At 42.4% G+C, this 144,179-nt stretch overlaps 2 protein-coding genes across 12 annotated transcripts in view; both read left to right on the top strand.

Annotated features, from left to right (window-relative positions):
- The window catches only part of LOC116988305 (parkin coregulated gene protein homolog), a 142,894-nt gene extending 133,588 nt beyond the window's left edge, over window positions 1-9,306 (top strand). For both annotated transcript variants that reach the window (XM_033044897.1, XM_033044898.1), the window contains exon 5: window positions 8,989-9,306. In XM_033044897.1, the coding sequence (XP_032900788.1) occupies window positions 8,989-9,149 (161 nt within the window). In that variant the 3' untranslated portion in view covers window positions 9,150-9,306. The remainder of the gene's footprint in view (window positions 1-8,988) is intronic.
- A 13,687-nt stretch (window positions 9,307-22,993) lies between these two features.
- LOC116988304 (protein quaking-like) lies at window positions 22,994-118,234 on the top strand. 10 transcript variants are annotated; one of them, XM_033044890.1, is made up of 9 exons: window positions 22,994-23,417; window positions 50,814-50,956; window positions 66,740-66,856; window positions 74,721-74,864; window positions 102,402-102,489; window positions 107,328-107,630; window positions 112,524-112,598; window positions 114,215-114,327; window positions 115,175-117,046. In XM_033044890.1, the coding sequence occupies exons 1-9, from the start codon at window positions 23,273-23,275 to the stop codon at window positions 115,196-115,198; spliced, it is 1,152 nt and encodes a 383-aa protein (XP_032900781.1). In that variant the 5' UTR covers window positions 22,994-23,272; the 3' UTR covers window positions 115,199-117,046. The 10 variants fall into 10 exon arrangements, with proteins under 10 accessions (XP_032900781.1, XP_032900782.1, XP_032900784.1 ...); XM_033044891.1 differs by having other exon boundaries at window positions 23,053-23,417; window positions 102,399-102,489; window positions 107,352-107,630; window positions 115,159-118,234; XM_033044892.1 differs by having other exon boundaries at window positions 23,054-23,417; window positions 107,352-107,630; window positions 115,159-118,234.
- The last annotated feature ends 25,945 nt before the right edge of the window (window positions 118,235-144,179 follow it).

Genomic DNA, 144,179 nt, shown 5'->3' with positions numbered 1-144,179 from the left:
CCCTAGTGTGTGTGTGTGTGTGTGTGTGTGTGTGTGTGTGTGTGTGTGTGTGTGTGTGTGTGTGTGTGTGTGTGTGTGTAGGATAGTGCTGTAGTGTGCGAGGATCGCTGGGCTGCACGCACTTGGTGGGCCGAAGGGCCTGTTTCTAAACTAAACTGAACCAGACTAAACCAGAGCAAGTGAGAGGCAGAATCCGTCACAGTCTGAAAGAGCTCAGGGAATGAAAGCAGATTCACAGAAATGGAGACCTCTCGATTTTTTCACTCGTATGAGGAAACCAGTTGCGAGGAAATGTCTGCCTTCTGCATTTCCAGGCGAGAAAAACACTCACATTCCTGACCGGCCAGCTGCAGCAGTCAGATGACACAAGCTTCTCTGTCAACATCAAGTCCTTTGGAGTCATCCATTGGTACTTCACTCACATGAATGTAGTGCTGGGGAGGTTGGGGAGGAGTGGAATAACTTGCTTTAATTTTGCTCTAAAAGTATTGACGTTGTACAAAGTACAACAACCTTCGTGTGTGTGAAGCTGCAACAGTCACTCTTGCCCTGTTCAATACCGAGCGAAATGCTCAGAGTGGGTGGATAATAATTAAACTCAGACCCGTGACTGGATTCGTACACTGCACTTGAATTCCACAACAGCGGGCACTGTAAAGAGTTTGTTTCGAAAGGAGTCATGATCTTTCCTGCCCCCTCCTCCCGCTCCCTCCCCCCCCCCCCCCCCCCCCCCCCCCCCCTCATCCCACAGGCTGCGTGGCGTGCAGGCCTTACTCGATGGCAGTTTCCTTTGAGAACTGCACTATCAGAAGGCTACAGCGACATCATTCTTCCCCCAAGCCCAACACAAGAACACACACTGCCCGGGGACAAAGGCATTCTGTGCAGTGACAAATCTCCATTGTCAGTCTCCAAACAGGCTGCTACTGTTTCCAGTCCTTGTTTTCATTGCCATTCATTCCTCCAATATTCATATCTCCCCTCAATTTTATTTACGAGGCTGAATGAATTCACTTTGCAAATTTCGCATTCCTGAGCAGCCACTGACATTTCTCACTGTGGGGAGTATCTTCTTGGAATTCTCCCTGTCAGTAATACTCCAGCCTTTCCCGACTCAGCGCAGATACAGGCCCTTCGGCCCACAGAATCCGTGCCGACCAGCGATTGCACCGCACACTAGCTCTACCCTACACACACTTCAGACAGTCTGAAGAAGAGTTTCGGCCCGAAACGTTGCCTATTTCCTTCGCTCCATAGACGCTGCTGCACCCGCTGAGTTTCTCCAGCACTTTTGTCTACCCCAGCTTTTTGTATCTATCTTTGGTATAGTAACTGGTATTCCTGTCTCTCTGAGAATAATTTAAATCAAAAACCAGCAATCTTATTTATTCTAAGGTAGACACAAATGCTGGAGAAACTCAGCGCATGAGAAGAAGAGTCTCGACCCGAAACGTCACCTATTTCCTTCGCTCCATAGATGCTGCCTCACCCCCTTGAGTTTCTCCAGCATTTTTGTCTACCTTCGATTTTTCCAGCATCTGAAGTTCCTTCTTAAACATCTTGTTTATTCTGATATTTTATGGGACAGATTTATCATCTTAAATTACTGAGAATGTTTTGCCATTTGCAGATTATAGAGGCATCAACCAGTTTAGCATTGCATATATCCACTATATGTGCCACATTTCAGCTGATTCGCCGCTGGGTGAATATTTCAGGCAAATTGACTTCTTTGAACTTTCTTTTAAGCTGACTTGATCGGACTTCAATGTGATATCTTTGCACTAAATGTTGTACCCTTCAACCTTTACCTCTGCACTGCGGGCAGCTTGATTGTACTCATGTATGGTTTCTCTTTTGACTGGATAGCACGCAACAGAAGCTTTCCACTGTACCTCGCTACACGTGACAATAATAAACAACTAAACAGACAACAAAGTGAAAAGTCCATTCAACGACCAGGTCTTTACAGTGCTGGGTTTGAAGGACACGCTGACATTTAATAATCCTATAATCCTAAGCAGCTCTGGAAATAGCTTCAAAGGGCATCAAAGACCCACACCACCCTGGCCACGCTCTCATCTCTCGATGAGGGTGTGAGGCTCGGCAGTGGCGGTGAAGCCTCGCGAGTCGACGGTCGATGAAGGCCTGGCGTGACCGCCGTGACGGGGGAGGGGGGACGACAATGAACAATGGAGGACCTGGCGCAGGGGGGGGGCTGCCGTGAGGGAGGTGGGGGGACAATGGAGCACCCAGAACGGGGAAGGGTGAGGGGAGGGGGAGAGTACAAAGGAGGAGCAGGCACGGGGGATACTGTAACTTTTGTCAGCGCCCTTTGTGTGGCCACTATTTGCATACCTTATGTATGCAAGCAAAGAATTTCACTGTTCCTTGTCCCGTGGGACAATAAAGTCTTACACTCCATTTCATCTCGCTGCCCATTGTGAAGAAGGTACAGGAGTCTGAGACTGTGACCTCCAGGTTCAGGAACAGCTTCTTCCCAACAGTATTCAGACCCTTGGACACTGCCCAACACTCACCTCAACACTACCATGGAAACTATAATCTTCAATCAATTATTTTTTGTTGAACTACACTACTTTGGTTTTGCACAATTATGGTCTGGTTACCAAGTATTAATAATTAATAATTATTTATTCATCGTGTTGTAGATTATTGTGTTATTGCGTTAATGGGCCAATAAGGCTCCAGGAAGTAAGAATAGCATTGTTCCATGGCTGGCACATGTGACAATTAAACACCTCTGATTCATGAGTCGTTACTGCCTTGGGAGTCGAAAAAGTTTTCTGGGTGCATTCCTGGATCTCTAGAAAATAGCAGTGCCTAAAGGGCCTGTCCCACGAGCATGCGACTCCATACGGCAAGCGCGACCTAATGTGGTCGTTTGAGCCGTACGGCCTCGCGGGGCCGGTCCCACTTCGATCGCCGGAGCCGTATGGAGTTGTGCGGAGCTGGTCCCGACATCGCACGGGCCCCACGAAAAACTGACACTGTCCAAAAATTCCGCGCGGCAACGGCCTGCCGGCCCGCAGCTGCATTGAGGCCGTACGCACCGCCTCGACGGGCGTGCGCAGTGTCTCGACGCTGTACGCACCGCCTCGACGGGCGTGCGCAGTGTCTCGACGCCGTACGCAGCGTCTGGACGCCGTACATCACGCGCGAACTTCCCGGGGTTTTGCTCGAACTTCACGTCAACTCGTACGGGATCAGTCGACCTCCGCGCGGCCCCCGCTTCCGGTTTGGTCGCGCTTGCCGCATGCAGGCGCTTGCCACATGCAGGCGCATGCTCGTGGGACAGGCCCTTTAGGAGAGAGAGGGGAGGAGGTTGTGGTGCGGTGGCGCAGAGGTGGAGTTGCTGCCTCACAGCGCCAGAGACCCGGGTTTGATCCTGACCACGGGTGCTGTCGGTACGGTGTTTGCACGTTCTCCCCGTGACCCGCGTTGGTTTTCCCCGCGGATGCTCCGGTTTCCTCCCACACTCCAAAGACGCACAGGTTCGTAGGTTAATTGGCTTCGGTGAAATTGTAAATTGTGTGTAGAAAAGTGCGAGTGTAAGAGGCCGTTAGTCGGCGTGGAATCGGTGGGCCGAAGGGCCTGTTTCCGTGCTGTATCTCTAAACTGAAGTCTGAAGGTGAATAATATTGAGCGGAAAATAATCTTCAATGTTTCACACAACACACGCAGATCAAGAAATAGAGAGTCTCCAACATTTTCTCTGTTTATTTGGATTTCCAGCATTTGCGGTATTTTGTTTAATTGTTATCAACCAGTACAGTGGACCTTGCCCCTGTCTTTGGTCAACCATTTAGTGAATGACGAGAAGCCGTATTTCCTTTGTGGCAAGTAACCAACATCTGTTTCTTTTTGTGCAGCTTCTGGGCTTTAGCCTCATGTTTATATCCTGCATAAAATGATTAAACTAAGATGAGTTTACTTGTGTTGCTGTGCGTGCTGCCAAATTAAATGTCTGTGGTTTGATTTGGTATGAACAACCAGAGAGGTATGTGTGCGGTTTGGAAAGCAGGTGTTACAGCCATTAGTCAATAGTTAAAATACATATTATGTTGCGTGTGTGGAGAACGATACAATGCTATCCTATAATGGTCCAATAGACAATAGGTGCAGGTGTAGGCCATTCGGCCCCTCGAGCCAGCACCGCCATTCAATGTGATCATGGCTGATCATCCACAATCAGTACCCCGTTCCTGCCTTCCCCCCATATCCCCTGACTCCGGTATCTTCAAGAGCCCTATCTAGCTCTCTCTTGAAAGTATCCAGAGAACCTGCCTCCACCGCCCTCTGAGGCAGAGAATTCCACAGACTCACAATTCTCCGTGTGAAAAAGTGTTTCCTCGTCTCCGTTCTAAATGGCTTACCCCTTATTCTTAAACAGTGGCCCCTGGTTCTGGACTCCCCCAACATGTTTCCTGACTCTTCTAGCATGTCCAAACTCTTAATAATCTTACATGTTTCAATAAGGTATCCTCTCATCCTTCTAAATTCCAGTGTGTACAAGCCCAGCTGCTCCATTCCATCAACATATGACAGTCAAAGGGTGGCTATTTTGCCCAAGCTGGAATAAAAAGGAACTGCAGATACTGGTTAGACGTACACCAAATATAGACACAAAATGGTTGTGGTTATGATCAGTACGGCTGTCAAAGGATACAGGGAGAAGGCAGGAGAATGGGGTTGAGTGGGGAAGATAGATCAGCCATGATTGAATGGTGGAGTAAACTCGTTGGGCTAATTCAGCCCCGATGACATGAAATTATGAATGCTGGGGTAACAGCAGTATGAACGTTGAATTCTCTAATTGGAGGTAACTGTCACATATACTCTGCTCCCCCCTCCCTTCATTTTCCCCCCTACCTCCACTAAAGGATGGTTTACCAGTTCCACAGCTCACAAGGGTGGTCACGGTGGCACAGCGTTAGAGTTGCTGCCTTATAGGGGGACGACATTGCTGCCTTTTGGGGACGACAGATGGCACAATGGGCTAAGTGTTCGGCTGGTAACCGGAAGGTAGCCGGTTCGAATCCCGCTTGGAGTGCATACTGTCGTTGTGTCCTTGGGCAAGACACTTCACCCACCTTTGCCTGTGTGTGAATGTGTGTGAATGTGTGTGAGTGATTGGTGGTGGTGGAGGGGCCGTAGGCGCAGATTGGCAGCCACGCTTCCATCAGTCTGCCCCAGGGCAGCTGTGGCTACAGAAGTAGCTTACCACCACCGAGTGTGACTGAGGAGTGAATGAATAATGCGATGTAAAGCGCCTTGAGTATTAGCAAGGCGCTATATAAATCCCATCCATTATTATTATTATTATAGCAAAATGCAGCGCCAGAGACCCGGGTTCGATCCCGACTACGGGCGCTGTCTGTACGAAGTTTGCACGTTCTCCCCGTGATCTGCGTGGGTTTTCTCCGAGATCTTCGGTTTCCGCCCACACTCCAAAGACGTGCAGGTTTGTAGGTTAATTGGCTTGGTATAAATGTAAAATTGTCCAAGTTGGCGATATGCAGAGTATTGCCCTGCCGACTACAACATTCAGAAGGTTCAGAAGGTTATTGTATCCCTCTTGAGATCACACCGGCTCGAGCCAACAATCAGCCTATCAGAGAACCACCCTGCCTATGGTCATCTATAGCTGGTCCTGATTTGTCCTGGTCTTTTCTTGCTTCCCATTCATAGGTTCATAAGATCATAAGTGCTAGGAGTAGAATTAGACCATTTCGGCCCATCAAGTCTCCTCCGCCATTCAATCACGGCTGATCTATCTCTCCCTCCCAACCCCATCCTACTGCCTTCTCCCCATAACCCCTGACACCTGATTCCTTCCAACCCCAATGAACTGTTCGTATTCTCCACATTTGCTGCCTGACACACTGACTTGTAGCGACATGAATGGTAACACATTGGTTTTTGCCTTTTATGCAGTCCGTCTGTCTTTTTATTATTTTTTGTCTCGTTTGAATGTAGTTTTTATTATTCTTTTTTTTGTGTATGTGTGTGGGTATGTGTGTGGGTATGTGTGTGTGTGGGGGGCGGGGGGTGGGGGAAACTTTTAAAATCTATCCCCTGCACAGAGAACCCGACCTTTTCTCTGTCGGGTCTCCGTTGTCGTTGGGGCCGAGCACCGTGGAGCGGCCTCCAGCAGGAACGACCTGGGTCTCCAGTCATGGAGCCTGCGGACCTACTCACCATCGCGGAGCTGGCCGAGTTCGGAGCGGTGGTGGCGCTCGGCTGCGACCTGACCCCGGGGATTCTGAGGCTCCAACCGCAGGTCTGGCAGACAGGAACACCGGGAGCCCGCGGGTCCCTGCTGGGAGACCGCTTTTCGGGGCTTCCGCAACGGTGACTTCACCCGCCCGAGTTGCGGGGTTGAAGATTACCTGGAGCGGGGCCTTACATCACCGCCCCGCGCGGCTTGGAATGGCTGCGGGACTTTGCTAGCGCCCGCCGGGGGCTCCAACAACAAGACCCGGAGCGCGGCCTTGCACCGCCCGGCGCAGCGTAAATGGCCGCGGAACAATTGCCATCGCCCGCCGGGGGCTTTGACTTTGACTCTGACTCTGACATCGGGAGGGGAATGGGAAGTGCAGGGGAAAGATAAGTCTTTGCCTTCCATCACAGCGAGGAGGAGATGCGCTGTGATGGATGTTTGTGTAAATTGTGTTGTGCCTTGGGTCTTTCTTGTGTGTATGACTGCAGAAACAACATTTCGTTTGAACCTCAATGGGGTTCAAATGACAAATAAATTGTATTGTATTGTATTGTTGTTGAATGGAATTAAGTGCCAATAAACATCCTGTGCATTACAAAATATTTTTATGTTTCCATTGAATTGCCATTTTCACAGCTTTAATTAAATGTATCTGCATGTTGAGACCATTTGTGCAGGAAGGAACTTCGGGTGTTTCACAGAGGAAGAGGACTTAACTTTCTGGTGCCTTTCCCCACAGTGGAAATGTTTGATTCTGCTGTGGGGGTGTGTGTGTGTGTGGAACTCTATAATGTGTTGTGTCCATTTTCTTTATTTTTTTAACCTTTTTCTATGGTTTGTATGGAAACTTATTATCTATTTTATGTAAATCACTTTGGTGTCAATGCGAGTTGACTTAAAACGTGCTATATAAATAAAACTTACTTACTTACTTACAGATGCTGGTTTACACCGAAGATAGAAACAAATTGCTGGAGTAACTAAGCGTGTCAGGCAGCGCCTCTGGAGAGAAGGAATAAGTGACGTTTCGCGTCGAGACCCTTCTTCAGTCCCATTCGGACAACGTCGTCTGAAGAAGGGTCTCGACCCGAAACGTTACCTATTCCTTCGCTCCATAGATGCTGCCTCACCCGCTGAGTTTCTCCAGCATTTTTATCTACCTTCGATTTTTCCAGCATCTGCAGTTCTTTCTTAAATAATTTCTTCTATAGTATTGCATTAGGTTGCAAATTTACATACAGAAACAAACATGGTACGAACTGGCTCTGGCCATGTCGATATTAAGACAAATCATGATTGTGATGTTCTATTTTGTTATACATTATTGTGCCTTTTCCCAATTACGTAAAAATGAATGAATAATGTTTCTACTGCTATTAATTTCTGAAGCTTTGAATCAGGTCCTTACTGCTCTTGAAGTGTAGAGTTTGTTGTGGCTACAATATGAATTGGTTTGGGGGAATTAAATTTACAGCTGCGTCACACACATTAAATTCCACTTGTTTCTATGTCCGATGTAACATCCTGATTTATGATGCCAAAGTAGGGGTGTAATAAAAATTTTACAGGGTAGAAATATCTCTGAAGAAATCTGCAAAAGCTGCAATTAACAGCAAGATTAAACGCAAGTGGCAGGAGATGAAAGGCAATTAGCGTATTTCTGTCAAACATTGTACATAACTTTTGTCACTTGCAGCAGAAGTAATTAGTATTCTGCCGCCTCTGTCCAGTGTTGTGGATGCCAAATAATTAACAGTGCTGTAAAATAGAGATGCATGGATCATTGTGCTGTTTAAAACAATGCTTTACTGTACAGGAATATTCTGACTACACCTGTTCCGAGCCCAACAACTGGCGTGATGCTACTGAGCAGATTTAGAATGTCACCAAGACTAGAATAGAACATTAGCACGGGCTCAAGGAGATAAAATCATTTCCAATTTACCAATCCTCGCAGAAAGAGAAGATGGAAGAGTTTTAGTTTAGTTTAGTTATACAGCGTGGAAACAGGCCCTTCGGCCCATCGAGTCCGCGCCGACTAGCGATCTCCCCGCACATTATCATTATCCCGCTCACGCTAGGGACATGTTACATTTATACCACCAAGCCGATTAACCTACAAACGTCTTTGGAGTGTGGGAGGAAACCGGAGCACCCGGAGAAAACCCCACGCAGGTCACGGGGAGAACGTACAAACTCCGTACAGACAGCACCCGTAGTCAGGCTCGAACCCGGGTCTCTGGCGCTGTGAGGCAGCGGCTCTCTCACTGGGGTTTTAAACCAGAACGGTGCAGAGACTCTGACACTAAGGTGGCGCCCAACCTTGGTGACTCTCTGTGTGATGGTCACAGAAGTGGATCTGCGATCGCTCATTACAAACACTCCACTCTTTTAAACCTCGACCCCTACAGCAGACACTTTCAATGGCTCAATTGTAATCATGTGTTGTCTTTCCGCAGACAGCTTAGCACGCAACAAAAAGCTTTTCACTGTACCTCAGTACACGTGACAATTAACTAAACTCAAACTAAAAAACTAGTTGAAGGGTCTTCAATGATAAGATAAAGTCAAGTTGTTAAATTGATCAGTTCTGGGCGGTGTGGAGAGACATCTAATGTTTCAACCATGTTGCCTAAAAAAAACTTAAATGCAGCCTATTCACCTAAGCAGAAAAATTGTAATTGGTTAGGACAGATTCTTTTGATCTCTGAACTGATTGTCCTTTTTCTTCTTCCCCTTGCCAGTAAATATGGGAGACGGTATTGACTACAGTCAGCAGAAACGGGAAAATATTGGTGACCTTATCAATGAAACTCTGGAGGTGTTTGAGCGCTTTGGTGGAGAAGATGCCTTCATCAACATAAAGTACATGGTCCCCACATATGAGTCCTGCATATTAAACTAAAACTCTACAAAAGGCAGGAAAATTTAGAATTGAAAACTTTACTGGGCACATTTGGACTGCAGTACTTCAAAATCATCTTCATATATTTCGGAAAATTTGAATGCCATTTGAAATAGAATCTCTTACAGGAAGTATAAAAACAAGCCATTATCAGTGGGGGAAAACACACGTTAGAAAAATGACAGAATTGGATTAACGTTGCATTTGTATTGTTTCATGATTTGATATATAATCTTTACAAATCTCTCCAGCCTCTGTAGTACTTTGACAATAATTAACATCTATTTCATTAAATAATATTCCACACAAATTAGTTGAGCATTTATGAAAAACCTATCCATGTGCACAAATATTAATATTGTCTGCAAACATTGAATTGTTTGTTCACTAACAATTATTCATTTGGGGATTGGTATTCCCCATTCAGTGTTTTAATGCCAGGTTTGTGAGGATGATTTTTCAGGCCTGGGTGTTGATTTCCAGAGTTCTGATGATGTTTCACAATGCACTCATCAAATCAATTGTTCATTGTACACAGGGAATGGAAGACATGTACTTTCAGCACCCTTAGAAATCCTGCACCAATTTAGTTTGGCTTAGGGATACAGTGTGGAAGCAGGCCCTTCAGCCCACCGAGTTCGCGCCGACCAGCGATCAAGTAAGTAAGTTTATTGGCCAAGTATTCACATACAAGGAATTTGCCTTGGTGCTCCGCCCACAAGTAACAACATGACATACAGTGACAGTTACGAATGACTCAGAAAACACTAAACATTAATAATAATAAGACATTAATGATAAAACACCATTGATCAAGCATGTGAACCAACAAAATACCAGATAAAAGGGACGCTACAGATTTTTGGCTACTCGTGGATAAAAACTGTTTTTATGTCTGGCTGTGGCAGCTTTGACAATCCGGAGTCGCCTTCCAGAGGGGAATGATTCAAAGAGTTTGTGGCCAGGGAACACTGCTTTGTAGTGTGGAAGGAAAGCCTCACACCCGGAGAAAACCCACGCAGGTCACGGGGAGAACGAACAAACTCCGTACAGACAGCACCTGTAGTCAGGATCAAACCCAGGTCTCTGGCGCTGTGAGGCAGCAACTCTACCGCTGCGCCACCGTACCACCCATAATTAACAGCCCACAACAAGCTCACACAAGCAGCAAAGTCATAATACCTGGATAAACCTTTACTGATGATGTTTGAGAGATAAATATTGGCCACGACACCACGGATAATTCCTTCACTTTTATTCTAAAACAGATCTTTCACATCAAAGATCGGCCCAGGTGACAAAGACCGATAAAGACAGCACGGTGGCGCAGCAATAGAGTTGCTGCCTCACAGCACCAGAAACCCAGGTTCGATCCTGTCTACGGGTGCTGTCTGTACAGAGTTCATACGTTCTTCCTGTGACCGTGTGGGTTTTCTCCGGGTGCTCCGGTTTCCTCCCACACTCCAAAGACGTACAGGTTTGTAGGTTATTCGACTTTGGTCAAATTGTAAATTGTCCCTAGTGTGTAGGATGGTTTTAGCGTACAGGGATTGCTGGTCGGCGTTGGGCCGAAGGGCATATTCCCGTGCTGTATCCCTAAACCAAAAACTAAACTAAACAGATTAATGATTGCAATTAATTTTCTGTTCGCAATGAAGAACTTGCTCCAGTTTGATCCATTTGTCCCGTGTTGCTTCAATGGGCAACATCCATGGTGCAGTGCCCATTGGTATTCAATAAGTAACTTGCTATCTCGACCCAGACATTAGTTAAAGAGTAGAAATAAGGAACCACAGATGCTTGTTGCAAATATAACCATATTTGGTTAATATGCAAAAGACACAAAGTGCTAGTGTGATACAGCGAGTCAGCCAACATCTCTGGAGAACATAGCTGGTGACCTTCAGGTTGGGATCCTTCGGACTCATCATCCTTTCAAGATACAACTTCCGAGGAAGAGTCTCGATCCGAAGGTTTGGAGTAACTCAGCGGGTTAGGCAGCATCTCTGGAGAAGATGGATAGGTAACGTTTCGGGTTGAGACCCTTCTTCACTTGAAACATCACCGATCGATGTTACCCAGAGATGCTGCCTGATTCGCTGAGTTACTCCAGCACTTTGTGTCCTTAGTTAATGTGTGTGGGAATGTTACTCATGGAGACACAAGAGGCAAATCCGGAGCGGTGGCGCAGCGGTAGAGTTACTGCCTTACAGCGCCAGACACCCAGGTTCATCCAGTCCACGGTTCCTGTCTGTACGGAGTTTGTACGTTCTCCCCGTGACTTGCGTAGGTTTTCTCCAAGATCATCGGTTTTCCTCCCACACTCCACAGAGACCTACAAGTTTGCAGGCTGATTGGCTTGGTGTAAATGTAAATTGTCCCTCGTGTGTGTAGGATAGTGTAAGTGTGCGGGGATCGCTGGTCGGCCCGGACTCGGTGGGGCCGAAGGGCCTATTTCTGCGCTGTATCTCTAAACTAAACTGCTTTGGTTGTCCACGTTTGCAAGTTTCACGACTTTTGGCTGCAATGTTTAAACACGATTGCCCGGTGCCAAACAAACATGCTCGCAATCCGAAGCGCAATATGGAGAGCGTCATGAGTGATTAAAACTGTGGTGGCCTTTAAGAGAAATTGTGCCACTTGGACGGTTCACAAAGGGATTGCAATATTATCCTGCCAATTTCGACATAATTAATGTTCCATACCCTCATCATCAGAGGTCTCGTTTGGAACTACATGAGAGACAGAGTTACTGTGGATGAACCCCCCACCGACAGCACCAAAGGAAGAGGTTGTGTTCAAACAGGGCACTAGAAATGATCATTTCCATTCTATTCTGCCATATAATTGTTTTAATACAGCTACAAGCTGCCAATTAACCTCCAACAGGAGAGGCACCTTTGAATCCTCCCACTCCAGAAGCATTGGGTTAATTGTGTGCCTTTCAGGAGTGCTAATTAGCAATTAGGAGAGAGGTCTACTATGGCAAGAAACAAAGCTAACCCTGATGTTCGAGTCAAGCCAAGATTATTATCATACGCGCAGGGTCCAGTGAGGTACAAGTACAAAGAGAATGGGCGGCACGGTGGCTGTTGTAGGTAAACCTACAAACCTGGACACCTTTGGAATGTGGGAGGAAACTGGAGCACCCGGAGAAAACCCACGCAGGTCGAGGGGAGAACGTCTAAACTCCGTACCGACAGCACCCGTAGCCAGGATCGAATCCGGGTCTCTGGCGCTGTGAGGCAGCAACACTACCGCTGTGCCACTGTGCTGCCCATAAAATGATCCTTCCTGCAGGTGTGGGACTTCAGGCTTCTGTATCTCCAGCCCAATAGCAGCAACACAAAGGATTTGGCTCAGATGGTGAGGATCCTTGCTGTCACTGTATGTCATGTTGGTACTTGTGGGCGGAGCACCAAGGCAAATTCCTTGTATGTGAATACTTGACCAATAAACGTACTTACTTACTTAGATGCCACCTTCTTGAGGCAACAACTCAATGTAGATGACAATAAACACTCTTGACTTGACTTGACTTTCGATGGTGTGGAGGGCTGTGTCTATGATGGACTGGGCTGAATCCCACCACTCTCTGCAGCCTCTTGCATTCCTGTGTGCTGGAATTGCCGTACCAGTCAGCATAACTTCAGCGCAGCATATGTAAAGGTTTATGTTTAGGAAGGAACTGCAGATGATGGTTTAAACCGAAGATAGACACAAAATACTGGAGATTTAGAGTATTCGGTGATAAGCTGAATCTCTTCAAACTTCTCAAAGGGTAGAGGCACTGGGGCAGTTTCAGTGCTGGGCCCAAGACACGTCATCTGAGATATTAATCCTCAGGAATTTTAAGCTGTAAAGTCTTTCAACAGCAAACCCACATGCTATTCAGACTTCAGACTTCCCCTTTATGAAGTCAACCATTGGTTGCCATGGAGATAAATGAAGGGTGTCTGAATTAGTCAGATCTGTAACATCCTGTCATGCAGGAAGTTAGCGGATGGTGAACTTTCTGACTGACTGCATTAATGAAAGGGCATCCAACGGAATCATTTATTTGTTTTTTTTGTTGTCTTTACTGCTGCTGCCTGATCTTCTGAGCATTTCCAGCATTTTATATTCATTTTTCAGGACACAAGGCTCCACATGTAGGAAGGAACCGCAGATGAAGTAACTCAGCGGGACAGGCGGGATCTCTGGAGAAGGAATGGGTGACGTTTCAGGTCGAGACCCCACTTCAGACTGGAGAAGCTGGTTTACACCGGAACTGCTGTTTACACTGAAGATGGACACAAAATGCTGGAGTAACTCAGCGGGATGGGCAGCATTTCTGGAGAAAAGGGATGGGTGACGTTTTGTGTCGAGACGGGTCTGAAGAAGGGTCTCGACCTGAAATATCACCCATTCCTTCGCTCCAGAGATGCTGCCTGTCCCGCTGAGTTACTCCAGCATTTTGTGCCCCTTTGTGTAAACCAGCATCTGCAATTCCTTCTTTCTACACAAACATGACCAAACTCGTCCAGTTGAATTTCCACCGCATCATGTAGGCCCGGACTCTTTACCACTCAGGTTGTAAAGCAATGGATTCCCTTTACCTTTGCTATTTATTCAGATAGCGCAGCGGTAGAGTTGCTGCCTCACAGCGTCAGGGATCTGGGTTCGATCCTGACTATGGGTGCGGTCTGTACGGCTTTTGCACGTTCTCCCCGTGACCAGCGGGGTTTTCCTCTGGGAATTCCGGTTTCCTCCCACACTCCAAATTTGTAGGTTAATTGGCTTGGTAAAATTGAGAATTGTCCCTAGTGTGCGTAGGATAGTGTTAGTGTATGGGGATCGTTGGTTGGCACGGGCTCAGTGGGCCGAAGGGTTGTTTCCGTGCTGTATCTCTAAACTAAACTAAACTAAACTAAATCTCTCCAATTGTCTATTTTCTACTAAATACTCACCTAACTATGTTCTCTTATTCATCCTTGGCTATCTTCAGAATCATTATCCACTGTCTTTTTCACCTCTCAAGCTACTAGTTTCAGAGCCTCATCAACGTTTGTGCCCCTCAAAAATTCATTCTAATATCTTCTCCCTCATCATTTGCTCCTTCATTACTTTTCCCTCTTTTGCAATTTGCTTCAAGATAATATTTCTTCCCCTTCCATCGTTCGATTCCACTGCGATTTTCTCTTCCTGTTCATCTGCACTATCCTTCAAATCTCAAAGCCATTTTCCAAAATACTTGTCCATCTTCCAACCTCTCTGCTCTTGTAAAACATCTTGGAACCATTCGCTTCTGCTGCTTGCAGTCATCATTCCGACTGTTCATTCATCACTGCTTGACTGAAATTCTTTTTCACTAAATGCACTTTGGTAATATTTATAATGTGCCAGTGCATAATCATAATAACCAAGTTTTTTCCACTGATTTATATAAACTATGCAGGCAAATAACGTGCTCCCTGAGGTTATGACTAAACTCCATTTCTGCCACGATTACCCAACTGGGGAACAGCCTTGGCAATATTAGGACCTACATCAATAGTTCAATGTCCCGCTGAGTTACTCCAGCATTTTGTGTCTACCTTCAATAGTTCTTTATTGCCACATATGCACAGCAGAGTGAAATTTCTTTTGCACAATCCACAAATGCACAGTCGCCATATTTTGGTGCCGTTTACAAAGAAAAATAAATAGTCCAAAGTCCAAAGTGGGTCCGTGCTCATGATGTACTGGAACAGCTCCTGATCCAGGCGAGCCCCAGGCTTCTGCAGGGCCTACTCCGTTGCCCTCGACCGGCTCGGCTCGCTGACCCACGTCCTTCTCTTCTCGTCGCCTCTGTGACCCGGGGGGAGGGGGGCTTCCTGCCGCCGACCCTGCAGGCGCTGGAGACAACACCCCTCTCCCTCCGGCCCACTCCTCACGTCCGTCCTTTAGAGGCAGGAAACATGTTCCCGATGTTGGGGGAGTCCAGAACCAGGGGCCACAGTTTAAGAAGAAGGAGTAAGCCATTTAGGACGGAGACGAGGAAACATATTTTCTCACAGAGAGTGGTGAGTCTGTGGAATTCTCTGCCTCAGATGGCGGTGGAGGCCGGTTCTCTGGATGCTTTCAAGAGAGAGCTGGATAGGGCTCTTAAAAATAGCGGAGTCGGGATATGGGGAGAAGGCAGGAATGGGGTACTGATTGGGGATGATCAGCCATTGAATGGCGGTGCTGGCTCAAAGGGCCAAATGGCCTACTCCTGCACCTATTGTCTATTGTCTATAGTCCTCCCCAGCGGCTCCCTCCTCCTCCTCCACTCTCCGGTCTCTGGGGGCCGAGCTCGGTAGCTTCCCAGCTTCCCCCCCGCCGGCCGCGGATCCTTCATGGCGGCGGTGAACCGCACAGGACTGTCACCGCACGTGGTCACGGGCAACCCGCCTGGTCTTCGTTGTGGGCGGCCACCAGATCTTTGTCGGTAGAATCGGCAGGTTTTACAAACTCATAGTCGTGACCAGCTAAGTTATAGACCAGGTACCGGGGAGGTAAAGTTGTTGCCGCACAGCGCCAGAAACCAGAGTTTACACGTTCTCCCTGTGACCTCGTGGGCTTTCTTTGGGTGCTCTGGTTACCTCCCACACTCCAAAGACATGCATGTTTGTAGGTTAATTGGTTTTGGTAAAAATTGTAAATTGTCTAGTGTGCGGGGTGATCGTGGTCGGCACGGACCCTGAGGGCCGAAGGGCCTGTTTCTGTGCTGCATCTCTAAAGTCTAAAGTTAATTCGCAGTGGTTAATGTCCCTCATTAACCACAGGTATTAATCGCCGATTTGACAGTGGTACACTTTGAGGAACGAGACTGATATCATTCATGGAACAGAGGCTGGGAAGTTGCATGTTAAACCTTAAAAGAGGTTAAGTTGTAAGATACTTGAGTGGCTGAGCTTTAGAGAGAGGTTGGGGAGGCGAGGACTATATGCCTCGGAGTGCAGGAGGATAAGGGATGATCTTATAGAGATGTACAAGGTCATGAGGGGAATAAATAGGAACCTTTTACCCAGAGTAGGATCATCAAGAACCAGAGGACAGAGGTTTAAAGTGGGAGGGGAAAGTATGAATAGGAACCAGAAGGACAACTTTTTCGCACAGAAAGTGGTGGGTGTATGGAATGAGCCAGAGGAGGTAGTTGAGGCAGGGACTACAACAACAGATAAAAGGCATTTGGACTGGTACAAGGATAGGAAAGGTTTAGGGGGGTATGGGCCAAATGCGGGCAGGTGGGACTAGTGTAGATGGGGGCATCTTGGGCAAGTTGGGACAAAGGGGCAGTTTCTGCGCTGTACGACTCGATGACTCTCTACCACTCCATAGAGTAGGAGAGTTTTTCCTTCAAGTGTTTAAAACTAAACTGTGTTTAAAATGGTGTTTACTTCCCATCTTTTTAAACTTCATGTTGTATTGCACTTACTCCATGTAAAAAAATCCTCTTTGCACGATAGGAAAATCTAATCATCTCTCTTCTTGCTTTTGTCAACAAATGCTGCTATCAAGCTTTCAAGTAAAGAAGATAACTAAGGAACAGATGGCTTGGGAGCATTGCATACAGAGAGCAGGAAAGAAAAATCACGTAATGTTTCACACGTCCAAAAAATGTCTTCTGTTCTACTGGTTTCAGTGAATATCAATGATATGTGAAGGAGAGTGTTATTCAAAGAGTAGGAACAAGATTTTTATCAGTTGGGCAACCTGAATTCCTACAATCACCATTCTTACAGTACAAAACCATATTCATATCTAATACAATTTAAAGAGCTTGGGTCAGTCTCCACATAATTTTTATGATCATTTCAATCAAAGGGGTAGCACGGTGGCGCAGCGGTAGAGTTGCCACCTTACAGCAGTTACAGCGCCGGAGACCCGGGTTCGATCCCCACTACGGGTGCTGTCTGTACGGCGTTGGCACGTTCTCCCCGTGACCCACATGGGTTTTCTCCGAGATCTTCGGTTTTCTCCCACACTTCAAAGACGTTTAGGTTTGTAGGTTAATTGGATTGGTATAAATGTAAATGTCCCTAGTGTGTGTAGAATAGTGTTAGTGCGCGGGGATCGCTGGTGCGGACTCTGTGGGCCGGAGGGCCTGTTTCCATGCTGTATCTCTAAACTAAACTAAACTAAACTATGCGAAGTACTTAGCCTTTTACCCCTGTGTGTGTACATTATATATGTAGAGCGCATAAACATATACTGTATAGGTATACTACAACTAAAAGGGTCTGAAGAAGGGTCTCAGATTCAGATTCAGATTCAGATTCAGATTCAATTTTAATTGTCATTGTCAGTGTACAGTACAGAGACAACGAAATGCATTTAGCATCTCCCTGGAAGAGCGACATAGCAAATGATTTAAATAAATAATAATAAGTGATAATAAGTGTCCGGGGGGTGGGGGGGTGATTGGCAGTCACCGAGGTACGTTGTTGAGTAGAGTGACAGCCGCCGGGAAGAAGCTGTTCCTGGACCTGCTGGTTCGGCAACGGAGAGACCTGTAGCGCCTCCCGGATGGTAGGAGGGTAAACAGTCCATGGTTGGGGTGAGAGCAGTCCTTGGCGATGCTGAGCGCCCTCCGCAGATAACGCTTGCTTTGGACAGACTCAATGGAGGGGAGCGAGGAACCGGTGATGCGTTGGGCAATTTTCACCACCCTCTGCAATGCCTTCCGGTCGGAGACAGAGCAGTTGCCATACCATACTGTGATGCAGTTGGTAAGGATGCTCTCGATGGTGCAGCGGTAGAAGTTCACCAGGATCTGAGGAGACAGATGGACCTTCTTCAGTCTCCTCAGGAAGAAGAGACGCTGGTGAGCCTTCTTGATCAGAGTTGAGGTATTGTGGGTCCAAGAGAGGTCATCGGAGATGTTGACTCCCAGGAACCTGAAGCTAGAAACACGTTCCACCTCCGTCCCTTTAATGTGGATGGGGGTGTGCGTGCCGCCCCTGGACTTCCTGAAGTCTACAATGAGCTCCTTGGTCTTCTTGGAGTTAAGGGCCAGGTTGTTGTCAGCGCACCATGCTGCTAAGTGCTGGACCTCCTCCCTGTAGGCCGACTCATCGTTGTTGCTGATGAGGCCAATCACCGTTGTATCATCTGCATACTTGATGATGGTGTTAGTACCATGTACAGGTGTGCAGTCATAGGTGAAGAGGGAGTAGAGGAGGGGGCTCAGCACACAGCCCTGTGGAACGCCGGTGTTCAGGGTGAGGGTTGAAGAGGTGTGCTTGTCTAACCTAACAGACTGGGGTCTGTTGGTTAGAAAGTCCAGTATCCAGTTGCAGAGGGAGGGGTCGATGCCCAGGTTACCGAGTTTGGTGATCAGTTTTGATGGTATAATGGTGTTGAATGCTGAGCTGTAATCGATGAACAGCATTCTTACGTAAGTGTCTCTGTTGTCGAGGTGGGAGAGGGCGGAGTGAAGTGCCGTTGAGATGGCATCCTCCGTACTCCTGTTCTTGCGGTAGGCAAACTGATAGGGATCCAGTGTGGGGGGTAGGCAGCTTTTGAGGTGTGCCAGGACCAGCCTCTCGAAGCACTTGGTGATGATGGGGGTAAGTGCAACTGGGCGGAAGTCGTTGAGGCTTGCCGCAGTGGAGTGTTTTGGCACTGGCACGATGGAGGTGGATTTACGGCACGTGGGGACAACTGCTTGGGCAAGTGACAGGTTGAAGATGTCAGTCCAGACGTCTGTCAGCTGCGCAGCACAGGCCCTGAGCACGCGCCCGGGGATGCCGTCAGGGCCAGCAGCTTTACGTGCATTAGTCCTACTCAGTGCCACGAATACGTCGTAGGGGGTGAGTGTGAGGGGTTGGTGATCGGCAGGTAGCACAGCCTTGATGGCTGTCTCTAGATTGTCCCTGTCGAAGCGGCCATAGAAGTGGTTAAGCTCCTCAAGGAAGGAGGCGTCGCTGGATGTGGGGGTGGTGTTGGAGGGTCTGTAGTCCGTGATGGCCTGGATGCCTTGCCACATGCGTCGGGGGTCGGAGTCTCAACCCAAAACGTCAACCATTCCTTCTTTCCAGAGATGCTGCCTGTCCCGCTGAGTTACTCCAGCTTTTTGTGTCTATCTTCGGTTTAAACCAGCATCTGCAGTTCCTTCCTACACAAGACTGTTTAATTGTCAGGCACCAACGATGGAAGGACAACATTCTTACTTGCAGCAGCATGACAGGAACGGAAAGTTTAATCATGATAAGTGCTTAGCTATTTCATTCTGTAATGTCTTGACGTTGTGAGGGATTGTAAAAAGCCTTTTGATTTCACGACCTGATTCCCCATTCAGGGAACAAGTTATCTCCTTCCCAGAAGCTGTCCAAAATCTGGAAGAATGCTGGCAAATGGAACGGAACAATGAGTTGTCCCAAATAAGCACCCTGACTCAAGAGCTAAAGATCACACCTCCTGGTTTTGGCTTCACTCAAGGATGCCAGTATGTCATCAACTGGTTGATCCATACATCGCTGCCGTAAGTGGAAAATCAAAGACGTGCCACAATGTGACCAACTTAATTATTGCAGAAGGTCACAACAGGACACAAAAGTGCTGGAGTAACTCTGCATCTCTGGAGAACATGGATAAGTAATGTTTTGGGTCGGGAATCTGTAGTGAATCTGTGGAATTCTCTGCCACAGAAGGTAGTTGAGGCCAGTTTATTGGCAATATTTAAGAGGGAGTTAGATGTGGCCCTTGTGGCTAAAGGGATCAGGGGGTATGGAGAGAAGGCAGGGATGGGATACTGAGTTGGATGATCAGCCATGATCATATCGAATGGCGGTGCCATTCGAAGGGCCGAATGGCCTACTCCTGCACCTATTTTCTATGTTTCTATGACCCTTCTTCAGAACATGAGGAGTCCATTTTGGCCATTGGCTCCAAACCAGCTCCCAGCACCACAGAGACGGTGGTCCTGACCTTCAAGTAACTCTTTGGAGACCTTGGAACTATCTTTAACCGGACTTTATCTAGCACTAAATGTCAACCCTTTATCCTGTATCTGTACACTGTAGACGGCTTGATTGTAATCATATACAGTCTTTCCACTGACTGGATCGCACGCAACAAAAAAGCTTTTTCACTGTACCTCGGTACACGTGACAATAATAAATGAAACTAAACCATTCCATCCCATGCAATTCACTCTATTCTTAATTTCCTACGGTCCTGCTTTTTTCCCCATCCTCTTGGCCATCAACCGCCCTTTGATTCCTTTGTCACTTATTTACGCTAAGAGCTGATTTGCAGTTGGCAATTGACCCACCAGCATGTGCTTGGGATATGGGAGCAACTCAGACCAAACTCACTGCGACACGGGGAAACTGCAGGCTTAACTTCAATGTCACTTCCCATTCTTGAAAACAAAATATGGACAACTTATTAATGTTGGCTGTGTGTCTTCACAGAGGAATAGCAAAACTCCACAAGTTCCTTCCTGAAGCACTTTTTTTAGCCAGTGAGACCAACATTAAACAATGATTCAATCAATGGTACTTTTACACAAGTAGCGATTTTTTTTGTTTTGCATACAGGGTGGCACAGTGGCGCAGTGATAGAGTTACTGCCTCACAGCACCAGAGTCCCGGGTTCAATCCTGACTACGGGTGCTGTTTTTACGAGTTTGTACGTTCACCCAGTGACCGCGTGGGTTTTCTTCGGGTGCTCCAGTTTGAGAGTGTAAGATCGTAAAGCACACAGAGTCTTCTTCTTGCGTATGGCGTGCACAGCCTAAAGTTGTAGGTCAACTTGTTCTATTTGATCTTGAAGTACACAAGAGTCACCAACTTTTAGGTACCAACTTGAATCCTTCAAGTCTGAATTTCTTTAAGATGTTAGAGTCTTAACTTGGCCATGAAGGACCATTGGCCTGGCAGCAGCATTGGGTCAATAGATAAATCATGATTTATCCTGGTGGACTATACTCAAAGGGCTGAATGGCCTAATTCTGTTCTTATGTGTTATGGTCTTATGGGTTATCCTAACCAAGTGATGTGTCAATGCCAATGTCCTCTACCGTTGCTCATTACCAAATGTTTAGTTTAGTTTATTGTAATGTGTACCGAGGTCCAGTGAAAACATTTTTGTTGCATGCTAGCCAGTCAGTGGAAAGACTATACATAATTACAATTGAGCCATTCACAGTGTACCGATACAAAATAAAGGGAATAACGTATTGTGGAAGGTAAAGTCCAGTAAAGTCCGATTAAAGATAGTCCAAGAGTCTCCCATGAGGTGGATGGCAGTTTATACTCTTTAGTTGGTGATAGGATGGTTCAGTTGCCTAATAACAACTGGGAAGAAACTGTCTCTGAATCTGGAGGTGTGTGTTTTCACACTTTTGTACCTCTTGCCTGATGGGAGAGGGGAGAAGAGGGAATGACCGGGGTGAGACGGGTCCTTGATTATGCTGCTGGCCTTGCCGAGGCAGCGTGAGATGTAGATAGATACAGTCCAGTTACAAAATATAAAGGTCTTTTACTGTCACGTGTACCAAATAAGGTGCAGTGATGTGCGAATTACCATATAGCCATACGAAAAAAAAGCAACAAGACACACAACTGCGTAAAAGTTAACATAAACATCCACCACAGCGGATTCCACATTCCTCACTGTGATGGAATGCAAAAAAGTCGAAACTTCTTCCTCTTTTTACCAACCCATATCACATATCCTCCCGTGTAGGCAAATCCAAGTCAAGTTTTAAAGTGAGAAACCATTTTAATAAGGTTAGAATTTTTTAAAAAAGAGAAAAATCTCAGCCTTTTTTGCACTTTTGTCAATATAGAACGTTAAATTTGGAGATGCAGCAATTTTAGGTTGCCACTTAAAAGAAAGGCGCAGAAAACTTTAATTTTGTTCTTTGGAAGCTTAAAAATAACACAGTAGTAAAAAAATTCCCAATGTTGGGGGAGTCCAGAATCAGGGGGCCACAGTGTAAGAATAAAGGAGAGGCCATTTAAAATTGAGATGAGTTCAAACTTTTTCACCCAGAGAGTTGTGAATTTGTGGAATTCTCTGCCACAGAAGGCAGTGGAGGTCAATTTACTGGATGAATTTAAAAGAGAGTTAGATAGAGCTCCAGAGCCTAGCAGAATCAAGGGATATGGGGAGAAGGCAGATTGATTGTGGATGATCAGCCATGATCACCATGAATGGCGGTGCTGGCCCGAAGGGCCAAATGACCTCCTCCTCCACCTATTTTCTACGTTTCTATAAAAAAAATTGTGAAGGGGTAGGCTCTACACTGGAATTCATAATACAATGCATACACTAATGGCGAGAAAATGAAATGACATGCTGTAGCATGCAGTGCATAAAGCCAATCAATTTTGTCAAAATTCCAAAACAGTCCCTTTAGTTATCTCTGGTTCAGGAGATAAATACTATCTTGCTGCACAGCTGCAAGCATTCAGGCAGCAGCGTGTGTGTGTGTGTGTGGTTTTGCAGAACAAATACATGCACAAAACAAAATGTTTGCCAGTAGTACGTGCATGCATGTGAGGAGGTACATAATGTGAAAGGAGAAGAAAGAAAGAAAGAAAGGAGAAGAGGATTGAAAACAGAACACTGGAGGGGGGGGGGATAATGTTGTTCTCTCTGCCTGTGTGTGTGTGTGTGTGTGTGTGTGCTGGCGAGGGCGCATGCGCCAGCCCGGGGAGGGGGCGGGACATGCGCCGCACCGCGCAACCAAACCTGCGCGATTTCCCGCCCACTGGGCGGTGATTGGCGACAGTTGGTGTCGGTCAGCGTGGGGGCGGGCGGTGATTGGAGCAGGCGGGTGTCGGTCAGTGGGAAGGGGCGTGGCGGGGGCGGGTGCAGGCAGCAGGGTCGGTTGGTCGGCGGTGGCGCCAAGGGGGGGGAGGGGCTGTCGTCCACCCGCCCGCCCGCCCGTCGTCGTCGTCGTCGTCTCCTTCCCCTCACACACACAACACACACACGGCGGCGGCGGCACAAACACCTCGGAGCGGCCTCTCTATCTCTCTCTCTCTCTCTCTGTCTCTCGCCTCACACGGAGCCGGCGGCGCCATACACACACACATATACATATCTTCACATACATACTTACTCGTGAGGGAGCAGCGGTGGCGGCGGCGGCATTAGCAACGATGATGGTCGGGGAAATGGAAGCCAAGGAGAAGCCGAGACCCAGTCCCGACTACTTGATGCAGCTGATGAACGACAAGAAGCTCATGTCGAGCCTGCCCAACTTCTGCGGCATCTTCACCCACCTGGAGCGGCTGCTGGACGAAGGTCGGTGCCGGGGGGGGGGGGAGGGGGAGAGTTGGGGAGGGTGAGGGGAAAGAGTTGTTGGGGGAGGGGAGGTGAGGTTGTTTAGTTGAGGGGAGGAAGGAGTTGAGGTTGTTTAGTTGAGGGGAGGTTGTTTAGTTGAGGGGAGGAAGGAGTTGAGGGGAGGGGAGTTGAGGTTGTTTAGTTGAGGGGAGGAAGGAGTTGAGGAGGGTGAGGGGAAAGAATTGTTGAGGGAGGGGGGGATGGGGGAGAGTTGAGGAGGGAAGGAGTTGAGGGCGAGGAGGAAGAGTTGTTGGGGGAGGGGAGTTGAGGGGGTCTTGAGGAGTTGAGGGAGGAAAGTTCAAGGGGCTTGAGAGGAGGGGGAGTTGAAGATTGTGAGGAGAGGAGGGAAGATAGGTTGTTGATTGTTGAGGGCATGGGAGAGTTGAGGAGGATTGGGGAGGGGAGGGGGAGAGTTGAGGTTGTTTAGTTGAGGGGAGGAAGGAGTTGAGGGGAGGGCGAGGAGGAGGAGTTGTTGAGGGAGGGGAGGGGAGTTGAGGGGGTCTTGAGGAGTTGAGGGGGGAACGTTCAGGAGGCTTGAGAGGAGGGGGAGTTGAAGATTGTGAGGAGAGGAGGGAAGATAGGTTTTTGAGGGCATGGGAGAGAGTTGAGGAGAGGGGAGGTTAAAGGGGGTTGGGGGAGAGTTAAGAGGAAGGAAGAGGTGAGGGGATTGGGGATGGTGGGAGGAGTGGGGAAAGGAGGTAGGTGGGTCTAGAGGGAGTGGAGAGTTGAAGAGTTGGAGTGAGGGTGAATTGAAGTTGAATGAAGAGGGGATGTGAGGGGAAAGGAGGAAGAGGAGAGTTGGGGAGGTATGTGTGGGGCTGGAAGGAGTGGATGAGAGTGAGGGAAGAACAGGCTGTAGGGAGGGAGTTGAGGGAAGTAGGAGGGTGAATTTGGATGGAGGATAGTTTGGGGAGGAAGGGAAGTTTGGGGGGGGGAGTAAATGAGGCTGGAAGGAGAGAGTTGAGGAAGTTGGGAAGTAGGAGGGGGTGACTGGGGAGGAGAGGATGTTTGTGGAGGGTCGAAGAGAACAATTGAGGGGGGGGCTAGAAAGGGGGGGAAAGAGTTGGGGAGATATGCTGGAGGAGAAGAGATGAGAGGAAGGGTGAGGATGGAGGAAGATGTGGGGGAGGTGAAAGAGGAGAGATAAGGGGTGGGGGATGGTAGGGAAAGCAACGAGGCCAGAGGGGGGAGGAAAGGATGAGACAAGTGAAAAGAAATGAGGAGGTGGGTGAAGGGAAGATAGAGGAGGGGGATCGGAAGAGGTTGAGGGATGAGGAGAGAAGAGTTGAAGGCTAGTGTAGAAGGTAAAAGGCTGTTGGAGGCTGAAGGGATAGTTGGAGAGGGGGATGGTGGGTGAGAAAAATGTAGAGGAAAAGTTTGGGTTGGTTAATGGAACAAGAGTTGGGACTGGCCAATGCTTTGGAGTAGTAGTAACTCTTGAGGGGCAACCCCTGCGCAGAAAGAAAGTGTCCCTCCGCCTCCCGAGCCAGGAAACAGCTTCCCTCTTGATAGAATTGTTCTTAGTGGTTGGCATGGGGCATTTTTTTAAATAAAAAGAAAAAAATCAAATCGACCATGCTTCGGAAGGCACTGGGACATAGCATGGTGGGCGATTTATTATTAATCCAAACTTTCACATACTAAACTTCCACAGACAACGGATCGCCCTGTGTTTAACTTGAAAATAATAACTCGTGGAGAAGTTGGATATCCCGAGAACACGTTCCTGCAGTAGTTGGGTTATTTTTCTTTGAATGTTCCTCTCCGGCCCACAATGTGAACAAGCAGGCCTAGTTCCATGCCTACATTTTGCAAGAGGCTGCATTAAAACTTTATTTTCTCTCCCTGATATAAATTCAGGAGCCTCTGGGTTAACTAGTGGGCTGCACGATCGCCGGGCTGCTGCTGTTTCCTGAAACTTAGGGGAAAGCAGTTAATTCATTTATAGGCGGTTTGAACCGCTTTGCGAAGTTTGTTTAAACTTTTTTTTGTTTTCGTGCGTAGTCGGAATTTTTTCCAGAGGAAGTCAAGCCTCCTTTTCCTGCTCTTGCACCAAGCCACGTTGTTTGCGATAATTGCTGAGAAATTCGTCTGAAAATGTCGGCTTTCCGTTTCCAGCTATTGCCCTCCCCCTCCCTTTTTTGTTTAAAATGCATTCTTACTGAAAAGCAGAAGGCCATGGATTTTTGTTTCGCCCACCCTTGAAGCCCACATCGGAAAGTGTAATCGCATTGCAAATGCAACGCGAGCTCCAACACTAGGCTGCGCTAGACGATGCAAAACAAATTTTCAGATGAGTCCTTGACGAGACCGATGCAGAATTGATTTCCTAAAATCACTGTTTACAGCAGGGCATTAAATAATTAAAAATGAAGGGTAAGGCTAATTTGTATGATCATTGCATTATCAAATTCCCTGTCAATTCTTGCAGGTGAACAATTTCAATTGCTGGTGGTCAAATAATAATTGGAGCTGGATAATCTTTGTTATAATTTCTGAATAGTTGCTTTTGCTGTGTGGCTCTCTTAACACGAGAAATATGACTAGGTTACCTGGGATTATCATGGTAACCAATCTACTGATCCCGCAAGACTTCCTGCTGAGCAGGATTTGGTGATCTGAATCCAAGCGCAGAGACTTGGAGTAAAGGCCCCTCTCGTCCGGTTCCTGTTTATTTGCAAATCAACGTAGTCAGGATTGGTATTCTGCTGACTACAGCATTGTGTCGGTAAAGCATCAGGGGACCTCAGCTAACCATTGTTTTGGTGTTTTCTTTTGGTGTCTGTGGGTGGATTCTTTTGCCTCCTTGTTTTACCGTCTGTTTTTTTGGATGATATTATGAAGCCTGTTTCTTCTAAGATATAAGACATTTCATGGTGTGATTCGAAAGAATGGAGGAGCCCTACTAGTTCTTTGGTCAGTTTTAATCCCTCAATTGGTTTCTGAGATATTTGATTAGAATCGCACTGCTTTTTGTGGGGGCTTGCTATGTTCAGATTACCTATTGCAATTTGCACATTGCATTTGTGATTGTGCTTCAAATGGTGCTTGATTACCTATGGAGCGCTGGTGGATGTCCTGAACACGTGAAAGCGACAAATAGGCACAAATCTTTTAGCGTTTAGTGTTGTGAATAGACCAAATTATCGCTTCAACTTCAGGTTATTATTGTGATGCCAATACCCTGATTTCCCTCAGTCCCACTATGCAGTTTGAGGTGAAGGTTTTCATGGCTGCAAAAATGGACGATTCTTGATACTGCTCTCTCTTTTCTGCAGCTTTCATATATATATTTTTATGGGTTCTCCTGTGGGGAAAAAAAGAATCTCCAAATGACCAGAGTATATCATAAATATTTTGACATAATGGAGACTTGTTGGCATCTCATTGATATTGTTACACATCCTGTTATTCCTCCTTGTTGAGTTCACCTCTTTTCTATACCCATTTTTATTTACGTACCATCAAGAGGCACTGTTCTACATATTCCAGTATTTTTCCTTTTTCCATTTTGACTTTAAACCAAGATCCTTTTCGATTTGATGTACAGTTTAGATCACCTTTCCAGCTGCCGCTTTATCTTCTGCCCAGAAAAAGACACCCAATATTGGAGTAACTCAGCGGGTTAGGCAGCATCTCTGGAGAACACGGCCAGGGGATGTTTTGGGCCTTCAGGAGTCTGAAAAAGGATCCTCACCTAAAACGTTTCCTATATATTTTCTCCAGAGATGCTGCCTGACCTGCTGAGGTATTCCAGCACTGTCCTTTTTTGTAAACCAGCATCTGCAGTTCCTTCATCTTCTGTGCACCTCACACTGTAGATCAAATTTTCTTTGAACTTTTGTACTTTGTGACCTCTGTCCCTGTTTCAGTTCCATTTCATTTATTTGGGTATTGGGTGAATATTATTGGAACTTTGAAGAAGCTTTGAATAAAACTTGGGAGTAAAAGCTTGCAGCAAGAGATGCTATGTGCAAGTCATCAATGGTGGTCTTGGGTTATAGTCTCCGTATAAACTAAGTGCGAAACATAGTGCTGGAGCAACTTAGCGGGTCGTCAGCATCTGTGGGGAGAAATTGACAGACTTCAGTCTGAAGAAGGATCTCGATCTGAAACTTCACCCATTCCTTCTATCCAGAGATGCTACCTGTCCCGCTGAGTTACTCCAGCATTTTGTGTCTATCTTCGGTGTAAACCAGCATCTGCAGTTCTTTCTTACACAGACAACATTTTGGGTTGTGACCCTTCTTCGGACTGAGAATAGAGGCAAGATAGCCGGTAAAAAGAAGTGAGGGGAAAGGATGGGGCAAGAGCTGACGAGATCAGTGAATCCAGGTAAGGAGGGCTTAGTTGGCATATGAGTCGGGTGGGGCAAGAAGGATGAAGCTGGAAACCAAAGGTGGAGTTGATGTGCAGATAAAGATAATCATAATAATCATTATACAGATTAATGGGAGGTTAAATGTAGAATTAGAGGGAGGGATGGTGGATAGAAGGGAACGGTTGAGGGGGAAGAGAAGAAAACTGGGGCACAGAGGTGGGGAGGAGGGAAAAGGAACATGGGAAAGGATTGTATGCGGGGGAGAGAGAAGTGATCTGGGTGGATGAAGAGAAGGGATGTAATTTACCTGAAATTGGTGAATTTAATATTCATGCTGTCAGGTTGTGAACTAGCTACGCTGAATATGAGGTGCTGTTCTCGTTCCGGCAATGGGCAAGGCCAAAGACAGACAGGTGGAAATGGGAATAAGGGGACTAAAGTGACCAGCAACCGGGTGGTCCTGGTGGAGAGAGCATGTGTTTGACAAAGAGGTTACCCACTCGACATCGGTACATTGGTCACAACAATGTGGAGGAGGCAACATCGAGAGCTCAGAATGAAATATCCCCTCCAACTGAACCTTGACATTTCAATTTATGCCTTTATCTGGGTCTGAATTTTTACATGGAGAATCTGTTCACATGCTGCTTGTCGCATTTCAAATGACCACCAACTTTCTGACAGTGATAAATAGCTGGTGCACTTTAGTCTGCAGTATGCAAGGTAGTGTGCTGTTTAGCTTGCAGGATTTATTAGGCATTAGCTCAGATTATCTTTTCAACTGATATTGTTCCATTTTTGAAATTCAGTAGAGTTTGGGTTTATGTATAGACCAATACTAGACGTATTAGTATGCACTTTAGTGAACAAACCTGGTCGACTCAGCTGAAACCATTGGAGTTCCCTTTAAATTTGAGATTGCTTTGAAGTTTATTCCATGTGCTTATTGATCATATCTTGCCAGTCAAAATGGGTAATATTTTTAGTTCATCATTCTCTTTCCTACTCCCTTATTATTCAGCACTGCTATTTTAATCTTAGATTTTGTATAGATTTGCTCTGCACCTGACTGTTAATCATTATTAAAAAATGGTGAATGGTGTGTAAAAGATTACTAAACACATTTGGCAACTAACATAATAATAATAATAATAAATACTTTATTGATCCCCTCAGGGAAATTTAGATGTCCAGAAGCCCCCAACCAACAAACCCACAGATTCAAAACGAACGCAGACAGAAAATACATAGAATACAATGTGGACACTACCGGAGAGCAATAAATACTTAAAAAGACCAATAATTAACAATTAAAAATTAAAAATTGCAAAATGCATCCCCCTACAGCCTAGATTATAAAATCTAATGGCTGCAGGGGTGAAGGATCTCCTGAACCGCTCCGTTCTACAGGGCAGGGAGAGGAGCCGGTTGTTGTTCCGAGTGCTCTTTTGACTCTCCAGAATTACATGGAGGGGATGCCTGGGGTTTTTCAGGATGACCTGCACCTTGTGCCTCATACGCCTCTCAAGCACATCCATCCCAGAGTCTACTCTCCCCTCCAGCACTGAGCTAGCTCGTTTGACCAGCTTCTTGTTGTTTTTTGCACTAATGCTGTTGCCCCAGCAGACAACAGCGTAGAAAATAACACTTGCAACCACAGTGTTGTAAAACATGTGCAGCATATCATTACACACATTGAAGGATTTGAGCCTTCTGAGGAAAAAGTCTGCTCTGGCCTTTTTTATAGAGGGAGTCAGAGTTGACAGACCAGTCCAGTTTGTTATCAAGGTGCACTCCAAGGTATTTATATGTCTGCACCACCTCAATGTCAGCCCCTGCAGCATTGACCGGCTGAAGGGGGAGCTTGGACCTGCCGAAGTTAACCACCATCTCTTTAGTCTTAGTTGTGTTCAGGATGAGACAGTTCTCTTCACTCCTGGCACAAAAGGAACTGGTCAAGTTCCTGTATTCCTCCTGCCCGTTCCTTATACATGCCACAATCGCTGTATCATCTGAATATTTCCGTACGTGGCATGTGTCAGACTTATAGTTAAAGTCTGCTGTATACAGGGCGAAGAGGAACGGGGCCAGAACCGTTCCCTGTGGGGCTCCAACATTGCACACCACTGTGCCAGAGACACTGCCCTGCCCTGTAGAACATAATCAGAACTGTTCAGTAATGTGTACAACTGAAATGTGTGTGAGTGGGAGGCAAGTCATAGACATAGCCCCTTCTGCCACTCAATCCATGCCTGCCAATCATTAAGAAATCATTTGCATTAATCTTTAAATAATCCATTTTATTCTCCCTACATCTCCATGGATATCCATCCCCATTCTGTTACTCGCATCCCAACAGCAATTTTCAATAACCAATCAACCTGGATGTCTCTTTATCGTATAAGGGAACGTCCAGGAAAGCCCTCGTGGTCACAGGAAGCATGTGCAGTCTACACGGTGCTGGAGGTCAGGATTGAACCTAGGCCACTGGAGCTGTGAGGCAACAGCTCTACTAGCTATGCCGCAACCTTCCTTCGCCTTTACCAAGAATTTCTCATTATTTCCTTCTGCCATTAATGCCCCAGGTAATATTGTTGACCAGTTTGGGTCTTGCCTTTAGGTCATATCCAGCCTGTGCAGTTAGCAAATAAAATAGTGCTGCAGTAACTGGGTCAGGCAACATCTCGGCAGCATACAATGCCCTCCATAATGTTTGGGACAAAGATCCGTTATTTATTTGCCTCTGTACCCCACAATTTGAGATTTGTAATAGAGAAAATCACGTGGTTAAAGTGCACATTGTCAAGTTTTATTGAAGGGTATTTTTATACATTTTGGTTTCACCATGTAGAAATTACTACTGTGTTTATACATAGTCCCCCCATTTCAGGGCACCATAATGTTTGGCATCACAGGTGTTTAATTGCCTCCTTAATGCAGGTATTAGAGAGCTCACAGCACTTAGTCTTTACTCCAGTCTTTCCATCACCTTTGGAAACTTTTATTGCTGTTTATCAACATGAGTACCAAAGTGGTGCCAATGAAAGTCAAAAAAGCCATTATAAGACTGAGAAACAAGAATAGAACTGTTAAAAGACATCAGCCAAACCTTAGGTGTATCAAAATGAACTGTTTGGAACATCATTAAGAAGAAAGGGTGCACTGGTGAGATAACTAATTACAAAGGGACTGGCAGGCAAAGGAAGACCTCCGCAGCTGATGACAGAAGAATTCTCTATAATAAAGAAAAATCCCCAAACACCTGTCTGACAGATCAGAAACACTCTTCAGGAGTCAGGTGTGGTTTTGTCAATGACCACTGTCTAGAAGAGTTCATGAACAGAAATACAGAGGCAACATTGCAAGATGCAAATCACTGGTTAGCTGCAAAAATAGGATGACCAGGTTACAGTTTGCCAAGAAGTACTTAAAAGAGCAACCACAGTTCTGGAAAAAGGTCTTGCGGACAGATGAGACGAAGATTAACTTGTATCAGAGTGATGGCAAGAGCAAAGTATGGAGGAGAGGAGGAACTGCCCAACGATACGATACGATACAATTTATTTGTCATTTGGACCCCTTGAGGTTCAACCGAAATGACGTTTCTGCAGCCATGCATTACAAACAAATAGACCCAAGACACAACATAATTTACATAAACATCCATCACATTGCTGTGATGGAAGGCCAAAAAAACTTAAGATCCAAAGCATACCACCTCATCTATGATGGGGGTGTTGTGGCCTGGCATGTTTGGCTGTTGAAGGTACTGGTTCACATCTTCATTGATGATACAACTGCTGATGGTTGTAACAATGAATTCTGAAGTGTATAGACACATCGTATCTCGTCAAGTTCAAATTCAAACAAATGTGGTTCATTCTACAGCAAGACAATGATGCCAAACATACTGCTAAAGCAACAGGAGTTTTTCTAAAGCTAAAAAAAATGGTCACTTCTCGAGTGGCCAAGTGAACCCAATTGAGCATGCCTTTTATATGCGGAAGAGAAAACTGAAAGGGACTAGCCCCCAAAACAAGCATAAGTTAAAGATGGCTGCAATACAGGCCTGGCAGAGCATCACCAGAGAAAACACCCAGCAACTGTTGATGTCCATGAATCGCAGACTTCAAGCAGTCATTACATGCAAAGGATATGCAACAAAATACTAAACATAGCTGTTTTATTTACGTGATGTTGCTGTGTCCCAAACATTATGGTGCTTTGAATTGCGGGGACTATGTATAATCACTGCTGTAATTTCTACATGGTGAAATCAAAATGTATAAAAATGGCCTTTATTAAAATCTGACATGTGGATTTTTTTTCTATCATAAATCTCAAATCGTGGAGTACAGAAACAAATAAATAAATGATGGGTCTTTGTCCCAAACATTATGGAGAGCTCTGTACGTGGAAAATATGGATGGGTGTCTATTTTGGTTGGGACTCTTCTCCAGACTGATTATGAAGGGGAGGGGGCTGAAAGAGGGATGGGGCAGGATAAAGTGTGGCGGGTGATGGGTTAATGCAGTGGGGGGGGGAGGGGTTTAATAGCCAAATAGTTGGACAAAGGCCAGAGTTAAAAAGACAGAAGGTGCGAGACGAAAGGACTGAAGAGTTGTGAAGCTGCAGCTGCAATTGTGAATATGCAGTTTAGCATCTGGGTACTCAGACTGGACACAATTCCATAATTGAAAATTAATAAACTGTCAATGCTAGAAATCTGAAACAGAAAATGCTGGAAGCATTTGATAGATTCACGGATGCCACCAAACCTGTTTTAAACACTCCTTATAGTAATAATACTTTAACTTTTGCAGGTATTTTTAGGTGTAGGTGAGGCAAGTTTGTTGACGTTGTCTAGTTAAATGTGATTGCAAACTAAAGCTAATGGGAAATATCCTTGAGCCAAGGATATTTCATCGATGCCACGTATTGATTGACCTGCGATCTGCTGCTTCATAAGTAACATGTCTGGTTGGGTTGGACAACTGCAAAGTACTGGAGCAGAAAGGTGTTTTTTGTGGCATGGTTACAAGTTTTGATTTTGATTGGAATTCTATTTGCTTTCTGTCTACCACTCTTCCTGATCGTCTGCTGAGGAACTGTGGCAATATTAACAGCCATTTGTTGTGTCTAGTTGAAGGACAAGTCCTTGATTTGATACCTCCTTAAGCATTTTTCCCAGAAGATGGATAATGTATTTGACACTTGCCTCTGTATTGTGCTAACATTGTAATGTAGCGGAGGAATGTCATTCAACAACTGAGGTTTTTGCAAGGTGCCTTCTGCACTCTTTTTACACTGGTTGGTTGCACAATCTGAAATCGGCTGTGGCGCAGTACGTGTTTGGTTTGAAGATTATCTTTTTGAAGAGAATAGATTCTGAGGAGGCTTTATGAAAGAAATTCTGAGGATGATTCCCTTTGAGGCAGATCTAGAACCAGAGGAGAATTGTTTTGAAATGAGAGGTCCACCATCTAAGAACAAGGGGTTTTGAGCATTGTGAATCTTTGGAATTACCTGAATTGGGGAGATGTGGAAGCCGAATCATTAAATGTAAAGGCTGAAGTAAATGCATCTTGGGTCAGTAGGGAAAACTTTGAGGTAGAGGCGAGGCCAAAATCTAGTTCGTTTTTATTAAATGACAGAACCTGTTTAAGGGGCCACACAACCACCTCTTGGTCTTGTATACTTCCTGGCCTCGGGCAGATATCACAGGAGGGTGGAATTAGTATCTTAGGAAACATGTCTGTTACAGAGATCAGTGACTGAGCAAATCTTTTCTAAAACATTTGTGAAATCAGTCCAATGTTGAATAAGCATTTAGACGTTTTGGAGACAGTTGTAATGGAGCGCTGAAATAAGATTGGCGGGTGATTCTCCAGGTATTCAACCATTTACGCACTTGATTTGTTATTACTGATAGTTTCAAAACAGTAAAGCACAGGAACGGGCCAACAATGTCTGCCCAACATGATGCCAAGTTAAACTAACCTCGGCCAGCATGTGATCCATAGCATTCCATTCCCTGCATATACATTTTTCCTGAACCCTCCCAAATAATGCTGCTTGTGAATTAATTGTGAATTATCCTTTATCCTACCTCTACATTTCTTCCATTCCCTCCCTCAACAACATCCAGATATTGTTTGTGTTTTGTTCTCTGTCTGTCCTTTAGACTATTTATTAGGTGGTTTTACACAAATGACTGCTGCTTTAGTTCCAGCTTTAATGTCACTTTGATGCCTGGCATATTTGCTCATCTGAGGAATTTTTATTGTAATCAAATTTTCACAATCTTGAACAGCCAGGTTATGAATCGTGGATGAGGCTCATATATATATTATGGGTATCGTCAGAATGTGGTAACTTGTCGATATCTGATCTTTAATGCTCTTTTTGTCACAAAGAGCCTCACAAAGAGTTTATGGATTTGTGTAAATCTCATTCATTTCATCTTGCATTGCATCACTTGATGCAGTACGTCCTTAGATTACTGAAAATATTTTAACAAATGTCAGAATTTTGCAAAAATTGACCACATTTAGGTTTGTGATCTTCCAATTCTGTTAGACTGTATGAATTGGGTGGACTATTGTACTATAGAAAAAAGATAATGCGAGTTGAAATATGGCCTATTGACACAATAATCGAAGGTAGACAAAAGTGCTGGAGAAACTCAGCGGGTGCAGCAGCATCTATGGAGCAGAGGAAATAGGCAACGTTTCGGTCCGAAACCCTTCTGAAGAATGATTTCGGCCCAAAACGTTGCCTATTTCCTTCGCTCCATAGATTTCTCCAGCATTTTTGTGTACCTTCGATTTTCCAGCATCTGCAGTTCCTTCTTAAACAAATTTCCATTAGATTTGGACGGTGGAACTGTTTATTGGCCATCTGTTTTAAGTACAAGGGAGAGTGATGGACATCATCTACATAGACTTCAGCAAAGCCATTAACCAGGTTTTGCATGATTGGCTGGTCCAGAAGGTACATGGGATTGAGTATGAGATAGCAAATTGGTTACAAAATTGACTTGGTGGTAGGAGGCTGGGGTGGGAGTGGTGCTTTTCAGATTGGACACATCTAAGCAGTGGTTCTCTGCAGGTTTTCAGATGACACCAGAATTGGTGGTATTATTGACGATGAATATGGTTGTCTAAAATTATGAACGGGTCTAGATCAATTGGAAAACTGGACATTGGAATGGCTGGTATAATGTAAAGTGGCAAGTGTTAAGTGAAGCATTTTAGGAATTTAAAACGGGGCAGGACACTTGCAGTGAAACATTTTGTGGAATGAAGGCTGAGGAATGATCTCATATACAATTGGGGGGCGTAGATAGACTCCCCTAATCTGAGGGATGGGAAAGTGGAGAAATGAACAAATATTAGAGGGCATAGGTTCAAGGTAAGAGAAGAAAGATCTAAAGGGGATCTGAGGGGTATGTTTTAAATAGGATGATGCGTTTATGGATCTGCCAGCGGTGGTGGTAGTGGCAAGTACAGCTACAAAGTTTGAAAGACATTTGGGCAAGTACATGGGTATGACAGGACCAGAGCGATAGAAATGTAGGCAAATGGGATTAACATAAATGAGAATCTTGGTTGGCATGAATGAATTGGGCTGACGAGCCTGTTTCCTTGCTGTATCACTCTGAATCGTGCTCCAATCCCAAGTATCCTTAAAGTGAGTAGCATTCAAGGCCACTAGTATTTGTATTTGCCACGTTAGCTACTTTAGAATCTGAGAGTAAGCATGGCAGATTAGCTCCCCCAAGGACATTGGTGAACCAAATGGGATTATTGACTGTCTGGTAATTTTCTGGCATCATTACTGATGTTTTTAAAATTCAAGATTAAATTCCACGGTGGATTGAAACTCGAGCTGTTAGATTGTTACTCTGGCAATTTAATTGCTGCACTATCACTGTGTTCCTTTTGCTGGAGTTGAGTTCAGTAAATGTCATTTATAATGAAATCACATGCTAATTGTTTGCAGTTTATAAATAAGGAGCTGTTCATATTTAGACAAATGAGGCACAAATATTTCTGCTGTCATGAATTTTTGGAATGGATCTACAAGAATCACTGTCTTAAAGGCACCCAGCATCATCAGAGACCCACGCCACCCTGGCCGAGCTCTCATTTTCCTTCTGCAATCGGGAAGAAGGTAGAGGAGCCTGAAAACTAATGTCCAGGTTCAGAGCAGCTTCTTCCCTAGAACCATCAGGCGATTGAACACTACAACCTCCAAATAGGCTCCATATAGACTTGGGGGTATTATTTTTGACTGTGCACTATTGTCTATTTATTTGACCTTATATACTGAACTTTTCTTTGTTGTTTCTTATGGGTTTTACAGAATGCTATGTTTACATATCTGTTGTGCCACTGCAAGTCAGAATTTCATTGTTCCGTTTTGGACATATAACAATAACACTTCCTCCGAGGCTGGTGGAAGTGGGGTCTTGGAATATTTTTCAGGGGAGGTTGATAAATTCTTGCTAAGCAAGGGAGCGAATGGTCACGACTGGTAGATGTGAATGGAGTGCTGAGGTTCCAACTGTCAAGATTTTATGAAAAGATGAGACCGACCCTAGGCTGCCGGGGTGGTGGTGAAGGCAGATATGATAGAAGCATCTAGAGGCTTTTAGATAGGCAGAGGAGATTAGTTTACATTGGCATCAAGTTTGGCATGGACATTATGGGCTGAAGGGCTTGTTCTTCTGCTGCACTGTTCTGTGTTCTAAGATTTAGTGGCTTTGTTTCTAATTTGTATTTTATGTAGGAGCGCTGAGAACCATTTGCTTGCTTCACGTCTCATTGGCATTCTAATTGATGTGATGGTGACACTGTTGAAACTTCCAGGCCCAAGATTCTTGATGTGAACAATTTTTAATGAGTATATGTGATGAATTTAGATGAAGTTTGAATGAAATACTGCCAGTAATTGTAATGTGCAAGTTGCTGTGTTTAAAAAATATAGAATATTGTTGCATCTCAAGTTTGAACTATGGAGCAATGATGTTTTATTTTTTTTAAATCGGTTGGAAAGTGCTTTATCCTTTTAGATGCGGTGCTGGTTTTTTTTGGACACCCGTACTGTGGTTATTTTCATTTGGATAATTTCAAGAAAACATTTTGGGGGCCAATGAGGTATTTGATTAGCAAAACATGGTGCTGGAGAAACTCAGCAGATCGGGCAGTATTCGTGGAGGAAATGGACAGATGACCTTTCGGGTCGGGACCTCGTATAAATCGGTCTAAAATGTCCTGACTCTGTCGTCTGTCCATTTCCTCCACAGATGTTGCCGGATTCGTTGAGTTCCTCCAACACTTTTGTTCCAGAATCTCGAATTTCCCATCTATGGGTTTGGTATTTGAAGTTCCCAATTTGTTAGTTTTTTGCTCTGTTACACTTACAAGATATGAAATAGCGAGATAATTTGGCTCATTGGGTCCATGTTATCCGCTGAGGAACCAGTCCCACTGAACCTTAGTTCCTTGTACTCCTAGGATCCGTGCACTCACATGTGCTCTTTATCTAGCCCCCTCGATTTGTTTTCCCTGTAATCTCCGTTAACGGTTAAGTTACAGCAACTAGTTAAACGTATCAGCTCATCTTTGGGATGTGGCTGGAAACTGGAGCACACAGAAGAAATGCATGTGGTTACAGAGAACATTCAAAATCAGTACACTGCCTTAGGCCTGATCGCCTGTGTTCCTTGCGCTGTGAAGCAACAGCATTAACTGCTGCTCAGAATGTTGACTGTACACCTGTGACTGTAGTGTTTTAATTCCAGTTTCCCACAGATGCCATGCATTTTTACCCACAACCAGCGGTAGCTAGAGTAACTTATGAAGTGACTCTTGTTTGTTTTTCCCTCTTTGTAGATGTTTGGCATTAACATTTACTGACTGGTCTTTCAGAATTAGAATTGTTTGCTGTGGTAATAGCCAAGAATGAATGTATTTGTTCAGTTTACAAAAAAAAAAAAGATTTTAAACCCTAGTTTAATTGTTAGATTTTGGGTGAATGCATATTCTTATCAGAAGCCCTGTACATTTTGTGTAAGTACAGGTTTTGAATGTTTTGCTTTGTTTTAAAGCAAGTAAAAAACTTGTGATCCATTATCTGAATTTATTCTGACTTAAATTCATGAATCCAAGTTATTTCTGTTACCTGGTTTTGTTCTTTCTACATTTTTCTCTTTTGATCAGTTTATAGATTACAGCAATTATCGTAATGATTTGGGGTTTTGAAGTACCTGTGAATTTTTTTTTCTGACCAATTTCCTGTAAAATATTAATAATACAGGTGTTTCTTTTCCACAGTTCAAGCAAATGTATTAAATGGGCAAATGGAATTTAACATATTTCCTAAATATTCTTTTAAAAGAAAAAGCCAAATGTATTCAAAATTTGCATTATTTAGATGTGAACTTAGGGTATCCTGTGCCAAATTTTACAAATTTCTTTAGCCAATCTACTGCAAAACATTAAAAAAACGAATGTATCTTTTGCATTCTTCTACATAAAATAACACAACACAATAGATCATTGTGCTGAGAGTCGTTTGTGCCGTTGGATTTAATTCACATTCAAAGATCTGAAACTAATTTACTAATTCCCTGTGCTACCATCTTGTGCTAAGTCTCTTCCATTTTCTATTTCTGGTATTCTCTCTATTTCTCACTATGGAGGCAGTGCATCAATAGTTTCTCTTCCTCTTTCTATATTCTGGTGCATCCCTTCTCCATCCTTGTCCTCTTCTTCGTTTACATGCTGGCCCTTGATGTCGCCTTCCAAGCATGGACTCAACTTCCACATATGCTCACATCTGCTGTGGATTCCATAGGAGTTGCCACATTCTGCAGCTCCCTGGCTGATATTGAGCTCTGGGTAAGTTGTAAATTTATCCATCTTAATTTTGGTAAACCTGAAGGTATTCTGACTTGCCAGCATTACATTACTACCTCAGCTGCCATCTGAACCTTAGCTGGCAGTGGGAAAACTCTTGTTCTGCTGTGCCCCATTTTGGACTTTCTTATTGAAACCTGGTAAATCTTATGTCCGCAAGTTCCTGTGATGGGTTTAGGGCCAGCGAGATGGCATCTGCTCTGGACCTTTTACAATGGGAAGCAAACTGCAGCAGATCAGGACTGTTCTAGAGGCTGGAGTTATTGAGTGCCATCATCAGTCTCTCAAGCACTTCACATGATGGTGGATATCAGAGCCAGCTAATGTGGGTTAGACTATATATATATTTGACTGCATATTTTGGAAAATAGATATTAATCCTGCTCATTGCGAACATTGTGCATGTTCATTAGATTCGGATGGAAAGTAAATCACTTTTATTTGGCATTTGTGGTTATAACATGGTTGTTATGGCAGTAATTTGATATTTGTGTTTCTGAAAGTGACTCATATTAGTCTTAATTTTAATAAAGCACTCAAAGTTTCAATATTCTGCAGTGGGACTTGCTGTGAAATTTAGCGTGAATCCTTAAATTTCAATTTACTTTGTCCTAAAGTGTATCAGAAGATAGCACAGTACCAGGGTGAATTAATGGCTGTAATTGAAACATACTTTTTTTTTAGTGAAGAATACCATTTCATAAACAACTCGAAGGAAGAAAACTGTTTATTGATTATAAGTAAACTGGTCAATGGGATTTTCTTTCCCTGTTCTGTCCCTCCACCTCAATTTTCGCCTAGGGATTATTTTACTGGTTGTAATGAAATGGCTTTATGAAAATTGACCAGCATAGATCTGTGCATTTGAAAGCAACCTATGAAATATCTTTGTTTCAGAAGAGGATTTTCATCTTCCAAAATGTAAAAAATTAATGTCTATGTTCCAGAGCTGGTAAAAATCCACCACCGATTTTCTGGCAATCAATGGTCCGGCACCTACTTTAATCCGGACCAATTTACAAGAGAGACGCTTGAAATTCTCTCCTCCCTCCCCCCCCCCCCACCCCCAAAAAAACAACAGATAATCCAGAAAGGCTGCGGAAACCAGGGTGCCAGAAAATCTGTGGCGGGAGAGAGAGAGAGAGAGAGAGTGTGTGTTTGTGTGCGTGTTGAATTCTGGGTCTTGATGAAGGTCAATATTCAAAGGAAGAGGGAGAACAGCAAGGAAAACTCTTCACAACATGACTATCAATATTGGTCTGGAAGAGATATATTCTTTGACTGAGCCCGTTAGAGGAACGCTGTGATTGTATTTCAAACCATCTGGGTGCTTTGAAAGTTTGAGGGATCGAGTTGGGTCTGTTGTGCTAAATGCTTCTGACGGGTCAAGAAGGCAGTTAAGTAGCATGTGACATTTAATACAGAACATTATCCTGCAGATGGTGGTATCTGGAGCATTGTACTGCTGGATAATTCACAGATGGGGTGAGCAACATCTGGGGGCAAAAAGCAATGATGTTTCTGGTCAAGAACCAGTTTCTGGAAACAGAGAGGGAAGTTAAGTTGTTTAGAGGGGGTGTGAAATGTTTTGTACATGGGGTTGTGATCTGCAATTGGCTTACAAGTGATATAAACAATGCCAATTAAATCTTTCAAAAGGGAAATGGAAAGGAATTTGATAGAAAATAATTGCATGTACAGTTGTAAAGAGCAGTGTGGATGGGGGAATTGGCTGACTAGCTGTGTGTCTGGCCCGTTTGCTCTCGAGTCCATGTAGTCTCATGGCTAAACATTGCATGATTTTTAAAAGACGAGAGGTAAATTATCTTTGTTTTAACCACGTGGCCTCTGGTAATATTGCTGTGCTTGGCCCTATGGCTGGAGGGATTCAAATAAATTCTGGGCTTGAGTGTGAATCAGTACGGTGGTGTGGTGATTGAAGGTTGTACAGAATGTGGATAAATTGCACCGATTATGCAAATTACCAACACTCTTCTCAGGAATGAGCCAGTATTTCCTGTAACTGAGATTTTTTATTCAAATAACATTCATACCTTCACTAAATTATACTGGTATTCAGAAGGAATGTGTGTGGCTTCAAATGCTTTTGTATTCACAAGAATAATTCTTGCACTTGTATTGAAGAATCCCTTTCGGAAAGCAGAAAACATTTTGTGCCTGAATCTTAATAGTTTTAAATGTGCATATTGTCATTAGGTAATGATGTGGAAACTGTACAATTTAAGCATCTGTTCATTTGGATAGAGTAAGTACATAGTAAGAACTGAAATGCTATTTCAAACTTTATCTCCTGTATAATATGAAGTCTTGTTTTTGGAATCTGTGAACTACTGCCTTTTTGATTGCAAAAATTCAACATGTTGTAGAATGTATTTACTCGGCTTTCACAGTGAAGTGTGTAGGAAGGAACTGCAGATGCTGGTTTAAACCGAAGATAGACACAAAAAGTTGGAATAACTCAGTGGCAGGCAGCATCTCTGGCAAAAAGGAATGGGGATGATGTTTCGGGTCGAGACTCTTCTGACTCACAATGAACTGCTATGATCTGCCAAGTTCTCCAACATTTTTGTTTTTATAAGTTTAGCATCTGATTTTTATTTTCACTTTTTCTCTCATTATGCTGTAGAAAACCTGGTTGGTCTACTGATAGTGAAAATTAAAACAAAACAGTGGCAAATGGCTGGAATTGCTCAGAATGACGCAGCATCTATGGAAACATTTGGGGGAGGCCTCAATACTGAGTTTGCAGATGTGTTTGATGCACCCCAACTATGTTATGCAACAAAATAGTTTTAGTGATGCTTGCAAATTCCTTTAAATGTCATAGAAAATTTGTGGTGTGACATGCTGCAGTTCCTGTGCACCATCAAGGTTGTCCTGTTATCTTCCCTGGCCAGAAAACATTGGAACTTGCCCCATGCAGATAATATTTACACTGATCGTGTTTACTTCTAAAGATTTAGAAATATTTGTGGAAGAATGTTGACTGGGTTTGTTACGGATAATGCAATCTAATAGGAATTTTAAAACTAGTTATTTTAATTGGTTTTGTGCATTTTTTGGCCCAGATTTGCACAGATATCACTTAGTTCAGAATAAGACGTTCCATGTTCTGTTTACAAGGAGCCCCTTTTTTGGATTTGGAAGTAATGGAGCGAATTGTAGACGCCCGAGTCAGGATTCCAGTAATAAGCGAGTTTGATATTCCGACTGCGCATGCCCAGGTCAAAGGGCACAATGCATAAACATTGCTTGAAAGCAGTGGAGCTGTGTACATATACTCCTTAATTTCTTCTGTTTTTTCCATGTTTGATTCTTCTGGGTAAGAAAACACAGCTTTCAAACAATGAATTAGTTGTATTTATTGTTCCTTTGTTAAAAGTAAGATTATTTTGTCGTTTTTATTGCTTTATGGTTTGGTGAGAGAGATCGTTCTCGTCCATGGTCGGGGGCACTGTTGAGTTGCTGCTAGGCCATCCCCATCTTTATCTGGCAGCTTGTGTTAATAGAAACTGATTTACTTAATGCCAAATAATAGATTTCCTAAATATATATATTGTAGTAAACATTATTTTTCCATGATTCTAAATATTTGAAAAGGGTCAGATTGTGCATGACCTATGATTGCATTGGTCTTTTGTGGTGGCTTTAAGGATGTCATTGATAACATAGAGGCTTTTATTTGGATGCATGTAGAAGTCTCACTTTGTAGTGAAAGGACTGCACCATCTTGCAAACTGCCCACTGAGGTATCTCTTGTCCCATCTGTGGAAGTGTCTGGTTCCACACAACGGGCATCTCAGAAAACACACAGCAGAAGGAAGTTATCCTCATTCCCAAGACTTTGTGTAATGTGTTGCATTGTTGGGGAATTGCCCTGATAGTCTTTGATGTCGAGAACCATAAAATACAACTGTAAATGCAGTCTACAATAGATATAAAATGTGTATTTTTACTGTTTTTTGAAAACAATACCCAAAGATAAAGGAACAACATTTTCAATGAAGTTTGGCAGCGCTATTCAAACACTGCACTGCATGTTGTCTTGGGTACAAGTGTATCCAGTCACTCCCTCTTCCCTTCCCAGTCTGTCTTGAAGCAAGAGTTCAGTTGCTTCATCGCCTTGAGCTTGTTTGAATTGCAGCAGCATGCTGGAACGTGTTGTTGAAGGTTCTGTGGTTTGGTGGTTCTCTGTGGACCTACCCAATAGCTGTCTGTGTAGTCCAGCCTGTTGTGTAGATTCCCCTCTGCAAGTTGCAAAAAATTGTTGGGAAAGCAGATGCTATTGAATATATTAGATTTATCACTGGACAAATTTGAGGTGTATACAGTCGAGAATTCATCTTTTTCTTTAGAAACGTTTTTCAGTCTACACTACAGTGATACTGCATATCTGTCCCTGATGGATATTTATGTTCCTTCCTGCCTCTGCCTCTGTTCCTATTGGATAATTATTCTGTTCCTTTATCCTTTATGCTGATCTAACTCTTCCCACAGAGCTGCGTCTTTTTCTTGGGTACTTTTATATTGGTAGTGCGTAGCTTTTTTTTCCTTTTGGGGCAAGAATACCCACGGGATTTATTAGTGACTTGCTTCCACTTAATGGTGAATCCTCATTTTATATTCTGCATAAGATGAGGGATTGTATCAATCCTATCAAATCCTTTAAGCTGTTGGACCTATTATATCTTTTCAGTTCCAGTAGTTTAATTTTCAGTCGAAACTAGGAACTGCAGATGTATGTTTACCAAAGACAGTGCTGTAGTAACTCAGCGGGTCAGGCAGCATCTCTGGAGAACATGAATAGGTGACGTTTCGGGTGGGGACCCTTTAGTCTGATTGTTCTGGGGAGAAGTTGGTAAAGGAGACTAGTTTAGATTGGCTTATTGACTGTCATGGATGGGTTGGGTTTCTTTGTCTCTTTAATATTTAGTTTTATTTAACCAAAGCTAGTGGTCTGCCTCAGCTGAACAGAGAGCAACCCAACTGGTTAATTCAGTTAATTCTAGATGAATTAACTGAAGTCAGTTAATTCACCCGGATTCCGAGCCCAGCTCCGGACCAAAAGTCTGAAGAAAGGTTTTAAGCCAAAACGTCACCTATCCGTGTGGTCCAGAGAGACTGCCTGACCTGCTGAGTTATTCCAGCAATTTGTGTTATTTTTTGTATTAACCAGCAACTGCAGTTGTTTGCTTCTACTGTGTATAGAATGATAATACCGTACTTGGTTGTAGCGAATAATCTGCAGTAATTTATATAATTTTCTCTCTCCTCCCCCTCCCCCTTTCCAGGTCCATTAAAATTACTGTATATCCTAGGCACAGCAGAGTGTACAACATTACGTGCTTTCTCAGAAACGTAGTAACGTTTCCCTCTTTAGGCAATTTAATAGTCAAGCAGGAGGGGCTTATGTTTTCTCAGTAGATTTTATAAACATATTTGAAAAACAATTTATATTGTAGCTCTTTTTAAAAAAAAAAAAAAAGGATTATGCAAGTGCTGCCCTTCAGTTTTACCAATTAAAGTGGATAATTAAATGTGCTGCTTGTGCTTTAAGGCCAATTTCATTTTGACAACAGATTTCAACGTTGCAGCAGCAATGGCATTCTCTGGATTGAAGGATTTGGTGTTAGTTGTGGAAATGGAAGAGCTGACAAAAGATCTTTTTGAGGCATTTTCAAGATTGAAACATGTGGTAGATGAGGATACCTTAAAAGGCCAAGAGCCAGTGTGTTTTTTTTAAGGATCTGGTTTTCATATCTAATCCGTAGAAATTAATAACTAATTTAGCTATTTAAATTGCTCTGCTTATTTTACATCAGCTTGATTTCCGAGTAGATGTTTTTGTAAGACTCTTCACTTTTGTTGCATTAACTTCGGAAGCTTCGCTCCTTAAATGGAATGTCCTAGCTTGACATGCCATGTATTGAGCCAAGTTATGTTGCTATTTAACTGTAAAAATCGAACTCTATTGCAGGAAAAATTGTTCTGAGAACATGGGCGGCATCGTTTTTTTATATAAACACTTTGCTGCACCATGTGCTCTGGCAGCAAGGTCAAAAATGTAACCCTTTGTTAAGATAACATAACATGAAACCAGCTATGTGGGCAGCTGATAAAGTACTTTAGGTGTGATGAAAGCCTCCAGCTCATACTGTCAGAATTGCTCCAGCTGATATAAATGTTTTAGCCTTGAATTTAATAATATTAGTTCCCATCTGCCAACTGGGAACAATCCTGTGTATAAAAATTTGCTTATGAAAATGTAAACTTCATGCTAGTGTTAGTCCATTTGCAACAAACACATTTTAATTAGTGTGGGAGAAAGCAGGAGAATGGGGTTGAGGGAAAGAGATCAGCCATGACTGAGTAGACTTGATGGGCCAAATGGCCTAATTCTGCTGCTATCACATATGAACTTATGAACATTTTTGTTGGAAGTAAAATCTGATCATAGGATCTGCAAGGAGTATTGTACTCACTACAATCTAGGGAAATGGGTGTGCCATTTTGCAACGTAGAAATTGTTTCTGTTATGACTTGGCATTACAGCCAATATTTTCATTTGAGTTAACTTTCTGTCACGTGTACAGAGGTACTGTGAAAAGCTTTTGTTGCATGCTAACCAGTCAGTGGAAAGACAATACACGATTACAATTGAGCTATTCACAGCGTACAGATACATGATAAGGGTATAACGTTTAGTGCAATATAAAGCCAGTAAGGTCCGATCAAAGATAGTCCGAGAGTCTCCAAAGAGGTAGATAGTAGTTCAGGACCACTATCTTTATATGGTTATATTTTCAAAGAAAAATCACAATGCTTAGACTCTTTTTAAAATGAAGTTACAAAATCCCAGGAAGGGACTAATCAATCACTAGTCTCCATATTGATTAGCCTGGCTTGCAGCTTTGGTATTGGCCTTTGGTTGCATTGTACTGCAATGGTCAAGCACAATCTCCTGTGCAATCATTCACTAAAAATACTATGGAAGTCGATGGGTTAAACTAAGCACATTCTACTGCTCCATTACTAGTTGCTGATACAGAGCCCTCCATAAAGTTTGGGATAAAGACCCATCATTTATTTATTTGTCTCTGTACTCCACAATTTGAGATTTGTAATAGAAAAAACTCACATGTAGTTAAAGTGCACATTGTCAGATTTTAATAAAGGCCATTTTTATACATTTTTGGTTTCACCATGTAGAAATTACAGCAGTGTTTATAGGCAGTCTGATGTTGATAAACAGCAATAAATGTTTCCAAAGGTGATGGAAAGACTGGAGGAAAGACTAGGTGCTGTGAGCTCTCTTAAGGGCCTGTCCCACTTACGCAATGTTTTTCGGCGTCTTGTCGGCACCTGTCATAGTCGCAGCAGGTCTCCGAAAATTTTCAACATGTTGAAAATCAGGCTGCGACCAGATAAAAGGTACGACTCTTTGGGTGGCAACTCACGACCATACAGGGGTTACCCCTCGACATGTGATTATTATTATTTTTTTTAATTACAATTCTCAAATTGTGGAGTATAGAGGCAAATAAATAAATGATGGGTCTTTGTCTCAAACATTATGGAGGGCACTGTATGTACCCTTTAGTTTGATTGTAATGTGGCCCAGACTTGCACTATTTTTGTGCTACCTTAGTCTACTTAAAGGATACATTTAAGTATCCTTAAATATACTTTTAGGTATATATAAGTTTTAAATATACTTTATAAAATCTGGTAAACTACAGTGTTTTCAGGATCAAAAACATTGAATGTGTTTCTTTATATATTGACATGGCACATGAAATTGCAGGTCCATTACAAGTGAGTAGAAAATGTCAGAGGGTGCTTTTGCCAAATTCCCAATTTAGTACAAGTGCCAGTCATACTTGATAGGGCAGAATTATCTTTAAAGACCCTTCACCACAAAGTGCCAATGTCTCCTTTCTCTGCAGATGATGTTCCAGTTACGTATGTTTGGAGCGATTTCTGTTCTTATTTTAGATATTTGGAATTTGAAGCGCTTGTTGTTCTAAAATACTTCCCTGGGTCAGTGAAGCTACTTTTACATTGACCTTGATGGGGTGTCTGCACCAGTGGTTCCTGACATACTGGCAACCCTGGCAGCTGTCTTGGTGTATCTGGGTAAATCAGCATTGCAATTGCTTTCAGGGGCATGATTCATGCGTCAAGAACTGGATGACACAGTGGCACCGCTGGCTCACAGTGCCAGAAACCCGGGTTGATTTCTGACCCTGGGTACAGTCTGTGTAGAATTTGCACGTTCTCCCATTGACCAAGTAGGTTTCCTCGTGAGGGTTTGTAGGTTAATTGGCTGTCTGTAAATTGTCCCTAGTGTGTAGGGAGTGAATGTGAGAGCGAGATAACAAAGAACTCGTGTGAGCGGATGATCGATAATTAGCATGGACTCGGTGGGCTGAACTGCAGCCTGTTTCCATGCTGTATCTCTAAATTAAACTGGGAGCACAAGTACCTTGAATTCAGTGTTTATGTAACGTAAGAGAGTGCTAATGATAAGGTTCTCACCCACATGTTTTTATTTATCCTTTCTATTGAGTACAATTCTCCATCTTGAATCTGGCAGATCATTTGTCTTTCAGAATTTGAAGGACATTAACTTGTTCCTGTTGAATTTATTAATTTTATTAGGGGTTGTCCTTGTTAGTCATGTGAGCACTTGGTGATGACCTTTAATTTAGGTTTTTTAGACTTCCAATTGTCTGGTGCTGCGCCTAATACCTCCTATATGTGCTGACTCCGTGGAGAGGTTTTTTTAATATTTAGTATTGGATATTTTAAGTTAAGCTATCTTTTGATTAACATGGCCTTGTATTTGTTTTCTTAAGGATTAAGGAAACTTAAGTCATTACTAGAAAAACCTGCCTGGAGAGGGAATGTGTACTTCGGCAAGGAAATTGCAGAGATTTCTGCCCTGTAGCCTTTTGGTTATTGGCATAGTTGGTAATTTCCACGTGACCTAAGATTTGCAAATTTCCTAATTGTAGTTATGCAAAGGCACATAGTAGGCCATTTGGATGAAAACTTGCTCTTTTATTGTAGTAGCGTCCAAAGTTTATCTTGAATCTAGTTGGCCTGTATGTTCAAATTTTTACTTATCACGATGTAGGTGCGTTTATAACAAGGACATCAATTTTTAAGTCAGATGATATCCCGGCTGACTTGTAATGTATGTTATTTTAATTAGTTAAAATTTGTTCCAGTCGATAAATTTCAGTCGCTATGAAGTTGCAGTTTATTCATTTTTGGTTTAAGGTGGATAAATCTAGCTTTCAACGTGCTCATATAAACCACTGACAAATTCTCATCGCTGTTTCTCAAACAGATTGTGGCTGTAGTAAAGATGGCCATTAGAAGAAGTGTGGTGGAAAAGGTTTAGGAAATAAATGTTCACATTTGCATGAAAGTTATTTTCTTGAAATAAAACGAAGCCTGAGCTAGTCTAATTATTGCTGCCTATTTCAATGTAGTTTATGGAGACTCATTTTTGGCTATGTTTTGTTTATAATAGGAAAGAGGCACTATTTTGTCCAACTCCCAAGGAACAAACTTTATTCCTACATGTTGAGATTGAAATCAATTTACTCCTTAATCTGGATAATATTTTGGTTTGCTGTTGACAACATATTGATGTCTTCTGATCCAGCATTTATATTTAATTGAAGGAACACATAGCCCTCTTCCTAAATTACGAAAGCTACCTAAGGCGTTGCCTTTAATAACCTCAACACCTCTAAACTTCACAGCCAGTGAAGTGCTTTTCAAATGGAGTTGATATGTTGAAACATTGCAACAGACAGTTTGCATATAGAGAGTAAGATGTAAATAACCAGGGTGGTTCATTTGAGATGACCAAAGCATGTAATATTGGTCAGGAGACTGGAGTAGCTGTCTGAGCCTGGCATAGCTGTTTAAAATATGAAGGATGTATTATCTGAAACTGCATAATTGACAGAACACGTTGGTACATTTTCTAAAGGTTGCTGGAAGCTGCACTAAAAACTTTGCATAATATTCTTGACACATTTTAGTTTTAATTAATCACTTGTACTCATTTCAAATATTGGTTAATTTCAATATTTTTTTCTCCAAAATTGCTGATTTAAATCCAGGTTTGCTACAGACAGATATGAATGACATCAAAGGAATGCAAGATTTAACTTAGATATTGCAGATTATTACAACAACTGTTGTTGATAGGAGATGGTTGAAAGCTTCAAGTTCCTAGGGTTCCATATTGCCAGAAACCTAATCTGGTCTCTTCACACACATTAGGTGATCAAAAAAGCGCATTAGCAGGATTTATTTTCTTGGGTGTCTGAGAAGATACGGCATGTCCACGAGATGTGCTGTAGGAAGTCTGCTTCACAGTGTGCTCACAGTCTGGTATAGCATCTACTCTACTCTTGACTTCCTGAACCTGCAGAGAGTGGTGAATACAGCCCAGTTCATCACAGGCTTATCGTTTTCCTCTGGCTAGTCCATCTTCAGGATGCTTTGTATCAGGAAGGCTGGAAATATCGTCAACGATGCATGGCGCTCTGGCCATTTTCTCTTCTTTCTCTTACCAGATATATATGGCCATATATTAACCTGAATCTCATCTCATGTTGAGAAAGGCTTGAAGATGGTCGATTTTCTCAGTGGTTTCAGATTGAATGACCGAAGAATACTTGTCAAACATCCAGGATGGTGCTTGTCTATTGCTTTAGTCTGTCTTGTTAGGTGTCATTCAGATTTAAATGTTGCACTTCTGCAAGTAAGAATTTCATTGTTCTCTTTCAGGATAAATGACAATAAAACATTATTGACTCCTGGTATGGCTAGTAGGGGTGTTGAGTAATGAGGATCTTTGTTTCACGTCAGAAATAGAAGTAATCTTCACTGAATAATCAATTTTAGTTTGCGTTTTATACTGATTCTTCAGATCTCGTAATCCCTTTTCTGAAGGCATACGGCTTAGATTATTAATATTTTCTCATTAGCACCTTTATTTTCCTTATAGTTGATAAGGTTAATTTGAGTATTTTCCATCATATGCTTGGTTCTGTTCGCATTAATATGCAGTCCACAAATCATAAAGATTGAAAATGACCAACTGTTGAGCTCTTGGAGGTTTTTAATTAAAAAGAAAAGAGGTTCCAGCACCACTTTTCTATCGACATTGGTTTCTGTGATCCAAAAAATGAAATAGTAATTGTAAATCTGAAATAAAATACTCAATGCTCAGCACGACTGGCAAAATCTTGAAGAGACGGTTAATGTGTCAGATTGATCAATCGTATATTTTTTTCTTGGGAGTCTGTTCTGTTTCCATCGAAAGCGATTGGTTTGGTTATACCCAAACACATGTCAAAAGGGGGCACTATTCAAATTTTCTGGATAATAAGTTTAGTTTAGAGATTCAGTGGGGAAACAGGCCCTTCGGCCCAACGAATATGCACTGTCCAGTGATCCCCGCACACTAACACTATCCTACACACATGAGGGATCATTTACAATTTTACCAAGCCAATTAGCCTACTAACCTGTCGGTCTTTGGAGTTGTAAGTTGTAATGTACTAATTATATATCCAATGAAAATGAGCAAAATATTAAGTATTTGCAAGATTTTTAATGAGAAGATAAACTCCTAGCCACCCTTCCAATATCCAATGTTAAAGACAGATTAATCATACTTGTGCAGTCACCTGTTTAGAATGGGTTGATGCAGTGTTGGTATTGATTTTTGTTTTGCTCGTGTTCTTACAAGTGTTGCACTGACCTTCATCTTTCGTATTACAATCCCAAATGAAAATCTGTTTCACTTGATGGCATTTCTGAAGTATAATACAAAGTGTTGACCTTTTTGGTTCCCCTCTCAGGACGTCTCCTTTCTCTCATTTCTGCCCCACCCCCACTCCCCCTTAGCACAACGATGGTTAGGAAGTCATTTAAACAATGTCGGGTACAAGCTGTAAGAATAAATAAACTGTTATAAAGTTTTTTTTGTAAAGGTCTGGTATTTGTTGCTAGTGGAGACTTGCATTCAAACATTCTGAAAATCTTTTGTTTCTGCAGAAATAAGCAGAGTACGAAAGGACATGTATACAGATACAATGAATGGCCTTGTTGATAAGCTGCCAATGGACCTACCAGATCCCATAGGACCTATTATGCAGTTACAAGAAAAACTATTTGTGCCTGTGAAAGAATATCCAGATGTAAGTATTTCTTGAAATTGTGTCTTTTTTGTGGAAAAGGCTATGAATTCATGGAACTTTTTTGTAAAGTTTGCAGAATGTTTACCCAGATGGGCAGAAACCTATTACAGTCGTAAGTTGAAGAGGTTTTTTGGTTGTACCTATCTGTTTTTAATGCAATATCAATTAACTTTGGAGGGATAGGACTAAAGTTTATGGTGTAATAATTGGGTAATTTTGTTACAAGGGCAATGTCAAGCATCTCGATGCGTTTTTAAATGGAGTTTCAGGGATTGAAAGTTTGAGGGATGATTTGCCCGAAATGGATTTGTATGTGAGGAAACTTCATGAAACAATGTTAACGGGTGCAGAAAGCTGTCTCCCACGTAGCTGCATTACCAAGAACTTTAAGCCTAAGCAGTTATGAACAAACTAGAAATTGAATGAGGGCTGGAGGGGGTTTGATGTTCAACTGATTTAAATGTTGTGTGGCAGGTTTGTTAGCTGACAGCAGTTGAGGTTGCTTGAAAACTTGGGGAATAATAGTATCTCGCATAATCTAAATATGTTTTAGATGCTAAGGCAATGAAAGTAGGTTTGTTTCTTAAAAAAAAAAGCTAAATCTTGAGGACTAGTTATACATTCAAATTTAATACTGAAATGTAATTTATTCAAATGAGTTTTGACATATGTATTAACACCCAAGTGGTTTGGTGAAAGCACCATGTCTGTACTACAGACACGGAAATCCAAGCTTGGCTCGTGATCTCAGCAGTGGCCTGCAAAAAGATAATTATTTATGCAATCACTGCAGAAACTTGAATCAGTCCAAATTGCCGACTCCTGTTGCACATTTTAATTGTTTGTGTGCATGTGTTCATATGCCTGTCACAAATTTTGTTTCGGTAGTGCGTGGGGCAGTGCAGTAGCACAGCTGGTAGAGTGCTGCCTCAGTGCCAGAGACCTGGGTTCCATCCTGATCTCGGGTGCTGTTCTCCCTGTGATCACATGGGTTTCCTCCAGGTGCTCTGGTTTTCTCCCACATTCCAAAGGTGTGGGTTTGTAGGTGGGTCAGGGGTGGTGAAATTTCGAGTTTAGATCAGAGATACAGAAACCAGCCCTTTTGCCCACCGAGTCCGAGCTGACCAGTGATCCCCGTACATAGTAAATAATATGCTACACACTGGACAATTATAAATTTGCACCAAGCCAATTAACCGGCAAACCTGTACTGTACGTCTTTGGATTGTGGGAGGAAACCGAAGATCTCGGAGAAAACCCAGGCAGCTACGGGGAGAAAGTACAATCTCCGTACAGACAGCACCCATAGTTGGGATCTATCTCGGGTCTCTAGCCCCTTGAGTTTTGTGGATATAGTCGCAGAATAAAGTGAAAGTGATATATTTTAAGGATTGTGAATTGTTGGAAGTTGTGTATTGAGGAAGGAAAATGAAGTCACTATCAGCTGTGATCTTATTGAATGGTGGGGGAAGGCTTGAGATTCCCTATGGTTTACTCCATTTCTATTTTTGTGTTGAAGGCTAAATGGTGTCAAGCATTACCCATTCTCCTCCAGATGTAAAACACCAAATAGTTGTAGTAATTTGAAAGTCAAGAGTCAAGAATGCTTAAATGTCCTATATACTGACACAGAACAATAAAATTCTTACTGCAGCATAGGTCAATAAATGGAATAACACTTCGCTAATGTTATATGAAAAATACAATAAATTAGTATTGTAACCTTGAGTGCAAAAAAATGTAATTCCATCATGCAATCCAAGACGGTCTATAAGAAAATACAGGAGATCATAGTTGCTGAACTTAATGTTGTGTAGTGTTCAAGAGCCTGTTTTCAGGCTCTTGACACCATCCTGATGGTAGTAGCAAAATGAGGGCAGGGCCTGGTTGATGTGCATTTTCCATATTAGCTGCCTTTTTGAGGCCGTGCCTCCGATAGATCCATTTGATCGTGGGGAGGTCAGTGGTATTTAAGTATATAGTTCAGTGCAATTATCATCATACATCGACACTCCCCGATTAAGTGCCCCATGCATGGAAACAGCCCACTGAGCTCATATGCAATTGTCGCCAGATTTTTGTGCCACTTTACGCAGTCCAAGTTGCAGTTGGCCATAAAGGCTCATTGCACCCGTCACCTCATTCGGAAAATAGACACAAAATGCTGCAGTAACTCAGCGGGTCAGTCAGCATCTCTGGAGAAAAGGAATAGGCGTTGTTTCGGGTCAAGACCCTTTCCGGATTGCCAGCGAGTCGTCCTTCTCGCCAGACCTTCAGCCTTCGTGCCCCAGGTGCTCCTCCTGCAGCCGACCTTGAATCTCCTTCGTTCTGGACATTTGAGTTGCTGAACCAGGCCCTGATGCAGCCAGTCAGCATGTGCTCTACTGTACACCTATAGCGTATTCATCGACATACTGAATCATCTGAGGAAGTAGAGGCGATGCTGAGTTTTCTTAGCTATTGCATTGATGTGCTGCACTGAGGACTGATCTTTGGAGATGCACATGGAGATGAGCTGTTGACTTTGTTGGGAAGAATCTGGAATAAGGGTCATTCATTGAGTACCATGGGGAGGAAGAACACGCTGAAGAAGGGTCTCGACTCAAAACGTCACCCACTCCTTCTATCCAGAGATTCCTGTTCCGCTGAATTACTTCAGCATTTTGTGTCTACAGTGTAAACCAGCATCTGCAGTTCTTTCCAACACATCCAAATCTCTCTTGACTCTTATCAGAAGTGTGGATGCTGGCTTTGGTTGATAATTTTTGACTGTTTTTGTATAATGTTTATTTGAAGGACTAGTATCTCACATTTCAAAGGTCTTTTATTGTCACGTGTACCAATTAAGGTACAGTGATATGCGAATTTAATTTGTTTAGCATTTTATGGAAATGTTACCCTGCTGAAGAATGAAATGCAGTATATTGACCTTGAGTTTAGAAAATAAATTCAACTAATGCAATCATAATTCTATTCCCAATTTTAGTAGTTGAAGACAATATGTTTCGACAGCAATTATTCTGAAGGTAAAAAAGGCGAATCTGAAGGTTGCTAAACACAGTTCCTTTTGAAGCAGAGCTGATTGCAGCGGTGCTTTTAGAATAGGGATCAATGTTGCTGTCTGCCTGATCATAGGTAGTGTTTTGGGGTGTTCTTCAGTGCCACAGTAGCATTGATTTACTGAAAAATTAGCTTTCTTTAATATATTGGCTCTTAGCAATTTATAATTTTGTATATTTAGCAATCTGCGAGTTGTTATTATTTGTCCCCTAAGCTTGTACTACAAAACAATTGCATGCTCTAACATATTAGTGTTCATATCTTAAGTAACATTGGTGCTTTTAGATGGAAGAGTGAAAACCCTGGATGTTGTAAATACCTTGGGAAGTGTAAGATTATTTTGAGCTATAGAAATTTCCAAGTTTGATGTCGGATATTTTCTCCTGCAGTTAATACTTTTGACCACCTTGTGTTTAAGCTGAACAGTAACATGCATTTCTGTACAGTTTAGTTGTCTGTCATTATCCAGGCATGTGTTAGAAACCATACAGAATTTTAGTTAAGTCATAGCTTTCTTTAAATTAAGTACTTCCCTACAAATTAAAAATGATTCCATACGGGTGTATATTCATGCTCATGAAAAATTGGACTAAGTGCTAGAATAACTCAATGGGTCAGGCAGCAGATCTGGTGATGTTTCAGGTTAGAACCCTTCTTCAGACTTTCTACTTGGGTACATTCTGAGGAATGATCATGCTAATAGAATTGACACTTGAGGCTGTATTATGCAACAACGAGTTGCTGTATGTTCGGAGTTTGCACGTTCTCCCTGTGACCATGTGAGTTTTCTCCAGGTGCTCTGGTTTCCTCCCATACTCCAGGCTATACAGATGTACAAGTTTGTAGGTTATTTGGCTTCGATAAAATTGCAGATAGTTCCTAGTGTGTAGGATAGTGCTAGTGTATGGGGTGATCGCTAGTCGGCACGCCGAAGGGCCTGTTTCCAAATGCTTTGGGTGTGTATCGAATTATTTCGAATTTTAAGATCAAGAATGCTATACTGAATTGGTGCTCTCGTCGGACAGTGCACATCGGGAATTGGCCCAGTAAAGTGCAACTGCAGTTGTTTCAAGCCGTCTGTTAACAGCTTGTATGAGAACTGTGATTGTTCACTTTTCTCATCAACAGAAGTAACAAGATTGCGGTATTAGTCAGCAAAACCTGGCCACAGTAATATCTGCATTAAGAAAGCAATACATTCTGATGTTTACATTCCAATGTCCTTAACAAACAACAGGCGTTTTCATAATGTATTAAAAGTGTTACTGGTCCAGGATCTTGCCATCTTTCTAATGGTTTTGCTGGTCCTATATTAAAATGGTAAATCTTGAGTACACCAGAATTCTTGTAGTTATCAATTTCTAATTAGCAAGAAGTTCTTGTCCTCAGCAGAATTATCACGCTTTACTTTCGAAAAGAACATTTTGGTTTCGAATGGGTCAATGAAGCTGTTTCAGGGGGTCATGTAGGATTTCCAATTTAAGCTTTAAAACTTGAGGTCACTGTTTTGAAAGAGAGGGGAGTAACATGAAGAAATGTGTAAAATCAGATTTAAAAAAAAATCTACAGCAACATTTGGTTGTAACTGGATATTGATTTAAAAAAAAATCTATTTCATTTCTCCCTTTTTAGTCTTGGGAAGCCAATTTAACTGGCTTGTAATTCATGACCATTTATGTTCCATTTAAGGTTTAAAATGCTGCTGTAAATTTTGCATGAGCTTAAAACTGCTTATTGCGGTGTGACGTGTTCTCAAAATTGTTGTGGATAAATTAATGATTCCTCACAGTCACCTGAGAGATTGACTATGGTCGAGGGAAGTAGTGATTGGGTGACTGACCTAAAATCAGTAATTTATTCAGCAAATGTTAAACCTGCAGTTCTGGTAATACTGAGCAAATTTAAAGTGCCTTTTTTGCCTGAAGATGATTTGATCTTTCAGCTGTGTTGTGACTTGTAGATTTATGGAATGTTATGAGTCATACCTGAAAAAGCATGATTGGCATTACTAACTGAAATTAATGCAGTTAACACTGCTTTGCAAATCTCCCGAACTACGTTTGTTGTCCAACACCAGCCTTGCATGATATAAAGCAGACAATGCTTGCACCACTCAGCATGTCAGGCAGCATCTCTAGAAATAAACACTTTATATTGTGGGTCCTGGATCCTCCCCAATACCTGACTTGCTGAGTATTTCTGACATCTGTTTTATTTCAGATTTTCAGCATCTTCAGTATTTTATAAGCAACCATTTAAAAAATAAAGGCACCAGGAAGTCTACTGCAGCGTAGGAGGCAATGCTGCTGCCTCACAGATCCCGTTAGCAGGGTTTAATCTTGGCCTTTCGTATTCTGTCTGGTTTGCATGTTGTCACTGTTTGACTATTTAGGTTCCCACTGGGTGTTCACGTTTCCTCTAAAATCCCAAAGGTGCTAATTAGTAGGTTGCTTGACTCATGTCAATTAGCTGAAGTGTAGATGAAAGGGGAATTGGTTTAACATGAGAGAGAATAGGCTGCAGAAATTTGGCAGATTGGGAATCAAGGCTATAGATGGCCATTTTGCCCATTGACTATAGTAAGGAAGTGTATATTCGTCTTTTAAAAATTTAATGTCTGGAAATTATTTAGTTTGAATAAGTAAACATTGCTTTTATTCTAGTTTAATTTGGAGATACAGTGTGGAAACGGGTCATTCGGCCTGCCGAGTCCACGCCGACCAGCGATCCCCGTACACTAGCACTATCCTACACATTAAAGTAATTTACAATCTTTACCAAAGCCAATTAACCTACAAAACTGTATGTCTTTGGAGTGTGGAAGGAAAACGGAGCACCCAGAGAAAGTCCATGCGGTCACAGGGAGAATGTACAAACTCTGTACAGTCAGCACCCATAGTTAGGATTAAACCAGGCTCTCTGACGCTATAAAGGAGCAACTCCACCACTGTGCCACTTAATCTCTTATGATTATTTCTGCTTCTGAATTTTCCATTTAAACTTAGATTTTGGTGACTTTGCAACTTCACCTCAAAGTTGCAGGAGGAATACACTTATTGGATTCGTAAATCTACGGGACTATTGTATGTTACTTCAGTTAATGCCCAGACACACTTGTATTTCACTCTTTGACCTTGCACAGTTGGACAATAAAATTTACAGTGAGCCAGATTAGTTTAAAGGTAGCAGTAAATACACAGGACTCTGTCTGCAAATGGCTGTATCCCAGACCTCGAGCCTTGCTCTGGCTGTACACCTGGACCACAGACCACACCCCAGATCTGGCTGCACTCTGGACCCCTGGCTTGTACTCCAGAGTAATGAGTATCCCAGATACTGAACCATAAAGGTTTCTAAATAATACCAGATATTCAGTTGTAAAGTGTTTTGTGTTGAAATAAATTAGAATTAAATTGTAATACAGATGTTTGCTTGAACAGTGCCAATGATTTAGCAGATATATACTAATATACTAACTCGCTAGAATTTAGGAGATTGAGAGGGGATCTTATAGAAACGTACAAAATTCTTATGGGGTTGGACAGGCTAGATGCAGGAAGATTGTTCCCGATGTTGGGGAAGTCCAGGACAAGGGGTCACAGCTTAAGGATAAGGGGGAAATCCTTTAGGACCGAGATGAGAAGAAACTTTTTCACACAGAGAGTGGTGAATCTCTGGAACTCTCTGCCACAGAGGGTAGTTGAGGCCAGTTCATTGGCTATATTTAAGAGGGAGTTAGATGTGGCCCTTGTGGCTAAAGGGATCAGGGGGTATGGAGAGAAGGCAGGTACGGGATACTGAGTTGGATGATCAGCCATGATCATATTGAATGGCGGTGCAGGCTCGAAGGGCCGAATGGCCTACTCCTGCACCTATTTTCTATGTATCTATGTTTAGTCAAATAACACTGCTGGGCTGCACAATGGCACATCGGGTAGAGCCGCTGCCTCGCAGTGCCAGAGACTGGTTTGATCCTAACTTTAGGTGCTGTCTGTATGGTGTTTACACTTTCAGTGACCGTGTGGGTTTCCTCCAGGTGTTCCGGTTTCCTTCCACGTCCAAAAGACATGCTGATTTGTAGGTTAATTTACCTCTAACTTGCCCCTAGTGTGTTGGCAGTGAAGGAGAAAGTGGGATAATGTGGACCTAGTTTTAATGGGTGATCAATGATTAGTGTGGCTCGGTGGGCTGAAATACCTGTTTCTGTACTGTATCTCTGAACTTTAAGCAAACTGGTCAGCGCAACCTGTCTTTGCTGTTGGATTTCATGATCATTTGAGGTAGAGGGCATAGATTATTCTTGATCAGTTCCCCAGAGTGTAAATGGTATGTGCGATTAAGTTCTGTTTGATTTGAAATTATCGATCAAGTCAGTGTTGGAGCCAAAACTAAAATGTATGTAAGTAGTATTACCCTCAAGTGGTCACCTGTTTGCTGTTTTGTGGCTAAGGGAGTGTATAAAGGGAAATGATCTTTTTGTCTCTTCCCATTGATAACGTGTTAAACAATGAGCCTTAGAGTAACTTGCATTCTTTGAATATTCCTGACCGTTTACATTGGGGATGTTACAAAACTGGAATTTTTGAATTCCTATTGCCTTTGTGCTAGGTTTGTGACTGATTTACTGTCTTTTTATCATGTGAAATGGTCTTGAGAAAAACACCTTTGGTGGCTCTGGATGGCATGCAGGCTGTGCTGAGTGCAATATTTTACCCTAAACCTGGTGCCACTTGGGTGGTGTCACTTAGGCATCCTAATGCTAGGGGTAGGAGGTTGTAACAAAATCTTTGGATGTTTCATCTTTGTAAATGTTCATACTTTCACTCCAGCTTTTAAATTTTCATGGAAAAAGACGTAAGCACTCAACCCAAGCAGTATCTGGACTAGGAAGAGATGATCTGGATTGTTCACTAAGCAGTAAACCAGTGATACACGGCACCATCTTTGGAAGTTGTTTGCAGGTTTTCTGAACTTCTCCTCTTTGGTGATTTATTGGCCGTGGGCCAGTTTGGGGCTATCCCTGACATCAGAGATATCCTCAAGCAGACACAAAATGTTGGAGTAATGCTGTAGGAATGTGTGACGTTTCGGGTCGAGGCCTTTCTTCAGACTCTGTTTGTAAACCAGCATCTGCAGTTCCTTCCTACACATATCCTTAAGCAGGGTGAGCAAGCAATCACGTTGCACTTTTAGTTGGCACACAGGGAAGTACATTTTGTCCAGATGTGTTAATAATGATCTAAATTGCCAAATTTAAAGTACAAGTTTACTGTAGATGCTTAAATATGTTATTTTAATTAAAAAATATAAAATCTCATTTGTATTTTCTGCAACTAAGCATGTGGATTTTTTCTTTTGTGGGAGTCTGTCCACTGGTTCGTGACGATTACATTGGAGGCTGGAAAACTGTATACTCTGCAGGGAAGTGGGGGTTCATTAAAACTGGCATTCATTTCCCTGCTCATCCATGCACATTTGCAAACTGCAAAGTGGCATGACAACAAAATGCTAAAGATAGACACAAAGTGCTGGAGTAACTAGCGGGTCAGGCAGCATCTCTGGAGGTGAGATTAGAGTATGTCCGGGGAGTAGAGAAGTCAAGAGAGAAAAAGGTCCAGAGAGGGTAGATGGCTGTCCAAGAGGAGGAGGAAGGTTGGAGACGGGAGAACGGGTCCTCACTGGGAGGTGAGGACTCCTTCCCATAGAAGGTGGCACAGAGATGGAGGTGACGGAAGTAAAGCTCTGGCATGGCAAACTTAGAACTCGTTGAGATAAATGCTGTTTGTTCCTAAATGGAAGTAGAAGCAAAAGCAGGAAATTTACCAGTGGAGCTTGCTGTGTTGATCAGAAAGCTTGATTCTCTCTCTCTAATCTAATTTCTCCAACTGACTCTTGCATGCCTTGATCTCTTTAGAAACAAAATAGTATTCTGACTAAGCACTCAATCCTTTGTAGATAGAGGGGCAGAAAATTCCAATGATACAGTTTGAAGAAATGTGAGAAATAGTACAATACAGCCCTTCAAGTCTGCTCTTCCATTCAGTAACACAGCTCATTGTCCATCCCTGCCCTTTGTTGTTTTCCAGGACCGTCCCCATTTCTTTTGCCTTATTGCCTTGAAATTTCATTTTTGAATATGCACTACAACTCTGCCATATGGGGCAGAAAACTGTAGTGCTGTACTGTTCTATGTTCACTGTAACCACATCTTGTTAACCTTACCACGGCTCCCTTCATTCCTAAGTGGCATCTACTCAAAAACTGTGTCCCTAGTCTTGTTTCAGTCTGGGGAAACATTCCCCTTCAGTATCTACTCTGTCATCCCCTTTAAGAATTCTGTAAATTTCAATAAGATCTCCCCTCATGTTTGTAAACTTGACAATGCAATCATGGTTCACGTCTGGAATTAGTTTTGTGAATCTTTACTGCATATTTCAATGGCAGACCAAAACTGCACATGCTACTTTAGGTGTGGAATCGCTAAGGACTTGTGCAATTAGACTCAAATCTCTTTTTGTAATAATGCTAATGTTGCATTTGTCCTCCTAATTGCTTGCTGTGACAGCTTCGGTGACTTGTGCACTAGAAGGCCAAGGGCTCTGAATATTGAGAATACCCAGCTCTTAGTAATTTAATAGATACCGCTTTGCCATTGGATGTACCAAAATGGGCGTCCTCTTGCTCTTGTATTCCGTCACCCCTCGATCAGAAACTTTAGCTTTATTCTTTGTAAATCCTCTTTTCCCGAGTGCCTGCATTCTGTTGTAGTTCAGGTCTCTTTTTTTCCCTGTTGCCAGCCGGGCAACCTCGGCAGCTTTTTAGATTGCCAAATGACAGTTTAGGTGGTCATTTAAGACGGATTGCATGACGCGTGCGATAATGTGCTCGGATGAAGTGTGTAGTTACCAGTTGGAATTATGGTCAATGAAGCATTCACATATTATTTCTGCATCAAATAAAGTTGCAAACTAAATATATTCACCAATCAAGACATGATATATACCACAATGCACAAGATTACAATACAGTATCTCATCTCTTTTTAGATGTTGCAATGAATGCAATTTCTATTATATCTTTCCAATTCCAAACACAAATCTTGTTGGATTATTCAGCGTATGATCAACCTCGGTGAGACCAAGCGCAGGTTTGGCGATCGCTTTGCACAACACCTCCACTCAGTTCGCAATAACCAACCTGATCTCCCGGTGGCTCAGCACTTCAACTCCCCCTCCCATTCCGAATCTGACCTGTCTGTCCTGATCTTCCTCCATGGCCAGAGCAAGGAACAGCACCTCATATTTTGCTTGGGTAGTTTACACCACAGCGGTATGAACATTGGCTTCTCCAATTTCAGGTAGTCCTTGCTTTCTCCCTCCTTCCCCTCCCATTCTCAGCTCTCCCACAGCCTACTGTCTCTGCTTCTTCCTTTCTTTTTCCCGTCTCCCCCCCCCCCCCCAAACCCCTCCCACCCGACATCAGTCTGAAGAAGGGTCTCGACCCGAAACGTCACCTATTCCTTTGCTCTATAGATGCTGCCTCACCCGCTGATTTTCTCCAGCTTTGTCTCCCAACGGGATCCCACCACCGACCACATCTTTCCATCTCCTCCCCTGTCGGCTTTCTGCAGAGACTGCTCCCTCCGTAACTCCCTGGTCAATTCGTCCCTTCCCACCCAAACCACCCCCTCTCCTGGCACTTTCCCTTGCACCTGCAGGAAATGCTACACTTGTCGCTTTACCTCCCCCCTTGACTCCATTCAAGGACCCAAGCAGAGTCCTGCACCTCCTCCAACCTCATCTGTTGTATCCGCTGCTCTAGGTGTCAGCTGCCCTAGATCGGTGAGACCAAGCATAGGCTTGGCGATCGCTTCGCCCAACACCTCCGCTCAGTTCGCAATAACCAACCTGATCTCCCGGTGGCTCAGCACTTCAACTATCCCACCCATGTCAGAATCGATTGCTTACTGACAAGTGTCCTCAAAGGTTTGGATAGACTTGGTTTATACTCTCTAGAATTTACGAGATTGAGAGGGGATCTTATAGAAACTCACAAAATTCTTAAGGCTAGGCTAGATGCAGGAAGATTGCTCCCGATGTTGGGGAAGTCCAGGACAAGGGGTCACAGCTTAAGGATAAGGGGGAAATCCTTTAAAACCGAGATGAGAAGAACTTTTTTCACACAGAGAGTGGTGAATCTCTGGAACTCCCTGCCACAGAGGGTAGTCGAGGCCAGTTCATTGGCTATATTTAAGAGGGAGTTAGATGTGGCCCTTGTGGCTAAGGGGATCAGAGGGTATGGAGAGAAGGCAGGTACGGGATACTGAGTTGGATGATCAGCCATGATCATATTGAATGGCGGTGCAGGCTCGAAGGGCCGAATGGCCTACTCCTGCACCTAATTTCTATGTTTCTATGTTTATGGTTTTAGAAGAAAGTTTCATAGTAACTAAGAAATGGAAGGCCAATATCAGCATTTTTATATTCAAGGCAATTTATTTTGAACATACAAATGTTTACATGGAAAAAATATTAATCATTACATTGTCTGGCCTTTGAAGTTAGCTTTGAACTTGCAAATGTACAGCCAACTTGCTCATTGCAAATGAAATACAAATACTTCCATTTGGCCGAGAAAGGGCGTTCACATGTCCCGACACAGCAATGTGTTATATATTTGATAGCCTAATGCAATATCATCCTGGACTTATGATTGTCAAAGTATGTATGAGCTCCATTTAAGCTGATGGTAAAGATAAAAGATCAAACAGAAAATTGATGTTTCTGTACACTTCCAAACAAAATTGCACGTGTTTTCAACATAACAGAATATAGACACTGCACTGTATGAATCTCGACTCTGTCCTTTTGAAAAGCTTGCTTGTTGAAGGAAAGAACTTGATCAAAATAAAATGCCAGAAAAAGTGGCAGCTAAATGTTAATGCACTGCCTTTTGGCAAGGCAGAGGTAGAAGTCTGAAAGTAGGGAAGATTGCATTACCATAATAACATGTAAAATATGAAATGGATATGAATATGTGGGTGGCAAAAGGTGTGGTGCTGAAGGTTGTGTGTGGTGTCTATGCCTTTTGCAAGTGTGAGTAATTATACTAAGCTTTAAATGCTTGTTTCGGAGCCTCCCTCGGCAAAATGCGTGTGGTGTATTTAACGTTAATGATCATATGATGCAAAATATATTGGATTAGACAGCTTGTTCTAAATGTGCATATTTTTAATCTTGCACCTCTTTGCTTTATACTCTATAATAAGTTTAAGAGCATTTTGTACCAATGAATGTGGTTTGCAATAAATTTGCCCCATTGTAATGTGTGCATATTGCATGAATTGTAATATCCATGTCATTATTTTACATGTTATTGTGGTAATGCAATCTTCCCTACTTTCGGACTTCAACCTCTGCCTTGCCAAAAGACAGTGCATTAGCATTTAGCTACACTTTTTCTGGCATTTTATTTTGATCCAATTCTTTCCTTCAACGAGAAAGCTTTTCAAAAGGACAGAGCCAAGAGTCAAACAGTGGAAAAGTTGAATACTTCCCCGGATTTACCAATGGACAGCCAATCCTTTTCACAGCTGACCTTCAATATTGCATCCTGCTAAACTTCAATTCATTAAGTCATTTATCCAAGACCTTTGCCTTAGATCTGCACGGATTCAGTTCTTTGTTCACATTCACCCTGCCCTGACTCCACCAGTGCTCAAACATTTAACTCTGTACATTTCTGCAATTTGAGCTTGTGTATTGTTCAATTTTGGATGCACTATTTGGCATGCATCCTAAGCTGCTGTCTCTTTTGAAATGTGCTCTTTCATTTTCCAAAACCATGGTCAAGACTTTTTAAAAGGGTCGGAAGGGCAGATGATGTCATGGCATCTATGAAAAATATGAATTTGTGGACTAAAGACTGATTGGTATTATTTAGCAATTCAATATTTTCCACATGAGTTTGGCTTCAACTGAAGGGTGATAGCAATGTGGAAATTGTCATTGCCACACATTGTCTGTATCCTCCATTGCATCAGTGTGACCATAGCTCATCTATACACAAGAAGGAAACATTTGAGTTGATCTTATCTTGAATTGTTTACTGGATTTAATGCATAGCAAATATTCAAAGGCATCTTGTAGTTTACTTTCATCTGTGCATCTACTGTGAGCAGATACAGGTTCAATTTACATGGAGCATTTGTGGAAGGTGTTTTGGGTTGGGTATCTAAAGTAGGTCATAATTTATAAATAGCTACCTGTAATGTTAGCATTTGTTTATTGCCCTCGCAACATGCCGTGTGCGCTGTAAATCATAATTTTGTCTGAACTTGTTCCAAAGCTTTACTTTTTGTAGTATTCTTAATGTGTTAATTTATTAGCCTTTGCTGTTCTACGTCTGATTCACACATATTAAACCCGTCCTTTCATACACTAACTGATCACTATGATGAAGTGTCTGCTTAATTTAATTTATCTCAAATCCAATTCAGTGTTTTTGTTGAAAAACAATGTGGAACTTCAAAATAAAGTGAATGCTGGAGATACTCTGCTGGTGAGACAACATCCGTGCAGAGTTGACTTAGGAGATGATGCCCATTGCAGGTGATGAAAGAATGAACCAAAGCACTGTGGAGGGGACAGTCCCTATGGGAATGCTGAAAGGAAAGATGCCACATAGAAAAGTCATAGATAAGACAGCATGGAAACTGGTTATTTCGGCCCAACTTGTCCGTGCCAACCTAGATGACCATTTAATTTGTCTATGTTAGGCCCATTTCCCTCAACTTTTTAATGTACCTGTCTAAATGTTTACACATCCTCCAGGTGCACCAGTTTCCTTCCACATCGTAAGAAAGTGCGGGTTTGTAGGTTAATTGGCCTCTGTAAATTGGCCGCTGGTGTGCAGGGAACGGATGTCGAAGTAGGGTGACAGAGAACTAGTGATCAGTGGTCAGTGGTTGCCATGGACTTGGTGGGTTGAAGGGCATGTTTCCATGATGTATCTTCCAATCAATCTGTTCCGAGACAGGTCTGTACAACTGGATAGGAATGAACATGGAAACAAAGCCAGTTTCTAAAAGCAGGCGTGTAATGTTTGGACACCAAGTAATAGATAGCTGGATAATTGTTTGTAGAATCCCATGTTCATATTTAGTTGCAATATTTTTGGCCTACAGCAAATCTGCTTGAACGTTGTGAAAGCATTTGTTTATGAACACGATTCTTTGTGTCCCCACATGTTGTTAAACCAGCTGAGGCTTTAATCCAGGAGATCCAATTTCTTGAGCAAATTAAAGACCGCGAGATTCGCATGATAGAAATATGTGATCATAATTGAACATCTGCTTGTGGGTGGAGGCAGTGACTGGCGTTATTACATTCTAAACTTTGCTTATTGATAATTGTACACTTTTAATTTTGCTTTTATTAAGAACTGGTTTTGTTTGCTTTGTTTCAAATGTGTCTGGGGAAGGGGGATGATGGAATTGTCACCAAGGTATCCTGATGATCTACTTTTTGTTATGGTATCTTGGATAATTTTTGCATTGTATCTCTTCACAAAAATTAAAATATTGGTTTTGATTTGTGAGAGACTGGGTCTGCTTGTGTAATGGCCTTGTATGAATATGAACTAAAGCTAAGGGAGGAAATGCAAGCTGAAAGGGGCAAGTTAGTCTGCCAGAAGACAAGAGGCCATAAAAATCTGAGCTTTGATAAGTGTAAGATCCCTCTTACTCTTCAAAATGGAGAAGCAGTATGGGACAATATTGAGAAACTTGAAGCCATGCATCATGAGCATACAGAAGTTCTGTAAAAAAGGTTGAAGGCGTACAGTTTTATAAATTATTTCCCATTCGACTCATCAAACATCACCTCCACTATCTGAGAGAGTCAGTAGTTTCCACATTGGTCTCATTAGCTCCTTTTGAATGCACAAAATCAAAGTGGAAGTCATCCTTGATCCCAAAGAACAACCTAGCAAAAGACTAATATGTTGATAATGTATTTTTCCAATCTTTCACAGCTAACTTCTCCCTCGTAGATAGACACAAAGCTGGAGTAACTCAGCGGGACAGGCAGCATCACTGGAGAGAAGGAATAGGTGATGTTTCGGGTCGAGACCCTTCTTCAGACCCGAAACGTCACCCATTCCTTCTCTCCAGAGATGCTGCCTGTCCCGCTGAGTTACTCCAGCTTTTTGTGTCTATCTTCGGTTTAAACCAGCATCTGCAGTTCATTCTTGAGAATTTCTCCCTCTTACATAGTTCTCCCTGCTTAATTTATACCTCCTTAACCTGGTAGTTAATATAGCAGTCCTAGTATTGTATAATTGGTTGCTGACCATTTCTTACAATTTATGCACCAGATCACTGCTTGTTTAGTTTACACTAGTCTGTATTATTGAACATGTTACATCAACCCTCTTTTTTTCCCTGCCATGTAGGAAAATATGAAAGCTTTTTATGTAGGGATTCCAAAGATCTATTTAGAAAATTAATTGAAATGGGTCAAGTGCATAACTGTAGATAAGGCCGTGATAAGTGTTTTTTGGAATGGAGTACTTAGTTGAAAATATGTTACAAACAAGGATCTAGTGTATTTTGCTAGCAAACCTATGGAAAGTATTGCATATTTGTGTGAAGTGAGCAGTACTGAAGTAATCAAACTTAATTGCATTCCTGTAATCTGACGTGGTCTTTTCTTTCTTCCTCAGTTTAACTTTGTGGGCAGAATTCTTGGCCCAAGAGGACTCACTGCAAAACAACTGGAAGCAGAGACTGGGTGCAAGATCATGGTGAGAGGAAAAAGTTCAATGAGAGACAAGAAGAAGGTAAGATTAAACATTACGGCTGGAGGTGTCAAAGATTAAATTATTTGATTTGAGTTTTAATGGTCGAGGGGAGTTGCCATCTATCGTGGGCCATAGTAATCTCACTTGAACAAGGATTTAGGTGAATGTAGACAATGCTGGAGTAACTCAGCGGGACAGGCAGCATGTCTGGAGAGAGGGAATGGGTGACGTTTTGGGTCGAGACTTTTCTTCAGACTGATGTCAGGGGAGTGGGAAATGCATAGATAAGGAAGTATAAAGTAAAAGAAAATGGAGATCAAGGAAAATGTAGAATAGATCATTGAGAGAAGGTAACAACAAAGCAAACAGAGATAATGTAGTTGGGAGACGGTAAGACAGGTCGGAGATCTGGGAAAGGGGAGTGGATGGAGAGAGGGAAAACAAGTGTTACTTGAAGTGAGAGGTCAATGTTCATACTGCTGGGGTGTAAGCTGCCCAAGTGAAATATGAGGTGCTGTTCCTCCAATTTGCGCTGGGCCTCACTCTGACAATGGAGGAGGCCCAGGACAGAGAGATCAGTGTGAAAATGGGAGGGGGAGTTAGTGTTTAGCAATCGGGAGATCAGGTAGATTTAGGCGGACTGAGCGGAGGTGTTCAGCGAAACTATCGCCGAGCCTGCGCTTGGTCTCGCCGAGAAACAGGAGTCCACACCTGCAACAGCGGATAAAGTAGGTGAGATTGAAAGAGGTGCAAGTGAACCTCTGCCTCACCTGAAAAGACTGTCTGGGTCCTTGGACGGAGTCGAATGGGGAGGTATAGGGACAAGTGTTGCATCTCCTGTGGTTGCAGAGAAAAGTAGCTGGGGAGGGGGTAGCTTGGGTTGGAAGGGGCGAGTTGCGGAGGGTACGGTCTCTGCAGAAAGGGGTGGAGATGGGCAGAGGTGGCAAGTGGTGGGATCCCTTTGGAGGTGGCAAAAATGTCGGAGGATTATGTGCAGTATGCGACAGCTGATGGGGTGGAAGGTGAGGACAAGGGGGATTCTGCCCCTGTTACGAATGGGGGGGGGGGGGGGGGGGGGAGCAAGAGCAGAGCTGCGAGATGTCGAGGAGACCCTAGTTAGGGCCTCATGTATAATGGGAGGGGAACCCTGTTTCCTAAAGAATGAGGACATCTTCGATAACCTGGTATGGAACACCTCATCTTGGGCGCAGATGCAGCGTAGACGGAGGAATTAGGTGTAGGGGATAGTCTTTACAGGAAGCAGGGTGGGAAGAAGTGTAGTCGAGATAGCTGTCGGACTCAGTGAGCTGAAGAAGGGTTTCGGCCCGAAAAGTTGCCTATTTCCTTCGCTCCATAGATGCTGCTGCACCCGCTGAGTTTCTCCAGCTTTTTTGTGTACCTTCGATTTTCCAGCATCTGCAGTTCCTTCTTGAACACAAGGGTTTATAATAGATGTCAGTTGATAGTTTGGCTCCTGTGATGGAGATGGTTGTTTGGACGATTAAGGTGTTGCAGAAAGATAGTGCCCTTCATGTTTGGGACAAAGACCCATCATTTATTTATTTGCATCTGTACTCCACAATTTGAGATTTGTAATAGAAAAAAGTCACATGTGGTAAAAATGCACATTGTCAGATTTTAATAAAGGCCATTTTTATACATTTTGGTTTCATGTAGAAATTGCAGCAGTGTTTATATAGGGCACCATAATGTTTGGGACACAGCAATGTCATGTAAATGAAAGTAGTCATGTTTAGTATTTTGTTGCATATTCTTTGCATGCAATGATTGCTTAAAGTCTGCGATTCATGGACATCACCAGTTGCTAGATGTATTGCAGCCATCTTTAGCTTATGCTTGTTTTGGGGGCTAGTCCCCTTCAGTTTTCTCTTCAGTATATAAAAGGCATGCTCAATTGGGTTCAGGTCGGGTGATTAACTTGGCCACTCAAGAATTGACCATTTTTTAGCTTTGAAAAACTCCTTGGTTGCTTTAGCAGTATGTTTGAGATCATTGTTTTGGTGTAGAATGAACCGCTGGCCAATGTGTTTTGAGGCATTTGTTGAGCAGGTAGGATGTGTCTATACACTTCAGAATTCATTATGCTACTACCATCAGCAGTTGTATCATTAATGAAGATAAGTGAGCCAGTATCTTCAGCAGTTATACATGCCCAGGCCATAACACCCCTACCACTGTTTCACAGATGAGGTGGTATGCTATGGATCTTGGGCAGTTCCTTCTCTCCTCCATACTTTGCTCTTGTCATCACTCTGATATAAGTTAATCTTTGTCTAATCTGTCCACAAGACCTTTTTCCAGAACTGTGGTTGCGCTTTTAAGTACTTCTTGGCAAACTGCAACCCGGCCATCCTATTTTTGCAGCTAACCAGTGGTTTGCATCTTGCAATATAGCCTCTATTTCTGTTCATGAAGTCTTCTGTGGACAGTGGTCATTGACAAATACACACCTGTCTCCTGAAGAGTATTTCTGATCTGTCAGACAGGTGTTTAGGGATTTTTCTTTATTATAGAGAGAATTCTTCTGTCGGCTGTGGAGGTCTTCCTTGGTCTGCCAGTCCCTTTGCGATTAGTAAGCTCACCAGTGCTCTCTTTCTTCTTAATGATGTTCCAAACAGTTGATTTGGGTAAGCCTAAGATGGTTGGCATGGACCCAAGAGTTTACAGGCAAGAGTTGTATTGTTCTCTAAAAACAAATTGGCAAAATCAACTAATTTGTGCGTCTAAACTCGTTGATATTAATGGAATGATTTTAACTGGGTTGGAGCTATTGAAGTTTCCAAATTTAAATCCTTTTTGAAGTAAAGCACAGGGGTGCGCGCGTCCCTGAGCTGCCTATTCCTTTCTGCCAGGGACCTTCTAAAAGCAGGCATTAAGTTCAATATGATGACGTGGCCCTGTGATTCTTACAATTTTATTTAAGAACTGTAATGGTGTGCTTTGAACTGCACTGTCATGGTTAAAATTTCAGCAATGTTATTTGTGCTTGCTCAGAGTTTTCTTTGAAGGTAGAAGTTAAATGCAGTCTCACCTTTTGTGGAACAAAGAGTAATCCATTTATTTAAAAGGGAGATATTGCATTTTTCTGAATCTTTTGCTTCTGTCAAATGTTTTGGCAGCACTTGGTAATAAATGACAAGATCTGCCAACTCGTCTTCTGGCAATAAAAGCATTGCAGCACCATAAGATTTTAATGTACTTACAGCCATCAGCAAGTCTAACAATGTAGATAGTGAGAAAAGTGTTTGATTATGTGAATCAAAAAAGGCATTGGTATTTTTAGCATCCGTTTTGCCTAGTTTATGCTCATTGCTCTTGTCGAGCCATGTGCTCTGTAAATTAATTCCACGAATTTTTAATAAGATGCAATGTAATTAAACATAGGCAACTGCCATGCGATGTACACATCCTTCATTGAATTAGAGCATAGTACACAAACAGTACAGCGCAGGAACAAATCCTTTGTCTCAATGTCTCTGAACATGATGCCAAATTAAACTAATCCCGCCTATACATGTGACCCATATCAGTTCATTCACTGCATAGTTATGTGCATCTAAAAGCTTGTTAAATTCCACATCTGCTTCCACCACCGCCTCAGGCAGTGTATGTTCCATTCTGACCTTTAAACTTTCCCCCCTCTGTCCTCAGATCTGTGCTTTTAGTATTTGACATTTTCCCCCAGTTAAAGGTTCTGACTCTTCCCCTATTCATGCTTCTCATTTTATAAACTTGTGTTCGATCTTCCCATGCCTGCCAATTCTCTGGAGAAACCAACCCAAGTTTGTACAGCCACTACATGTAGCTAATTACCTCTATTCCAGACAGCGTCCTGGGAAATCCATTTTGTGCCCTCCAAAGACTCTTTCTTGACCAAATCAGTACCCAATACTAGAAAGGTACACAAAATTGCTGGGGAAACTCAGCGGGTGCAGCAGCATCTATGGAGCGAAGGAAATAGGCGACGTTTCGGGCCGAAACCCTTCTTCAGACTCAATACTAGAAATGTGGCCTAACCAGCAATTACTACAATTGCAATGTAACTTAATTTTTGTTGCCTGCAAATTTACAGATCAACCCATCAATATGGTCATCCGAGTCTTTATATACATCACAAGCCAGATTTTCCAGCAGTGAACCCTGTAGTACACCACTGGGGTCTGACCTCCAGCCAGAACTTTAGAATCCATACCACCTAGTCACTGTGAATCCTATGCATCTAATGTTCTGGATCAGTCTGCAACAAATGGTAGAATAACATTGCATAAAATAATCAATTTAGTCCTTTGAATCCATGCAGCCCAGTTAGCTTCATTCCCTGTGAAATAAAATTCTTAAATATCTAGTATTTACTTTTGAGTGGCACGTTTCCTTTCTCTAAAATAAATCCTCTTATTCCCCGTAATGTAGTCAGTCACATTGAATTGCCCTCTGCCATTGGAAAATGTATTTATCTTAACTCTTCATGAAGTTAACTGTTTAAGAGTTATTTCTGTTCTACGTGGAACAGCCACAACCTTGTCCTATATTTGTAGCTATTCCCTGAATTCATTCACATTTTTGTATCCTTTCCAAATATATGACCTTCCTACAGCGTGATGCAGAGAACTGGGCACAATGCTCAAGTGCATTAGGTTTATTCTCGCAGTGTTGTTTGCTTGAAGCTCCCATTTGGTAATGGGTCCACTGCAGTTAGCTATCTATTTCAAACACTTTTGGGTTTTATGTGCACCAGCTGTGACATTTTGCAATTTTGATTGAATAACCCAGCCCTGATTTATAAATTGTTCCTTTGTAAGAGACTGAATAGGTCCTAGAGCTAAAAAAAAAAAGGAGCTAAGTAACTGGTTAATGTTTCTTCAGTTTTTCCTTTAATTTAAATGTGCCTGAAAATGGAGCACATTAAGGCTGTGACTGATTACTTTATTCCTCCTCATTTCATTTAATGTATTAGTTATAATGACTTTTTCTCTGCATATGTGGTTATATCTGAGGTGCTAATGGATTCCGGTCTTGGTTCCTTCATTTACATGTATATCTTTGGTATTGCTCAGAGGCACAAGGCTTAGTTCTATTGTGTGAGAGCAGTCCACTGTTGCCTCTTCAACAGGTAATTATTTGAGGAGCCAGATTTTCCTGATTCCGCTAGCTCTGACTTCAACTGACATCCAATTTCTTCTCTACCATGTTGCACTCAATTTCTTCATTGTCATTCTGTCCCCATCAATATTCTATTTGCATCCCATACGTATCATTGATCGCCTCTTCTGTTGACTTTATATATTCCAAACTTTATTGAACTAGGGTCTGAGCAGATTATTAACTTGGGCTGCGACATTCATTTTTAATTATAGGGTTAAATCTGTGGAGTTTCTGAAAACAGTTTCCAAATATTTGAAACTTTTTTTTCACTGAAACATGACATCTATATTTGTATATTATGTCATGGTGCAGACTTACACCACTTTGGTTAGGCTGCATTTGGAGTTTTGTGTGCAGTTTTGGTTGCCCCATTACAGGAAGGGTGTGGGGGCATTGGAGAGGGTGCAGAGGTGGTTTATCAGAATGATACCTGGATTAGGGTCTATTAGCTACAGGGAGAGGTTGGACTGACTTGGATTGTTTTCCCTGGAACGCTGGAGGTTGCGGAGAGACCTGGTAGAAGTATACAAAATTACATGAGAAATAGCTAGGATAGACAGAACGTTTTTCCCAGGAGTGAAAAAATCAAATACTAGAAGGCAATTTTTTTTTTTTACACAGCGGGTGGTGAGTGCCTAGAACAGGCTGCAGGTTGGTGGTTGAGACAGAGGCGATAGTGGTATTTAAGAGGCTTTTGGATGAATGGAGGGATAACGATTATGTGAAAGAGATTATATTGGCATCGGGTTCAGTGCAGATAGGGTGGGCTGAAGTGCATTTTCTTGTGCTGTATTCTATATTGTATTTCAGAGATTTATTTGCATCCTGAAATTGCATCTCATTCTTGCACTGCCCATTTTTTTTTGTTTCGCTGCTTTAACGCACGTCCCACCGGCAGTTTCAGTGCTGATGGATAGATGGAAAGGTCACAGGTTTTTGAAGGCTGGTGGAATTTATAAAAGGATTCAATAAACTCTTTTGCTGCGATTTCCCCCCCCTTGCAGTTTAGCAGAATAACAGCTATACAATTTGTTTCAACATATCCACACCTCAATGTATTTGGCTTCTGTCAATGAATTAGCAAGAACACAAAGCTGAAGTAGTGGGCTAGTCAGTGAGTACACAAGTGGTATAATTGATTTTTTTTTAGCTTATGCAAGAGTTTTAGCATTCAATTTACCATCTGGCTGCACTTGAATAATTTGGGACATGTGTGGAACACTACAGGCAGTGAGTGTACACTCCATTAAACCATAGCTTCAACTAACTTGTAGCTTTCCGTCCTACATAGGTACAGGACTTAGCTCAAATCTGGCAGTAGGATGGATTTTTTTTTTTAAGGTGGTGCTGTTTTAAGTGTCATACACTCCCGCTTTCGGCTTGGTGCACACAGATGTCCAGATATGGATATACTCTGATTAACTTCAGATGTTCATTAGTGTTTGGAGCAGAATAAGGCCATTCAGCCCATCAAAACCACTCCACCATTCAATCATGGCTGGTCTATCTGACAACCCCATTCTCTTGCCTTCTCCCCATAACCCCTGACACCTGACATCAAGAATCTATCCATCTCTGCCTTAAATATATCCATTGACTTGGCCTCCACAGCCTTCTGTGGCAATGAATTCCACATATTCACCATTCTCTGACTAAAGAAATTCCTCCATCTCCTTCTCCCATCACATATTCCTTTTCTCCAGAGATGCTGCCTATCCCGCTGAATTACTCCAGCATTTTCTATCTTTGGTGTAAACCACATCTGCAGTTTCTTCCTACACATTTGAGCCCCTTGCATGTTTTCAGTATTCTTTATGTTTGCGTCTATACAAAAGGTATTGGTTATTGTTTTATTTAAAACAAGTGGCCATTGTATTATGGTAAATGATCCCATTCAAAACAATTTACAAGAAATAATGCACAAGTTCTACTTGTGTGGGCCCAGTCTCCGTGGGAGGAATTACCTTTTATGCTGCAATCTTAACTTTATAATGTTATGGAAAAATATAGCATTTGTGTATTTATGGTAAAAGATTGGTCTGTCTATTCAAGAACATCCTAGGAGAAACCGGTCTTTTGCTGACTTAAATATTTTTTCCATGGTGGGATGGTCTTTAAAAGTTGACTTAAGTAACTGCAGCTTAGCCGTGTTAGAGGAAAATGTAGTGTTTACCCGTTTCCAGTGAATGAGAATCTGAAATCTTGGTGATTCTTTCATTCATTAGCCAACCGCTGATGGAGGATTATGTGCTTTGTAGCCAGGTAATTCCACTGATGTACTTTTAACATGAGAAGCTGTGAAATCATACAATTTGATTTTAGTTTGCTGATCAAACAGAATAGGTTCCATGCATTTGGGATAACTTCCAGAAATCTCTAGTGCTCTTGATCAATTACACCACAATGTTTGTTCAGGATAATAGTCAAGGAAACAATTCAAATCTGATGGCATTTTTAATGTTTTATCTATGACGTCGGATATGGTGCTACATGAATGCTGCATATTCCCTTGATGTTTCACCAGTAATTTGTTTCAATCAGTTTTTCTGGCTGTTGGATCCTGACAAAAGTATAATGATATGAACGTCTTCTGTATAAATAAAGCCTCAGAAGGGATTTGAGGATAGGTTTACAGTGTAATTAAGTCCTGCAGTGAAAGGGGTTTGCATGGGCACAGACTCTAGTTGGACCTAATTATTTATTTGCATGTTTTATATAATTCTGCTTCTTGTCTTTACAGGAAGAGCAAAACCGAGGCAAACCCAATTGGGAGCATCTGAATGAAGACCTCCATGTATTAATAACTGTTGAAGATACTCAAGACCGAGCAGAACTGAAGTTACGAAGAGCTGTAGAAGAGGTCAAAAAACTTCTGGTGCCTGCAGTAAGTATCTCAGCTGTTTCTGTTGACTGTTGATCATAAAGGCTGTAGTTTTCTTGGGTTCAAAATGTAATTCAAAATAGTTCTGGATTTTCCATACTTGCTATTGTTATTATACACACATCAGCAGAGGGTTTAAATTGTGAATGGTTGTGAAGTTGCATCTTAATGATGAGAGTAGATATCTTAACCTCTTTAATTTAAGAACGTGGGAAGTGCTGATCATTGGAATGAGTGAATTGTTCATTTGTCTTGCATGTCTAAAACAATAGACAAGAACTTTAATTTACGTAGACTTTAACTCTAGACCTATGCAGTTTGTACTTGAATGCTATCTATATTTCTGGTATGGATGCTTAAACCAGTTGGCGGTTTGATACATTAGATGTTGGATTTATTTCCTGGGATTACTCCATCTACCAGGTTTTACATCAATTAATGTTAGTCAAAACTAAAATTAGCATCCTTGAATGAACACAGTGCAGGAGTAAATTGGCGGGTCAGGCTGCATCTTTGGAGAACATGGATAGGTGATATTTCGTGTCAGGACCATACTTCATCCTGAATGTCTGACAATCATTTTCAGTCTTGGTCAATGACAGACTGCGCTCATATACAGCGAGACCTAGACCATGTCTTTCCTTGGATAGAAGTTGCAAGTAACATTTCCTGCATACATATGACAACCACTGACAATTATATGACCCCTTTCCCCTTTGTTATCATTGGCATGCCACCCAACTTTACCCACCACCTCCACTCACCTTAACATCCTACAGAAAATTGACCTGACCTGGAAATTGCTTTCGCCAACCATGTGTCATATCTGCGTGAGCAGGTCAGAAGCTGGCTGTTCTTTATTGAATATCTCAATCATGTATAAGATTTAGGGCACTGAAGAACTGCCTAGTTGCCTGAAAGAAAGCTGTGGTGTGAAATAAATCTGACAACATCAAGAACAAGCCAGGCGCCTGGGCACACATTCAGCAGCATGAAACTTCACTCTATGCCTGCTTTCTGACTACATTATGTACCATTTATAATTTTAAAGTATTTATTGGATTGAGCAATGCAGGAACCCAGCTTTTATTGTCAATTCCTAATTGTCCTTGAGCAGATGATGAGGAGCCCAGTCTTGAACTTCACTTATTTTAACAAGCCTCTGAGGTGCATCAACAAGGTTTGAAAGCTGCAAAGAGTGAGATTATGTATAAATGTATTCCTCCCCATGTTGATCTTGTGGCAAAATCAGTTGAAGAATCGCAATACTACATGTTTGCCATTTTGTGCCTGCCCCCCTCTCTGCCTGCCAGTTCTCACCACTCTCAAATTGACAGCATGATCCAGAGGGGAGAACCAACCACTCTTCACTCTCTCACCCTAATCACCATCCAGGATAGTGGAAGAAGGATATGTTGGAGTAACTGAGCAGGTCGGGCAGTATCTCTGGTGAACATAGATAGGTCATATTTCAAGTTGAGACCCTTCAGAGGGCACACCTTTCCTCTGCAGTGCACAAGGTTACTAAAATGTATGCATTTTTAATATTGACATTTTCTTTTAGCTATTTAAACATTTATAGCGTTTGTTAGTGTATGTTAATGTTAACAATAGAGGCCTCATTTATTTAGGTGTGTGGTGGCTATGTAGGGGACAGCTCTAGTGGTATATCTCTTGTAGCTAAGTGATTTATCTTACATTCCTGACCCTTAGCATGTTGATGTTGGGAAAATGTTATCCCTTCAATTTATTGAGCAAGACAGCTCCAGCCGATTTACTCAATATTCTTTGTTTCATTCATTGAGACTTTGCATACAGAAATCTATGTTCAAATCCATCTCCAAATCGCACCAATGAATACTCAAAACACCTTTTGAAATATTATGGGAATTGGTAACCAAAATTTGGCTTGTAGTTGAAAATTTTCCAATAATTTATTTTGTTGGGCATTGTTAATCTTTTGGATTTTCATTCTCTGAAGGCTGTAGTTACTCATTTCTCGACTAAATTCAAGACTAAAATCAACAGACTTTTGGGTAAATGGGGATTTGAGGTTATGGGGATGGATCAGAAAAGCAGTCTAAAGGCATATCTTACAGAAAGCAGCTCTGACTTAAGGGGTGCTATGGCCCATTCTTTCTACATGTGGAGTTAATGTAAATGAGCAACTTAAATACAGTGAACCAGAATTTCTTAAAGGGACTTTAACATGCCTAATGAAAGCTGAAGCGCTACCTGATTTTTTTTTTCTTTTAAATTAGACAGGGTTGTATTATCATCTACTCACATCAATGAATAAAATATCTTTCCGTATTCAACAGTGTGAAATTGATTGAATTTTTCACTACAATTAAATGTACATTCATTCATGAGCTTTTTATTTTGGTTTGAATCAGAACTTACAATAGATCTGCTACTGAGCTGCGCATTAATACTTAATGGTGGTCATGTGCCAGGCCTGCAGAATACTCACTGATACTTTTCCCCTCAGCAAGCAAATCCTCTCAACAATTTTAAGTGATGCCAGGTGTGTATTTAGCTGTTCTTCAGTTAGCATTGTGGAAAGACTCCAAGGTTACAGACTATTGAGAATGGAGTATTATGTCAGATGAAATCAATATTCATTTGGAGCACACAAAATTGCTGGAGGAACTCAGCGGGTGCAGCAGCATCTATGGAGCGAAGGAAATAGGCGACGTTTCGGGCCGAAACCCTTCTTCAGACTGATAGGGGGTGGGGAAAGAAAGAAAGAAATGAAGCAATTTGACAACGACGGTGCTTCAAATTAAAACCAAAAATAAAATTTACAGCTAAATCCCCAGTCTAAATGTGCAACAGATGAAACTTGTGTAGCCATTCTTGAGCTTCAGCTAAATTACAGTTGATTGGAGCTTCTTCCAATCATTTAAGACATTAAAAAATTCTACAATTCATTATAATGCTCAGGATTAAATTGTAAAGTAAATTACTGGCCAGAATTTTTTAAAAGCCTGGAAATTTCAAGCAAACTCTCATCAAAAGCATAAACAAGGAACTGCAAACGCTGGTTTTCAAAAGAGAAAGTGTTGGAACAACACAGTAGATCAGGCAGCATCTCTGCAGAATATGGATCATGAATCTGACCCAAACGGTCATCTAGCCATTCCCTCCAGAGAAGCTGCCTAACACGCTGAGCTACTTACTCCAGCACTGTGTGTCATTTGGAGCACTTGTGCCTTGCACATAGTAAAAATGCCTTTCAATGGCTAATGCAGTGACTAGTATCTATTTGAAATCTCATTTCTTAAATTTTACAAATGTTGTATTATACTTACATGTAAATAATCATGAGACGAGATACAATGAACTACAGATGTTGGTTTACAAAATCATCTGCCTATCAAAAACCGATCTGCCTATCAAAAACCCATCTGCCTACCAAAAACCCATCTGCCTATCAACCCCTCCCTCCCAAAGCCCATTTCAGATTCAAACTTTATTGTCATTGTGCAGTGTACAGTACAGAGACAACGAAATGCAGTTAGCATCTCCCTAGAAGAGCGACATAGAATATGAGCAATAAATAAATATATTTACGTGCAGTCATATTAGTGCAATTATTTTTTTAATGTCTGTATAGCACCTATTACTCGCCTGGCCCCCACATCTCACCCCTGCCACAAACTGTCTGAAGAAGGGTCCCGGCCCAAAACGTCGCCTATGCACATTCTCTAGAGATGCTGCCTGGCCCGCTGAGTTACTCAAGCAGTTTATGTAAATAATCACGACATCTGTGGTTTAACCATTGAAATCAATGTTTATTATTTGAGCTTTTACATACAAAGGGAATGTTGATTTTTATTACTTGTTATTTATTAGTAAGACCAAACAGTAGTCGGCCACCTCATGCTTGATCAAAGCAAGCTTGAATTATTTAATTTGGGAAATTTAACATTCCATAAATAATGGCTTCTAGTTCATTCTGTAGTTATTGATAGAAATACAAAACTGAAAATCTCTTGCAGGCTGTATTTGTAATAATAATAATAAGTGGTGATGCAGCAATCTGCTTTCTATTAGAAATGACACACAGTGCTGGAGTAAGTAGCTCAGCGTGTTAGGCAGCTTCTCTGGAGGGAATGGCTAGATGCCCGTTTGGGTCAGATTCATGATCCATATTCTGCAGAGATGCTGCCTGATCTGCTGTGTTGTTCCAACACTTTCTCTTTTGAAAACCAGCGTTTGCAGTTCCTTGTTTATGCTTTTGATGAGAGTTTGCTTGAAATTTCCAGGCTTTTAAAAAATTCTGGCCAGTAATTTACTTTACAATTTAATCCTGAGCATTATAATGAATTGTAGAATTTTTTAATGTCTTAAATGATTGGAAGAAGCTCCAATCAACTGTAATTTAGCTGAAGCTCAAGAATGGCTACACAAGTTTCATCTGTTGCACATTTAGACTGGGGATTTAGCTGTAAATTTTATTTTTGGTTTTAATTTGAAGCACCGTCGTTGTCAAATTGCTTCAGTGTTCAGCAGAGTTGACGTACTTAACAATGAGATGGATCTGCTTTGTTTGATCCATTTCTGTTTTTCACATTTGATGTGATTTCTCTATTGCCACAATGGTGTTTATAAAATATGATCATTTGTCTTGCTGGACAGTTTCAATTCATTCGCTGACAGTTTCTAACTTGAAATTTTAAGTGCAGGAAAAACCAATACTAGAAAATTGCCATTCTATTTCACTTTGGCATTTGTACATGATAGAAGAACTTGGCAATTCTTGGCTCAATTATGGTTGCACAGTTGCAAGTAGTCAACAAAGTGGCTAATTGTGGCAGTTGATATAGTTCTTGTTTGAGTGAATTGGTTTGAAATGTATCCTAAATGGAATTGGAAATATAGTGGATAGGATTTTCCCAAACCACCCTGGTTACTTGAGATTTCTAGGAAATTTGATTTTAGGTCTGTTTATTGCCCCAGTGACTGAAGAAGAGAAGAATCAATGGTGGACACTGTAATCGACAAACCTCAGCTGATCATGCCAAAAGTGGAAGCAGTGGTCGTTTTTAAGTTTGCTCGTTATTGTCTGCTTAGGTTTTGGTTGCGTTCAAAGCTTACACTCCAATTAGGACGTGAAGTCTGAGGACACAGGACAAAGAGCCTCACAGATAGCAGAATCGTTGTCGCTCTTGAAATATGAGCTTTTCTTCGAATTTGCAATCCTTGCATGAAAGGGAGGTGTAAGCTGTAAAAGAATATTTGAACGCGAGTTGGTGCTTGCTCCCAAGAATCCAGACAGTTGACTTGAGCAGCTTGAAAGAGAGCAATACTAATGAGCAAAGTGAAAAGGAGCAGTTAGCAATTCAGCAAAATAATCATTTCAAGACCACAATGGATTTCTGATTGCTCTTTGCTGCAATCGTCATGCTTGTAATTAGCTCTTGTTGTGTTACGCTAAAATTAGATTGATATACGATCAGATTGCACGTTTCAAGACTTGCTTGAGAACTGCACAGACAAAAATCTATTGCAAGTGACGCTTAGGAGACTGAATAGTGACCTTATGGAAGTGCATAAAATCATGAGGGACATGGATAAGGTTGAATGCAAACAGTCACCAGGGAAAGAAAATCAAAAACCAGAGGGCATAGGTTTAAGGTGAGGGGGGAAGGATGTAAAAGACCCTGAGGGACAACTTCACACAGAATAGTGCGCAAATGGAAAGAGCTGCCAGAAAAAGTGGTTGTGGTAGGTATAATAACATTTAAAATACATTTGGACAGGTACATGGATAGGAAAGCTTTGGAGGAATATTAAAGTAAAGCAGGCAAATAGGACTAAGTTGGTTTGGATTTATTATTGTCGAGGTACAGTGAAAAGCTTTTCTATCCAATCAGATATGTACTAAGTGAGTATATTGCATTGGCATTTACCTAGGAGGATGTAGGGGATAGTGAAGGGTATACTAGGGCTATTTGAGCTAAAGGCAGTGATACTAGATCTTTTCAATAGCATTAATGGGGATAAATGATTGATCTATCCCACGTTATTGAGAGAGGCAAGAGAGAAGATTGCTGGAGCTTTGATTTTTGTGTCCTATATAGTCACAAGCACAGTCCCAATTTATAGCAGGAAATTATAGGCTGGTGAGACTTGCATCAATGGCTGGGTTGTTGTTGCAAATAATTCTTTGAGAGGGGATTTATACTTATTTGGAAGAGGAGCTAATTAAGAACACTCAGCGTGGCTTTGTGCTGGTTGTGTCTTACAAACTTGAGTTGGTTTTTTGAAGAGTTGAAGGTGATTGAGGATAGGTCAGTGGATGCTGTCTCTATGGAGTTTCAGAAGATGTTTGACAAGGTCCCTCATGGTAGGCTGGTGCAAACGATTAAGATGTATGGGATCCATGTTGACTTTGTACTTTGCTTTCCAATTGGGCTTGTCCATGGAAGAATGGGTAGTGGGGGTGGAAAGGTGTTCGTGAAGAGCGTACTGTTAATGGCAGAGACCTTAACATGTTTGATGTAGCAGGATCTTGTGGTCCATGTCCACAACACCCATATAGTGTTAACACAAGTAGATTGGTAAAAAAATGCATACGGTATGCTTGCCTTCATTGGTCGAGGCATTGTGCAAAAGTCAGGAAGTCACACTGCAGCTTTACAAAACTTTGGTTAAGCCGTATTTGGAATATTATGTGCAGTTCTGGTCTCCCCTTTTACAGGATGTGGAGATTTAGGAGAGAACTGATTAGTCTACTAGGATTCTGTCTGAATTGGGGATTATTAGCTATGTGGGGTTGGACAAATTTAATGTTTTGTCTGGAGTGTTAGAGGCTGAGGGGAGACCTGATGGAAGTTTACAGAATTGTGGTTAACCTTTTCCCCGGGGTGTAAATGTCAAAGACTAAAGGGCATCTCATCTAAGGGGGAGTGGTTTAAGGAGGTGTGTGTGGCAATTTCCTTTGTGATAGCTGACTGGCATACACTGCCAAGGAGTGGTGAAAGCAAATGCATTAGTGGCCTATATAACAGGCTTTTAGATAGGTGCATTTATTTAAAGGAGATGGGGCGTCAGTTATCAGGTAGAAGGGATTAATTTAATATGGCATCATGTTCGGCATAGACATTGTGACCGAAGGGCCTGTTTCTGTTCTGTTCTGCTCTGTCAAGTCCAGCATTTTGCCTTCCAGCTAATTTGCACATTTGGCAACAATTTCAGTTCAAAGCACATTGGGACCACCTGCAATCGAGTCCTTTTTATTTTTAGTCTGATGCCCTTTAACTGCTTAATGATATTTTGCTAACTTTCTACGCACATTAGCTTCTGCAAAAATATTTTTGATTGCACTTATTTTTGAATTAGGAGGAAATTATTTCTGTGAACCAGGCTGTCCAGAAGCTGAAGGATTGGTGCAGATTTACTTTCTTTGATATTGTTCCAACTGATGGAGCCTTTTCTACCTGTTCTACTTATTGAAATCTCGATATTTGGAATTGATTTCCCATGGAATTAGTCCACTGGCATGGAATGATGGCAAAACCAAACTAAACATAAAACTAAATTTTCATTTGTCGTTGCTTTTACCTACTAGTTAAAAGATTGGATGAAATAATTAGTCGATTACTGCTGGTAAATGACCTTTGCCCATAAATACACGAGGGATAACGATTGAAGTTTAATAGGTGACATTTGCCCACATTCTAACAATTGATGTCCACAGTGCAGGTGCTCCTTGACTTATGCAAGTGTTACGTCAGATTTTATGCGTCAAAATCGCCATTCCCACCCCCTGCCCGAAATAACTCCCAGAGTATTAACTGTATCAGTTTCTGCGGCGCCCAGCCTTCTGGGTAAGAATCGACGCCATTGCTGACTTTCATTCCATCTGACCGTTGGGTCATTTTTAACAGCAAGTTGTCTTCTGGGTAACCACCTCCGCCACCGTTATCGGCTTGTTTCCGATGAAAACTTGAGTGATCGTAGAATGCTGTGGAAATTACAAACTGCCTTGATTGCATGAGGGACTGAGTACAGTGTTAACTTAAGTGTGCGTTTACGCAAGTCGGGGAGTGTCTTTATGGTGTTCAGCAATTTGATACTTGACATGACATGTTCATTTCACATAAAAAGGTGCACTGTGGCTCCAGATGGCAAGATACTCTCTGCAGCACTTTGGCCACTGGGGCGACGTGCATGAGAATGACCATTCCTTCTCTCCAGAGATGCTTCCTGTCACGCTAAGTTACTCCAGCATTTTGTGTCAATCATGAGAATGACCACGTGTTTATTCATTGGCATTTTCCCCTTTCAAATTTTAAATCTAATCACTGGCTCAGTAGTGGTCGGATGGAAATTGAAATAATTCTTGGTTCCAATTTCTAATCTGATTTGAAAACAAACAAAAAATGTTCTTAAAGTGCTAAAAGTTCTCTGGACTGGTACCCTCTGCAAAGATAAGTATATAGTTTTTCAGGTACCTGACTATTCATCACCAGTCCATGTTGCATTTAAGTATTCCAGCATCTGCATTTTATGCTTTTGGAACAATTCAAATGTTTAATTTCCTCGGATTGTTCTTGGACAACTTGATTTTGATAATCTTAAGCTTTAGTTGTATGAGCGTATAGTTTGTTCTGTCATGAGCTAGACTATCAGAATTACAGTAGGTAAACAATTCAAAGGTTGAGCTTAAAAAAAACTGGCATCAAAAGAATAGTTCTCAAAATCAAATTGGTTGGGTCTGTATACTGATTGTAAAAGTAAAGAGTGCATGCTTTAAACTTTCTATTATGGGAGATTCTGCAATCACGTAAACAGTTTGGATAAATAGAGTATTCAGATTTCTTCTTAGATGCAAGGTAGATTTTAATAAATTTGTTTCCCCAGGTAATTCAGTCATAAAGCACACTGGAAGTTTTATTCTGCTGTTATGCAATGTGTGTGTTCTGGCACTGAACCTTGTAAATACATGTTTGGTATGTCAGATGCTTACGGCCAAATGTCAGTTAAAATGTTGGTATGTATTTACCTATGAGACTGGAGGCAATTTAACCCATTGGTTCCTTGCGAGTTCACAGCAGACCCATTCAATTCTATTTATTTTTTCCATATGTGGGAGAAACCAAAGTACCCAATGTTGTTTGAGGCAGAGTATGCCCATCAACTCCATACAGACAGCATTGAAGTTGGGATTGCTTGGTCTTTGGACTTGTAAGCCAGCATCATTAATTCCTCTAGTGGACTGCCCTCAGGACATAGAACAGAATAAGGCAGTGGATTTTCCCCAGGTGCTCTGGTTTCCTCCCACATTCCAAAGATGTAGAGGTTTGTGGGCTTTGATAAAATTGTAAATTGTCCCTAGTGTGTAGGATAGTGCTAGTGTATGGCGTGATCGCTGTTCGGCGCCGACTTGATGGGTCGAAGGGCACGTTTCTGCATTGTATCTCTTCTAAAGATGCTTTAGTATGCGTTACTTAGATTTGTCCCATAGTTACCCCTCAAACTTGTAATGTTTCATAATTCTTGTAAGTGTCTAGTTCAGAGCTATCATCTTCAGGCACAACTAATTTAATTGTTTTTTGTTTCCGGCTGTCCATTTTTGTCTTATCCTTTGTCCTCACAAGCTAAACTTCAGGCAATTGTGTTCTAGTCATTTGTTTGAAATGGAGATAAAATGTGTTCACTTCCCATTATTTGTGGATTTGCATCTGTATGGGATTGGTCTCAGACCACATCTTGAATTTTCCAAGCATTTGGAGCTGCTCCAAAAATATATTTTATTTCTCCCAAGTGTAGGAATATATATTTCTCCCATAAATATTGTTATAAAATTAGCAGAAAGATCACAAGCCCACTCACGATTCTTTCTATACACACCATTATTCAATTTAGTCATTTTCCATTGTTTCTCAAACATGGTCCGAAGCAGCACTTTAATCCTATAATTTGTGGAATTTTGACCCAACTTAAATTTTTAGTCAAAATTAACTTTTCAAATTGCATGCAGCATTGCTTTCCTAGTTAGTTTTAGATCTTTAAAATTCCTGTATTATTCCTGTCTTTAGAGTAGCATCTCCCAGAGGATACTCCCATAATATCATTGTATTTTATTACTAAAGCTAAAGATTCCAATGTGCTGCATGTAGTCATTAGAAGTATTTAATAATTTGAATTTGCATGTTGATTAATAGTTCCAGAGTTGATCTATGTAATGTTTTGTTATAATGTACTAGGCCACATGTTCGTGTTTCTATCTTTAAGTTAATACATTTTTTGTCAGTGCAGCTGTTTGTATGAAAGAAAATAGTTTAACTTTTTGTCTGAGCCATTGTGAATTGAGAATAGACACAAAATGCTGCAGTAACTTAACGGGTGAGGCAACATCTCTGGAGAGAAGGAAATAGCAATGTTTCGGGTTTAGATCCCTCAGACTGAGTCAGGTAAACTAGAGACATGGAATAGTAAGGTGTGGAAACGACAGATCAAAGCAGACAATGTCAAGGAAATATAAAATGATTCATTGTTGGCTGAGGAGAATGTTACACCAACAGTAAAATTAATTATGGGGAGAATGAAACTAGTCTGAGAAATAGGGTGGGGGAGGGCTGGAGATTGCGAGAGTGTTAAATTTTGTGCCTGTGGCGTCGCATCTGGAGTCCGAGTTAGCAGTTCTGGCAAGATGGGAAAAGCAACTGGTTGAATGGTAGGTTTGTGCATTGAGTCTGTGAAGTCCCCAGGTGGATGGGTTGCTTTTCCAAGTAGTGCAAAATGTACTTCTTAAAATTTGAATGTTGCAATGTGCTGTATAATTGGATGTAGAGTTGTTTACTTATAATAAAAATAAAAAGTATCTCTTGAGGCGCATTCTACTCAATATCCAAAAGACTGCCACCATTGTTTCAAGATATTCTGAACCAACAATAATCACCAGCTTGACCTAGATAATTCAGCACAGTGCTGGAATTACATTGAGTGCTGGTACTCAATTATGTGCAGCCACTCTGATTTGTAAGGCATATCTTCAGCACAGATTTACCTTTCACATGTGTAGGAAGGAACTGCAGATGCTGGTTTAAACTGAAGATTGACACAGAATCCTGAATAATTGTGATCATTATCCTTTGTCTTTTGAAGTTTAGTTGCCAGAAGATAAATATATCGTCACTTCCCGCAGATGTTTAATGGTTAGCGTTTAGGAATGGCATTCCTTATGCATGCTCTTGTCCTCTTTCATCCAAAACCAATCTTCCCACGACTTAGAGTGAACATTAAATCTGGAATCCTTGCCTTTATGGCTTAGTTACTGAATAAAAAGGTTTGAAACTTGGGATCCAGATTTTAGGACAGGCCCTCAATTTTTCTTTCTGCTTTTCATGTAATAGTGATCTTATTTGAGTACACGGCAGCACTTTGAACAGTGTCTGTAGTGAGTTGCAGGCACAAATTGGAGTTGGCTGATTAATTTTGTTTATCCAGTTAACCTGTTTGTTGGAGAATTGGTTATTAAATGTTAAAATGTAGTTGCAATCTCAATTGAAATGACTATATCTGCAAGCTTGGTGTACTTTTAACTCTGAATAGTCTGAAGGGTCCTGGCCCAAAACATCATCAGTCCATTTCCTCCGCAGATGCTGCCTGAACTGCTGAGTTCCTCCACCCGTTTGTTTTTTGCCCAAGATTCCAGTGCCCACAGACTCTTGCCTACTCACTTTTAACTTGGCCAGCTTCTCCATTTTCCATTGCGGTGCATCTGCAGAATACTCATTGTCTTTTTGTTATCTACCCCTGACTTGCATGCAGCTCCAGTTTAGCCCAGATGTTGGAGTGTTTTGTTATCTACCCCTGACTTGCATGCAGCTCCAGTTTAGCCCAGATGTTGGAGTGAAGTGAGTTGTGAACCAAGTTTGAGTTTGTTTTTAACAAATATTCAAAAGCATTTTCATTGGCAGTCACTTCAATTTCTCTGCCTTGGCCTCGAGCACAAAGACCAGTAGGTTTAAAGAGACATTTGGAAACTTGCATCAAAATTACCCAAGCGTAGAAAGCCAAGTGTCGGAATAGTTATTTTTCAAACCCATGTGAGAGTATGCAGTGATCTCCTCATTTGGTTAAAAATCACTATTCATTTTATATTGAATTTTGTAGTTGTGGCTTTAATTCAAAATTCAGCAGCTGATGCATAACTGGGGGAATATGATAGTTTTAAAGGTGGTGCAGTAAGAAAACATGGCTAGAATGGTGTCGTTGCTGTATAACTCTTAAGACTCTGTTTCACAATAGTGCCAGTTTCACAATAGTGCCACTTAAATTGGGGATGCAACACTTAGTTGTAGGCATTGTGTTTACTGAAAAAAGACCTTGAAGGTGCACAGGCTATCTAGGAGTATTGCTGGGGATTGGTTTCAGTTTTTTTGCGGAAGCTGCAGTCATCACTGTAGAAGCAATAAATGTGTTTAAAAATCGTTGAAGGTTTTGTTCGGGTAAATAAGGTTTAAGATTCTGTAATGAGGGGAGATGAATTTGGTTGTCAAGGTACAGGCAAGAAATGGTGACATTTTTGAAATGGAGCTGAAAATACCTAGTTCTAACTTTAAAAATAATTTCCCCCATAAGTCTAATATATTTGCATCTACCAAGGAGCCAGCATCTGCATTGTTATCTAACTAGTTCTTACATCCTTGAAGCACTCTACCTGAGATCAGTTAAGCAAACCTGGAACCTTAAGGGCCTGTCCCACGAGCATGCGACCTGCATGCGGCAAGCGCGACCTAAAGGACCTGTCCCACGAGCATGCGACTGCATGCGGCAAGTGCGACCAAACCAGAAGCGGGGGCCGCGCGGAGGTCGAGTGAGTGACATGAAGTTCGTGCGTGATGTACGGCGTCGAGGCGGTGCGTACGGCGTCGAGGTGGCTGCGGGCCGGCAGGCCGTTGCCGCGCGGAATTTTTGAACACTGTCAGTTTTTCGGAGCCCCGCGCGATGTCGGGACCAGCTCCGCACAGCTCCATATGGCTCCGGCGATCGAAGTGGAACCGGCCCCGCGAGGCCGTACGGCTCAAGCGACCACGTTAGGTCGCGCTTGCCGCATGGAGTCGCATGCTCGTGGGACAGGCCCTTTAGGTCGCGCTTGCCGCATGGAGTCGCATGCCCGTGGGACAAGACCTTTACAATCTCACCGGCCACTGTGCATCTTTATCAAATATATCTTTATGCTACATTCAAAATTCAAATGGGTAATTTTTGATATTAATCTTGCATTATGACTATTTTAGTGATCTCATAGAGCTGACCTGAGTCCACAAACTTTACTGTTGCTGGTTGAACTGACAGAAGTTCTGTATCTCACCACCTACATGTAGTCAATGAGCATAGAGTATTTCAGGCAGGCCTGGTCTTTTTATGGAAGAAATTACCATGTTTTGGTCACAACAGCTGGTATATTTGTCCATCTGTTCATGTTATGGAGCAGAATTAAGCCATTTGGCCCATCAAGTTACTCTGCAATTCAATCATGGCTGATCTATCTTCTCCCTCAAACCCATTCTCCTGCCTTCTCCCCATAACCCCTGAAACCCTCACTGTTGTCTTCATCTGCTGTCTGTGGAATGGATAGTTTAACTCTTGAACGGGAAAAGGCAGTCTGAAGATGTTGGATGTGCATACGAACAGATTTTTGCAATTTATGAACACTGATTTATTTTTTTTGGTCCAACCAGGCTGAAATCAATCTTATCCTTTTTATGTTTTCCATTTTGCCATAAAGTAAATGTTTTAGGCACTAAGGTGAGTTTTGATTTTCAGAACTGGACAATTAAACTAAGGTGCAAAAAATGGGGTCTACTTTGAAATTGGACATTTGTGCGCTAATGTTAATGCTTCGAACATTTGTGCAGTGTGTTCTGGATTCCGATGTTCAACAAATGCTTGGGATGTTCTATCCAGTCGGATTATTCCTGCCTCATTCTTTACGGTGCTAACGATGTATATGTAACATGTTGTGGCTTCACTGTGGATTGTGATTAAATTTGGTCCAAGCAAACTGCACTCCTGACCCCAATGTCCATTACAAATCTAGGGTTTCCCACAACTGTCATGACTACACCATCTGCTGATTTTGCTTGCTATAAGAACTCCTTTCCATTTTCAATTTCTCTATTGAGGTATCTGTTTGGATGATGAGCCTTCCCAGATGGTTTTGAGATGCCTTCTATTTAGGTTCAATTTTGTACAATTTTTTAATCTCCCTCCTTCCCTTCACCCTTTGCTCCAGCTATAGTAAACACGGGCCTTAAGATCAATTTATTGCACTTCTGTACCCTCCCTTATCGCAGCCAGAGAAAGATGGGGTAGGGGGTCCCCTTATCGTCTTCTACACCACTAGCCTCAATATTCAATGGGTCATCCATTAATTTCTGGCATCTTCAACAAAATTCCACGGCAGCCACCTTCCCGTCTCCTTTTCGGTCAGCACTTCCAAGTATAAACATTCCCCTGGTGTGACACTTCTGAAGTTGAATGGGAGTGCAGCACCTGTCCTTTCATCTCTTCTATCTGCACCATCCAGGGACTCAAACAGCTCTTCCAAGTGAACCAATTGCACTTTCAATTTGCTGCATTTCCAACTATTATCAGGCAACTGAACCATCCTACCACAACTAAAGAGCAGTCTTGAACTATTGTATACCTCATTGTATTTTCATTTATCTGTGCACCGATGGGCACATTTGTAATTGTGTATTGTCTTTTCGCTGACTGGTTAGCACGCAAGAAAAGTTTTTCACTGAGCCTCGGTACATGTGACAATAAACTAAACTGAACCACAATGTGGTCCCTACAATGGGGAAACCAGGTGCAAATTAGGTGACTGCCTTTCAGAACGCTTCCTTCAGTCTGCAAGATTAACCCTGAGTTTCTAGCTAACTGCTGCTCAATTTCTAGCTACCCCATTCTCCATTCCTCTCCCATTCCAATCTTTGGCCTCGCAAACCTGATCTTTTGCATAACCTTTTGCTGTGACCTTTGGGAATCAATATTAAATGCAACATGTTAGAACATAGAACAGTACAGCACAAGAACATGCCCTTCAGCCCACAATGTCCATGCCGAACATGATACCAAGGTCTTCAAAAGGGAACTGCAGATGCTGGAATATCGAAGGTACACAAAATTGCTGGGGAAACTCAGCGGGTGCAGCAGCATCTATGGAGCGAAGGAAATAGGCGACGTTTCGGGCCGAAACCCTTCTTCAGACTCCGAGTCAGAGTCTGAAGAAGGGTTTCGGCCCGAAACGTCGCCTATTTCCTTCGCTCCATAGATGCTGCTGCACCCGCTGAGTTTCCCCAGCAATTTTGTGTACCTATGATACCAAGGTCGTCTACCTGCAAATAACCTAAGTCCCTGCCTATCCCAAAGTCTTGTCACTAATATAACTGCTTCAACCACCATCTCTGGTAGAATGTTACAGGCATTGACCACCCTCAGTTTAAAACAAACTTGCTGAAATATCTGCCTTTCCTTTGTCAGAAGTGGCCGGTTCTGATAGAGAAAAATGGCACCATTAACTTTACAAATGCAACCTCATATGCTGAATATTTCCAGCATTTTTTTATTTCAGAATTCTAGCTACTGTTGTCTTTCTCAGTTCCAACATGTTCTATCTAGCTTCCCCCCCTTTCATCTGCTTCTATTTACATTCCACTGCACAGATCAGCTTTGATTAACTTGATTGCACTTAAAAGCAGTTACCAACTGGTCAAATATCTGAAGAATGGTCTCGACCCGAAACTTTACCCATTTTTTTTCTATCCAGAGATGCTGTCTGTCCCGCTGAGTTACTCCAGCATTTTGTGTCTACCAACAGGTCAACCTCTGCCTCTTAAACACAGCCATTACCTCTCTCGTTCACCGCTCCTCTGCGATTTAACATGAAAATACAAGATACCGTACAACTTTGATGAAGGGTCTCTTACTAAGCCAGTTTTAGAATGTGTAGAAAGAAACCGCAGATGCTGGTTTATACTGAAGATAGACACAAAATGCTGGAGTAATTCAGCAGGTCAGGCAGCATCTCTAGATAAAAAGAGGGGTGACGTTTCGGGTCAGAATCCTTCTTCAGTTTTAGAATGCATTAATTGAAGAATTTGTAAGAACCTTGCTGGTCCGTGATTGCAGCTATACTTTTTCTTTGGTTTTAATGTTTGTAGTTCATTAGTCTGAATGCAAGCTCCACTAAACTTCACTCGAACAACTGATGGTGATGAGTCAGAGTATAGAAGTGAGATCGACTGATTGACCAAATGGTTCCAGCACAACAACCTGGCTCTTAACATCAGCAAAACCAAGGAACTGATTGTGGACTTTGGAAGGGGTAGGATAGGGACCCACAATCCTGTTTATATCAACGGGACGATGGTGGAAAGGGTCAAGAACTCCAAATTCCTGGGTGTGCATATTTCCGAAGATCTTTCCTGGTCCCAGCACATTGATGCAATCATAAAGCAGGCACAGCAGCGCCTCTACTTCCTGAGAAGATTACGGAGAGTCGGTATGTCAAGGAGGACTCTCTCGAACTTCTACAGGTGCACAGTAGAGAGCATGCTGACCGGTTGCATCGTGGCTTGGTTCGGTAACTTGAACGTCCAGGAGCGGTAAAGATTGCAGAAGGTTGTGACCACTGCCCAGTCCACCATCGAAGGGATCTATTGCAGTCGCTGCCTCAAAAAGGCTGCCAACATCATCAACGACCATCCTGGCCACACACTCATCTCTCCGTTGCCATTGGGAAGAAGGTACAGAAGCTTGAAATCTGGAACATCCAGGTTCAGGAACAGCTACTTCCCCACAGCCATCAGGCTATGAAACTCGCCATCAAACAAACTCTGAACAATAACAGCCTATTGCACTTTATCTATTATTTATATATATATGGTCTATTTATATATGGTCTATGATATATAGACACACTGAACTTTTATCTCCTGTTCTGTATTATGTTTACATATTCTGTTGTGCTGCAGCAAGCAAGAATTTAATTGTCTTATCTGGGACACATGACAATAAAACTCTCTTGACTCTTGACTGAATGCTGTGGAGCCTTGAGAGATTAAATCGAGACTCCACCTGCTCTTACCAGATCAGCGTAGAAGGTCCCACAGAACTCTTTGAACAACTGAGTCCAATAAGCTATTTTAAACAACCAGGATGTTTGTCTAGTCTGTTACATGAAATACTGTATGGGCCATATGGAGACAGAATGTAGCATATTGTCTTTGGTTTAATGCTTGGCGCTATGGTTTCATATTTATGGGTTGCAAGGCTAGAATGTGGCTGGCTGTTAAAGACTTAGACATGAGTGTGCAGAATAAAATTCCTGAATTTGAGATGAGGTTGACTGACCCACTGACCAATGCAATCTAATAACCGCTGCAAATTGTTCTGTTGCTGTTGTTCCCTTAAAGGGCCTGTCCCACTTTGCGATTTTTTTTCGGCGACTGCGGAGCTTTAGTGACGATATTACGGGCAGTCGCTCAACAAATTGCGGGGGGGGGGTGCGTTGTTCCCAAAGTCTACATATCAAGCAGAAAAGTTACACAAGTTCTCACAAATATAATGTTTCTGTTCATTTAAAGTTGATATCCCCCCCCCCCCCCAAAAATAAATAACCACTTCAGCCATTTTTATTACCCCTCTGGGCAATCTCACTTGCCAAGTTCCATGATTGATTCAATATAGCCACCTACTTCCATGACTCATCTTCTTAGCGGGCACAGAGTGAAAGAGGTACTATGTACATTCAGAAGTATGGTGTCCGTCTGGTCAGGTAATAATAATACAGTAACAAGTATGTTACAAGAAAAAGAAAATCAAAGTACACTTTCATTCTCTTTATTTCTTTTAAATTACAAAATCCTAGAGCAGAAGAGATATTATGTATCTATTTTTCCCCTTTTGATGTTACTGTGTCTACCTGCAAAGGTGTCAAACTGATCGATTCAATTCTTTATCAACTTACCTTGCTGTGTGGGCACAACAGAGATTGATGATTGAAGATTCAAGAGGAAAAGACCATGTCCATGTCATGATAATTTTCGGTCCTTCACAGAAAACATGCTTGCATCAATCTGTAGTGTGCATGGTTAAGCATATATGTTACCATGGTCCAGGATTTATTGGGTGAATATGTTTAGTTTGTGACTTTATTTGAAGCAGAAATAATATTGAGTATAATTCCAGTCTGAAGAAGGGTTTCGGCCCGAAACGTCGCCTATTTCCTTCGCTCCATAGATGCTGCTGCACCTGCTGAGTTTCCCCAGCAATTTTGTGTACCTTTGAGTATAATTCCGACTGGTAACTACGCACTTCGTCTGAGTACATTATCACACGCCGTCTTAAATGAGCACCTAAACTGTCATTTGGCAACCTAAAAAGCTGTCTAGGTTGCCCGGCTGGCAACAGCGAAAAAAAGTTAAGTGAGAGCCCTGCTTCTATCAAATCTCCCCTCTACCTCTGACGTCCCAGAGAAAAATTGTAGCAAAGCTCCATTACTTTCAATTCCCAGCACAACCACCACCAGCTATCAGCGTCACGTTTAAAAGCTGAATGACATCCATTTCCCTGGAGTCAGTTTAACTTCGTAACCTACAAATTTATCAAGCAGTATAAAGCGGTGCCACTTGTCTATGCTCAGTATCTGAACTGTTGGCTTTCTTTTGACGATTAGCCAGTGAGTCTCCAGGCAGAGATGGTGTTAATTCATCTCTTGCTGACACAAAAGCACGGCCAAAACGTGCTGCATATGTGAGCTAGTCCACTGGGACATCACGACAAATCTGATTTAGAATTTTAAACCGATGAAGCTCTGTAGGTCAGTGAATGGAAAAGCATTTAGCCTCTTAAAAATACATACACCGAGCTCTAGCTTTAGTGTCCTGTATAATCGAGTTGTTTTATATAAATCTTATTTTAATCGGAATTGTAAACTGCACAGCTCCAGGTTCGGCTGGTAGTTTATTCCTAACTATTTATAACTTGGCAATGAAGGAAGATTAAGATAAATGTATCCTGTTGCTCCCCAGCACCCCTAACCCCACCCTTCAACTCAGCCACGTCTCTTAATACTAAAACTAAGAAAACAGAGGAACTAAGAGTGCTGATGGATATACCAGATTTTGCCTTTTGAGAACGTGCCAAACTCAAGGTTTAAAAAGAGACTTGTTTGAAGCTTTTGATTTTACACCCATTCTTTTAAAGACTAAAATGGAGTGGGAGATGAATAGTTGCCTACCTGAGGTTATAATTAGAACTGTACTCTTCCCTTGGTGAAGTGCCAAACTCACTGTTCTTTCATCTTAAAAAAAAAAAAACGGCTAGCAATTCCTATCTTATTCAGTGCAGGATGTTACTGTATTGTTGACTCTGCTGACCTTTTTGGGGGGTCGGGAAGATTTTTTAAAAACCCTTAAAAATCCATGACTAAATGTTGAAAAGTCATTTTAGTGGGGAAACATTGAGTGGTGAGGTCCTATTCTCTGGGCCTGGAATATCTAACGATGAAGTGCTGTCCCTATTAGCTTCTGCAGGAATGCACTTTGGCTCTCCTGACTAGTAGTTCAAACCCACCTACGTGGCTGTGAGGTTTGTGCAGGATGTACTATACCCTGCTGCCTATTTACTTAAAACTAAGCACCCCGAGGCCTTGTTCAGCATAGCTAGAGACTTCGACCAGGCCAACCTCTATAGTGTACTACTAGAATGGTATCACAATGGCTTCTGTCCCACCAGAGACTCAAACACCCTTGACTAGTGTCTCAAGATGCCTACTGCTCTCTCTTTTCCCCCCCACATTTGGGAAAATCTGATAATTAGGGTCTTACTCCGCTTAAAGCTGAATTGAAGTGTGAGGATACGGTACCAAAAGTTGTACAATGCTGTCTGAGGAAATGTGAGATCCTACGTGCCGGCTTGGAGTTGGTGGATTGGTTAACTTTCAAGGACTCAGCAGCCTACATAAATTAGTACACCATGAATACATGGGACATGTTGATCGGTGTGGGCAAGTTGGGCCGAAGGGCCTGTTTCCACACTGTATGATTCTATAACCAGTATCGTTGCAGTCTTCATCAGTAAGTGTGTGAAGGACTGCGTGCCAAGATGTTGGTTTCCCCAACCAGAAACCATGGATTAACCGTGAGATCCACTCCCTTGTGAAGACTGAGTTGGATGATCCCGATCTGTACAAAACATCTAGGTGCAACCTTTGCCAAATCATAAGCAACGCCAAGAGACAATTCCCAACCAAGCTTGAGACCCAGACCATCTGCACAAACGCCAGTTGATTGTGCGAAGGCTTGCACATTACAATGGGCTTCAAAGTAAAGTCATGCAGAATCATGGGCAACAATGCATTCCTCTCTGATGAGCTCAATGAATCCAATGTTCAATCTGAACAGGAGGCTTATAGAAGGATGTCACCTGACCAGACAGCCTTGGTCACCATCACATCACTGTCAGATCAGCCTTCCTGTCAGTGAACCAACAGAAAGCAACTGGCACAGATGGAATCCCCAGTCACATCCTCTGAACCTGTGCGGAATAGTTGGCAGGTGTATTCGTGGACATGATTAATTTCTCCCTGCTGCAATCCTGCTTTAAGAAAACCACTATCGTCTCAATATAATAATATAATAATAATAAACTTTATTTCGGACTCAAGTTCCAGACAAGGGACAACATTACATAAAAATACATTGCATATAAAAACACCATAAAATACATATAACATCTTATTATATCACTTATAAAAGAATCATAAATTATATATTAAAAAAACACAATACATGATTTAAAATCCAGAATTAAAAAGAAATCAATGTCCTACAACGAGACATCGATACCATTGTCTCCACAACTGGGATTTGTAGCGTGTAGTGCTAAACCTTATGTTTGACAAAACCACGATAATTACATTTTTAGAGTCATTTATCCTGCAAATGAATTTATACATATGATTTCTTAGGATAGCTCCTAAAGTACTGACTCTTGCAGCCACAAACATATTACTAGCACTACACCATCTAGGTTGCCTTAGCAATGTTCTCATGGCATTATTATAGGCCGCCTTTCGTCTCTGAAAACATGTCTTTCCGTAGTTCGACCACAGGTGCGCAGTATAGAGTGGTGTGCAGTATGATCTAAACAGTTACATCTTCACCGCATCTGTACACGCACCAAACTTACGCAAGAGAATATTTGCCTGTACATACAGCATACGTGTTGCCTATAAATAGTAAGATTAAACGAGAACTTACCAGTTCGAAGTTTGATCGTTATTTTATGAGGAGTACGTTGAGGGAATACGTGAAGAACCCCGCCAGGATGCATGCGTGTCATTCTTCAAAGCAGCGGTGTGAAATCACAGATAACTGTAATGACTGAACATAGTAAGATTAGAGAAGAAAATACCAGTTGAGTATATGATCAAGGGTGGGAGCGGAGGGCACGTATTCCCTCAACGTACTCCTCATAAAATAACGATCAAACTTCGAACTGGTAAGTTCTCGTTTAATCTTACTATTTTACTTCGGAGTCACGTGAGTGACTACGTGAAGATTTCAAAGCTCTGTGATTTCATGCCGTGGAAACGAGTCCATGCATCACATCTGCCTTAATTGACTGGGAGGAATTGTGTTAACATGTTTAGACATGAATCCAACATTGAAATCCATGATAAATTGTTAACAACAAATTATAGCCCCTATTTATGGGGTGAAATTATATTACAGAACTTAAAATTGGCTCTGCAAAGTTCCAGTTTAACTACTGGTTTGTGGTAGAATAGTTGGAACATTTTCCCCTGATCCATCCTGCTGTCTCGAGGATTTGGTTCATTGGTACATCCAACTCCATAGCTGCCGATGTAGTTGCAGCCCTGGTGGAATAGGATTTGAATATGTTAGTATCCACCCTAGCTGTTGTTAAAACCTGTTTCAGCCATCTGAAAATAGTTTGAACCGACACTTTTTTGTGGGTTTGTTAGTGGCTGATTAGTAGTGCCATCTCATAGCCTCAGATGTTTTTGGTGTTCTCCATATAGAACAATAATTGTCATTATACAGAGACGATATCTATCAAAATTCTATTTTGAGGCCTGATGATCCCGGTCTGTTCTGTTTGACTAATTCGTAATATGAAACGTTATATTCCTGTTGAAGAAGTCATATAGTCCAGCCTTAACCTATGTACGACTGTACCCTTAGTGCCGTGACCAAAGCCATCAGCATGACTGTTTTGTGCGTCAGTCTATGCAGGGACAGAGCTGTTGCTGGAGACCAATTCCTTAGCAACGTTAGGGCAATACTCATGTCCCATTTAGAGAGTACCTGGTTCTTGGGGGATAGATATTAAAAATTCCCCTCATAGGTTTGGTTACCAGGGGTGAGTCCCAACAGAATGATGCTCTGATCCTCGCCATAGATATGCTGATAGGGCACTTCTGGCGCAGTTAATGGCACTAACTGAGCCCCTCATCATAATGGAGGCCTGCCAGGAATTCGAGAACAGACGTTATGTTCATCAACTGTAGGTGATGTTGTCTCTGTGACAATATATCTCCCATTTCCTGATGTATACCAGATATAGTTTTTGGTGGACTGTCTGTGGCCCGCTGAGATAATGTTCAATGTTCGGTCCGCCAGTCCCAGTTGCAGTAGAGGTTTCTTTAGACTCTACAAATTGATAGGTTTGTTGTTTTTGACATGGATGGGTTCCCCTGTTACAGGATGAACCAATAATCTGGTTGTTTCAGGATGGTGATGCATGGTTAAACCCCATGTTGAGTATCACAGGGAACCATGGTTAAGTAGGCCAATCGGCACTACCAATTAACAGACGCTGAGTCTTGTTGTATTTTTCGTAATACCCGACTGATGATGCAGAAAAGGAGAGAATGCATAGATAAACAATTGCCCCCTCAATGCAGTGAAAAGCATCTGTCCCTGCTGTCCCAGGGTCTGGTTCCCAAGAAACACAGTTTGGTAACTGGTGATTGTCTTATTTTATTGAATTTGCGTGACCTGATGTCTGTCACTGAATTTTGGGTTACCTGGTAGGTAAGTAGCTGATATTCCAATATTTCTCTGGATACACCATTACCAAATTGTATTGTCACTCTGTAGTCTAACACGCTGGTGATTTATCCCAGAGCAGTATGACTTTAGGCCATAGAACGCACCCCACATTTCCAGGTAGTTTATGCCCAGTGTCTGTGATAATGATGCCTCCTGTGCCTTTCATCTACCTCCACAGATGGAGATGGAAATTGGTAGTACCCCAACCAAGCGCACTGGCATCAGTTTGTAGTACCACTAAGGGTTTGCTGATAACGATAGGGTTGGAACAATGCCGAATGTTATCCCTCCACCATTTTAATTCCATAAGCTTTGATTGGTGGCTTATTGGTCTGTTGAAATGACCAGTATTAACTTTGAGTGTTTATATTTTGCCCTTTGTAGATTTTTGGTAATACAAAGGTCCAAATTGTGTGGCTGGAAAGGCAGACACTATATGCCAATTATACTTGCTACCAATCTGATAGACGGTTCACTGATGTCAGTGGGGTTGTTGCAGGCCTCAGCCTTGTCCTTTGGTAAAGTCACCGACATGTGAGCTGTCAATAGTGAACCCCAAATAAACCATTATGTTGGTAGGCGTTAGTTTAGATTTAACTGGATGGATGATAACCCCCAGTTTTCACCCAATTGTATGGTGGCTGTTACAGCTAGTTAGGCCAACTCCAAAGTTATGCCCACAATTAGTATGATTATATGATTATGTATTTGGTAGAGCTCTATACTGCCAGTGCTGCCCCATCCAGTTGAATTTTTTTAAATAACGTTTGTGATCAGTCCGTGTAGGCATGGAGTAGCCTTTAGAAATCAGTCCTTTAGCAGTTACCAGTTCCCATTTTGTACTGAATATATAGTACAATGTATTCCAGCCAATCGTGTTGGGTTTACCCATTACCCCTTTTGCACAATTCAATGGTATGTCCCTGGATACTGCTTAGGATATAAGTGTCTATAGTTAATATACACCATATCCAAAAGAGTGTAATCTCCCACCAATGTGTGTGTTATCCACTCTTCCTATAATTTGTAAGGGACCAGACCCACCTACCTCCATTGTTACCAGTGGAAGTTTGCTTCTTCTGTGTGGTCTTCGTGGAGGTTGAGGCGCCGGTGTCTGGGTTTGTTTTTGGGTTGGGGGTTTGCGCATCTTCCAGAAAGGCCGGTCTGGGCTATGGTCTAAAAGACCGCTGTCCTGTATGCCCGACCTTTGAGCTTTCACCAGCTTCTCTTGTTCTGCTGGTGGGTGCATAAGGGTGCTGTCTTTGGCTGTAGGAGATCCTTAATGTTGTCGCCTTTATGAGCCCCAGGGCTTTCCTAAGTCCTGCTCCGACATGTTTCCAGATGCTATTTCCACGACTGGAACATTCAGGGATGCGCAGTTTCCTGGTCCCAAGTATTTTTGCAGTGGTGTCCATCGTGGTCTGGCTGTATGTATTTGGACACCATGACCAGTAGATTTTGCCTTCCTGCACCCCCTGCACACTTGTAGTTTTGTTCGTCAAAACCCCTCTTCAGGGTCAGCCCAGAATAGACCCCCCCAGTACTCCCCTCTGACGAGGGAGATGCACTGTGCAGCCCTACAAGATGTGCTGCTGTGGGTTTTACATAGTGCCCACAGTGACTAGACTCCATCTCCCGGAGCCTGTCATGTTGGAGCTCGGCTCCATAAGCCGCTCCAACTTTCTTTTCCATGTTGGAGCTCGGCTCCATAAGCCGCTCCAACTTTCTTTTTCATGTTGGAGCTCGACTCCTTAAGCCGCTCCAACCGGCTCCAGCGCTCACGGTCGCTGGCCGCCCAAAGTCGGACTCATCAGTCAACGACTCTTTTGGTTTTCTTCTTGCCTTCCCGCCCAGACGCAGTGTTTAATCTGGCCGGTGCGGGGGCGAAGTCGGCACAGCTGTTCCCTTACCGCTGCTGGCGTCCGCAAATCCGCGGTCTTCCCCCGCCAGCTTTGTCGCAGCTCTGGTCGACTTCTTTGTCTTGTGCATGTTTCCCCCACCTGTAGAACAGTATGGGAACAATAAAGACCGCAGTATCACTTACCTGCAGGTCCAGGCTCAAAACTTGCCGTTTAGGGGGAACGTCTTCCACCCCTCCTCCTGCCGTTTTGACTTGTCAAAGCCAACGGCTCCGTTCTGTATAGTCTCCCGCCCAGCCATGGTGTTTAATCTGGCCGGTGCGGGAGCGAAATCGGGCACAGCTGTTCCCTTACGGGTGATTCCTGTGCCGCCTGCCGTTGTTTGCACAGCTCTCCATGTTTCCCCACCTGTGAAACAGTATGGGGAGAATAAAAACCGCAGTTTCACTTACCTGCAGGTCCAGGTTTAAACTGTCGCTACGGGGGAACGTCGTTCCACCCCGCCTCCTGCCGTTTCGATTTGTCAAAGTCGACGGCCCCATTCTGAATAGTCTCCCGCCGGCCGTGGTGTTCTGGCCGGCGCGGGACCAAAAGTCGGCACAGCTGATCCCACTTACGGGGCTTGTGCCTTCAGCTGCTGCTGGCTCCCGCAACTTCGCGGTCCTCCCCAGCCAGCTTCACTCGCAGCACTTGTGGACACTATTTTGTCCAGCTTCCCCCCCCCCCCCCCCCCGTGTAAAAACAGCGCGGGAACAAACACTACCGCAGAGTAAATCACTTACCTGCAGGTCGCGGTTTCAAACTTACCGCTGCGGGGGAACGCTCCACCCCGCCTGTCGTTTCGCAAGCGTGAAAGCGATATGACACGCATGCGTCCTGGCGGGGTTCTTCACGTAGTCACTCACGTGACTCCGAAGTAAAATATCCTTATCTTCTGCCATTTGTTCTATAATAAAATGCCCAAGATATTTTACCTTATTACAGACACTAAGTCAGACGATTTAAAATCAGGAAATTTTAGACATTTATCCTCTTTGGTTCTACAGATCATAACAGCACTCTTACAAGCATTATATTTAATATCATGTTCCACACCATACACAGAACATATAGTAAGGAGCTGCTGGAGACCAGCACTAGATGAACTAAAGACCACAAGATCATCAACATACATAATATGGTTTACTAAAATATCACCAATCATGCACCCAGTATTACAGGCTTTCAATTGCTTGGACAGATCATCAATATAAAGATTAAAAAAGGACTGGGGACAAAATTCTCCCTTGTCTAACACCATTGCTAACCCCAAATGGGGCTGAGACCCGGCTGAGATCCGGAAGTGGCGGCGCTGGTAAACGGCTGCGGCTCGCCTGCAGTCCGTTTGTCTTTACTTTTTTATGTTGTTTTTTTTTTCGTTTTGTCTAGTTAGTTTTTGTTTTTTAGGTTGTGTTTATGTGGGGGGGGGGGTTGAAACGGGGCTTGCTGTCTCTCTCTTCGGGGGTATACGACTTTTTTATCGTATCCCCCTTCTCTGCCTCCGTCTGCGCTGAGGCCTGATGGCGGAGCTGGCGGCCTCGAGATTCCGGAGGCAGAGCCAGTCAGGACTTGCACTGGGCTCGCTCCCGTGAGGGCGGCCCAGCTCGGGGCTGGAACGGCGCTCCCGTCGGAGTGGCCCAGCCTGAGGGTGGAACGGCGCTCCCGTCGGAGTGGCCCAGCCCGAGGGAGGAACGGCGCTCCCGTCGGAGTGGCCCAGCCCGAGGGAGGAATGGCGCTCCCGTCGGAGCGGCCCAGCCCGAGGGTGGAATGGCGCTCCCGTCGGAGTGGCCCAGCCCGAGGGAGGAACGGCATTCACGTGAGGGCGATCCGGCTCGGGGCTGGAACGGCTCAGGGCTGGAACGGTGCTCCGGTGGCTGGGACGGCGTTCTGGCGGCTATGACCTGAGTCCGGGGTTGAGCCGCGGCCAGCGGCTGCGTCCGTTGGACTGGAGGGCGGCAGCTTCGACCACCCCGGGCGTTTGAGTGTTTGAGCTGGTCCGTTACGGGGTTCGGTGAGCCGCGGGACTGTTTGTACCATCGCCCGGTAGGGTATCGCCTCAGCGCAGAGGGAGAAGAGGAGGGAAGAGACTGCAGCCCTAAGATTTTTGCCTTCACCACAGTGAGGAGGTGCTTGGAGGACTCACTGTGGTGGTGTTAATTTGTGTTTATTGTTGTTATTATTGTATGATTGTATGTATCACTGCAGGCACGAAATTTCGTTCAGACCGTAAGGTCTGAATGACAATAAAGGCATTCAATTCAATTCAATGCTGCCTAATCCACTGAGTTGCTCCTGCTTTTTGTGTCTATCTTTGGTTTAAACCAGCATCTGCAGTTCCTTCCTACACATGTGAATGCTATCCCTGGTTAGAAGTTTAGAACAGAAATCCCAAATTGGTAGAATTATTTTTGATACTCAGCCTTCACTTAAGGTCACATATATATATGAATAGTGGCTTTAAGCTACTTATACGGAGCACTTAGTGTGACTTTTTAATGTGTATTAACAGTGGTATATTCATCTTATTGCAGGCGGAGGGTGAAGACAATTTGAAGAAGATGCAACTGATGGAGCTAGCGATTCTTAATGGTACCTACAGAGATGCCAATATCAAAGCACGTAAGCGAACTGCATTATTGTGTGGGATTGTTTTTAATGTGATGCTTTGTTCTAGTTGGCGACATTGTTTTTGTGTTATAAACTGCATTTGCATTCTGTCTAAACATACATTGCACGTTAAAGCGTATATCAGGGTAGATTGGGGGATTTTAAAGAGCACCTAGCATTGAACACAGATGGAGAAGGTAGTACTTGCAGTATTTGGAGCCCTTGCATTGAAAGGGCTTGCTGCTGCTGCTGATGAATAATCAGATCTGGTGAGCTTGAGAGACTAGAATTAGAATGCAACAATGAGTGTTGTCGGGCTGGAAGAATGTTAGTTTTGTAGTTCCTTGCAATTTAGGAGGAAGCTGTTCATTCTAGGTCTTTGGTTAGTTTAGATTGGAGATACAGCAGGGAAAATTACCCTTCAGTCCACCAAGTCCGCACCGACCAGCGATCACCCCACACACTAGTTCTACCCTACACAGTAGGGACAATTTACAACAGCCAATGAACTTACAAGCTTGAACATCTTTGGAGTGTGGGAGAAAACCGGAGAACCCCCATGCTGTCACAGGGAAAGCATGCAAACTCCGTACCGGCAGCACCCGTAGTCTCGTGCGCCGTAGGACAGCAACTCTGCCGCTGTGCCATCCCGTGGTGCCTCTTAGCTTGATCCTGAGGCTACTGAGTGATTTGAAAATAAGTTTTCAGTCGATGTTGTTCAGCATGGGTTAGGACATCAGGGTTTGAGTAAAGTTTATAGTTGGTTAAGGGAGCGTTAGGAAGTTGGGAGGAGGAGTATTGCATTAGTCTCAGTTTTGAGGTAATCTGAAATATGAGGATTACAAGAGTGGGGAGACTGATGTTCTGGAATTACTAATAAACGATGCAGTAATGCTATGGTACATGGTCAAAGCTGTGCTTTTGTAGACAAAATGGTGCATACATCGTTCCTCGCTGTTTTGTCTATATCGTCCTATAAGCTATCTGCCTTTTTAATTAATGCATTTTATCTTTTTAATTTAAACATTGTGAAATATTAAAATTCTAAAAATTAAAAACCTATTTTTTAACTTTTTGGAGCTGCCGGCATTCCATACCATCACAAAATACTGGGTCAAAGTGTAAAAATAATACAAGAGTGTAAGCAAATGGCCGACACCAAGCATCGATACTGTGGGTAGAATAGGAATCAGTTCAGATACGATTCCCATCTAATGAGGGGAATGAGGGGGTAATATTTCCAGCAATTCTCGGCTGGACTCGAATACTTTCTGGATAACTGATCTTTTCAAAACACTCATGTCTAGCTCTGTCAGCTGTTGGCACTATGCCTGTTCCCTCCAAGCTTGAACACTATATACCATTGTTTCATTCGATAGTGAGTGGTGCGAAGTAAAGCACCTTCAAATTTTAAACAGCTGTTAGTGGGGCACTCCAAATTGTCTGTTTTCTTTTAAGCCGTCAGAATGGAGAAGCCTTGAGGAATAGAAGCACAAACTTGTTATGTTGCTGGACTAACCAGAGGCATAAGTTCAACTCCATTATAGAGTCATACAGTGTGGAAACAGGCCCTGCGGCCCAACTTGCCCACACCGGCCAACATTTCCCATCTACACTCGTCCCACCTGCCTGTATATGGCCCATATCCCTCTAGCCCTGTCCTACCCATGTTCCTGTTTTAACGGCTTCTTAAATGTTTGGATAGTTCCAGCCTCAACTACAGTGCCCTCCATAATAATGTTTGGGACAAAGAGCCATCATTTATTTATTTGCCTCTGTACTCCAAAATTTGAGATTTGGAATAGAAAAAAATCACGTGGTTAAAGTGCACATTGTCAGATTTTAATAAAGGCAAATTTTATACATTTTGGTTTCACCATGTAGAAATTACAGCTGTGTTTATACATAGTCCCCCCATTTCAGGACACATAATGTTTGGGGCACATGGCTTCACAGGCGTTTGTAATTGCTCAGGTGTGTTTAATGAGAGGGTATAAGAGAGCTCTCAGCATCTAGTCTTTCCTCCAGTATTTCCATCACCTTTGGAAACTTTTATTGCTGTTTATCGACATGAGGACCAAAGATGCGCCAATGAAAGTCAAAAGAAGCAATTATGAGTGAGAAACAAGAATAAAACTGTTAAGCGACATCAGCCAAACCTTAGGCTGACCAAAATCAACTGTTTGGATTTGGTAGAGCACTCGTGAGCTTACTAATCACGTAGGGACTGGAAGGCCAAGGAAGACCTCCACAGCTGATGACAGAAGAATTCTCTCTATAATGAAGAAAAATCCCCAAACACCTGTCCGACAGATCAGAAACACTCTTCAGGAGTCAGGAGTGGATTTGTTAATGACCACTGTCCGCAGAAAACTTAATGACCAGAAATACAGAGGCAACATTGCAAGATGTTGCAAGTACTTAAAAGAGCAACCACAGTTCTGGAAAAAGGTCTTGTGGACAGATGAGATTAACATATCAGAGTGATGGCAAGAGCAAAGTATGGAGGAGAGAAGGAACTGCCCAAGATCCAAAGCATACCGCCTCATCTGTGAAACACGGTGGTGGGGGTGTTATAGCCTGCCATGTATGGCTGCTGAAGTTACTGGCTCACTTATATTGATGATACAACTGCTGATGGTAGTAGCATAATGAATTCTGAAGTGTATAGACACATCCTATCTGCTCGTTCAAACAAATGCCTCAAAACCTATTGGCGGTGGTTCATTCTACAGCAAGACAATGATCTCAAACATACTGCTAAAGCAACAAAGGAGTTTTCAAAGCTAAAAAATGGTAAATCCCCCGATCTGAACCAAATTGAGCATGCCTTTTATATACTGAAGGGAAATCTGAAGGGTACTAGCCCCCAAAACAAGCATAAGCTAAAGATGGCTACAAGACAGGACTGGCAGAGCATCATCAGAGAAGACACCCAGCAACTGGTGATGTCCATGAATCGCACTTTAAGCAGTCATTGCATGCAAAGGATATGCAACAAAATACTAAACATGACTATTTTCATTTACATGACATTGCTGTGTCTCAAACATTATGGTGCCCTGAAATGGGGAGGGGGGGGGGGGACGACGACGACGACTATGTATAAACACTGCCGTAATTTCTACATGGTGAAACCAAAATGTATAAAAATGGCCTTTATTAAAATCTGACAATGTGCACTTTAACCACATGTGATTTTTTCTATTACAAATCTCAAATTATGGAGTATAGAGGCAAATAAATAAATGATGGATCTTTGTCCCAAACATGGAGGGCACTGTACTTTTTCTGGCAGCTTGTTCCATACACCCGTCATGTTTCTTAAACGCTGCAATCATACCATCTAATTAATAACAGTTAGCATCAGTATTTATTGGTAATCATCAAACCGTTGGGACCGTCATTAAAACTCCAGTGAGGCTTCTTGGAAGGAAATGTGCCTGCATTATCTGATGTCGCACACATGTAACACCAGGCCCACACACACAGCCAACTCTTGACATTTTAAAGGAAGGGCTGCAGTCCCCTAAGTTCAGTGTTGATCTTCAATTCCAACCACACCCTGTGAAGGAGTACTTAAAACTTGCCTTTAGAATGAATGCTTAGGTTAAAAACTAAAGATTTTCAGTAGCAAGGGGGAACATGAGGCTCGTTAAATCCTGATTTTTAAATGTTGCAAGCTGCTATTGCCATTTCTGAAAAAATATGTAGCATTACTGTGAATGTAAGATTTAGAATTTAAAGTTTAAGGAATACAACAATAGTGCTGTGACGGAATGCTAAGTTTAAATTGGTCATGTCGCTGTAAATCATGCTTTTGTAATCGGTGGAGAATCAGAGATAAAGTACACCTATTTGATTTGGATTTTGAAAGATTTATACATACTCAAAATATACTGAAAAAGCATAAATTTTGAGTTAGAAACAAAGAACTGCAGATGATGGTTTACACAAAAGCACACAAAGTGCTGGAGTAACTGAGCAGGTCAGGCAGCATCTCAGGAAAACATGGATAGGTGACATTTTGGGTTGAATGCCCTGAAAAGTCACCTCTCCATGTTTTCCAGAGATGCTGCCTGACCTGCTGAGTTGCTCCAGCATTTTGTGTCCTTTTTATAAATGTTGAACTGTGAGTTTTGTCACCACCCTAATATTTGTAATTGTTTATTTCTGGTTTAGATTTTGAACTGTTACTGGAGCATTGTCTTAATTCTTTTTTATCCACCTCCAAGATGTTTGCTTGCCTTGAGATGTTCTGTCAAAGTACGCTTACATGATTGGTGTGCAAAAGTATGTGGCGATGCATACTGAGTACATGCCTGAGGTGATGGCAATATATGGATATTCCATTATTTTGTGGATATGGGGATAAGGCAAAAGAATGGGGTTGAGAGGGAAAGACAGATCAGCCATCATTGAATGGCAGAGTAGACTTGATGGGCCGAATGGCCTAGTTCTGCTCCTATAACTTATGAACAAGTATTTAGATGACTACAAATATTGGGTGAAATATTCTAAACAGCCATTGATCCACTTTGAACTGTTATAAAATTGCTTATCATGTGGCTTTTTGAAATGGCGGGTATGTTTTCTGTCACAATTTTGCTGTATACATCACTATTTCATTTGCTTTATTTGTATTTTCTTTAAAATGTTGCTTGATTAAATAATGGTAAAAGAAAATCAGCTTGCAAATGGGGGATGCTTTGTAATGTATTTGTGATCATTGCATGGACTAATTTCCTTTTTTCCTTCCCTATCATACTTTTCTTCCTTTAATTCTTTTCCTCCTCTTTCCCACTCACCTTCCTTTCTCCCCTCCTCGTGATCCCTGTTGCTTACTGCAGCTACCCTTGCCTTTTCTCTTGCAGCAACAGCACAGGGTCCACGGCTCATAACTGGACCAGGTGCACCTATGCTTCCACCAGCTGCCTTGCGTGCCTCTACGCAAGCTGGCCCTGCCATTATGAATATCATTAGGCCAATTCAGACAACTGCAGTTATGCCTAATGGAACCCCTCATCCAGGTGCCTTAGTACCACCTTCACCAGAGGCTGGTATAATATATACAACACCCTACGACTACCCATATGCTTTGACACCAGCCGGATCTCTACTGGAATATCCAATGGAGCCGAGTGGGGTTCTAGGTAAGCAACACCTCAAAGTAGACTTGACGTGAAAAGCTAGCAAAATATAACGTTTGCCTTTTGTTGATGTTTTGTGGGTTTTTAAAGTTTTAAATATTTACATAATCCAATTTCTCAAAGGAGTTTAGTTTATTGTCACATGTACCGAGGTACAGTGAGAAGCTTTTGCAGTTGTACAGGGCCCTAGTGAGACCACACCTGTAATATTGTGTGCAATTTTGCTCTCCAAATTTGAGGAAGGACATTCTTGCTATTGAGGGAGTGCAGCGTAGGTTCACGAGATTAATTCCCGGGATGGCGGAACTGTCATATGTTGATAGAATGGAACGGCTGGGCTTGTATACTCTGGAATTTAGAAGGATGAGAGGGAATCTTATTGAAACATATAAGATTATTAAGGGATTGGACATGCTAGAGGCAGGAAACATGTTCCCGATGTCGGGGGAGTCCAGAACCAGGGGCCACAGTTTAAGAAACAAGCTGACAGAAGGTAGGCCATTTAGAATGGAGGTGAGGAGAAGCTTTTTCACCCAGAGAATTGTGAATCTGGGGAACTCTCTGCCTCAGAAGGCAGTGGAGGCCAATTCTCTGGATGCTTTCAAGAGAGAGCTCTTAAAGATTGCGGGCGGAGTCAAGGGATATGGTGAGAAGGCAGGAACGGGGTACTGATTGTGGATGATCAGCCATGATCACATTGAATGGCGGTGCTGGCTCGAAAGGCCGAATGGTGTACTCCTGCACCTATTGTCTATTGTCTATTTTGTTGTGTGCTTACCAGTCAGCAGAAAGACAATACATGATTACAATCGAGCCACCCACTGTATACAGATATACGATAAAGTGAATAACATTTAGTGTAAGATAAGGCAGTAAAGTCCAATCAAATATAGTCCGAGGGTCTCCGATGAGGTATATAGTAGCTCAGAACTGCTCTCTAGTTGTGGTAGTTGTGCTTGACTGAAACCAGGTGGGAAGAAACTCCCCGAATCTGGAGGTGTGCGTTTTCACATTTCTGTACCGTTTGCAGGATGGGAGAGAAGAGATGGAGTGGCCAGTGTGCGACTTGTCCTTGATTAGGAGGGCTGGTGATTGTAACATTTGCACTGAGATGTGCATGTAGGTACTGTAGCCAAATTAAAATAATTTTAAAATATTGCACATTTGAATTTTTAAATGAATTACAGAAGTTTGACTTTTCAGCTAAAATGAGGCAAAAAAATTATAGGGCACATTTTTAGCTGAAAGTTCAAACTTGGGTATTTATGAAACACCTGTGAAGCTAAATGTGTTCACTAAAGAATGGAAGAGATGAAACTACGTTGAGCAGGAATTATTTAAATGCAAGTTTCAAATCTGCGGAGGAGGGAAATTCGTGTGGGTGGGCAGCTTTGGTGAGGCAAAAATATTAAAGTAGGAACTGGGTGCAAGGGTTGAAGAATACGGCTATAATCAGTCTGAAGAAGGGTCGCGTTCCGAAACCTTGCCTGTCCATTCCCTCTCCAGATGCTGCCTGGCCCGCTGAGTTCATCCCGCACTGTGTTTTGCAACAGCTATGATAATGCTATTCAGTAATTCACAGTCCTAGTTTGGTAACAAGTGTAAAGACTGAACATGTCTAGAATTTGCTGTAAAATACCAGTTTTATTCTTCTTCAAAAGTATTTTCTTTAGAGTAAGCAAGTCATAGTTGTATTAATCATCTCAATGCACCAGGTAAAATGGTGGTTCAAGACTTTGCAATGACGGGGAAATTGTTTTAGAGGCCTCCCAGTTTAAAAGTAAATTGGAGCAAAGGAGAAAATGGATGACTTTTGAAATGTATCGAGTTGTAACTTTCATAATAGTTTACAATGACTGGAAAAGTGGGGGGAAAAATGTGAATACTGTTGCTGCTTCAGACAACCTTTTAATTTTACAAATTTTCCTGTTTAATGTCAAATACATTTTACCAAACAAAGTTGGAAGCGCTTAAAAAAAAAGTCTAATCTGTGGATTGATTGATGCTATAAAAATTGAAGTAATTGCAAATCAGACTTTTGAATCAAAGAATTTCAACATGTAATGATAGGTTAAGAGCGTATGTAGGCTCTTGAAACCTTTGTTACTGAATTGAACCATTTGAAATACCCTAATAAGAAAAGGGCAAATCCATTATGGGAATGGGCAAGTAGTTTTGAAGAGAGTAAACCATGTTAATTACAAGAGGGACAAGCTAATGTGTTGCGTTATAAATACTTAAATTGTACAAGTGAAAACTGTTGACCGTCTTAACTTGCTAATTGTTTGTCCTTAGGTATGGCTTTTCCAGCAAAAGGCTAAGAATGCATGGGACATGTGTCTGAATCCTCAGGAAAAAATAACTTCCTCAGAAGAAGTGAAGAGTTTGACCAAGCACATTGAAACACGAGCAGTATAGCCATGCTTATTTTGGGTGCAGGGTGTACAATATTTGGCAGGCTTTAACCACATCATACAATATATCCTAAGACTTAAGGACACGGTCAGTGGTTTCAAAGTACCTAAAGCACTTTTTTTTTGAGACAAGTGTTCCCTTGTAGCGATGTTGAAAAATGGATACACTGAAGACCTGATTTGGATGAATGCCATATCACATACCCTATCAAACCACTACTTGGAGCAGCAAAGCGATGGTGTACGGTGATAACCAAAACAGTACCAGAATTAAGGGGGTGGTTGTCGGCTTTCCCATCAAGGTTATTAGATTTTTTAATAGATTAAAAAAAAATTAGAATCGTGGATTTTTTATGTAAATAGATATCTACACGAGTAGACAATGTATTGGTTCCGATATGACTCTGAGGCAGCTCTGAATTGTTCTGCTTACCCTCATGGGACTGTATTTAAAACTTACATGTCAGAATGGAATATTGCAAGAAATGTGTTGGGGACTTAATGGTGCAATGGATTAGAACACTTTGTTCTTGTCAATTTATCTGGGTTCAAATCCAACCCAAATTGAAATGAGAAGTTTCTATTTTATATCGCAAATGTTTCTGCAGTGTGCACAGTTTCTGTCTACTTTTCTGTTGGATGCAGACCCGTAATGTAAAACTGCTCACAATTAGAGTAAATGGGCAACCTTGCTGGAGGCTTTTGTGGTTAAGGCATAATGATGAAGCATTTTAAGAAGAGATATGAACTGCAACTAGTTTGTTCCTTGCTTGACCTTTCACATGAATTAGGTATTACCCTTTGAAAAGGAGCAGGTTCAGTGATTTTGAAGGTCAGTTCTCGACTAACACTAGAATCCTTGATAGCCTGATGTTTTTTGATCTATCAAACATTGATCTTTGTCCTCTCTTGGGGCTTAGTGCTTTATCTCAGTAAAAACATTAATCTGTAAACATTCGTAAATTAACCCATAACATTAATGAGAAATGAAAATCCACAAATGCTGATGCTAGGCTTTAAGGGTTAGTCATTACAATGGAATCTCTTGTCTTTGTGCCTGTGAAATTGGTTCAAGATAAGGCAAAGCTTAAATTGCTACAATTGTTCTGGAAACTGGTTTAAAAAAAAATCTGCAAATTCTGGTACTACCCTGAAGCAGCACGTTATAAGTTAAAAGTGCATTTCTCTTGGGAAAGAGCAAGAGGCATTGGAATCTGATCTTTGTATCACAATGCACACTAACCACTGATCAACCCTTGTAACACACTGACACTTGCCAAACTGGCACTCGTGATCCAAATCTGCAGTGTTTCAATCTCTGCTTGGTGCAAGGCTCATTTATTTTTGTACTTTATTTTTACTAACTGCTTATCGATGAATGCTGATGGGTTTTACTGTGGTTCCGGATCTCTCTTCTGCACTAAATTATACGTGCAAGCTGCCTACAGTTTTTTTCTTCTTGAACATTTTTTTACTGGTGCTAACTTAATTAACAACGTAGCAAACACGTAAACTTAAGTAGATAACTTACTGTGTGATGCCGTTTACCTAACATCACAAAACATAACGAGATCTACAGTAATCTGCAGGTTCCATAAAGGATCCTGAGCTGCTTTTGCCTTTTTTAAATTGATAATAGGAACATTGTTAGAAAGACAATGGTTTTGAGTTGTGCAGAATGCTTTGTGTTAAATACTGGCTAAATTTATCTGTTGCATTTAAATCTGTCATACCAAATTAACAACCATTTCAATGAACTTGTATTTTCAGTGGAGCAAACCGGAAAAAAATATTTTTTATCCATTCTTTTACCCTCTGGGGTTTGGTGAAGACATTCCTTGACATTAGTGAAACAAATCCTCAATTATTTTTTTAGACTCTGCATTTTTAATAGTGGTTTACACTAATCCTATCAACTGGTATCCTGTTTTAGGATTTTCAATTTTAAAAACCAAAGCTCGAGTGCTGATTGTTAAGAATGGCAGTGTAATAATGCCACCAACAGAATTAAGTCTATGGATAATTGCAGCAATGCAGATAAAATTCACTCTTATTGACTACGTTAATTAGGTTTTACACATTGGAGGATTTCCGCACAGCTAACACTGAAAATACTACAGTTGACTTGAATACAGAGGTGGTGCAGCAAATAGCTAGGTCGTCATATTTGTGACCATGTAGCAAATCTGCCTTTGGGTGCTTTGTTGTAAGTTAACCAAATTGATCAAATGTGCTTGGATGTTTTAGCCATATGCAGTATCCATTGAAATGAAACCTTTTTTTAACAGCCCCAGCACACAGTACTGAGAGATAAGCAGTTAGTAAAGCAATGTTGTCTGGCAAGATTACCTAAATTTACTTTGCCTAACTTTTCAAGTCATTGTGCTATTGTATTGTTGAATTATGTACATCTTCACCAATTTTGAGTTCCTTTTTTTTTAAAGATTCTAACTTTCTTTTGGACTTGTCGCAATTTAAATAGGTGCGATGGCAACTAAAGTTCGGAGGCATGATTCGCGTGTCCATCCTTACCAAAGGATTGTGACCGCAGACCGAGGTTAGTTTAGTTTTGTAGCCAGAACGGCACTTACTTTGATCAGTATTAAAATAGTGACTTGCCAAGAATAGAAAGTACTTGCTTCAGTGGATCGAAGAGCATGAACTGATGAGGTTGTAAAACAAACTGAATTATTGCAGTAAGCAATAAAATCCACTGGAATTTTTTAAAACACAAAACGTTACATTCCTATGTGATACAAGAAGTCAGGAGCACAGATTGGTTCTCCTTGCACTAATTTTAATTAATGATTTTTATATAAACCATCATGTTCAATTTTCTATTTGTGACTGCCAAATGTTGATCATATATTTAAATTTTTTTAAAGGCAGGATTAGTTGCTGACATTTGGGTTTTTTTAACCAGGGAGCTCAAAGTTATGAAGCTACTAAAATGTCTACATTTCTTTATTAATCTTCTGTCTAATAAATCCTGCTTGAACGAATTAGATATTTTTTTCTGCAATTAACATTTGCAAAGCAATATCACGACAGTGGGAGCATTTTATGGCTGGATCCAATTTAGTTGCAGTAAGCCTCGTGTGGTTCTGAGGCCTTGTAAACCATCATTTAATAGGCATTGTTTGAAATTTGAAGCTTTTTTTTTAACACAGAGCCCTTTTGACTTTTAATTGGTTTTTAGTGTATTAGTTTACAGGAATTGATTAGAGGTAAGGGCAGTAAAGTTTGGACCTCAAATTGCTGTCTGACTAGTGATTCAACCCTCTGCACTCTTGATGGAAATGTTAACCTTGGTCCCTGAGGATTTACTGTAGGTGCACATATTCAAGGGTTATGTCTACTCAAATTGTTCAAATTTGCACTGAGTTTGTATTTCATTTTTGTTCTCTGCAATGTTTTTGCTCCTGGTTTTTTAGTCTTAATAAAATGGTTGTTTAGATCTCCTGCTTTGGAATTTTTACCGTGGGCATTTATTGATTTTTATTCTTCACTACTTTGAGACATTCCAGTTCTTTGAAGTCTAATGTAAGCAGGTTTTAATGTTCATGTCTAAAGGAAAAGGCACCCTACTACAATAGTGGAGGGAATGTTTAAATTACATGTATATTTTGGTACTAAATGTTAATTCTATCTTTTCCCAAAAATATCAGATTTGTTTTACAACATTATGTGCTTCTAGTGATGTAATCTATTTTATTCTGGCTCCTTAACATGGTTGTTCTCTAAGAATCGTTGAGAATGCGATAAAACATTATTATCTTTAATTGTACTCTAGTATTAATGCTATTTATGTTTGATTTTGTAACAGTGAAACTACAAGTAGGAATCTGAAATTGTACTGTACGAAGTTTTTGTATGGAAGTTTTTTTTTGGAAGTGTCCAGTTTCAAACCAGGCCCCTTGAAATTTGAGCAATCTAGAAGTTTGATTAACAATTTTTAAACTTAGTAACAATAATTTTTAATGCTTTGATTTCAAATGAAATTTGATATAAAAAAAGTTCCCCGTTAACTTTCACCTGATGTAAAAGTAACCTCCACCCTTTCATCTTGTTGTAGATAAATACTAATGTTTAATTGCAGTCATCTCGAACATCTTTAGAAAAACATTTTTTGAATTATTTTTGCTGTCTCTCTTCCCATAATTTTTTTTTTAGACCTTCAGGGCTGGATGAATCCATTGGTCCTGGGTCCTGGGCCCTACAAAAATCTGGCAGGACCACAATTCAAATTGTACGAGACCAAAGGATCACCATCTCAACAGTACTCAGTATGTAACTTCCAGGCTTCTCATTATTAACCTAAAATGAACACATGCACTCGCAATGAATACTTGTTTCTCTCGCACAAATGTGGCGACACCTGTCACATGCTTGTGAGGAAGATTTGAATGTTTGAGCGGCTTTCTGTTGCTGCAGAACCATGTTTTATGAAAACTTAACGCAAGAAAAAAAACACAAAATTGGACGTCAAGAATTCTCAACTGTCGTCTCCCGGAGGTGGCGGTGGTTTTGAGTCTCTTGATCGTCCTCATGGGACCTTTCCAGTTGTGTGACACTGGAAGTCAAGAGGCTTGTACCTCGAGCAAAAATGTAGCGGCATTGTGGGGAGGCGAGGGAGTGGCGGTGATGTGTGTGAGAGGGGTTGCTTGATGGGATGTTATATGGCGTCAGAAGCCTTAATTCAAGGGCAGAAGTAAACGTGGCATAAAATACCTTGTAAAAGATCACAGTGGCCCAATTTAATGTGTACCTAGCTTAAAATGCCCTCCATTTTAAGTACTTGCTGCATTATATCCAGAGGGCTAAATGTGTAATTAATGAACTGTAACTGTAATTTTGTTTTGGCTTGTGTACAGTACAAAATTCTTCCAGCCTTGAACTTTATATTGTGACTGCTACTAACCATTACTTTAGTCTTGTATTTCTGTTCATTTTCGTTGGAAACTTAGACATGTTTTCATGCTCAAATCATGATACTTGTGATTGAGTTTCAGATCTTTGACAAATAGTTCTTTTTTTAATTGGTTAAATGGTTAGTGTTCATGTCATCAGTCTTCACTAGCTGACGCTAATATCTTTTTTCTATCTTTTTGTTTTATGTTCCTAACTACCCAGCTGCCACAAGCAACTAACCCATGACCTTTGACCTCTGAACTCTTCACCCAATGATGACCTGACCATGCCTGTCCGCTGATCAGTTAACTGGTTACCGCCTATGCTTGCCTGTCTTCAACACAGCGAGCTACGGCACTGTCTGTTCGTCTCGTTACTTAACAACATTTATCTAAAAAGCTCCAGCCTCTGCTTTTCTGGTTGGGTGAATGTGGTGCCAGATTCCGCACTGAATAATACTAAAGCAATAAGTCCAGTTCATCCCTCACCACTGTTTCTCAGTGATCATCTCTTTAAAAAGATTCTCCCTAAACGAATGGTAAGAAAGGTCTCTAAACAGCACTGGCAAAGGATTGAGCACTGTTCAGGCAGTTGCCACCGGACAAATGTGATGGAGATCCAATGTAATTTTATGTTATAGTTACAAACTCTTTGACTGCATTTGTGATGATGCATTATGAATGAACCTTGGGTCAAGTATATTGGGAAGAGTTCAGTGCTGACAAGGTACACTGCAATTATGAACAAAGATTTAATATTTCATTAAGAGTACCTTAGGGTTTTTCTTTTGCCAAACACTCAATCCCATTCACTTTCTCGCTATCCAGGAGCCACGGCAGAATTGTTCAGTATTGCCAGCCACGAAACAAATGTTACAGGATATAGAAGTAGTTAAAGAATAGTGAAAATATCAGCATTACATGATAAATTCAACAATTAATTTTATGGGATTTTTTTTTAACTCTTATCGGTTCTGATCAGAGGCACCCCTCCCCATATTAATTAAATGCCAGTTAGTACACTTGTTTTACACTTCACTTTCTGCTACATGAAACACACCACCTTAGTGTCCTACTTAAAGTTCAATAAATCTTATGAAACCTTTCCCCATCTTCCAAGGGCTCAATTCTATCGTAGATTTGAGACGAGAGACTGCAGATGTTTGAATTTTGAGCAAGAAATAGATTGCTGGAGAGACTCGGCGGGTCAGGCAGCATCTGTGGGAGAGAAATGGATAGAGGTCTTGTCCCACTCCTTCCCCTCGCCTTTATCTACCACTTATCTCCTCTCTTCTCCATAAGTTTGGAGGAGGGTCCCAACCTGAAATGTCATCCATCCATTTCCCTCCACAGTTGATGCCTGACCCGCTGACTTCCTGAAGCAATTTTTTAACGTAGATTTTAGCTTGATTCTCTGATATTGAAAGTACAGATATCAAGGTCATATTACTTCCCCATTATTAACACATCTGGGTTAGAATTGCTTTTTGCTAAACATGCAGTGTGCTTGTTGAACTGCTTATCAAATTTGTTTGATTGACTTTTGCAAACTTTCTGTGTGTTACATTACTAAATTGGATGTTTAATGCATAGAATAGAAGGCAAATGTTTGCCCTTTATCCCCAATTACTGCTGCGCACAGTGAATGGAAAATGCCTGGCAGTGTTCCCTTCACTACCCCACACCGCTCCCCCCCCCCATTTACTGATTTTTTTTGTCATCTGAGCTTCCTACATTTATCTAACGTGCTAGTTTGCATTCTAGCTCAGCCTAGGAAAAGCCAGTGCCATTCTGACTGTTCATGTATATATTGACATGGAGGTCCATTCATAATGTGTCACATTTCTGGATGCAAAAAAAATCTGTTCTAATTCTCTTCGTAAATGGACACTTCTTTCAGAAGGATGTGAAAGCCATGCTTGCCTATTCTATTTACTATATATGTTATAAAAGTGTAGATAAGTACAGTGCATTTAAACCACAGAGGAAAAAAAACTAGATACTTTTACAGGGTGCTGGTGAAGAAATATATATTTTTGACAATTTAGCTTTTTATACTTACTTGCAGTAACAAAATACAAAAACTAAAAAAAAAGGTAAAGGAAGTGATGCTGGATGGTTATGGTAATAAGAAAAACTGAAGACCAAAACAGTATATCTAAGATTTTGCAGGATTGTGGGTGAGAAGAGAGATAGCATTAAGAAAGCAAAATAGTGCCTTATACATGCCTGGTCATTTTGTAAGTGTCTAATAACATATCGTTTGATTAATTCTGCTGCATGTCAGTCCATTAATTAGAGAGAAGGGAAGTAGTCTTAATTGGCAAAGCTATTCAAAAAGATAAAACAGTTGTGTGAAGCTACTCCCATAACATGAGATTAGGCCTGTTCAATTCATTGATTCTATGCAACAAGTGTGAAATAGTTTCTTAACCAGCTTCTATTTTGTGCCACCATTGGTGTCTTCCTAAGTTGAACATATTTCAATTTTTCTCATTGTGCCATTTTTTTCCCCTCACAAAATCAAAGCCTTTTTTTTGTTTTGCTTAAAATCCGAGAATGTTTTCTCATGGTCACTTACAAAATGAAGACCACCTTGGCTTAGTATTGCCTGGTTAACTAGAGGCAGAGAAAACCAGCTCTTATCACTAAAACTACTACAATGCTGCAGTGTGACTAGAACAAAGTGCATAAGAACAAATTTGAAATGTTTATTTCTTGCTGCCCTTCAATATTTTACTTCTGTCAGTTCTCATTGAGTTTACATCCGTTGTATGAACTCAATATTTTGTCAGTGTTATTTTTTTTGTAAACGAAACATGAAAATGTTTAACAGTATTATATATTCCCTCAGTTACATTAAGGAAATGGCTCAAAGACACTGCTGTTACGTGATGGCTGGTTGAATGCAAAGCAATTACATATGCTGTGTACAATATTTAACATATTGCCTACACGTGTATAGTATTGTAATTACCACCATTGTTACAAGTTTATAATGTATTTTTCTATCTTCATTTTGTATGTATATTGTATACCATTTACAATTTTACTTCCAGATTTGAGGCCACTGTGGTTTTGATAGCCAAAAACCATTGCAGAATTATCGTAATCATATTCTTTATCATTGGGAGTGTTGCCTTTTCTGACTTGTTAACTCATTATCCATTTAATAAGTTTCTTGTTAAAAAAATGTTTTTACATGCTTGCATTTTATTTCATGGTGTTTGCTGTTTCTATTAACCCTGGCATTTATTTTAATAAACGTTATAGTACAAATCTACTAACTGCTGAATAGTTTGTTTAACCCTTGATGAACAGTCTGGTTCACTGGACTAACCTTTTGAAGAGTAATGAATTACTCTCGCGTACATACAGTGCCCTCAATGTTTGGGACAAAGACCCATCATTTATGTATTTGCCTCTGTACACCACAACTTGAGATTTGTAATGGTAAAAATCACATGAGGTTAAAGTGCACATTGTCAGATTTTAATAAAGGCCATTTTTATACATTTTGGTTTCTTCATGTAGAAATTACAGCAGTGTTTATGCATAGCCCCCCCATTTCAGGGCACCATTATGTTTGGGACACAGCGATGTCATGTAAATGAAAGTAGTCATGTTTAGTATTGTGTTGCATATCCTTTGCATGCAATGACTGCTTGAAGTCTGCGATTCATGGACATCACCAGTTGCTGGTTGTCTTCTCTGGTGATGCTCTGTCAGGCCTGTATTACAGCCATCTTTAGCCTATGCTTGTTTTGGGGGCTAGTCCCCATTCAGTTTTCTCTTTAGCATATAAAAGGCATGCACAATTGGATTCAGATTGGGTGATTGACTTGGCCACTCAAGAATTGACCATTTTTTAGCTTTGAAAAACTCCTTTGTTGCTTTAGCAGTATGTTTGGGATCATTGTCTTGCTGTAGAATGAACTGCCGGCCAATGAATTTTGAGGCATTTGTTTGAACTTGAGCAGATAGGATGTGTCTATAAACTTCAGAATTCATTCTGTTACAACCATCAGCAGTTGTATCATCAATGAAGATAAGTGAGCCAGTGCCTTCAGCATCCTTACATGCCCAGGCCATAACACCCTACCACTGTTTCACAGATGAGGAGGTATGCTTTGGATTTTGGGCAGTTCCTCCTCTCCTCCATACTTTGCTCTTGCCATCACTCTGATACAAGTTAATCTTCATCTCATCTGTCCACAAGACCTTTTTCCAGAACTGCGGTTGCTCTTTTAAGTACTTCTTGGCAAACTGTAACCTGGCCATCGTATTTTCGCGGCTAACCAGTGGTTTGCATCTTGCAGTGTAGTCTCTCTATTTCTGTTCATGAAGTCTTGTGCGGTCAGTGGTCATTGACAAATCCACACCTGACTTCTGAAGAGTGATTCTGATCTGTCGGACAGATGTTTGGGGATTTTTCTTTATTATAGAGAGAATTCTTCTGTCATCAGCTGTGGAGGTCTTCCTTGGCCTTCCAGTCCCTTTGCGATTAGTTATCTCACCAGTGCTCTTTCTTCTTAATGATGTTCCAAACAGTTGATTTTGGTAAGCCTAAGGTTTGGCTGATGTCTCTAACAGTTGTATTCTTGTTTCTCAGTCTCATAATGGCTTCTTTGACTTTCATTGGCACAACTTTGGTCCTCATGTTGATAAACAGCAATAAAAGTTTCCAAAGGTGATGGAAAGACTAGGTGCTGAGAGCTCTCTTATACCTGCATTAAGGAAGCAATTTAACACACCTGAGCAATTACAAACACCTGTGAAGCCATGTGTCCCAAACATTATGGTGCCCTGAAATGGGGGGGGGCTATGTATAAACACAGCTGTAATTTCTACATGGTGAAACCAAAATGTATAAAAAATACCCTTTAATAAAATCTGACAACGTGCACTTTAACCACATGTGTTTTTTTTATTACAAATCTCAAATTGTGGAGTACAGAGCCAAATAAATAAATGATGGGCATTTGTCCCAAATATTATGGAGGGCACTGTACATGCACACAAAATAACACTAGCTGAAAACTGCTCCCAAGTTATGTGCTATATCGTTTTGTTGACTGACTTGCACTGCACAACAATATAAACAACAACATTCAGTACTGAAGAACACCCTGGGGGGTGATGTGTTCATCATCCCTTCAAGGTCGGGAACAAAGTAACATTTCTTTTGAGATATCTGTCAGTCTTGTCTACTGCCTACCAGCTAAAGCACCTTCTCTGTGTACTAATGTTGGACCTGGCCTCTGTGCTTTCTTTCTTCTTTTTAACTAATGCAGAAGGTGTTTTGTTCATAGAGGCACACAAGCAATGATTTGGGAAGGGTGGGGGTGGGTATTTGGGGGGGGGGGGGAGGGGGAGGAAGTGGGAGTGGTGTAAGACATTGGGAATAAAGGTTCAATACTTTTTAATGCTGAAATCAATCTTGTCATTTCCCTTTTTGGAAAGAGTTGGGGTGAAGGGGAGAGTTGGCAATAGTCGGATAGTAAAGCAGTCCATGGACTACTGAGTGAAGAATATTATACTGTATGATAGTTTGTTTTTCAGTGTTTTATATAATGTAAATTAAGGGGGGGGGGAGAGAACAGAACAAACACTGAAGATCTAATACAGTACATTAATGTCATGGGAATCACATTGCAGTCAATATATGTCTGCAAATTTACTTTAAGATAAAACTATGCATAAAAGATGTTTGAAACTGTATATAAGTAGTATTTATAGTTAAATTTGAAATCACTTCTATGTAACTTCTACCAAAAGGAGCTCTCTTGTACGTTTGTGTGCAATAAAAGACTTAAAAACTGGAATGCCTGCCTATATCAGTGAGCTCAAGAGTTTTTTCCTAAATGCAAACAAGTTCCTTAATCATTATTTGCTGTATAATTGCATTCAATGTTATTCATGAGTTTATTTTTCTGCATTACTGGACGAGATGATTAGTTGTTTAGGTGTTCTCTAACCCACTGTGCCATGGTATTGACGGAATAACTCCTTTCAAGCTTCATAGCACCTGCATTTTGAAACAGTAAGCTGCATCGGAAAAAGTTTTAAATGTTTGTGCTGCTTTTGGGTGTAAATGTAATCGGTACGTATTCTCTCATCCATCGCCCCACGCAATAAATTTCAGTGTTGAAATATTCCATTCACAAAATTGGAATTGGAGATTATGTCCTTTCTCCAACTTTCTCCTTCCCCCCCCCCCCCACCCACCCACTACCCACACAGATTCATTGAAAGATACAGAATGGAAACAGGCCCTTCAGCCCACTGAGTCCTCGCCAGCCATTGATCGCCCGTTCACACTGGTTGTAAGGTTTCCCACTTTCGCAGTCATTGGGATTAACTTGCACATCTGTGGGAGGAAACTGGGGTATCCAGAGGAAACCCATGCCTTTATAGAGAGTGGGGGTGCAAGCTCCAGACAGACAGCATCTCATTTAGTTTATTGTCACACGTCACGTGTACCGAGGTACAGTGAAAAGCTTTAGTTGCGTGCTATCCAGTCAGCAGAAAGACAATACACAGTTACAATCAAACTGTTTACAGTGTATAGATACATGACAAGGGAATAACGTTTAGTGCAAGGTAAAGGTCAGTATTTAATCTCAGTCGCTGCCACTGTGAGGCAGAAATTCTACCGGCTGCACCACTATGCTAACGATGTATATACATTGCATGAAATTTTAACTTGGAATTATTATTGGCATATTAAATCTAATTGCCCTCAGTTGTTGCAGTTCTACATTGAAATGAAGGGTCAAGATACCAGCCATTTCATTTGTACCCTGCCTGGGACCCGGAGTAAATTCAGATTGGCATGAATGATATCCAAACAAGAAAGTAAATTGTGCTGCATTATGGGTAGTAGGGGAGAACAATGGAATAACACTAAACTTCCTACAGAATCTTGCACATCCAGATTGTTAAATTATGCCAGCCGCAAACTGCTTTTTGGATAATTATGAAGGGAATTTGCAAAGTGTTTGTGACACTGCAAAGAATCAGTCAGAAGCAGGGTCTCGACCCGAAACCCATTCCTTCTCTCCAGAGATGCTGCCTGCCCCTGCCAAGTTACTCCAGCATTTTGTGTCTACAAGGAATCTTTCATTACATAATGACATTGTCCTTGTCCTTGAGACTCACTTGAAATACAAACTAGCAAATTTGGCTTCTGTAATACTATGTCCCTAACAGGTTTTGCATCAATGCACCAGAAAATATTTGCCATTTTAACTATTTGAAATTGGGCGTCTGTTCATTGCAAGTGATCGTGGTTTTGGCACTTTCCCTTCAAATGTTTGTGTTTTACAGAGGATTAAATCCCAGTGTATGCACAATGTGTTTTCCACGCATCACATCAGTGTTTTTACCAGTGTACAACTTGTGCATAAGTCATAGGAGCAGAATTAGGCCATTTGGCCCATTGAGTCTAGTTGATCTAGCTTTCCCTCTCAACCCCATTCTCCTGCCTTCTCCCCATAACCTTTGACACCCGTACTAATCGAGGATCTGTCAACTTCCACTTAAAGTACTCATTGATTTGGCCTCCACAGCCGCCTGTGGCAATGACTCCCACAGATTCATCAACATTAAAGAAATTACTCCTCATCTCCTTCCTAAAGGTGCATCCTTTTATTCTGAGATATTAGAACATTTAACATGACGTATTAAAATTTATAAATTAACAAAAATATCTGTGCAGCCTCTTCTGGTTTTTAACATCCAATGATTTGAGTATTAAACCAGCCATTCAGGTTGTTTGAGCAGAACAAAGCCAGAATCTCTTATCTGTGCTCTGGAACTCGTCCTTGATTATGCTGCTGGCCTTGCCGAACGAGGTGAAGTGTAGATGGAATGTTTTGGGATGTATGATGTGAGTTTGAAGTTAACATTGGGATTCAGTCATGGCAACTTGTACAAAATTCTGGATGGGTAAATACTTTGTAAAGTTGTCTTTATGAGGGGCAAGATTGCATTTTAAGCAAAATAAATTAAATGGGAAAATGGCAGACTTCTATTCAAATGCAGTTGTTTGATTTCAATTAGTATTTGTCTGTTTGGATTCCATGTTTTATGCAACCACTGTACTATTTGAACTGTGATCAAAGCTACATCTACTGTCCACCTGCAAGTCCACGTGAACGCAAGACGGCTTTACGGTTCGAGTTTAAAGAAGATTATGATTGTACTAATGCCTTAATCCAGATCTCGCTATATTTTCACATGACACAAGCTTTGAACCTAGCTTGTGTCACATTAACTATTTGCTTAATAAACTATAAGGTGCTTTAACTAAGTTGAATTGTTAAAACAAAGTTTACTGTCTCTTCAATGTATTGTGCATGGGGCTTTTATACAACGGAGTATTCTCCATTCCAAACCTTAATATTTCTAATAGAACGTGTAAGTGTTAGTAAATAGAACTTGGTGTAACCTGAACTTTTTTTTTAAAGTATTTGTCTAAAACTTGTATTTTATGGATGCTGCCATGACAGACTGATCACCATGCTGTATAAAGACACAGAAGGACTAGGTCTAACAAATCTGCTGTTTTTCCTATTAGTTTTCTTGGTTAGAGGTACAATACTTCGAAGATGCTTTATGCACCTGTGCTATGATCGATTAAAAATCTTACAAGGATCTCAAAGTAACAGTTTTGGTTTAGTTTATTGTCTCCGTGTACCGAGGTACAGTAAAAAGCTATTTTGTTACGTGCTGTCCAGTGAGCGAAAATACTATACATGATTAGCATCAAGCCGTCCACAGTGTACAGATACAGCATAAAGGGAATAATGTTTACTGCAAGGTAAAGCCTGATCAAAGACAGTGCACTCTCCAATGAGGTAGATGGTAGGTCAGGACTGCTGTAGTAGGTGATGTTATTGTTCAGTAGCCTGATAATAGCTGGGAAGAAATTGTCTCTGAATCTGGAGGTATGCGTTTTCACACTTCTGTACCTCTGGCCTGATGGGAGCGGGGAGAAGAGGGAGTGACCAGGGTGAGACTCGTCCTTGATTATGCTGCTGGCCTTGCCGAGGCAATGTGAAGTGTAGATGGAATGTTTTGGTATGTATGATGCGAGTTTGAAGTTAACATTGGGATTCAGTCATGGCAACTTGTAAAAAATTCTGCTTTGTAGAACAATTTTAAATAGCTTAGATATTGCATTGCAGTCTAGTAATTTGTCACATTTTTAACCGCTCGTAAGTTTCTAACATTGTAGTTTCATATCTGGTGTGAGCCCAAAATACACAGCCATGTCCTTAGAGTAGCCTGACAGTCACCTCCTGGGAATGCTTGCAGCAAGTTGCTGCTGTAATACGTTAACCTCACAAAACCTGCAAGTGTTTTGTCATAGGTTACTACATCTTCCTCAGTGGTTCCAGGGCTGATACTGTGATGTGTGAGGTGGATAACTCTTGTCCCCAAGCTTTTGACATTGCCTCTTCATTATGGATTTTCCTCAAAATATGACACCTCTTCAGTGACCACAACAAGGGTGGCACAGCGACGCAGCGGTAGAGTTGCTGCCTTACAGTGCCAGAGACCCGTGTCCGATTCTGACTATGGGTGCTGTCTGTACTGAGTTTGTACCTTTCCCTGTGACTGCGTGGGTTTTCTCCCGGTGCTGCAGTTTGCTGCCACACTCCAAAGACTTAGATGTTTGTCGGTTAATTGGCTTCGGTAAAATTGTAAATTGTCCAAGTGTGTAGGGTAGTGCTAGTGTAGGGGGTGATGATAAGGTCATAATTGATAGTTGCTGTATTGGGCCATTTGGCCCATCAAGTCTACTCTGCCATTGAATCATGGCTTATCTATCTCTTCCTCCTAACCCCACTCTCCTGCCTCTTCTCCCCATAACCCCTGACACCTGTACTAGTAAATAATCTATCTATCACTGTCTTAAAAATGTAGAGAAGTGTGATTGCTGGTGGGCTAAAGGACCTGTTTCCATACTGTATCTCTAGTCTTAAAATCCCCCAATAGAAAGTCTGCATGAAGGCCAGATGACTAATTTTTCAGATGTATACAGAGCCGACCATTGACTGACACTGATAATTCATTAACTGTGGGGGATTGTGAATTGGCTGCAGTAAGTTACACAGGTACAATTTCCACAGTGTTTTGCCTACATTGATTGCATTTGCCATACCTCGTCCACTATAATGAAGGCAACACTAGCTTTAACCAGGCAGCATCTGGTTATGCTGCCTGACCTGCTGAGTTACTCCAGCATTTTGTGTATCTTCTGTTTAAACTAGCATCTGCAGTTCCTTCCTACACAATAACTTTAACCAAGTGGCTAAAGGGTTATTAAAATGACCCCTTGACTTCATTGCTTTCAACATTACTTCCAAATTAGATTAATTTTATCCACTAGCTTGGTTTCCGACGGTGTAACTTCTCTCTATAACTTGCCTCAGATTTATAGAGTGCTGTAGATTGTTGAACTCCGAAGTGCTAGTTTCTTTCCAAAACATTATGCTTTCCCATTTAGATGTAATGAACTTTGCAAAGGTTTCATGAATTTTTCAAGAGTTTTTAATTGACATATGCAGTGGAACCGGTACAAAGACATCCCTGCTGATGCTTTACAGGCGTGTTAATGCAACTGCACAAATACACACTAATCAATAATACAATAAATTATCAGTAATGCCTGATAAACAGGCCATAATAGTTCAAACTGAAGTACATCAAACAAAGTCCATCGTAGATGGTACTGATTGTGGATGATCAGCCATGATCGCATTGAATGGCGGTGCTGGCTCGAAGGACCAAATGGCCTACTCCTGCATCTATTGTCTGATAATAGCTGGGAAGAAATTGTCTCTGAATCTGGAGGTATGCGTTTTCACACTTCTGTACCTCTGGCCTGATGGGAGCGGGGAGAAGAGGGAGTGACCAGGGTGAGACTCGTCCTTGATTATGCTGCTGGCCTTGCCGAGGCAATGTGAAGTGTAGATGGAATGTTTTGGTATGTATGATGCGAGTTTGAAGTTAACATTGGGATTCAGTCATGGCAACTTGTAAAAAATTCTGCTTTGTAGAACAATTTTAAATAGCTTAGATATTGCATTGCAGTCTAGTAATTTGTCACATTTTTAACCGCTCGTAAGTTTCTAACATTGTAGTTTCATATCTGGTGTGAGCCCAAAATACACAGCCATGTCCTTAGAGTAGCCTGACAGTTAGTCAGGTCGTTGCTGAGGTAGGGGTGTGCAGTATGGTTCAAGGGCATGGTGGCGCAGCGTTGGAGTTGCTGCCTTACAGCGCCAGAGACCCAGGTTCCATCCTGACTACGGGTGCTGCCTGTACTTTCTCCCCGTGACTGCATGGGCTTTCCCCAGGTGCTCTGGTTTCCTCCCACACTCCAAAGCCGTACAAGTTTGTAGATTAATTGGCTTCAATAAATTGACCCTATTGTGTCGGATAGTGCCAGTCTACGCAGTGATCGCTGGTCGGTGTGAACCTGGTGGGCTGAAGGGCTGTTTCCACTCTGTATCCCTAAATTCTTAATGTCTAAAAGCCTGAGAGTTAATGAGAAGAAGCCGTTCTTGAACCAGGAGTTCATGGTTCTCGGGCTCCTGTACCACATTCCCAATCGTAGCAGCGAGATGAGAACGTGGCCAGGCTGGTGTGAGTCTAATATTAGCTGCCTTTTTGAGGCATTGCTTCCTGTAGATCGCTCCATTGGTCGGGAGATCAATATTGGTTCAGTGGCCATCTGGTTCTTACTAGTGAAAGAGGAGTGTAGATGTTAGAAACTCAATGAACCTTTAGAAAACTGGCTCTGCACAAATGGGGCTGAGGTGCCAAACTTTAGGAAAGGTGTATTGAATTGGACGTTTATCTGAAAATGTGTTCAGTGAGAGTCTTTAGTTATTGGGATAGACTGGAAATCTGGAATTATTCCCCTTGCAGTGAATGGTGTGAGGATACAGTATAAAATCAAGAGTGTAGATGGAAAGAAAATTAAGGCGGCCCAGTGGCGCAGCTGTAGAGTTGCTGTCTTACAGTGCAAGAGATCCAGGTTCGATCCTGACCATGGGTGCTGTGTACAGAGTTTGCACGTTCTCCCCGTGACCGCGTGGGTTTCGGCCAGTTAATTGGCTTGGTGACACTAAAGTGTCCCTAGTATGTAGGATAGAACAGGTTTATAGGTTAATTGGCTTGATATACATGTAAATTGTCCCCAGTGTGTGTAGGGTGGTGTTAATGTGTGGGCATTGCTGGTCGGTGTGAATTCAGTGGGCCGAATAGCCAGTTTCTGTGCTGTATCACTAAAACTAAACTAAAAACTAGTCTCCGGGTGTTTGCTGGTCGGCATGGACCTGGTGGGCCGAAGGGCCTGTTTTCACGCTGTACCTCTAACACTAAAATGCTTCAGGTGGCGGGGTATAAAACAAAAGTTCTATAAGAGTATGAAGCGTCCTGATCCGAAATAACGCCTATCTGTGTTCTCCAAAGATGCTGCCTGACCCGCTGAATTAGTCCAGCACCTCGTCTTTATCTGTAAACCAGTGTCTGCGGTGTAGGTGTCTCTGAGAACCAAAATGCACCTCTTTTGATGCAAAGTAGTTCCCATCTGGAATACACTCCCTAGAGTAGAGACGGATCCAAATGCTGGGTTGGAAAAAGTAGTTGGTTAAGTAACTGATCAGGAAAAATAATCAGGGTTGTGGCCAAAGATCCTGTAGCGGAGCAAGATAGATCACTCCTTCTAAATGCAATGGGCTGACGTGTAGTACGCAACGGAGCGGAACGTGGGCCTTTTTTTCATCCATTTCAGTAACCCGACCCGACTCGACTAGCAGTGTAAGCAACGTTGCGGGGGAACAGTTTGTGTTAATAAATTATAATTCTGAAAATGAGGAGAAGATTTTTACCAAAGAACTTTTATTTTTACGAGGATGTTTCCGTAACCGGCTTCCGTCTCCGCATTATTATCCTATGGGATCTTTGGTGCGGAGACAGAAGCCGATTACAGAAATGGGGCCGAAAATTACCCATGAATCTGCCCATGACCGTACTACGTCTTTTTCGTCGTGTGGACTATCTTGCTCGCTATAGGATCTTTGGTATGAACGAGCGAATGCTTTCTTCATTGCAGTGACGTTCAATGGTTCTGCACACACAGAATCATACAACATGGAAACAGGCCCTTCGGCCCTACTTGCCTATGCTGACCTACATGCCCCATCTGCATGAGTTCCACCTGCCTGCGTTTGGCCCATATCTCTAACCCTGCCCTATCCACATACCTGACCAGCATGCCATCAATTTTCCATTTCCAAACAGCCCAGCAAATATTAGGTTTGTGAAGTTATTCTAATAAAGGCCAAGGCGAGGCAGGACCTTCAAGTGTGGACGGCCTAAAGAGCTCTTCTGGCAGCTGCACCTATCTTAGAAACATAGAAAATAGGAGTAGGCCATTCGACCCTTCGAGCCTGCACCGCCATTCAATATGATCATGGCTGATCATCCAACTCAGTATCCCGTACCTGCCTTCTCTCCATACCCCCTGATCCCTTTAGCCACAAGGGCCACATCTAACTCCCTCTTAAATATAGCCACTTAAATCTTCAACCACTTTCTCAGCACCTGGTCCCCCACCTTTGAATGTCCCGATCACAATGCTTTCTTTGTAGTGGGGCGGCACGTTGCAGACAAACCAAAGCTGGTGTCTTCCACTGAGCTGATGGTCTACGAGCCACAGTCAACATTAGTCAGTGTGTGTGTGTGTGTCCTTGGAAACTGTCCATGGAGCTCAGAGTTGCGCAGCTGCTTGGGATTAATCTTAATGAGCTTCCTGCATCTCCAAACCATCTTGACAACCGCACGGTCCTGGAGGAGAGGGATACAGCTTTCATCTCCAACATGGTCACCTTGTAGTCAGCGTGCAGAGGATTGAGACTCCAGCTGTGCAGGAAGGATCTGACTGGGAGGAAATCCTTGCTGGTCCTATTGAGATGAACCCTCCCAGTCAGATCCTTCCCGCACAGCTGGCTGGAGTGCTGGAATAACTCAGCGGGTCAGGCAGCGTCTCTGGGGAATGCTTTGGGCCGGGACCCTTCTGCAGTCTGTCGGTGGTAGTGGAGAGAAGTGGGGGGCAGGACAAAGCCAGGTGTGCGATGAGTGAAAGGTTACGTTTTTGTTCAGCAGATGGTTTTGTAAACCAACATCTGTAGTTCATTGTATCTCTTATCACGATTTTGTACATTTCAAGTAACCCTTGCATCCCCTTTCTCTCTCCATTCGCCACCCTAGTTGTACTAGTATCATTATCAACCTGTTGAGTTTCACTGTTGTGTCACTGGTTATCACCTTCCCCACTGCTAACAATGGACCATTGTGGGCTCCACCTTTCCTTGACAATCGTTGCATTTTGCATATAAGTAAGTAAGTTTATTGGCCAAGTATTCACATACAAGGAATTTGCCTTGGTGCTCCACCCACAAGTAACAACATGACATACAGTGACAGTTACGAATGACTCAGGAAATACTAAACACTAATAATAATAAAACATTAATGATAAAACACCATTGATCAAGCATGTGAACCAACAAAATACCAGATCAAAGGGAGGCTACAGATTTTTGGCTGTTGAGTAGAGCAACTACTCGAGGATAAAAACAGTTTTTATGTCTGGCTGTGGCAGCTTTGACAGTCCGGAGTCGCCTTCCAGAGGGAAGTGATTCAAAGAGATTGTGGCCAAGGTGAGAGGGGTCAGAGATGATCTTGCCCGCTCGCTTCCTGGCCCTTGCAGTGTACAGTTCAATGGAGGGAAGGTTGCAGCCAATAACCTTCTCTGTTGATCGGACGATTCGCTGCAGTCTCCAGGTGACGTGCTTGGTGGCTGAGCCAAACCAGACCATGATGGAGAAGGTGAGAACAGACTCTACAATGGCCGTGTAGACTTGGACCGTCATAGCCTGTGGCAGATTGTGCTTCCTCAGCTGCCGCAGGAAGTACATCCTCTGTTGTGCCTTTTTGACTGGAGTCGATGGTAGCCCCCCACTTAAGGTCCTTGGAGATGATGGTTCCCAGGAACTTAAAAGACTCCACAGATGTGACTGTGGTGTTGTTGATGGTGAGTGGGGTGAGGAGAGGGGGAGCTCTCCTAAAGTCTACAATCAATTCCATGTCTTTCATTTGTTTTTTTGTGCTTTCTGTATCTTCCCTGACTCAATCTGAAGAAGGGTCTTGATCTGAAACGCCACCTATTTATTTTCTCCAGAGATACTTTCTGGCCCGCAGAGTTACTCCAGCTTTTAGTGTCTATCTTCAGTGCAAACCAGCATCTGCAGGTCCTTCCTACACATGATTGTTTAAATGCTAGATCCAAATAGATACCAGTCACTGCATTGGCCTTTGAAAGGCATTCTTACCATGTAGAAGGCACAAGAACTCCAAATGAATATTGATTTCAACTGACAATAATCCATTCTCAACAGTCTGCAACCTTGGAGAGTCACAATCTGCCACAGGCAATGATGGTCCAATTCTATACGGCCATCACTAGAGTCTGTCCTCACCTCCATTATGGTCTGGTTTGGCTCAGCCACCAAGCACAACATCCGGAGGCTGCAGCAAATCGTTCAATCAGCTGAGAGGGTTATTGGCTGCGACCTTCCCTCCATTGATGAACTGTACACCGCAAGGGCCAGGAATACAAAAAATAGATGCAGGAGTAGGCCATTCAGCCCTTCGAGCCAGCACTGCCATTCAATATGATCATGGGTGATCATCCACAATCAGTATCCTGCTTTGCTTTTTCCCCATTTCCCTTGATTCTTTTAGCCCAAAGAGCTAAATCTCTCTCTTGAAAGAGACACCCCTGGCATCACTAAAAATTGCCGTTTCGGGTCGGAACCCTTTTTCAGACTGAAGGATAGAGAAGGCCAGAACAAATCAGGGCCGGCGTTAGGTGGCCTCAGGAAGTGGAGTCCATCAAGGTTTTTAAGAGTACAGAATCTTTATATCCCTGTTCGGTTGAAAGGAAATAGTAAAAATCGGAAAGAGCCATGGTTTTCAAGGGAAATTGGACACGGTTCGGAAAAAGAGGGAGATCTACAATAATTATAGGCAGCATGGAGTAAATGAGGTGCTTGAGGAATATAAAGAATGTAAAAAGAACCTTAAGAAAGAAATTAGAAAAGCTAAAAGAAGATATGAGGCTGCTTTGGCAAGTAAAGTAAAAGTAAACCCAAAGGGTTTCTTCAGCTATATTAATAGCAAAAGGATAACGAGGGATAAAATTGGTCCATTAGAGAGAGAGTGGACAGCTATCTGCAGAGCCAAAAGAGATGGGGGAGATATTGAACAATTTCTTTTCTTCGGTATTCACCAAGGAGAAGGATATTGAATTATGTGAGGTTAGGGAAACAAGTAGAGTAGCTATGGAAACTGAGATTCAAAGAAGAGGAAGTACTGACACTTTTGAGAAATATAAAAGTGGATAAGTCTCCAGGTCCGGACAGGATATTCCCTAGGACATTGAGGGAAGTTAGTAGAAATAGCAGGGGCTATGACAGAAATATTTCAAATGTCATTAGAAACGGGAATAGTGCCGGAGGATTGGCGTACTGCGCATGTTGTTCCATTGTTTAAAAAGGGGTCTAAGAGTAAACCTAGCAATTATAGACCTGTTAGTTTGACGTCAGTGGTGGGCAAATTAATGGAAAGGATACTTAGAGATAATATATATAAGCATCTGGATAAACAGGGTCTGATTAGGAACAGTTAACATGGATTTGTGCCTGGAAGGTCATGTTTGACTAATCTTGAATTTTTTGAAGAGGTTACTCGGGAAATTGATGAGGGTAAAGCAGTGGATGTTGTATATATGGACTTCAGTAAGGCCTTTGACAAGGTTCCTCATGGAAGGTTGGTTAAGAAGGTTCAATGGTTGGGTATTAATGGTGGAGTAGCAAGATGGATTCAACAGTGGGGGAATGGGAGATGCCAGAGAGTAATGGTGGATGGTTGTTTGTCAGGTTGGAGGCCAGTGACTAGTGGGGTGCCACAGGGATCTGTGTTGGGTCCACTGTTGTTTGTCATGTACATCAATGATCTGGATGATGGTGTGGTAAATTGGATTAGTAAGTATGCAGATTATACTAAAATAGGTGGGGTTGTGGATAATGAAGTAGATTTTCAAAGTCTACAGAGAAATTTATGCCAGTTGGAAGAGTGGGCTGAAAGTTGGCAGATGGAGTTTAATGCTGATAAGTGTGAGGTGCTACATCTTGGCAGGACAAATCAAAATAGGACGTACATGGTAAATGGTAGGGAATTGAAGAATGCAGGTGAACAGAGGGATCTGGGAATAACTGCACAGTTCCCTGAAAGTGGAATCTCATGTAGATAGGGTGGTAAAGAAAGCTTTTGGTGTGCTGGCCTTTATAAATCAGAGCATTGAGTATAGAAGTTGGGATGTAATGTTAAAATTGTACAAGGCATTGGTGAGGCCAATTCTGGAGTATGGGGTACAATTTTGGTCGCTTAATTATAGGAAGGATGTCAACAAAATAGAGAGAGTACAGAGGAGATTTACTAGAATGTTGCCTGGGTTTCAGCAACTAAGTTACAGAGAAAGGTTGAACAAGTTAGGGCTTTATTCTTTGGAGCGCAGAAGGTTAAGGGGGGACTTGATAGAGGTCTTTAAAATGATGAGAGGGATAGACAGAGTTGACGTGGATAAGCTTTTCCCACTGAGAGTAGGGAAGATTCAAACAAGGGGACATGACTTGAGAATTAAGGGACAGAAGTTTAGGGGTAACATGAGGGGGAACTTCTTTACTCAGAGAGTGGTGGCTGTGTGGAATGAGCTTCCAGTGAAGGTGGTGGAGGCAGGTTCGTTTTTATCATTTAAAAATAAATTGGATAGTTATATGGACGGGAAAGGAATGGAGGGTTATGGTCTGAGCGCAGGTATATGGGACTAGGGGAGAATACGTGTTCGGTACGGACTAGAAGGGTCGAGATGGCCTGTTTCCGTTCTGTAATTGTTATATGGTTATAAGGTCCATTGTTGTCGGGTGAAGATGTTCTGACGAGGGATGCGAACAGTGGAACTGGTTGGAAGTCGGGAGCGGGAGAGAGGTGAGGGGAAAAGAAATGCAGGAGTTACTTGAAATTAGAGAAATCAATGTTCATACCGCTGGGGGTCTAGTGAAATATAAGGTGTTCTTCCCCAAATTTGCATGTGGCCTCGCTCTGACAGTGGTGGAGGCCCAGGACAGAAAGGCCAGTATGGGAATGGGAAGGAGAGTTAAAATATTTGGCGACCGGAAGATCGACTAGGCCAAGGCGGGCTGAGAGTAAATGTTCAGCGAAACGATCGGCAAATCTACGCTTGCTCTCGCCGATATATAAGAGGAGCAGCAGATACAGTAGATGAGGTTGGGGGAGGTGCAAGTGAACCTCTGCCTCACCTGAAAGGGTCTAGCAAGGTCTTGGTGCTTGTTTGAGATTTCCGATCATAAGGTATTCTGTCATGACCTTGGCACCTGCTCACAGAATCCTGCTGCAAGATCTGCAATGAGGCTGGTCCTTGATTATGCTGGTGGCCTTGCCGAGGCAGCGTGAAGTGTAGATGGAGTCTGAAGAAGGGTCTTGATCCGAATCATCACCTATTCCTTTTCGCCGGAGATGTTGTCTGACCCGCTGAGTTACTCTGGCCTTTTGTCTCTATCTTTGGAGTCACTGGGAGGGAGGTTGGTTTGCTTGATAGTCTGGGCCACATCCACAACTCTGCAACCTCTTGTGATCTTGGATGGAGCTGTTCCCAAATCATGCTGTCATAAGGAATAGGAGTAGAATTAGGCCATTCGGCCCAGCAAGTCTACACCATCATGGCTGATCTATCTCCCCCTCCTAACCCCATTCTCCTGCCTTCTCCCCATAACCTCTGACAGCTGTACTACATCCACTGACAGCCTCCACAGCGTTCTGCGGCAAAGAATTCCAGATTCACCACCCTCTGACTAAAGAAACTTCTCCTCATCTCCTTCCTAAAAGAATGTCCTTTAATTCTGAGGCTGTGCCCTCGAGTCCTAGACTCTCCCACTAGTGGAAACATCCTTTCCACATCAACTCCATCCAAGCTTTACACTGTTCTGCATGTCTCAATTAGTCCCCCCACCACCACTCATTCGTCTAAACTCCAGCGAGTACAGGCCCAGTGCCAACACATGCTCATCATGGGTTAACCTACTCATTCTTGGGTAGATGCCCCCATTTTTTAAGGAGATGCGCGATGGAACTTTGAGACCCAACATAACCTTTCTCCTTGCGAATGATGTAATGTTGGCTGTATTAAACATTGTTTCCTGCCAATATGCAAATGTAGCGGATTAGATAAGATTGTTTTACAGAATTTATTCTGTATTTAATATTTCAGGTTAACCTTTCATTTTTAATTGCACTTTTCTTACATTTGAGATCTGTTCTTGAGTCATGCCAAGCTGAGCTCATTATTACAATAATTATTTAAGTCTTGGGAGCTGCTGCTTTCTTGCGAATCATGAATATATAAGCGAAAGAGGAATGAATACAATCTCCCTAATTACACATTATTTCAGTTTATTGAGCAATATGTCCTCATTCATGTTATTAATACATTGCCGTGCGCTTCTGCAGTACTTCGCTGTGTCTACGTGTGACTGAGATCGTTTGGTGGATCACTTATAACGGTTCAAGGAAAGAGCGTTCACGTTGCCGTCCTCGTTTCCACCAATCTTTCCACCGCCACGCACAAGAAGCGCAAGACGCCCTTGTACGCAGATGCCGAGAAGTGTGTTCAGTTCTGACTGGACAATTTCTAACCTTGTGCTGTGGACTCGATAAGAAGAAGATCCTCATGAACAGATCAAGATCAAACTGCTAGTTTGTGCCTTGTTGCTCCAGAGATTCCACCCTGACCTTGGGGACCGAGGTTCTCATTAACGGCGCAACTGGTAGAGCTGCTGCCCCAGGTTCGATCCCGACCTCGGATGCTATCTTTGTGGAGTTTGCACGTTCCCCCTGTGACCACCTGGTTTTCCTCCCACGTCCCAAAGGCGTGCGGGTTTACAGATTAATTAGACCTCTGTAAATTGCCCCATGTGTGTAGGGATAGGTTGAGAAAAAGGGAATAGCACGGAACTAGTGTGAATGGATGACCGATGGTCGATATGGACTCTGCGTTTGAAGGGCTGTGTCTCTAAACACAATTAAAAAGTGGATGGGGAAGTGTGTGTTTGTGGGGGGGGAGGGGGGGGGGGGGGGGGAGAGTTTTGTGGTTTCCAGGGAGGGAAGTTACTCTAGCACTTTGTGTCCTTTCTCCGTTGAAACCTCCATCGTGGTCTAGTTGACCTTATGTCTGTACACTGTGGACGGCTCGATTGTAATCCCGTATTATCTTTCCGCTGACTGGTTAGCACGCAACAAGAAGCTTTTCACTGTACCTCAGTACACATGACAATGAACTAAGCTCAAACAAATGGAAGAAGCTCGGATGACCCAGACACAAAGATTGTGTACTGAATTGTGAATTCGGATCTTTGTAGAGTTTAATAATATACACGCCTCGAGCATTGATTAATCTGTTCATCTAATTAATGTGGAGTGATGCTAATTCTGTAGTAATGAAGAGGAAGATATTGATCTTCAATGACGAAGTGGGTACAACTGAATAAAAACTGTCCTCCATGTGGCCTGTGCTTTGCGGTTGTGTAATCATTTAATAAACTAACTTTAAGCCTGAGGTCAAATGAATACTTTCTAACGTTTATTAATATCATTAAACTGACCCATGGCTTTCCCTCGTTTAGTTTAGAGATACAGCACAGAAACAGGCCTTTCGGCCCACCGGGTCTGCACCGACCAGCAATCCCCGTACACTTGCACTGGGACAATTTACAATTGTACCAAAGCCAATTAACCTACAAACGAGTACGTCTTTGGAGTGTGGGAGGAAACCGGAGATCCCGGAGAAAACCCACGTAGGTCACTGGGAGAACGAACAAACATCCGTACAGGCGGCACCCGCAGTCAGGATCAAACCCGGGTCTCTGGCGCTGTGAGGCAGCAACTCTACCGCTGCGCCTCTCTGCTCTGAACCTGTGGCTTCAAAGGTCCTGCTGGTGTGGTTGCCTTGACCGTCCTATGTGGTGGGGCAGTCTATAGATGCCAATGGAGCTCAGGGATGAAGTGAAGTCTTGTCCACATAGTCCCTGATGACAGCTCACAGCCACTGGTTCAGTTTGGTTTATTGTCACGTGTACCGAGGTACAGTGAAAAACCTTTGTTGCGTGCTGTCCAGTCTGCGGAAAGACAATACATGATTACAATTCAGTGTATATGATTAAGGTGAATAACGTTTAGTGCAAGGCAAAGTCTTAGTTTAGTTTAGAGATACAGCGCAGAAACAGGCCCTTCGGCCCACCGGGTCCGCGCCGACCAGCGATCCCCACACACTAACACCCACTAGGGACAAATTTTACATTTACCAAGCCAATTAACCTACAAACCTGCACGACTTTGGAGTGTGGGAGGAAACCGAAGATCTCGGACAAAACCCACGCCGGTCACGAGGAGAATGTGCAAACTCCGTACAGACAGCACCCGTAATCGGGATCGAACCCGGGTCTCTGGCGCTGCACGCGCTGTAAGGCAGCAACTCTACCCGCTGCACCACCATGCCGCCCAAATCCGATCAGAGTCCGAGGATCTCCAATGCAGTAGATAGTAGTTCAGCACTGTTCTCTGGTTGTGGTAGGATGGTTCCGTTGCCTGACAACAGCTGGGAAGAAACTGTCTCTGAATCTGGAGGTGTGCGTTTTCACACTTCTGTACCTTTCGCCCGATGGGAGAAGAGGGAGTGGCCGGGGTGTGACTAGTCCTTGATTATGCAGTTGGCCTTGCCGAGGCAGCATGAGGTGTAGATGGAGTCAATGGAAGGGGGGTTAGTTTGTGTGATGGTCTGGGCTCCCAGAGGCTGGACTGGTGTCAACGGCCTCTCCACCATTTCCAAATGACTTCGATCTGAGACGTCTGAAGTAAGTAGTAAATACATTAATAGCTTTATGTTCATTCTGTAAGAGGGTGTCTATTAATAACCATCTTGTTAAACCAGTCATACATCAGCAGTCACCAAGACTTATCAATTAACACAACATGTAAACAGGCCCTTTGGTCCAATAGACAATAGGTGCAGGAGTAGGCCATTTGGCCCTTCGAGCCAGCACCGCCATTCAATGTGATCATGGTTGATCATCCCCAATCAGTACCCCGTTCCTGCCTTCTCCCCATATCCCCTGACTTCGCTATTTTTAAGGGCCCTATCTAGCTCTCGAAAGCATCCAGAGAACCTGCCTCCACCGCCCTCTGAGGCAGAGAATTCCACAGACATGAGGTGAGAAAAAGTGTTTCCTCATCTCCGTTCTAAATGGCTTACTCCTTATTCTTAAACTGTGGCCCCTGGTTCTGGACTCCCCCAACATTGGGAACATGTTTCCTGCCTCTAGCGTGTCCAAGCCCTTAGCAATCTTATGTTAAGTTATGTCCAACTTGTCATTGCCAACCGAGATACCCCATCTACGGACCCATTGGCTTGCATTTGGCCCATATTCCTGCTACTCCTTCCCTGTCCACATACAATATCTGTCCATATCTATACCTGTCCAAATGTCTTTTAAATAATAATAATAATACATTTTATTTATGGGCGCCTTTCAAGAGTCTCAAGGACACCTATAAAGGACTATAAATGATGTTTTAGGACCTGCCTCAACTACCTCCTCTGGCAGCTCGTTCCATACACCCACTATCTATTGTACTTGAGTTTAACTTATATTTATGTACAATATATAATACAGCTGATCTGTTTGAATAGCATGCAAAACAAAGCCTGTCACTGTACCTCAGTACACGGGACAAAGATAAACCCAAACATGATGGTTGGCATGGAATCGGTCGGTGTATTTCTTTGCTTTAGGCTTTAGAGATACAGCGCGGAAACAGGCCCTTCGGCCCACCAAGTCCACGCCGACCAGCGATCACCCCGTACACTAGCACTGCCCTACACACACTGGGGACGATTTACGTTCTCCCCGTGACCTGCGTGGGTTTTCTCCGAGATCTCCGGTTTCCTCCCACACTCCAAAGACGTACAGGTTTGTAGGTTAGTTGGCTTGGTATGGATGTAAAAATTGTCCAGTGTAAAGTTGTCCAACTTCCAGTATAGTCCCTGGTGGACTCTTCGGAAAGGGACAAGGTATAATTCTACCAAAGCCAATTAACCTACAAACCTCCACATCTTTGGGATGTCAGAGGAAACCGGAGCGCCTGGGGAAAACCCATGCGGTCACAGGGAGAACGTACAAACTCCGTACAGACAGCACCCGTAGACAGGATCGAACCCGGGGCTCTGGTGCTGTGAGACAGCAACTCTACCGCTGCGCCACCATGCCACCTTAATCCTACACTGCCTCATATTCTTATCAACGCAATAAACAATAGACAATAGGTGCAGGAGTAGGCCATTCGGCCCTTCGAGCCAGCACCGCCATTCAATCAGTACCCCCTTCCTGCCTTCTCCCCATATCCCCTGACTCCGCTATTTTTACTCCTCACTGCTTCTTCCATACACTTGCATACCACGGGGTATTTTATAGTGGGCTACTAACCTACACACCACATACCTTTTACATGTGAGGCAGCAAATCTACCACTGTGCCCCCCAACTTGTATGACTAAGACCCTCCAAACTAAACTGTTCATTTAATTTCTCTCTACTATCTCTTGCACTATCTTTGATAGCTTCACTAAACTTGCCCTAGAAACTTGGCCTGTTACAGTTATGAACCTCGTAAGGCAGTGATCATTAGTTTTCTGTGCAGGGAACAACTGCAGGTGCTGGTTTAAATGGGTGTCAGGGGTTATGGGGGGAAGGCAGGAGAATGGAGTTAGGGGTGCAAAGATAGACAGCCATGAGAGGACATGATGGGCCGAATGGCCTAATTCTTCTCCTATCACTTATGATCTTATGACCTAAACCGAATATAGACACAAAATGCTGGAGTAACTCAGCGGGACCCACACCATCCTGGCCACACACTCACCTCCCCGCTACCTTCAGGTAGAAGGTACAGGAGCCTGAAGACTGCAACGACCAGGTTCAGGAATAGCTACTTCCCCACAGCCATCAGGCTATTAAACTTGGCTCAGACAAAACTCTGAACATTAATAGCCCATTATCTGTTATTTGCACTTTCTCAGTTTATTTATTCATGTGTGCATATATTTATATTATGGTATATGGACACACTGATCTGTTCTGTATTCAATGCCTACTATACTCTGTTGTGCTGAAGCAAAGCAAGAATTTCTTTTGACTCTTTGACTCATCTCTGGAGAGAAGGAATGGGTGTCGTTTCGGGTCGAGACTGAAGAAGGGTCTTCTCTAGAGATGCCGCCTGTCCCGCTGAGTTACTCCAGCATCTTGTGTCATTAGTTTTCCCCTCAACTTCCACTTTGCAATCTATTTGTGCTTCTTGTGTGGTCTTTTGCTTGAGCTGATGCAACTGTGATATCAGTTGATGTTCCCGAAACTCTGCTTTAAACACAGAGAGCATCTGTTCTTGTGAGGTACTTCTGCAATCATTTGACAGAAAAAATGAAATTTGACGAGTGTTCCGAGTTCAATAATTTGTGAATGATTTCACTTTCTCGTCAACTCGTTTTGTTTCTGAAATCCAGGGTGAATTAATTATTCATGATTCGGTGTCTGAAGGAGGCTTGTGTGGATGAAAGTCTCTCTTCTCGCTGCTGTCAGGAGCTACAGTAATAACCATTTTTCGTTTTTAAAAGGAATAATCTAATTTTCTGCAGCATTATTCAAAATGTCAGCTGGAAAGGAATTAACAATCCCTTGATGAAGGAAACAAATATGCAGCGCTGCCTGAGAAATGGAAGCAAGTATGTCTCGACCTTGAAAGATCTGGCAGGTTTTATTGAGATTAGATGAGTGGCAATTCCTGCTGCTCACCGGATATTTTTAGCAACGTCTCGCAACGTAATGGTGTTGGGGATTCTCCAGCAGAATACTACTTCTCCAGGGAACTGTGGCTACTGTAGCAGTTCAGTTTAGCTTACTCTACAGTCACGTGTACTGAGGTACAGTGAAAAGCTTTTGTTGCGTGCTATCCAGCAAGCGGAAAGACTGTACATGATTACAATCGAACCGTCCACAGTAGAAAGATACAAGATAAGGGAATAACGTTTAGTGCAAGGTAAAGCCAGTAAAGTCCGATCAAGGATAGTCCGAGGATCTCCAATGAGGTAGATAGTAGTTCAGGACTGCTCTCTAGTTGTGGTAGGATGGTTCTGTTGCCTGATAACAGCTGGGAAGAAACTGTCCCTGAATCTGGAGGTGTGCGTTTTCACACTTCTGCACCTTTTGCCCGATGGGAGAGGGTAGAAGGGAGTGGCCAGGGTGCGACTTGTCTTTGATGATGATGCTGGCCTTGCCAAGGCAGTGTGAGGTGTAGATGGAGTCAATGGAAGGGAGGTTGGTTTGTGTGATGGTCTGGGCTGCGAGGCGTCCACAATTCGCTGCAATTTCTTCGGATCTTGGATGGAGCAGTTCCCAAACTAAGCTGTGATGCATCCCGATAAAATGCTTTCTATGGTGCATCTGTAGAAGTTGATCAGCGACTTGAATGCCCGTTCACAAAGGAGATTACAGGGAGTGGTAGACAAAAGTGCTGGAGAAACTCAGCGGGTGAGGCAGCATCTATGGAGCGAAGGAATAGGTGACGTTTCGGGTCGAGACCCTTCGTCAGACTTACAGAGAGTGGTGTCCACTGCCCAGTCCATCACGGCTACTGACCTCCCCACCACCGAAGGGATCTACAGGAAGTGCTGTCTCAGAAACAGAGCAATTCATGAAAGGTGCACATCACCACGTCACCCCTGAACACGCTCTCATTCAACTCCGTCCAGGGAAGAAGCTACAGGATGTAGAAACAAAAGAACAGCAGATGCTGGTTTATACCAAAGACAGACACAAAGTACTGGAGTAACTCAACGGGTCAGGCAGCATCTCTGGAGAAAAAAAGATCGGTGACGTACTGGATCTTAAGAAGGGTCCCGACCCGAAACATCAACCATGCTTTTTCCCTGAAAGGCTGCTGGACCCGTTGAGTTACTCCAACACTTTCTGTGTCTATCTTTTCTATAAGAAGGTACAGTGGTCTGAAAACCGTGATCACCAGGATCAGGAATAGCTTCTTCCCAACAACCATCAGGCTCTTGAACATGCACGATACTAAACTCGAACAATGAACTGCCTTTGGTTGCACTGTGGACTTTGGGTATATTGACACTAATATTGTGGATATTAATTTTTTTTTTAATTTTGTTGGTTAAGTATTATCTAAATGTATAGTGTTTGCAGGCCTGTTGTGCTGCTGCGAGTAAGAATATCATTGTTCCGAAGGTAGACAAAAATGCCGGAGAAAATCAGCGGGTGCAGCAGCATCTATGGAGCGAAGGAAATAGGCAACGTTTCGGGCCGAAACCCTTAAGGAAATAGGCAACGTTTCGGGCCGAAACCCTTAAGGAAATAGGCAACGTTTCGGGCCAAAACCCTTAAGGAAATAGGCAACGTTTCGGGCCGAAACCCTTAAGGAAATAGGCAACGTTTCGGGCCGAAACCCTTAAGGAAATAGGCAACGTTTCGGGCCGAAACCCTTAAGGAAATAGGCAACGTTTCGGGCCGAAACCTTTAAGGAAATAGGCAACGTTTCGGGCCGAAACCCTTAAGGGTTTCGTCCCGAAACGTTGCCTATTTCCTTCGCTCCCTAGATGCTGCTGCACCCGCTGAGTTTCTCCCGCATTTTTGTGTACCTTCGATTTTCCAGCATCTGCAGTTCCTTCTTAAACACAATCTCATTGTTCCATTGTTCATGCATTCACCTCTATCTGTCCCTTCATGAGATGATTGGGGGAAGGATAGTAACAAACTTTAAGAGGCATTTGGACACAGTGGTAGAGTTATACAGCGAGGAAACAGGCCCTTCGGCCCAACTTGCCCACGCCGACCAACATGCCCCATCTGCAATAGTCCCACCTGCCCGCGTGTGGCCCCTATCCCTCTAAACCTTCCCTATCATTCCAAATGGCTTTTAAATGTTTCGGTACCTGCTTCATCTACCTCCTCTGGCAGCTCGTTCCGTACACCCACCACCCGTTGTGTGAAAAAAGCTGCCCCTCAGGCTCCTAATAAATCTTTCCTCTCTCACCTTAAAACCCTATGGTCCTCTGGCTTTTGATTCCCCAACTCTGGGCAAAAGACTGTGCATTTACTCTATCTAATCCTCTCTTGCCTTAAACACCTCTATAAGATCACCCCTCAACCTTCTACACATTTTCCTGCCTTAAGCTACTTACACTGACAGAAACAAACATGAAGGCATTGAGACACAACAGCACACCAATACTGAGAGAATACGATGACAATTTAAACTTTGGGGACACAGGTCCCTTGAAAACTTGTTTTTTCGATTGCTTTCATGTTGAATGTCAGTGGGCCCATGAGTGTTACAGCTCTGGATGAGACTCCAGTCTAATCTTCCTACAGGTCCTGCATCATAAAAGGTCTTGCACGTTGGTTCAAACGCTGAACAAAGTTGTTTCTGTCTTTTCAAATTCACACCCGCTCTGATCTCGGCGAATGACTTTAGGCTTTAGAGATACAACACGGAAACAGGCCCTTCGGCCCACCGAGCCCGCTCCGACCAGCGTTCCCCCCGTACACTAGCGCTACCTCACACACTGGGGCCAATTTACAATTTTACTGAAGCCAATTTACCTGCAAACCCGCACGTCTTTAGAGGGTGGGAGGAAACCAGAGATCCTGGAGAAAACCCACGCGGTCACAGGGAGAACGTACAAACTCCGTACAGACAGCGCCCGTGGTCAGGATCGAACCTGCAAAATCTATTTTTTATACCCTATAACTGTTGGACAGCGCAACGAATATACATGATTACAATCAAGCTGGCCACAGTGTACAGATACAGGATAAAGGGAGTAGTGTTTAGTGTAAAGTCCAGTAAAGTCAGATTAAAGATAGTCCGAGGGTCTCCATTGAGGTAGATGGGAGATCAGGACCGCTCTCGAGTTGATGAGAGAATGGTTCAGTTGCCTGATGACAGCTGGGAAGAAACTGTCCCTGAATCTGGAGGTGTGTGTTCGTTTTCACACTTCTGTACCTCTTGCCCGATGGGAGAGGGGAGAAGAGGGAGTGGTCGGGGTGAGACTGGTCCTTGATGATGCTGCTGGCCTTGCCGAGGCAGCGTGAGGTGTAGATGGAGGCGATGGAAGGGAGGTTGGATTGCGATAATTTGTCTTTGTAAATGTGTTTAAATGACCTCACGGGTTTTCCAGGCATATTGGATAAAATGTATCAGCCGATCTGAAACAAAAATGATTAACTAGTCATCCGTAATAGCTGCCACGGCAACATTGTCGAATTTAGTTATATACAAATCACTGCGTTGCAAGATGTAATTGCATTAAGCATGACATGGTGACACAGCGGTAGAGCTGCTGCCTCACAGCGCCAGAGACCCGGGTTCGATCCTGACTACGGGTGCTGTGTGTAGGGAGTTTGTACGTTCTCCCCGTGACCCGCGTGGGTTTTCTCCGGGTGCTCCGGTTTCCTCCCACACTCCAAAGACGTGCGGGTTTGTAAGTTAATTGGCTTCGGTAAAAATTATAACTTGTCCCTAGTTGGATCCTGTAGGACAGCGCTAGTGTGTGGGGATCGCTGGTCGGCGCGGACTCGGTGGGCCGAAGGGCCTGTTCCGCGCTGTATCTCTAAACTAAACTAAACTAAACACTCTTCAGAGGTTTGTGATAGAGAAAGCCTTGATATAAATGCAAGCACTGTTCTCGGGCTGTACCACATGGAGACTCTAATAAGATGCATCTATATTCTGTCTTCTATGTATACTGTGTGATGCTGTGTCATCTGCGTGTGAGTCAAAGTCAAAATCAGCCCTCCCCACCCCCCCCCCCCTATTTTTTACACCAGAAAGCTTATTAACGTGTATATTTGTGGATGATTGGATCTAATTTATTTAATTAGCTGTGCTGTGAAGAAGCTGTCAGATGTTTAATAACTGTAGGCAGTAAATGAAGTATCAGAATAA

Source organism: Amblyraja radiata, chromosome 27, assembly GCF_010909765.2.
Source record: "Amblyraja radiata isolate CabotCenter1 chromosome 27, sAmbRad1.1.pri, whole genome shotgun sequence".
NCBI classification, from domain to species: Eukaryota; Metazoa; Chordata; class Chondrichthyes; order Rajiformes; family Rajidae; genus Amblyraja; species Amblyraja radiata.
The sequence above is the reverse complement of the archived record's forward strand: the minus strand, read 5'-3'. Positions and strand labels throughout refer to the sequence as shown.

Coding starts and splice junctions, on each gene's coding strand:
- LOC116988304 (XM_033044886.1), top strand. CDS start 23,273: ATGATGGTCGGGGAAATGGAAGCCAAGGAGAAGCCGAGACCCAGTCCC. Junction 50,957..66,739: donor CTGTGAAAGAATATCCAGAT/GTAAGTATTTCT, acceptor TTTCTTCCTCAG/TTTAACTTTGTGGGCAGAAT. Junction 102,490..107,327: donor AGATGCCAATATCAAAGCAC/GTAAGCGAACTG, acceptor TGCTTACTGCAG/CTACCCTTGCCTTTTCTCTT.